At 44.0% G+C, this 144179-nt stretch overlaps 2 protein-coding genes across 2 annotated transcripts; one reads left to right on the top strand and one right to left on the bottom strand.

Annotated features, from left to right (window-relative positions):
* Nucleotides 1-30836: 30836 nt before the first annotated feature.
* Nucleotides 30837-107672, top strand: LOC144511304 (lamin-B3-like). The gene is made up of 11 exons (XM_078241544.1): nt 30837-31286; nt 46937-47093; nt 47184-47309; nt 55229-55399; nt 81225-81350; nt 83549-83769; nt 85470-85683; nt 87076-87183; nt 91616-91735; nt 94012-94130; nt 106317-107672. Exons 1-10 carry the CDS (start codon nt 30841-30843, stop codon nt 94099-94101), a joined length of 1779 nt encoding a protein of 592 aa, XP_078097670.1. The 5' UTR covers nt 30837-30840; the 3' UTR covers nt 94102-94130; nt 106317-107672.
* A 1370-nt stretch (nt 107673-109042) lies between these two features.
* Nucleotides 109043-143102, bottom strand: marchf3 (membrane associated ring-CH-type finger 3). Its single transcript, XM_078241001.1, has 6 exons — nt 142978-143102; nt 142452-142569; nt 140620-140705; nt 116167-116362; nt 111262-111471; nt 109043-110269 (listed from the first exon to the last, which is right to left on the bottom strand). The coding sequence occupies exons 1-6, from the start codon at nt 143100-143102 to the stop codon at nt 110111-110113; spliced, it is 894 nt and encodes a 297-aa protein (XP_078097127.1). The 3' UTR covers nt 109043-110110.
* Between the last annotated feature and the right edge of the window lie 1077 nt (nt 143103-144179).

The raw sequence follows: 144179 nt of genomic DNA, 5'->3' as shown, positions 1-144179 counted from the left end.
GCTATACACTAGATACATCGTTGACATTTTCTTCCTTTGGACTCATGGTGAACAATCACTGAAACAACTATATGATGACATCAACAAGTTCCATCCCACCATCAGACTCACCATGGACTGCTCTCCGAAATCGGATGCATACTTGGACACACGCATCTCCATTAAGGACGGTCACCTCAGCACCTCACTGTACCGCAAGCCCACAGATAACATCACGACGCTCCACTTCTCCAGCTTCCACCCTAAACACGTTAAAGAAGCCATCCCCTACGGATAAGCCCTCCGTACACACAGGATCTGCTCGGATGAGGAGGATTGCAACAGACACCTCCAGACACTGAAAGATGTCCTCATAAGAACAGGATATAGCGCTCGACTCATTGATCAACAGTTCCGACGCGCCACAGCGAAAAACCGCACCGACTCCTCAGAAGACAAACATGGGACACGGTGGACAGAGTACCCTTCGTTGTCCAGTACTTCCCCGGAGCGGAGAAGCTACGGCATCTCCTCCGGAGCCTTCAACATGTCATTGATGAAAACGAACATCTCGCCAAGGCCATCCCCACACCTCCAAACAACCGCACAACCTCAAACAGACCATTGTCCACAGCAAACTACCCAGCCTTCAGGAGAACAGTGACCACGACACCACACAACCCTGCCACAGCAACCTCTGCAAGACATGCCGGATCATTGACACAGATGCCATCATCTCACGTGAGAACACCATCCACCAGGTACACAGTACATACTCTTGCAACTCGGCCAACGTTGTCTACCTGATACGCTGCAGGAAGGGATGTCCCGAGGCATGGTACATTGGGGAAACCATGCAGATGCTACGACAATGGATGAATGAACACCGCTCGACAATCACCAGGCAAGACTGTTCTCTTCCTGTTGGGGAGCACTTCAGCGGTCACGGACATTCGGCCTCTGATATTCGGGTAAGCGTTCTCCAAGGCGGCCTTCACAACACACGACAGTGCAGAGTCGCTGAGCAGAAACTGATAGCCAAGTTCCGCACACATGAGGACGGCCTCAACTGGGATATTGGGTTCATGTCACACTATTTGTAATCCCCACAGCCTGCCTGGAACTGCAGAGTCTCACTGGCTGTCCTGTCTGGAGACAATACACATCTCTTTAGCCTGTCTTGATAGTCTCTCCACTCACATTGTTTGTATCTTAAAGACTTGATTAGCTGTAAGTATCAAGGTGAAGGGGGGGAGGTTTAACACAGATATCAGAAGGACATATTTTACACAGAGGGTGGTGGGGGCCTGGAATGCGCTGCCAGGCAAGGTGGTGGAGGCGGACACACTGGGAACGTTTAAGACTTATCTAGATAGCCATATGAACGGAGTGGGAATGGAGGGATACAAAAGAATGGTCTGGTTTGGACCAGGGAGCGGCACAGGCTTGGAGGGCCAAAGGGTCTGTTCCTGTGCTGTATTGTTCTTTGTTCTATTCGCATTCCAACCATTATTCATGTAAATTGAGTTTGTGTCTTTATATGCCCTGTTTGTGAACAGAATTCCGACTCACACTGAAGAAGGGGCTTGGGGCTCCGAAAGCTTGTGTGGCTTTTGCTACCAAATAAACCTGTTGGACTTTAACCTGGTGTTGTTAAACTTCTTACTTCCTCTAGTATTCCCAGGGAAGGTTTGGCAGTTGTGATAACCTCCACGAGGTCCATGAAGGAATGACTGACTAAGCTGCCTTTGGAGGTTGTTGAGTATGAGTTCTCCTGGTAACAGGCAGTGGCATGCCCAGCTGGAACTTGTTACCTGAGCCTTTTAGGTGACTAGTGTGTGACTAGTGTGTGAACACCACGGTAGTGGTTTTACTTTGCATTCTGTAATAAACTGCGTTCCTTTCCAGTTGGGATCTTGAGTCATTACAGCAGTGAAGTCAGGAACTACCATGGGCTGAAGGTGCAGCCAATTAAGATGCCAACAAACAGCCATTTAATATTTGAAATCTCTTTTTTCCAAAGACGCATTAGTCACATGCTGTGCTGGCAACTCAGCAAGTTAGACAAGGCAAGTGTATGGTGAAAAATCATTGAGAACTAAAACTGACATGAAATCAGATAACCCAAGGGTCAGCCATTGTCAAAAGCTAGCTCTGAATGAATCAACTCCTTGAGGCAAATATATCAGATAGTTTTCAGAAAAAGGAACATTATGCCATTTCATTGAGGACATTTGGACACCTAAGTGGCTGTATTACCAGTGACCTTACTCATGTGTTGTTGAAGGCATCACATATAATTTGACACAGATGGGGCCAGTCACACCCAGAGGGCTATAGATTTTGGTCTTTATAGCAGGACTTCCTGAGGTCTCGGTCTTAATTGACCGCACCTATATGACATAAAGTTCTATCTCGCAGCCAGGTGTGTCTGTGAATTGGAAAGTGTTTGGCATGCATCCACCGTAAGAGATACCCAGCCTCAGTGAATGGCACCTGGGGCAACAAAGGGTACTTGCTGAAGACCTGACCTCTCAAACCAGTAGGTAACCCCACCACTGTGGCCTACAGGAGGTGCACACATTGCCTTCTAACAACCAGGTCCACAATATGTCAAAGTTTTGGCCTCGTTAAAATGCATTTCAGGTGACTTGGCTACTCTGGGGCACCCTTCAATCAGGGTTGGGATGAATCCCCTGGATGCTGGTGGTGTGCTGTACCCTTCCCAACATGGTACTTCAAAGAAACGTGGAACTGGTGCCAGAGGAAGGAGAGGAGACTTCTGCCAGTGTCATTTTAAACATTTAGCCCTCGCTCGGGTCTTTGACTCTTCACCTACCTGCGCCACGGAATTGGAAGGCAAACCAGGAGGCGGCTTCATAATTAGATGACCCCCCAAAATAATCAGCTGAAAGGCTGAATGTTCGGAGGATCAGGGCATTGGAAATGGTTTCGCCATTTTGTCAGGGATTGAATCTGCGTGATTCTGCCCATTTCTACGTTTTGTTTCCCCAAATCAGACCATTGGAAAGAACAGGAGCTACCCTACCTTTGACTCCAGAGTTTATTTTTACTCACATTAAACATCGTGAATCGGGAAGGAATAGGGGGATACAGACTGAGTAAGGGCAAAAAGGTTTTTTTTAGTTTAGTTAGGGCATCATGATTGGCACGGGCTTGGAGGGCCGAAGGGCCTATTCCTGTGCTGTACTTTTCTTTGTTCTTTGTTTGTATTCAAACTAGAACTGTGGAAGCTGGCTCATAGGGGAGGTGGTGGCATAGTGGTATTGCTGCTGGACTAGTATCCCAGAGACCCAGGGTTAATGCTCTGGGGACCTGAGTTCAAATCCCATCAAAATCAACCAGTTACAATCAATACAAATCTGGAATTCAAAGTCTAATCATGACCATGAAATTATTTACAATTGTTGTAAAAACCCATCTGGTTCATTAATGCCCTTTGTCATCAATTGCAGTCGCTAATTATTTACGGGCATGTTGAACTTTTTAAAGAAGATCTATGCTTTTACAAGAAGTACAATGAAAGCCACTGAGCAAATGATGACTGATAATGTAAAGTGACCGCTTTCGGAAAAATTCCTATGTTGGATTATAGTTGACCCCGATTGCTGCCCCAGCTGATCCCCCCATCGCCGCCCCCGCCAATCAACACTCCCCCCCGGACAGTCGCCACTCCCAATCCCCCCCTTGGCCTATCACCGCCCCCGATGCTCCCCTAGCCGGCTGATTGCCACCCTGGCCGATCCCCAATGCGGAGTACACTCCCTGCCTCCCTGTCATGGGCCTGCCCCCTTCAGGCCTGCCCCCTTCAGGGCTCATCCCTCCCCTTAGGGCCCTCTCTTCCCCTGAGGCCCCACCTCTTGTCACTGCCTGGCACCTGGTGAGCAGTGCCTGGATACCCAATGGGCACTGCCAGGGTGCCAGGCTGGCAGTGCCAGGGTGCTCGGCTGGCACTGCCCGAAGGTCACTGCCCGCCCCTGCTCTTGACAACCTGAGGGGTCCCAATGGCCTCTGGACCCACCAGCGAGGCCATCATGTCCGGTCACCATGAGTGGGGACCTCACATGATCCTCATCGGTGAAGACTTCCACCGGCGAGGACGGTAAGGCAAGTGAGCCTGGGCAACTGTGTCCGGGATTCAGTAATAATATTTAAAGAAGCTAATCAATACTTAACTCAGCCTCTCGCGCTTTCCAGGAACTAAGCTGATTACACCAGCAGAACATGGCCGGTAAGATTACGAAAGGCAACAAATCAGGCATGAACCCAGTTTTTTGCCTCTTCCCTGATCTTACCAGCTCGCCACGCTAATTGACTGGCAGGAGGAGCCAGTAAGATCATCCCCTAAGTTCAAATCCCCGCCTCCCCCCACCCACAACCTCTAGGTGAAGAATGTCTCTCTCTCTGTTGCTACAAGAAAGGCTCAGCAGAAGCCACAATCAAAAGAAAATAGGACAACATCTTCAGCAACCCGCTGAACCAAGTGTCTCCAACTAATTGTGAAACTGCCAATAATCAGCTCCATGGAAATCACCCAACTTAACGGCCGCAACATACCACCATCTACACCTCACAGACAAGCCAAAGACTGATTCAGATACTCTTTAAACTTTTACTTGGACTCTTAAATTTTTCATTTCTTCTTCAGAAGACCTGATCTGTTCCAAAGACATGTGCAGTATGGTGGTCTGTACTGTCAGAATTTCACACCTGACGTTAACACTAAAACAAGATTTTCACAATGCTGCTATCAAAAGTGTAACTCAGTGATACTTGTGTTATCCCAATTGATGCAATGTCGATGTGAGGGAAGATTGTCTCACCTTGATGGTGTATTTCATCATTACACCAGCAGCTACAGTTAGCAGGTTTCAGAGGTGTTACTGTCATAAGGATTGTTCGTCTGGTGGTCAGTTTCAGTGACTGATTTGGATTTCCATTTATATTAAAGGACATGCATGCAACATGGTTCTAATAGGCTCTGACAACTTCTGGAAACAGTCTATAATTTGGGGGAATAACACAATTTCTGGAGTGACCAGATGCAACTCTCCATGATGCATTTCTTCTGATCTTCAACAAGATCCTAAAGTTTCGGGTGATATTATCATATTCTTATAATACAACTTTGGCCTTTGCAACATGTAATTGACACGTTCAGCTCAGGCCACAGTTCATAATCTTTTGAGCCTTAGCTTGTTTACAGCAAGTTTTGTATTTAGTATAGTGAGTACATAAGAACATAAGAAATAGGAGCAGGAGTAGGCCATCTAGCCCCTCGAGCCTGCCCCGCCATTCAATAAGATCATGGCTGATCTGAAGTGGATCAGTTCCACTTACCCGCCTGTTCCCTATAACCCCTAATTCCCTTACCGATCAGGAATCCATCTATCCGTGATTTAAACATATTCAACGAGGTAGCCTCCACCACTTCAGTGGGCAGAGAATTCCAGAGATTCACCACCCTCTGAGAGAAGAAGTTCCTCCTCAACTCTGTCCTAAACTGACCCCCCTTTATTTTGAGGATGTGCCCTCTAGTTCTAGTTTCCTTTCTAAGTGGAAAGAATCTCTCCACCTCTACCCTATCCAGCCCCTTCATTATCTTATAGGTCTCTATAAGATCCCCCCTCAGCCTTCTAAATTCCAACGAGTACAAACCCAATCTGCTCAGTCTCTCCTCATAATCAACACCCCTCATCTCTGGTATCAACCTGGTGAACCTTCTCTGCACTCCCTCCAAGGCCAATATATCCTTCCGCAAATAAGGGGACCAATACTGCACACAGTATTCCAGCTGCGGCCAAATGTTTCTTCTATTATCTGGACCACTTGTTCGTGGTTTGCGTTTTCATAGAATTCCTACAGTGCAGAAAGAAACCATTTGCCTATCGAGCCTGCACTGACGATAATCCCACCCAAGCCCTATCCCCATAACCCCACATATTTACCTTGCCAATCCACCTGACACTAAGGGGCGATTTAGCATGGCCAATCAACCTAACCCGCACATCTTTGGACTGTGGGAGGAAACCGGAGCACCCGGAGGAAACACATGCAGACATGGGGAGAACGTGCAAATTTCACACAGTCACCCAAAGCTGGAAGTGAGTCCAGGTCCCTGACGCTGTGAGGCAGCAGTGCTAACCACTGTGCCACCGTGTCACCCTGGTTGATTTATGGTAATTATGATGGTAAAACAGACACTGTTGTTACTCTTCTGAAGCTCACAGCAGTTCCTGGAGTCCAGACACTTGCAGTTAAACATGGGAGATGTAGAAGTTGCTGTCAGTAAGCTTCTCCATAGGAGACACTCAGATACAAACGAGTCAAAACTACTGAACTGCTGAAAGTCACCCCTTTGCCCTCTTTGTCATGCAGCAAAAACCCTTGAAATAAGTACACCTAGTTGAGTACGGTGTAACTGGTTTTTAACAGTGTACGAAGTACATAATTATTGCCAATCAATCTTACCAGTCCTGGAAGAGGAAGTTTGGACTTGTGAAATGTCAGCTTTTCCCATTATGATAAAAAAAATCACTTTTTAATTTTTTCACATTTATTTATGACATCATAAAATCCCTACAGTGCAGAAGGAGGCCATTTGGCCCATCGAGCCTGCACCGACAACAATCCCACCCAGGCCCTATCTCCACATATTTACCCCACTAATCCCTCTAACCAATGCATCGCAGGACATTAAGGGATAATTTAGCATGGCCAATGCACCTAACTTGCACATCTTTGGACTATGGGAGGAAACCGGAGTGCCTGGAGGAAACCCATGCAGACACGGGGAGAACATGCAAACTCCACACAGACAGTGACCCAAGCCGGGAATCGAACCCAGGTCCCTGGAGCTGTGAGGCAGCAGTGCTAACCACTGTGCCACCGGGCTGCCCATGTTAGCTTGTACTTAACCTGTATGCATATCTCAATCATTTATTTTGTCCTCTGTAAAATTCGAGTTATAAATTTAAAAAATCAGTTGTTTTTATTTCTTGCTTTGCTGTCTGTGAGAATACTTCACTGTGATTGGCTGCATACTTTTTGGTGACATCATAGGACTGCACAGAATATACACACAGTGACATGCATTTGACCCAGCCAGTCCAGGCAGTGTTTATACTTGAGCCTGATCCCCTCATCTGTTCTTTAATCTAATTCTATCATCGTAAGCCTTCTTGTCTAGCTTCCCCTTAAATATTTCTATATTATTCATTTCAAACAGCCCCTGTGTAAGTGAATTCCACATTCTCACCACCTGAGAAGTTTCTTCTGAATTCCCTATTGAATTTCTTGGTGACTATCTTATAATGATGGCCTCCAGTTACATTCTTCCCCACAAGAGGGAACAGTCTCTCTGGCTGGAATTCTCCAGCCATTCACACCAACAGGTTTCTCTGGTCCCACCAGTAGTGCACCCTGTGCTGCAGGTTTCCCAGAGACAATGTGAATTCCCATTGACAGCAGCGGGACCAGAAGATCCCACCACCAGCCAATGGCACTTGCCTTTCTCCGCCAAGAAAAGTGCTGAGGGCAGGCCAGAAAATCTCGCCCTTTTGTGTACACCCTATCAAAACCTTTCATTGTTAAGAGCTTTATTAGGCCATCGGTGTTGCTGATTCCTGGGGATCCCTTTGACTTTCAACCAAATTCAAACTAGTGCCAGGAAAAGGGAAATTTAAGCCAATGAGATCTTTCTGGGCTTTCTTTGAGGTCAGCAAACCGCAAAATCCAGACTTGTATAGACAAGATTAAATTCCTTTCATTTAAGTTTTTCTTTCCTTTAAATTGGGGGTGGCACGGTGGCATAGTGGTTAGCACTGCTGCCTCACAGTGCCAGGGACCCGCATTCGGTTCCGGCCTCGGGTCACTGTCTGTGTGGAGTTTTCATGTTCTGTCCATGTCTACATGGGTTTCCTTTGGGTGCTCCGGTTTCCTCCTGCAGTCCAAATATGTGTGGGTTAGGTTGATTGGCCATGATAGATTGCTCCTTAATGTCAGGGGGATTAGGAGGGTAAATATGCGGGGTTATGGGGATAGGAAGGACCTGGGTGGGATTGCTGTTGCTGCAGGCTGGATGGGCCAAATGGCCTCCTTCTGCACTGTAGATTCTATGATTCTAAGTTTTCTTTCATGTTTTCTCTACACTGACTGTTATGTATTGTGGGCATAGCCCCTTTAAGAGAACAGGTCAGGTGACCTTGGGTGCGGGATGATCAGTCTGGGGACCACCCTGAGAGGGCAGTTGTCATTTGGAGTGTGGAGCAAGTAAGACTGTAATAAATACCTGTGTTCCCTGATGCCTGGCTGTGGCGTGAGTTCACAGATTATAGAATCATAGAAACCCTACAGTGCAGAAGGAGGCCATTTGGCCCATCGAGGCTGCACTGACCACAATCCCACCCAGGCCATATCCCTTAACCCCATGTATTTACCCTGCTAATCCCCCTGACACTATGGGGCAATTTAGTATGGCCAATCAACCTAACCTGCACATCTTTGGACTGTAGGAGGAAACCCACACAGACATGGGGAGAACGTGCAGAATCCTCACAGACAGTGACCTGAGACTGGAATCGAACCCGGGTCCCTGGCGTTGTGAGGCAGCAGTGGATAACCACTGTGCCATCGTGCCGTAACGTTAGAAAAGTCTGAAATCCCATTAGAAATGTCCACTTTCCAAAGAAGAGTTCTTGAGGATACTCCTAAGTAGTAAAAAATTTAACACTGACAATGCTAAAAAGAAAGGAATTCTGTAATAGATTGACTTTGTAAACCATTTTAACACATTCTGGCAGCTTTTTTTCACTTTTTAAAGAAAACATAAGGTAACTTGTGCATTGATTCAGACGATGTGGTAGAGTTCTTAATCATTGCTTTGTCTCTGTCTTCACAAAGGATGATGCAGGACATTCCAGTTAATGAGGAGGAGTGTGAAATATTAGATACAGTAAGCATAACGGGAGAGAAATATTGGAGGGACTGGCATCCTCGAAGGTGGATAAGTCACCAGGGCCAGGTGGATTGTAGTCCAGGCTGTTAAAGGAAGCTAGGGAGGAAATCGCATATGCCTTGAGGATCGTTTTTCAATCCTCACCAGATACAGGCGAGGTACCAGAGGATTGGAGGTCTGGGAATACTGTTCCGTTATTTCAAAAGGGTGCGAAGGATAGACCAACTAATTATAGAATGGCCAATCTGACTTCGACAATGGGCAGATTATTAGAATCAATTCTGAGAGACAATTCTCGATTTGCTAAGGGAACGTCATGCCTACTGAATACAGGGGAGTATAAAAGTAAGAGAATGTTAGTCACAGTTTTATTTTAGTTTATTCATGTATAAACTAAGCTATAATATTATCTGCAAGGGTGAAAATTCAGAATACAGAGCTCAAATAAAGTCCAGATTTGTTTTGCTTTGTTTTCTTTGTAGATTTTCCCTGCAGTTTGTACTTAATTTGTTTAATTGATACCCGATTAATTCCTTTATCTTCCCTTTTTACTCAGATTTTTTGATGTACATGAAATTTGAGTCAGCGAGTACAATGCTGAATTGTGAGCCCAGGAAAGGAACAGGCTGTCAAATTGCACCCCGTATATAACCCAGAATTAGAACCGAAAATGTGCCTAATGTTGCGTCAATAACGCTGATGTCAAGTTACATCGAAGTGTCCCAAAATCGTGTTAGAAATGTCCACTTCTATGGGCACAAACGGGCATAAATCAACTTGAACCATCGGGGGGGACACACCAGAATATTTCATCTTTAAATCTTAATTTGAAATTTCAACTCATGGAACAATTATCCATGCCTCATGAGGATAAGTTCCTCATGCCTATCTGGCAAAGTACGTTTAACAACCTTCAATCAGGAAAACGTTCCCATTTTTAATGTAGCTTGTACGAATGTCATAAAATGCATATCAGCAAACAGAAATTACATAGCTGTGAGGATATTTGTTAAACGGTCAAAAATTACCAGTAAAACAATAGAAAAATCATGTTATTTCCTTTTGTCCCTGAAAATCAGATTGTAATGAGCGATTCTCACACAAATACAACCGGTGGTTCCTTGTGTTTGAGAGTTGGAAGCATTGCCGATTTTGAGTGTGGCTGTTTGATCAGATGAATGATCTGATGAATGGACAGCAAAGGTCAAGAAAGATGTTATAATGTAACCAATGATAACATTGGAATCTGTTATAAGGTAACCAATGGCAACATGCTGTGAGGGTCAATTGACCTGGTAGACAATGTAGCCAATGGAAAAATGCTGTGGTGGTCAGCTGACCCGGTATAAATAGAAAACAGATGGGGCTTATGGGGAGTTTGTGTAGCCCAGTGTGTGGCCTGAGTGTTGGTATAATGAAGTTCCTTTATTAAACCTTTTTCTTTGATTTGCTTTGTGAAGTTAGTTCTTTTATTGCTTGCAACTGAAGTATCCTTACTGCTGGATGAACAAAGGACACTAGGGGACAGTATGGTTTCATAGGTTAATCGCACCACAAATTTGCCAATCTTTTAAACTGGTTAGTTTGTTGGCATTTGGATTGCAGCTGTCCCTGGGTGTAAATGCAGAAGAAACTCAGTGCGATGATGCTTGGAGTATGACATAATGGAGATAAAATGTACTCAACTGCCTTTGGTGTCATCAAAGGATACACTGCTGTCTTAAAAATATAGAGAAAGTCAAGTTTATTTATTAGTCACAAGTAGGCTTACATTAACACTGCAATGAAGTTACTGTGAAAATCCGCTAGTTGCCACACTCCGGCAGCTGTTCGGATATACTGAGAGAGGATTTAGCATGACCAATGCACCTAACCAGCTCATCTTTTGGACTGTGGGAGGAAACCCATGCAGACACGGGGAGAACGTGCAAAGACAGTGACCCAAGCCGGGAATTGAACCCAGGTCCCTGTCGTTCCACATAGTAATCATTTTACCCTGGCTGTTCAATTTCACCAGATCTAACCAGTGGTTGTGAAAGGAGTCTGTTAATGAACAGTTAAGATTTTTATACTCGCATTTACGTAGAGGTGGAAGGAACAGTGGTGCCTCTACTGGTGCTAAACATTATTGCAAGTCAAAGTCTTCTGGGGCTTATCAGCCACAGGATTTGCCTCTTCCTTCCCTACCCTCCTTTTCCTGGATCTATCTGCACGAAGGCTCAGTGTTGGAAGTGGCCGATTTTTATACAGCCCCGAGCGACAAGCTGAATTGCGGCACCCCATTGGCATCCGCTGTTTGCTAGATTTATACAAGTGTGACCAAAGGTTCAATTTCCAGTGAAAGTCAGACTGTGCCTCCAGGCACAGAATGTAACTACACTCCCCTTCACACCGGTTTCCGAAGCTGCACTAAATATTTAGACTTTCTCAGTGAGCTATTTATAACAAAGCCACAGCACTCACAGAAGCTGTCATCTACCTGAGAGCATCATAAAAGCTGAAACTCTATCAGCGGCTAAGGTGTGACTCAAATCAAGCATATGGCTCAACATAGGAATTAAAATAAATATTCAGTGGCAGTGCCAATTACAATTAATCTGCAAGAAGAACATAAAGTTAGGAATGGTGAACCTGTAAGAGGCAGAAAAACAGTCTGAGAAGTACATGATGCACCATCAATCGAGCAAAGACTAGTTTGTATGCAAGAACAAATAGACTTTTATTAGCAAAAGACTTGGAGCACACCCATGCCGATGAACTGGTCCAGACTGAGGCAGGGGGGGTGGGGAGCAGTCACCTTTATACCTGGACCGGGGGGGGAGGAGTCTCGGGTAGGGCCGGCAGGGATGTGTCCAGGCATGTCACATATACAGGGAATAAGCTAACAGTGGTTTACCACATTACATAAAATAGCGATAATGGAGGGATATGACAGGTATCCGCAATAGAAAGAGAAAACAATAGCACCAGAGCAAAAAGAAGCATCAGAACCAGAGGATGAAGCGATAGAGACAACTAAATCAACATGAAGAAAGAGCCATATAAGTAAACAGTTGCTAGGCAATGCAGAGCTCGAATATTTATCAAATTGAATGTTTATCCCACTGCCTCAGAAAAGCAGCCGGCATAATCAAGGATCCCACCACCCCGGACATATTCTCTCCCACCTTCTTCCGTCGGGAAAAAGATACAAAAGTCTGAGATCATGTACCGACCGACTCAAGAATAGCTTCTTCCCTGAATGGTCCTACGTTATATTAAGCTGATTTTTCTCTTCATCCTATCGGTAACTGCAACACTATATTTTGCACCCTCTCCTTTCCTTCTCCCCTATGTACTCTATGAACGGTATGTTTTGTCTATAACAGCTCGCAAGAAACAATATATAAAGATGATACAAAAGCTGAGAAGTTATAATTAGGTGCTCAGATCACCAACAACCTGTCTTGGTCCCTCCATGATGACACTATAGTTAAGAAAGCCCACCAACGCCTCTATTCTCTCAGAAGGCTAAGGGAATTTAGGATGTCGACTATGATTCTCACCAATTTTTACAGATGCACCATAGAAAGTATCTAATCCAGATGTATCATAGCTTGATATGGCTCCTGCTCTGACCAAGACTGCAAGAAACTACAAAGAGTTAGTGAACAAAGCCCAGTTCATCACTCAAACCAGCTTCCTATCCATTGACTCCGTCTACACTTCCTGCTTCAGAAAAGTAACCAACAAAATCAAGGACCTCACGCACCCCAGACATACTCTCTTCCACCTTCTTCCATTGGGAAAAAGACATAAAAGACTGAGGAAACGTACCAACCAACTCAAGAACAGCTTCTTCCCTGCTGCCATCAGATGTTTGAATGGTCCTATCGTATATTAAGCTGATCTTTCTCCTCACCCTACCTGTGATTGCAACATTATATTCTGCACCCTCTCCTTTCCTTCTCCCCTAGGTACTATATGAACGATATGTTTTTCCTGTATAGTGTGCAAGAAACAATACTTTTCACTGTATCCCAGTACATGTGACAATAATAAATCAAAAAGAGGTATATGTCGCTGAAGCTTTTCATCTTGCACTCATCAGGACAAATGCAAACCAATCAGCACCCTTTTCTCCTGGAGTATCAATTGTTGTATTCATTTGAAATTTGGTATTCAGGTGTTTGTCCTGTTGAGTGCCAGACAAAAAGTTTCAACAAAAATGGCCCACTTTCCAGCAACAGTGGAATCCCACAAGTACAAAGTGAAGAAATATAGAGAGCAACAGAAGAAACAGGATACCTTTGAGTTGTCAGACGGAGCAAAATGTCCACAATTGCTATGCATCAGGGATCAGCTGGGACTATCACTGAGTAACAAGGCTTTATTCTAAAGGTCTATGATATAGTAAATTTGGTTTGGCAGCATGTTGAAAATTCATGATAGTACTTGCAGTATCTGTAATCCCTGTAGGTGGCATTGCAATAGAGTAGTTCACAGTTAAAGATGGTGTGGCACACATCTGCTATTTTGTATGGTGAAATGCAGTGCTGAGGCAGGAAATGGGAGCCCCCCCGCCAAACCCCCCCCATATCCCTGCTCACGATGCCTTTCCTTGAGCCAGGGGGCTGGCGAGCTCAATGCATGCAAGGTGCATGTAAAACAGCAGCGGGTTTTGTGAAAGAGGATTTCTTGCATAAGTAATGACACAGAAACCATCTACATCTGGGACAGAGTGATGCAGGCATTCAATCCCAAAGATGGTGTGGTTTATCTCCATTCTGGATGCTGGTTAAAGATCTCCCCATTTCACTAAAGCTGTTTCTTCAACAACCTTAGACCAACCCATGTTTTTTTTTAAAATTTAAGTTTATTTATTAGTGTCACAAGTAGGCTTACATTAACACTGCAATGAAGTTACTGTGAAAATCCCCTAGTTGCCACACTCTGGCGCCTGTTTGGGTACACTGAGGGAGAATTTAGCATGGCCAATGCACCTAACCAGCACGTCTTTCAGATGTGGGAGGAAACCGGAGCACCCGGAGGAAACCCACCATATATCCCGGTTTGAAGTTGTAAAAGAACATTGAACACTGTTCGCAGTTAGTCGTTTAGGAGGCTCTGTGATATCAGGGTGTTTCTTACAGATTTTATCAGCTAAGTGTCTGATTTATGAAGATGTCTATTTTGCAGAGTGTTGCCTTATTAATGTTGCACTGTACTTAAAGGATGTTGACCTGTCATTGCACAATCTGATCATAAGCATCTCAAAATGTTTTCTCATTTTTATTCGTCTACCCTTTCCTGCAACTTATATTTCTGATGTCTAAAATATTTACAGAAAATTAAAGATCACAAATTCCAAAATAATATGATGGCATTTACCGAGTAAGCTGTCTTTCATTTGAACGTATTTGGAAGCACTTTCTACAATAAAAACAAAGAATGCTGGAAATATTTAACATGTCAGGCAGAAACATTTGTACCACGTTGCTGCATGGGAGTCATCATCATCGTGACAGGTGGGAAACTCAAGCTGATGATTGATGCCAATGGCAACACCAGTTCCAGGCAGAACTTTGCCACCACAATATTGTGGGCAAGAATTTACCATCATAGTGTTATGGGCAGGAGTTTACCACCACGATGTTGTGGGAAAGAGTTTACCACCACGATGTTGTGGGAAAGAGTTTACCACCACGATGTTGTGGGCAGGAGTTTACCACTATGACAACAATGTGGTTTCAGATTTCAGAAGCTCCAAAGCAGATGCCAGCCCTACAAACAAGGGGTCAGCAGAAATCATCCTGCAACACCAGTAAGGGACAACTTTAGGAGTGATACTTGTCGCAGGATTTGCCTTTCCAGAATCGGTCGCTTCAGTCATCTAAAGAAGTGCAGCAGATGACCACATCAGACCTCACCAATGTTCTCCTGCTGCATTCCCATCATCCCTTGCGGATGAGAGGTTGCCAATCATGGCCATCTTCTTTGAATAGTTTAAGAAAAAAACAAGAGGAACATTTTTTAAAAGGCTTTGAGATAAAATTTATATTTAAAAAGACAGGCTATTCTTGTAACGGTGGAGTTCAGAATGTACATCTATTACAAATCTTGTTTTATATCTATACATATCTGAAAGTGTATTTAGCCGAGGTGGTAAATATTGGGGCAGAACTCAGGATGAGAGAGAGGGGAAAGGGAGAGAAAAGAGATCAAACTCTGATAATGTTGGTTGGTCACATATTTTTTGAAGCCAGCTAATCACTCGTCTTTTTTTGCTAATAGTTCAATAATAATTATTAATCCTTTACAGATGTTTAGTGGAGATGAGGGATATGGACAGTGGGAAAGGTGAGTTTGTGTGCTCTCTCTCCAACACCTTGATTTGACGTCTGCATTTCTCCAACAATATCTCTTGGTGTGATTGGTGCCTCCCCAAATGAACCTTCTCCATTTTGGTTGGGCACGAGGCAGTGGGGATGTTTGGCTTCTTCAGGGATGCTTTGAGGACATCCTTAGAGCATTGCCACGGTCCTCCTAGGAGTCTCCCGCAGCGAGTGGGTTCCGAATAGAGACGTTGATTTGGAAGTCTGATGTCAGGCAAGCGGACGACACGACGTGGCCTGGCAAGCTGATTTTGAGTGCTTAGCGCCTTGATGTTGGTCATGTTGCCTTGGGAGAGGAACCTGCTGCTGTTGGCCCACCATTCTTCCTACTGGATGTGGAGGATTGTGTGAAGGCATCGCTGGCGGTTCTTCTCCAGTGTTTTGAGGTGCCTGTTGTAGGTTATCCAAGACTCTGAAACATATAGGAGCATGGGAATCACTGCTGCTTGGCCAACAACGACTTTTATCTCGGTTTTGGCATCCTGATCCTCAAATATCTTTTCCTTCAGTCAACCAAAGGCTAAGTTGGACATTGGAGGTGACAATGAATCTCATCGCAAATCTCATCCCTTTGTCGAGAAAGTATTTATTTACGAGTGTCACAAGTAGGCTTACATTAACATTGCAATGACGTTACTGTGAAAATCCCCGAGTCACCACACTCCGGTGCCTGTTCGGGTACACTGAGGGAGGATTTAGCATGGACAATGCACCTAACCAGCACGTCTTTTGGGCTGTGGGAGGGAACCGGAGCACCCAGAGGAAACCACTCAGACACAGGGAGAACGGGCAGACTCCTCACAAGCAGTGACCGAAGCTGGGAATTGAACCGGCGACCTTGGCGCTGTGAGGCAGCAGTGCTAACCACTGTGCCACCGTGCAGCCCTCCCAAGGCATTGACAGTGGTCCGTGTTAACAAGTGAATAACGGGCCGTATGTGATCCATTCTAAGTGAATTCTTTTATCCCTGAATCAATTGGGATTGGTGGCTTCATTCTGAAAATGCACCTTCAGAACGAATAAGCAATTAATTTTCTGGTGTTGCAAAGTTTCAGCTGTCTGAGTACTTATTCCTTCTGCAGATTTAAAGATGCATGACTCCAGAGTATTACCCGAGTTCTTCTCAAAATAAACCCACCTGGACTTTTTTTAACACGTCAAATTCCATTTAATTACTGAGCTATAGTTAAGTAAACGTTATCGTATTTGCTTACATTTAGATCTGTCAGTCAGCTGTGTGGATGTGAGTTAACCACCGCAGCCTCCAGATTGAGAATTAAAGAAAGGAAAATATGCGTTCCATCAGCGTTAAATGAACAGACCACAAATGTTGACAGCTTGGAATTTGGACAACGGATTACATCTGGGGTGAGATTCAAAAATACAGCTGCACTCGCTTGAGCATAATTAAATATTCTAATTATTTTCAAATTTATTTATTCTCTTAAACCTCTTCCCCCTCACTCTCCGTCTCTCGAAAATCACGGTTCCTATTGAGTTACACTTCAACTAACAATCCATCCGATAGTCATTGGATGTTCATCATGGCCAAGAATGGATCGTGACTGCCAAGAACCTATTCCACTGTGAGTACCACACTCGAGTCTGATCAGGGAATTGCATAGCCTGCACAGCACATAAAAGAAGACCATTCGGCCCAACTGATCCATGCCAGTGCCTATGCTCCACACAATCCGATCAGCATAATTCCTTCTCCCTAAGGCATTTATCAAGCTTGCTATAATTTTTTATTTGATTTATTATTGACACATGCATTGGAATACAGTGAAAAGTATTGTTTCTTGCTATATAGACAAAACACACTGTTCATAGAGTACATAGGCAAGAAGGAAAGAAGAGGGTGCAGAATATCATTTTGCAGTTACAGATAAGGTGAAGAGAAAGCTCAGCTTAATATATGATAGAACCATTCAAGTCTGGTGGCAGCAGGGAAGAAGCTGTTCTTGAGTCCGTTGTTTTCAGACTTTTGTATCTTTCTCCCGATGGAAGAAGTCGGAAGAGAGTATGTCTGGGGTGCGTGGGGTCCTTAATTACACTGGCTGCTTTTCCCAGGCAGCGGGAAGTGTCGATGGAACCAGTGGACGGGAGGCTGGTTTGCGTGATGGACTGGGCTATGTTCACAACCCTTAGTAGTTTCTTGCAGGGTTCTCATTGCAACTTCCATTCACATATAATTCCTTCAACTTTTTTCTGGACATTCAGAAGTGAGGAGCCTAGCTGATTTAATTCTATCTCTGCCACCCAATGTCAAAGGGCAGCGCGGTGGCACAGTGGTTAACACTGCTGCCTCACAGCTCCAGGGATCCAGGTTCAGTTCCGGCCTCGGGTAACTGTCTGTGTGGAGTTTGCAATGGGTGGTACAGTGGCACAGTGGTTAACACTGCTGTCGCACAGCACCAGGTTCCTAGGTTCGATTCCAACCTCTGGTGACTGTCTGTGTGGAATTTGCAATGGGCGGCGCGGTGGTTAGCACTGCTGCCTCACAGCTCCAGGGACCCGCGTTCAATTCCAGCCTTGGGTGACTATCTATGTGGAGTTCGCACATTCTCCCTGTGTCTCGTGGGTTTCCTCTGGTTGCTCCGGTTTCCTTTCACACTCCAAAGATGTGCAGGTTAGATGGATTGGCCACGCTAAATTTCCCCTTAGGGTCTCAAGTTGTGTAGGTGAGGGGGATTAGTGGGGTAAATATGAAGATTGCGGGGATGGAACTGGGAAGATGCTCTGTTGGAGAGTCGGTGCAGATGGGCCAAATGGTCTCCTTCTGCACTGTAGGGTCTCTATGCAAAGGAGTGGATTTCCCCTTATCTGTTTGGTTGTTAAGTATTTGAGGAGCAGAGCACAGAATGGAAAGTTGGGCAAGGATCACTCCCCATTGGCTTGAAATTAATGGAAGGTAAGTTCAGCGGATGCTATAAAGGGCCCACAGTCAACTCCCCCAGGGTTTTCACTCTACAGTCTGACAGATAGTCAAGAGGAATATGCACTCACAGGCCTCCAAAAACAGTCTTCAATATTGTCTGCGCACAGCAGCAATTAACTCATAAAGATTGAAATTTGTGTAAAGCCTAATTTTTTATTTTACATTTTTTACACCATTCTGAAACATATCAAGCCAATGCTCTGATTGGACCGGGCAAACTCAAATTCATTCCTTGCTTGGGTCCAAAAACCAAATTCAAAATCCAAATGAATCCAACTCAAGGTCCCCACAAGAGAGACAAACAAGTTCCGAGCTGACAGGATAAAGCATTGCTCCCCATCTTGGGCTTGATCTAATGTGTGATCTTAGCCAAAAGGCATATTCAAGTTAGGCAAATGGAATCCTTTTGCAAAGAGCCTTTTTTCAGGCTAATCGGGTGAGTCAGTCAAGGCTGGTCAGGTGGCCTCTTTATAATGAAATACACTGACTGCGAATGTTTGACCTGTTGTACAATGGCAGCTCCTTTAATTGGAGCCTTTAGCTGTGGCATTCCTGCCAGTTTTAAAAGGCAGCTTGGACCTCTTAAAGGTGAGGTACACTTAGATCGAGGTAGTGGAGTCTGATAGCTCCAGCAGTATCACATCAAGCATAGTAGGGATTTGAATATCCACCACCTAGGAATGAATAAAAATAATCTTGGTTGGACCACATGTACGAGTACTGGGCAATGTTCCGTTCCCCAAATTTCAAAAAATAACATAGCAAAACTGGAGAAAGTTCAAAGAAGATTTACAAGCTCAATACTAGAACCAAGAATACAAGAATCAGGAATTCACTGTATCACTGCATTTGTCTGGTACGGAAGGAGGCCATTTGGCCCATTGTGTCTGCATTGGCTCTCCAAATGAGCATCATAACTTAGTGCCATTCCCCTGCCTTTTCCCCATACCACTGCACATTGTTTCTATTCAAATAATCAACTAATGCCCTCTTAAATGCCTCATGTGGAAGCTCCACCATCCTTCCAGGCAGTGCATTCCAGACCCAAACCATTCGCTGTGTGAATAAGTTTTTCACATCACACTTACTTCTTTTGCAAATCAATTTAAATCCATGCCCTCTCATTCATGATCCTTTTAAGAGCGGGGACAGTTTCTCCCTATCTACTCAGACCAACCCCTTCATGATTTTGAACAACTCTTTCAAATCTCCTCTTAGCCTTCCTCTCTCCAAGGAGAACAGTCCCAGGCACTCCAATCTATCCTCCTACCTGAAATTTCTCATCCCTGAATGAACCTCATCTGCACTCTCTCCAATGCGTTCAAATCCTTCCTGTTGGCACCCAGACTGTACACAACATTCCAGCTGAGGTCTAACTAGAGTCTCGTATAAATTGTTTCAAAACCATCTTGTTTTTGTACTCTATGCCCCAATAAATAAATCCCAGATAAAGTATATGCTTTATTAACTGCTCTCTCCACCTGTCTGACCACCTTCAATGATTTAAGCATGTGGACACCCAGCTCCCTCTGCTCTTGCACCCTGTTAAGAATTTTACCCCTTATTTTATATTTTCTCTCCATCTTCTTCCTACCAAAATGCATCACCTCACACTTCTCCACATTGAATGTCATCTGCCAACTTGTCTATGTTCTTTTGAAGTTTACACTGTCCTCCTCACAGTTTACAATATTTCCAAGTTTTGTATCATTCATAAATTTTGAAATTGTTCCATATACACCGAGATCTAGATCATTAATATATATCAGGAAAAGCAAGGGTCCTGATGCGCGTTATCATACACGAGGCTTGATGCTCAGGAAATAAAGGCTTTTATTTGCTGTAACAAAGCAGCTAACAATTATATACACGATCCCAGACTGAGGGGTCCCAGCCAGAGCAGGGGCCTTTATACCTCTCCCAGGAGGCGGAGCCCGACTGGGATGTACCACAACACTACAATACAAAGGTGTAACAACCCCACCCTAACCCCAACAGCAACAAGTAGCACAACCCATCCCTAACCCAACAGCAACATATGTACATACTTGTAGTACTGGCCAGACCCTGGCTCAGTACTATCCAATGGGAACCAACGATGGTTCACCACAGGTCCCAATACTGATTCCTGGGGAACTGCACTCCAAACCTCCTCCAGCCCAAAAAATATCCATTGACTGTTATTGTTCAGGTGGCACAGTAGCACAGTGGTTACCACTGCTGCTTCACAGCGCCAGGGACCTGGGTTCGATTCCTGGCTTGGGTCACGGTGTGTGTGGAGTCTGCACGCTCTCCCCATGCCTGTGTGGGTTTCCTCCAGATGCTCCGGTTTCCTCCCACAGTCCGAAAGATATGGACTGTGGCAACTAGGGGATTTTCACAGTAACTTCATTGCAGTGTTAATGTAAGCCTACTTGTGACTAATAAATAAACTTTACTTTTACTCTCTGCTTCGTATTATTCATGACGTGGAAATGCCGGCGTTGGACTGGGGTAAACACAGTAAGAAGTCTAACAACACCAGGTTAAAGTCCAACAGGTTTATTTGGTAGCAAAAGCCACGAGCTTTCAGAACAGGCTGTCCCTTCGTCAGGTGGGTGGGAGTTCTGATTATAAACAGGGCACAAAGACACAAACTCAATTTACATGAATAATGATTGGAATGTGAGTCTTTACAGCTAATCAAGTCTTAAAGGTACAGACAATGTGAATGGAGGAAACATTAAGCACAGGTTAAAGAGATGTGTATTGTCTCCAGACAGGACAGCTAGTGAGATTTTGCACATCCAGGCAGGTTGTGGGGGTTACAGATAGTGTGACATGAACCCAATATCCCGGTTGAGGCTGTCCTCATGTGTGCGGAACCTGGCTATCAGTCTCTGCTCAGCGACTCTGCGTTGTCATGTGTCGTGAAGGTCGCCTTGGAGAACACTTACCCGGAGATCAGAGGCTGAATGCCCGTGACCACTGAAGTGCTCCTCAACAGGAAGAGAACAGTCTTGCCTGGTGATTGTTGAGCGGTGTTCATTCATCCATCTGACGAAGGGACAGCCTATTCCGAAAGCTAGTGACTTTTGCTACCAAATAAACCTGTTGGACTTTAACCTTTAGACTTCTAATCGTATTATTCAGCCAGTTTTGTATCCACCTAGCTGCTGTTCCTTTTATTCCATGAGTTATAACTTTTCTCACTAGTCTGTTGTGTGGCACTGTATCAGATGCCTTTTGAAAGTCCATATACACCACATCAACAGCACTCCCCTCATTCACCCTCTCTGTTACCTCCTCAAAAACTCCAGCAAGTTAGTTAAACATGATTTAGAAATCTTCCCAATGAAACCACATTTTTCCACATGACTATTATATCCAAAATAGTTGTTTTTAGAAGCTTGCCCACCACTGGTGTTAAATTGACTGGTCTATAATTGCTGGGGCTATCCTTACAACCTTTTTTGAACAAGGGCGTAACATTTGCAATACTCCAGTCCTCTGGCACCTCCTCTGAGTCTAGAGAAGACTGGAAGATTAGTTCCAGCGCCCCTACAATTTCCATTCACACTTCCTTCAATTTCCTTGGATGCATTTGGTCCTGGTGTGTTGCCAACTTTAAGTTGAAGAAAACATGTTTCCACTTGTTGTGGAGTCCAAAACCGCAGGACCATAAATATGACATTTTTGAACAAACTCAAACGACATTTTAGGAGAAAGCTCTTAGTGAGTGGTGAGAATGTGGAATAGTTGAGGTGACTATGAGGAATTTAAGGGGAAGTTAGAGGAACGCAAGGGAGAAAGGATTGGAAGGATAAGTTGATAGTGTTGAGATGAATTAAGGTGGGAGGAAGGTCATGTGGAATAAAAACACTGGCACGACCAAAAGACCATTTCTATGCTCTAAAATTCCATGTAATTCTATGATCATTATACTTTTATTTTATTTATTTATTAGTGCCACAAGTAGGCTTACATTGACACTGCAATGAAGTTACTGTGAAAATCCCCTAGTTGCCACACTCCGGCACCTGTTCGGGTACACTGAGGACGAATTTAGCATGGTCAATGCTCCTAACCAGCATGTCTTTTGGACTGTGGGAGGAAACCGGAGCACTCGGACAAAACCCATGCAGACACAAGGAGATCATGCAGACTCCGCACAGACAGTGACTGAAGCCGGGAATTGAATCCTGGTGCTGTGAGGCAGCAGTGCTAACCACGGTGCCGCCATTGCGCCCATCCATCTAGATGCCCATATAGCATCTTCTATCTGTAGCAGGCAGCCTGCCGGGAAGCTTGCACGCAATAGCACAGAGCATGGTCAAATTCAGCTCCAGCAATAACCAGGTAGCTTCCCTGGCTCCTACAACAGGGCGAAGGTTTTGTAGGATCACTAGAACAAGTCAAGGTACCTTTGCCAGACACAAGCTGATTGCTCGGGTTGTTTAAATTCAATATGCAGAGAAGAGGAAAGTTGTAAATTAGACAATGTGCATGATACGAAGTAAATTGGATTTTATTTTGCTTGTTTTGTGGTTTATGGGAGCACCAAGTTAAGCAAGATTGTAGTGTTAAGTACATAGGAAGGAATGTAAGAGTAGAAGTAAGCCATTGAACCCCTCGAGCCAGTTCTGAATCGTTTCATAACTCTATTTACATACTGTGTCTCCCCATCCCTGAATACCCTTGCTAAACAAAAATCAATCCATCAATTTCAGTTCTGAAATGTTCAACTGGCATAACATCAGCAGCTTTATGGTGGGATAGAATTCCAGATGTTCCCTATTTTCCACTTGTTAGAGGACATTCAGAATATAGGTATATAAATAAAGTTAAGTTTATTTATTAGTCACAAATAAGGCTTACATTAACACTGCAATGAAGTTACTGTGAAATTCCCCCATCACCACACTCCAGTGCCTGTTCGGGTCAAAGCACCTCATATGTAATGGGTGAACTGGTGATCTGGGGAAAGGGTTTGCTTCGTGGAATCTCTTCTGGCTTATTTGGTTATAATATACTATCACAGAATTAAAGAAGTAACATTCTAAGCCATGTGAAAAATTGCCTCATTTTTCTCACAATGATATTGATAAACCCTTTGAGTATTGTTCTCAAGTTTTATGATCAACCGATTGACAAATTACTTTATACTGCGCATATTGTATTTTATGGCTTTACATATATTTTAATAGCAAACAAATTTAGTTCACAATAAAATAATAAGTAGAGTCAAATGTTAGCATGGTTATAAAGCATAACTCCTTGAGTAAATAGAAAATATTTTAACTGCTGTGCTCAAATATGCTTTTTTGGGTGGCAGCTCTTTTTATTCATCACAGAAGTATCTGGCCTGATGGCAATCTCCCAAGGAATCAAAATGGCATCCTGATTTGAACATAGAAACATAGAAACTAGATGTAGGAGTAGGCCATTCGGCCCTTCGAGCCCACTCTGCCATTCATTTTGATCATGGCTGATCATCAAATTCAATATTCTGATCCCCCTTCCTCCCATATCCCTTGATCCCTTTAGCCCCAAGAGCTATATCTAATTTCTTCTTGAAATCAGACAATGTTTTGGCCTCAACTACATTCTGTGGTAGTGAATTCCACACATTCACCACCCTCTGGGTGAAGAAATTTCTCCTCACCTCAGTTATAGAGTCTTAACGTCATAGAGGTTTACAGCATGAAACAGGCCCTTCGGCCCAACTTGTCCATGCTGCCCTTTTTTCTTAACCATTAAGCTAATCCCAATTGCCCGCATTTGACCCATATCCCTCTATTCATCCTACCCATGTAACTGTCTAAATGCTTCTTAAAAGACAAAATTGTACCGGCCTCTACAACTACCTCTGGCAGCTTGTTCTAGACACTCACCACCCTCTGTGTGAAAGAATTCTAAAAGTTCTAAAAGGTTTACCACTTATCGTCAAACTATGATCCCTATTTCTGGATTCTCCCACCATTGGGAACATTCTTTCTGAATCTACCCTGTCTAACCCTGTTAGAATTTTATAAGTTTCTATGAGATCCCCCTCACTCTTCTAAACACCAGGGAATAAAATCGTAACCGACTTAGCCTCTCCTCATATGACAGATCTGCCATCCCAGGAATCAGCCTGGTAAACCTTCACTGTACTCCCTCTAAAGCAAGGATATCCTTCCTCAGATAAAGACACCAAAACTGCACACAATACTTGACAAACTATTTTTTAATGCGCAATTGTATTTCATTGCTTTATATATTTAACATACTGCAAAATCCATTGTTTAACAATATAGAGAATTTTAGTCATTTCTTAGCTGAGGAAAATTAGCGCTGCATGACAATGTTTGGTTAAAGAGGTGTCATTTGAAATTTCAGATTGTTTATTTGGGGGATGTGAGTGTCGCTGGCTAGGCCAACATTAATCTCTCATCCCTAATTATCCTGGAGGAGGTGATGGTGAGCTGTCTTCTTGAAACACTGCATTCCCTGCAGTGCATTCCCCACGGTGTGGGGTGGGGGGGGGGGTGCTGATTTTGACCCAGAGACAGCGAAGAAGTGGCGATATATTTCAAAATGGCATGTGACTTGGAGCGGAACTACAAGGTGATGGTTTTCCTGTGTATTTGCTGCCCTTGTCCTTTTAAATGGTAGCAGTCATGGGTTAGGAAGGTGCTGCCTAAGGAGCCTTGGTGAGTTCCTGCAATGCATCTTGTAGATAAAACGCACTGTGCATTGGTGATGGAGGGAGTGGATGTTTGTAGATGTGGTGCCAATCAAGCGGGTTGCTTTGTCCAGGATAGTGTCGAGCTTCTTGAGTGTTGCTGGAGATGCATCCATCCAGGCAAGTGGAGAGTGTTCCATCACACACCTGACTTGTACCTTGTAGATGGTGGAGAAGGTCATGAGTCTCTGGAGCTCTCTTCCTCAAAAGACAGTGGAAGCAGAATCTTTGAATCTTTTTAAGGCAGAGCTAGATAGATTCTTGATTAACAAGGGGATGACAGGTTATCGGGGTAGGCAGGAAGGTGGGATGAGGTTACAATCAGATCAGCCATATTCTTACTGAATAGCAGAGCAGGTTCAAGGGCAGAGTGCACTACTCATGCTCCTAATTCGTATGTTTGGATGACAGGCTTTGGGGAGTCAGGACGTGCGTTACTCTCCGCAGAATTCCTAGCCTCTAAACTACTCTTGTAGCCACAGTATTTATATGGCTAGTCCAGTTCAGTTTCTGGTTAATTGTAACCCCCAGGATGCTGGTACTGGGAGATTCACAGTAAGAAGTTTAACAACACCAGGTTAAAGTCCAACAGGTTTATTTGGTAGCAAAAGCCACACAAGCTTTCGAGGCTCTGAGCCCCTTCTTCAGGTGAGTGGGAATTCTGTTCACAAACAGAACTTATAAGACACAGACTCAATTTACATGAATAATGGTTGGAATGCGAATACTTACAACTAATCCAGTCTTTAAGAAACAAAACAATGGGAGTGGGGAGAGCATCAAGACAGGCTAAAAAGATGTGTATTGTCTCCAGACAAGACAGCCAGTGAAACTCTGCAGGTCCATGCAACTGTGGGAGTTACAAATAGTGTGACATAAATTCTGATTCTAGGATCGCATGATAAAGACTCAGGAGGAAAAAAGCAGAAATATTTATGTGAAATAGTGTGACATAAACCCAATATCCCGGTTGAGGCCGTCCTTGTGTGTGCGGAACCTGGCTATCAGTTTCTGCTCCGCGACTCTGCGCTGTCGTGTGTCGCGAAGGCCGCCTTCTTACTGTGTTTACCCCAGTCCAACGCCGGCATCTCCACACTGGGAGATTCAACAATGATAATGGCATTGAAGGTCAAGGGTGATGGTTAGATTTCTCTCTTGTGGAGATGGACATTGCCTGGCACTTGTATGGCACGAATGTCGGCCCAAGTCCAGATATTGTGCATGTCTTGGACATGGACTGCTTCAGTACCTGAGGAGTTGCGAATGGTGCGCAACAGTCACATAACGTTATACACCTTCAGACACTGCATCCCTGCCAGATTTATATCTAATGCCTGCTATTTGGTTTAATGGATTGGGAAAAAGATTCAGCCCATCAACCTCAATGATGTGGAGTAATCGGTCTCAGAGTTTCATGCACACTTATTCAAATGATTGGGCAGGGCACTGTGCTTAGTGGGATTCTTAACGGCTGAAAACACCTGAGCAGAAGATGATTAATTATTCAAATGTGAATGTTGACATAAGGAGGAACTTTTAATTTCTAATAGGGAAGGGCATCAAGTGTTATCAGGAGCTGAGACCAGGAATGTATTTAGAATACAACGTACAGAAATTACAAAATGCACCAACGCTGCAGTTAGAGTATACATGAAGCCGGAAGTTGGTATCAAAGCCTGAGGGAACAGTGAAATGAAGCAGACCGAGACTCCCTGAAGGAGGGAATTCTCTGTTTCACTTCAGGAAGTTGAAGCTTTCACTCCTGATTTGCATTCCACGTTTAATCTTGGCATGAAACAGTATCGGTTTTCCATCAAAATGGGGGAGGCGTGGCACAGTGGTATTGTCACTGGCCTTGTAATTCCAGAGTAATGCTCTGGGGACCAAGGTTCAAATCCCACAATGGCAAATATTGAAATTTGAATCCAATATTAATTTGCAACTAAATGTCGAATGATGACCATGAAGTCATAGATTGTTGTAAAAACCCATCTCCGTTACTAATGTCCTTTACAGAAGGAAATCTGCCATCCTGGCCTGGCCAACATGTCACTCCAGATCCACAGTAATGTCACTCAGCTCCACAGCAATTAGGGATGGGTAATAAATGCAGGCCCCACATCCCATGAAAAAAATAATATAGGAAAAAAATGACCTGAAATCTTGCTCAATTCTACATCAGAAAGTTATGCATTTTAAGTACAAAAATCAAGGCTGACACTCCAGTGCAGAACTGAGGGAGTCCTACACTCGTAGAAGTGCTGTCCTTCCATAGAATCTCTACAATGCATAAAATCCTACGGTGCAGAAAAAGACCATTCAGCCCATTGAGTCTGCACCAACTCTCCGAAAGAGCATCTTACCCAAGCCCACTCCATCCCCGTAACCTTGCATATTTACCAAGGCTAATCCACCTAATCTATACATCTTTGGACTATGATATGTTAAAACGAGGCTCTACTGACTCAGGTAGATGTGAAAGACAAAGAAGAGCAGTGTCCTGGTCAATGTTTATTGGCAACTTACCACCTCCTGATAGCATCTGTGGAGGGAAGAACAGAGTTAATGTTTTGAGTCCAAATGATTCTTCTTCAGAGCAAAACAGAGGGAGAAAAGTGATTGATTTGATATTGTTTAAGAAGGGATAGAGCAGAGTAGGTCAGGGATGGGTGAGAACTAGACAAGGGGAGGCGGGGGAGGGGAGGCATTACTGATGGCCGCAATTTTCCAGCCTCTCATCAGCAGGTTTCTTGGCAGCGAGAGACGGCGTGTCATTTGCTAGCGCGGGTTCTTCTGGTCCTGCCACTGTCAATGGGATTTCCCTTGTAACCACCACATGCTGCTGGGAAATCTGTGACAGGATTGCACTGTCGGTGGAAGCAGAGGATCCGCCACGACTGAACAGCTGGAGAATTCCGGCTGACAATGTTTGTGGGTCTTTTTTATTCATTCATGGGACATGGGCGTCACTGGCTGGCCAGCGTTTTATTGTCCATCCCTAGTTGCCTTTGGAGAAACACTGTTCAACCACATTGCTGTGGCTCCGGAGTCACATGTAGGCCAGAGCAGGTAAGGATGGCAAATTTCCTTCCCTAAAGGGCATTAGTGAACCAGATGGGAAAAGAGAAAATGCTGGAAAATCTCAGCAGGTCTAGGCAGCATCTGTAATGAGAGACATTTTGAGTCCAGATGACCCTTTGTTAAAGCTCCAGTGAACCAGATGGTTTTTTTCTCGACAATCAATAATGACTTCATGAGCATCAGTAGATTCTTAATTCCAGATATTTTTTATTGAAGTCAAATTCTACCATCAGCTGTGGCGAGATTCGAACCCGGGTCCCCAGAACATTAGCTGAGTTTCTGGATTAATAGTCTAACGATAATCCCACTCGGCCATTACCTCCCCTACAAATGCAGCCTTTAATGGGCTGATACTTTGATTTGATTTTTTTGATTTGATTTATTGTTGTCACGTATTGGTATACAGTGAAAAGTATTGTTTCTTGTGCGCTATACAGACGATAGATATCGTACATAGAGAAGGAAAGGAGACAGTGCAGAATGTAGTCTTACAGTCATAGGTAGGGTGTAGAGAAAGATCAACTTAATGCGAGGTAGGTCCATTCAAAAGTCTGATGGCAGCATGGAAGAACCTGTTCTTGAGTCGGTTGGTATGTGTCCTCAGACTTTTGTTTCTTTTTTCCGATGGAAGAAGGTGGAAGAGAGTATGTCTGGGGTGCTTGGTGTCCTTGATTATGCTGGCTGCTTTTCCGAAGCAGCGGGAAGTGTAGACAGTATCAATGGATGGGAGGCTGATTTGCGTGAAGGACTGGGCTTCATTCACAATCCTTTGTAGTTTATTGTGGTCTTGGACAGAGCAGGAGCCGAACCAAGCCGTGATATGGCCAGAAAGAATGCTTTCTATGGTACATCTATATAAGTTGGTGAGAGTTGTAGTGGACATGCCAAATTTCCTTAGTCTGCCGAGAAAGTAGAGGTGTTGGTGGCCTTTCTTAACTATAGCATCAGCATGAGGGAGCAGGACAAGTTGTTGGTGATCTGGACACCTAAAAACATGAAGCTCCCGAACATTTCTACTTCGTCCCTGTTGATGTAGACAGGGGCATGTTCTCCACCACGCTTCCTGAAGTGGATGACTATCTCCGTCATTTTGCTGACATTGAGGGAGAGATTATTGTCGTCGTACCAGATTCTCTCTCTCTTCCCTGTACTCCGTCTCATCATTGTTTGAGATCCAACCCACTTCGGTGGTGTCATCAGCAAACTTGTGTGGTGAACCATAGATGGTTACCACTATGGGTACTGAACCATAGATGGTTATCACTATGGGTACTTGTACATATGTTACTCTTGTTACTGTTGGGGTTAGGGTTGGGGTGTTCTACCTGTTAGCATTGTTCTGTGGTACACTCCAGTTGGCTCCGCCTTCCTATAAGAGTATAAAGGTCACTGCACTTCCTAGTGACCCTTTAGTCTGGGATTGTATTGTTAAGCAGTATGCTCTATTCTTGTTGCGAATAAAAGTCTTTATTCCCGGGTACGATCTAGCCTCCCGAGTGGATTAATCGCACATCAACTTGTAAATGGAGTTGGAGGGGAATTTGGCCACACAGTGTATAAAGAGTATTGCAAGGGGCTGAGGACAGAGCCTTGTGTCTTTTGATGACCATGTGATTGGGCTGGACCCTACGGAAAGGCTGCGCTGGAAGCCGAGCCAATCGGGAGCAAGGACGCATGCTTCAGTGAGGAAGCTCGGTTGGAGCCAGGGAGGAGAATAGGGTGGATGTGAATTGTAGTTCTGTCAAGACACTTATCTTGTACATAAATTATACTGATAATAAATCGCTTATTGTTGAAACTACAGCAAGTTTGTTTCGACTTTACTCGTGTTAAGGACTAAACAAAGCGATGATGTTGGCATAAAAAGCAGAATGTGTTAATAGTAGAACAAAAGTCAGTGAAAGCAAAACTTCAAAACAAGTGACAGGTGAAATGGGGATACAAATGGGATTTTAAAATGGGCTCAGGATGGAGAAGAGGGAAAGTCAATGTCTCCTGATGAATTATGGAGTTACAGGGTCATAGAGGTTTACAGCATGGAAACAGGCCCTTCGGCCCAACTTGTCCATGCTGCCCTTTTTTAAAAAACCATTAAGCTAGTCCCAATTGTCCACATTTGGCCAAGATCACTCTATACCCATCTACGTAACTGTCTAAATGCTTTTTAAAAGACAAAATTGTACCCGCCTCTATTACTACCTTTGGCAGCTTGTTCCATTCACCACCCTCTGTGTGAAGACAAATTGTTCCTCTGGACCCTTTTGTATCTCTCCCCTCTCACCTTAAACCTATGCCCTCTAGTTTTAGACTCCCCTACCTTTGGGAAAAGATGCTAACTAACTAGCTGATCCATGCCCCTCATTATTTTATAGACCTCTATGAGATCACCCCTCAGCTTCCTTAAGTTAGATGAGGAAGGGTATTCAGAGATGTGGCTGCCTCCCAGGCACCAGTGGAGTTTTACTGTGTGTGTGAGAGACTCAGGTCCTGTGTCAGAAATAGACACACTCCAAAATAAAAAGCAATGTGCTTGGCCCTAAATAATGAGGCCTTTAAACCACGTGAGCACATTCCCTGAACTTGGCAATGTTCCAACACGTTAGAATTTGATCTTTAAAAAGGATACAGCTCTGGGGGTAATAAAGCCCTGATATAGAATATAAAACCTGCCCCAATAGTAACTCACTCATTGTCCTTTCTGAGGCAGAAATATGTCTTTTCGTGGGTTCAGTCTCAGATAATGGTCTTTCAGAGCAATTGCTGACTTTTGAGTGAGTGAGTGATGTGTGACTGGGACATCTCCCTGCAATTCGGGCACTGCCACAGCTCCCGGCTCCCGGGGCAGAGAGAGCCCCCTCTCCCGGGGCAGCCAGCCTCCCCGCTGCCTGAGCAGCCAGAGCCCCGCGGCATGTCTCTGCGGAGGTCCGGGAAGGCGAGCCCGCTCCGCCTGAGCCGCCAGCAGGAGAAGGAGGAACTGCAGCAGCTGAATGACCGCCTGGCCGCCTACATCGAGCGCATCCGCTGCCTGGAGCTGGACAAAGAGGCGCTGCTGCGGCAGCTAACCGAGTCCCAAGAGGAGGAAAGCTCCGGTTTCCGAAACACCCGCTCCCTGTTCGAGAAGGAGTTGGCCGAAGCCCGGGAGTTGCTGGACCGCACGGCCAACGAGCGGGCTCGCCTGGAGGTGCGGCTGGGCAAAGTCAGCGAGGAGCACCGGCACCTACAGGAGAGGTGAGGAGGGGGAACCAGGCACCTCCCCCTGTCCATCCCCACCTCCCCCTGTCCATCCCCACCTCCCCCTGTCCATCCCCACCTCCCCCTGTCCATCCAGCCCTCCTTTCCTACTACCTCACTCTGTCCCTACTACTTCCCTCTATCCCACCTCTCTCCATCCATCCCTTCCTCCCTACTACCTCACTCTGTCCCTACTACTTCCCTCTCTCCCCCCATCCCTCTCTCCCCCCATCCCTCTCTCCCCATCCATCCCTTCCTCGCTCTGTTCATCCAACCCTCCCTCACTACTACTTCCTTCTTTGCCACCTCTCTCCATCCATCAATCCCTTCCTCCCTGCCTCCCCCTCTCCTACCTTCCTCCCTCCCTCTCTCCCTCTCTCCCTACCTTCCTCCCTCTCTCCCTACCTTCCTCCCTCTCTCCCTACCTTCCTCCCTCTCTCCCTACCTTCCTCCCTCTCTCCCTACCTTCCTCCCTCTCTCCCTACCTTCCTCCCTCTCTCCCTACCTTCCTCCCTCTCTCCCTACCTTCCTCCCTCTCCCTACCTTCCTCCCTCTCCCTACCTTCCTCCCTCTCCCTACCTTCCTCCCTCCCTCTCTCTCTCCCTACCTTCCTCCCTCCATCCCTACCTTTCTCCCTCCATCCCTACCTTTCTCCCTCCATCCCTACCTTTCTCCCTCCATCCCTCTGTCCATCTCTCCCTCTACTACCACCCTCCATCCCGTTGATTTGATTTATTATTGTCACGTGTATTGGGATACAATGAGAAGTATTGTTTCTTGTGCACTATACAGACAAAACACATCTTTCATAGAGTACATAGGGGAGAAGGAAAGGAGAGGGGATAGAATACAGTGTCACAGTTACCAATAGGATGAAGAGAAAGGTCAGCCTAATATATGATAGGACCATTGAAAAGTCTGATGGCAGTAGGGAAGAAGCTGTTCTTGGGTCAGTTGATGCGTGTTTTCAAACTTTTGTACCTTTTTCCCAATAGAAGAAGATGGAAGGGAGTCTGCCCTCCTTTTGTCTCCCCTTCCCTTTTCCTAACCATTCAGTCACCCTCCCCGTCACTGTTATCCAGTGGTTGGTTGCCTCTCAAACAAAAATTACAATCTATTTTCTGCACTCTGATTAGGATTTGATATGAATTGTTAATGTATATGGAAGACCCAAGCCAGTTGCTGTTGGGACTATTGGAACCTAATCAGGCCTCAACATTCAACATTGCATTTATTCTACAAAAGGTTGTCTGTAGCTGGAACTGTTAGTCCAAAGGGGACAAATTAGGATTCAAATGTGCGCAGCCTTCATTTGACCCCTTCCCCCAAATTACCAAAAAATTGACAATTGTCATGTCAATCAGTTGACAAAAAAATGAGCTGCTATAAGTCATTGGGATCACGTGCAATGATTTATCGAGAGGGTATTTAATAATCCAATCCCCACACATGGTCCATCCACAGATCTCAAATTTTGAGGGTCCTACTACCTACTTACCACCCTCTATTTAAAAAAAACTTTCCCCATTTTAACTTAAACCTATGTCCCCTAGTAATTGACATTTCTACCCTGGGAAAAAGACTCTATCTATTCTATCTATGCCTCTCCATAATTTTGTAAACTCCTATCAGGTCATCCCTCAACCTCTGATGTTCAAGTGAAAACAAGCCAAGTTTGTCTAGTCTCTCCTCATAGCTAATACCCTCCAAGCCAGGCAACATCCTGGTAAATCTTTTTTGTATGCTCTCCAAAGCCTCCACATCCTTCTGGTAGTGTGGCAATCAGAACTGTATGCAATATTCTAAATGTGGCCGAACTAAAATTCTGTACAGCTGCATCATTTTGCTAATTTTTATACTCTATGCCCTGACCGATGAAGGCAAGCATACCATATGCCTTCTTGACCACCTTATCCACTTGTATTGCCACTTTCAGGGAACTGTGGACCTGTACAACTAGATCCCTCTGTATGTTAATGCTTCAAAGGGCTCTGCCATTTACTGTATACCTCCCTGCTGCATTAGACTTCCCAAAATGCATCATCACGCATTTGTCTGGATTAAATTCCATCTGCCATTTCTCCGTCCAAGTCTCCAGCCTATCGATATCCTGCTGTATCCTCTGGCAGTCCTCCGCACTATCTGCAACTCCCCCAATCTTTGTGTGTTATAGATACCTTGATTATTGGGTGGGAGAACTGAAGGTTTTGTTTGGGGATCCAATTTGTTTCTAAAGTATGATAAGAATTATTGAAAGATTGGACAAAGAAATGTTAGTTAACTTGGGTAGTCTTATGAACTGAAGAATCGCAAAACTATCAATCTTCAAATAACAGGGGAGACTAGAAAACAGATTCCCATGCCCTCCACCCCAGGAGTAACAGACGAGGAAATCATCATCACAGTTAAATAATTTGGTGATTTTATTCACTCATTTTGAAGAGAAAAGGACAAAAATAGCTTTAGAAATGGATTTCAAAGTACAAGGATTTGCACATTGTCAAATATATTCTGTGGGACAAGTTAGTTTACCTCAGTTGATGCTATGCAGCGCATGTTTGTAGTTGTAAAGATTTACTTGTATGGTGGGATTACTCTAGGTGTTGGGAATGTTTGACAGAGCTCCACATGAAGGTATTGGTTGGTTGTGATTATCAGGGAATTCTGTGTGTTGGATATTGTCCATAATTAGGTCAGGTTATACATGGTCCTTGAAGAGAATGGCCTGAAGTTGTTCGTTCAAAACATTTAAACACCCTGTTGAGTGTGCATGTTCCCTTTCTTCAATCCCTGTCAACCAAAATGGACTATTCTTTTATTCCTTGCTAACATGTAAATAACATACTAAATACACATTTGTGTCATGCAATGACGAGAGAATAATCATCTCCCCATGGCATTCAATGGCATTGATGTGGAGATGCCGGCGTTGGACTGGGGTAAACACAGTAACAGATTTAACAACACCAGGTTAAAGTCCAACAGGTTTATTTGGTAGCAAATACCATTAGCTTTCGGAGCGCTGCTCCTTCGTCAGATTGCTGAATCCCTCCATCATCAACAAGCTACAAGTTGCCATTTGCCTAAAACTTAATTGCGCCAACCATATAAATATTTTGGCTACAAGAGCAGGACAGAGGCTTGGAATTCTGTGGTGAATAACTCATCTTCTGACTCCTCAAAATCTGTCCATCATCTACAACGTACCAGGCAGGAGTATAATTGTGTAAATATGTACTTTCCACTTGTCTGGATGAGTGCAGCTCTGCTCAAGAAGCTTGATATCCAGGACTAAGCAACCCCCTTGATTGGCACCCTATTCACCACTTTAAACATTCACTCCCTCCACCATTGCGGCATAAGTTTGTCCTATGATGCAATGCAGCAAATCGCCAAGAATCCTTTGACAGCATCCTTCAAACATGTGACACTTTTCACCTATAAGGAAACTGGGAGCATGGGACATTGGCAGGTTCCTGCCTATACCACGCGTCAATCCTGATTTGGAACCAAATCACCGTTCATTCATTGATAGGAAACAAAATCCTGGAACTCACTCCCTAATAACACTGTAGCTGTACCTACAACACATGGACTGCAATGGTTCAAGACGGCAGCTCACCACCACCTTCTCAAGGGCAACTAGGGATGGGCAATGGGCCTTGCCGGTATTGCTCACATTCCATTGAAAGAATATAACAAAAATCCTGCAATATGTGGATACTAACTCTTTACAATACATTGTTTCATTAAAAATAACGACCCATTTTGTCACCGAGGATGCTCCCAAGAAGTGAATATTATTTTCAGTTTGGGCTGGCTCCTTATTCATCCAGCTGATTTTTTTTGTTGTTGAAGAACTTGGCGCGGCACAGTGGTTAGCACTGCTGCTTCACAGCACCAGAGACCCGGGTTCGATTCTGGCCTTGCATCACTGTGTGGAGTTTGCATGTTATCCCCGTGTTTGCATGGCTTTCCTCCGGGTGCTCCGGTTTCTGCCCACAGTCCAGAGATGTGCGGGTTAGGTTGATTGGCCATGCTAAATTAACTCCAGTGTCAAGGGATTAGCAAGGTAAATGCATGGGGTTGTGGGAACACAGCCTGGGTGGGATTGTTGTCGGTGCAGACTTGATGGGCCGAATGGTCTCTTTCTGCACTGTAGGGATTCTATAATTCTATGAATTGGTATCATCCTTTGGAATTATTTGCTTCCATGCCAATTTTGCTTTGGCGAGGTTTCCATTCGTGGGAACAGTATGTGCTGAGACAAAATCAACACATCTGATGCACATTTACCATCTAGTTTACCAAGGGAGACAAGTGTGTGGTCATGATTTTTTTTTGTCAAAATAACCATTATATTAAGCGATGGAACCAACTTGGAGTTATTAATTCAGTGTTGGTCATAATTGAAGACGAGATGCCTGATATCCTTTTTCATTGGAAAAATCTTACGTACCTCCACTACAATAACAGCATGATAGTCTAATAGTAAATTTGAATTGACTGATTACATTCCTTACAACTGGCCTTCTAATGCCATTCTCCATCTTGCTCTTACTAGCACTTTCTGGGTAATGTCTGTAATTTTTGTCCATCTAGAACATAGAACATTACAGCGCAGTACAGGCCCTTCGGCCCTCGATGTTGCGCCGACCAGTGGTACCAATCTAAAGCCCCTCTAATCTACACTATTCCAATATCATCCATATGTTTATCCAATAACCACTTGAACGCTCTCAACGTTGACGAGTCCACCACTGCTGCAGGCAGGGCATTCCACGCCCTTACTACTCTCTGAGTAAAGAACCTACCTCTAACATCTGTCCTATATCTCTCACCCCTCAATTTAAAGCTATGTCCCCTCGTGCTAGCCAACACCATCCGAGGAAAAAGGCTCTCACTATCCACCCTATCTAATCCTCTGATCATCTTGTATGCCTCTATTAAGTCACCTCTTAACCTTCTCTCTAACGAAAACAACCTCAAGCCCCTCAGCCGTTCCTCATACGATTTTCCCACCATACCAGGCAACATCCTGGTAAATCTCCTCTGCACCCTTTCCAACACTTCCACATCTTTCCTATAATACGGCGACCAGAACTGTACGCAATACTCCAAATGCCGCTGCACCAGAGTTTTGTACAGTTGCAGCATGACCTCCCGGCTCCGAAACTCAATCCCTCTACCAATAAAAGCTAACACACCGTACGCCTTAACAACCCTATCAACCTGGGTGCCAAATTTCAGGGATCTATGCACATGGACACCCAGATCCCTCTGTTCATCCACACTACCAAGTATCTTACCATTAGCCCAGTACTCTGTATTCCTGTTACTCCTTCCAAAGTGAATCACCTCACATTCCTCCGCATTAAACTCCATTTTCCACCTCTCAGCCCAGCTCTGCAGCTTATCTATGTCCCTCTGTAACCTGCCACTTCCCTCCGCACTGTCTGCAACTCCACCGACTTTAGTGTCATCCGCAAATTTACTAATCCATCCTTCCACGCCCTCATCCAAGTCATTAATAAAAATGACAAACAGCAGTGGCCCCAAAACAGATCCTTGCGGTACACCACTAGTAACTGAACTCCAGGATGAATATTTCCCATCAACCACCACCCTTTGTTTTCTTACAGCTAGCCAATTCCTGATCCAAACCACTAAATCACGGTCAATCCCATGTGTCCGTATTTTCTGCAAAAGCTTACCATGGGGAACCTTATCAAACGCTTTGCTGAAATCCATATACACCACATCAACCGCTTTACCCTCATCCACCTCTTTGGTCACCTTCTCAAAGAACTCAATAAGGTTTGTGAGGCACGACCTACCCTTCACAAAACCGTGCTGACTATCCCTAATCAAATTATTCCTTTCTAGGTGATTATAAATCCTATCTCTTATAATCCTTTCCAATACTTTGCCTACAACAGAAGTAAGGCTCACCGGTCTATAATTACCAGGGTTGTCCCTACTCCCCTTCTTGAACAAGGGGACAACATTTGCTATCCTCCAGTCTTCTGGCACTGTTCCTGTAGACACGTGAAGATATGAAAGGCCAAAGTATTCATTGTTTCACGTACCATGGGGCTGTCTAAAGACCCTTCCATTTTGAAAGAGTATTATCTCTTTGAGCAAATGGCTACTTCCAATGTTCCTCGGAACTCACGTGCAATTTGCAAAATCGACCTACAGCTGACTCGGGGCATTTTTTGGTAATGCAATTAATTGGTTGGTTACAGTAGAGTGAAAAGCTCAAATTGGCTGTACTCTTGAATGTGCGTAACATGGGTCATGAAATGACTGTGTGACAAATGTTGATCTCATATTTTTCCTGTTGAACTTCCTTGGAATATCAGTCATATTAATGTTTTGTTCTAATATACAAAATGAAGAAGTCCCAAAAATGAAAAAGTATCTATCTTCGTTTTGGTTGTCACTCAGTTTGTGCCTTGAAACATATCATACTTACTGTACAGAAGGAGGGTATTCGGCTCATTGAGCCAGCACTGACCACAATCCCACCCAGGCCCTATCCCGTAACCCTACGTATTTACCCTGCTACTCCCCCTGACACTAAGGGGCAATTTAGAATGGCCAATCAACCTAACCTACACATCTTTGGACTGTGGGAGGAAACCGGAGCACCCAGAGGAAACCCACGTAGACACGGGGAGAACATGCAAACTCCACAGAGTGACCTGAGGCCGGAATTGAACCCGGGTTCCTGGTGCTATTTCATAACTGTAAACTTTTTTTAAAAAAATTCACTCTCATTTAAAATTGAATTGATGGAACCACTTGCTATTGTATACCGCAATTATAAAAGCTGCAGAAATGTGAAGATGTGAATTTAGTATTAAGCGAGTTAAACCTCCGATAACCAATCGCTGCCTCACAGCGCCAGGGACCTGGGTTTGATTTGGCCTTGGGTCACTGTGGAGTCTGCATGTTCTCCCCGCATCAGCGTGGGTTTCCTCTGGGCGCGCCTGATTCCTCCCACAGTCCAAAGATGTGCAGGTTAGGTGTATTGGCCATACTAAATTGCCCCTTATTGTCTCAAGATGTGTAGGTTTTGGGATTAGTGGAGTAAATACGTGGGGTTACGGTGATGGGGCCTGGGTAAGATGCTCTTTTGGAAAGCCGGTACAGACTTGATGGTCTGAATGGCCTCCTTCTGCACTATAGGGATTTTATGAAAAGTCAATCTTCACTCAGTTTTAGAATTATTGGAAGTGAGACATTATGGATGTGGTAACTCCTACCCCGCTAACCCCTCCCCAGTGTCAAAGTATCTCTTTATAAACAAATAAATGATGCCTTAAAAGGGAATTTTTGTGTACAAGAAAAAAAACTTAACAAAAACTTAATACTTCAGAACATCATTACCATTGGTGATGTACTCTGGCCCTCAAGGTGCCCACCAGCTGCAGAAAGCCTCAAGCATGAACACTGCATGATGCGCCTCTTTATTTAAAAAAAAAACCAAGTCCTAACAATGGCTTTATTTAATTTGAAATATTATTCATTCATTTACAATGGAATAGTGTTCAGGTCGGCCAATGAACTCACCAATGTAAAACCAAACCAGAATTTTAATAGCCACCAATGTGTTCCTCAGGGCATCCTTTACAGTTATTTGTTTGTAACTCCCACCCTGAAATGATGCCATAAGACACTTGAAGCTTTCAACAGCCAGTAGGAATGATTTCTCCAGGAAGTGGAGGAGTAAGTTCCACCTGAGCATTTTCCCAGAAGGTGGCCTTTTGGCTAAGATCAAGTGTAGTATGGTTGGCAGCCCATGGTCGGCCGCACTTGGTTGAGGTCATTAGGTTACACTGAAGCTTCATATGTTTCATATGAAGCAATTTTTTAAAGTGGCATCTCGGCCTTTTGGCTAAGATGCAGATGAGCTCAAGACTTGGAGGAGGAACCTCCCCCTTCTCCAATCAGCTTGGCTCATGTAGATCAGGCCCAGAACAGGGTGGTTTGGTCGCTTGCCCTGTCTTGTCAGCCTGGATCTGAAATGTCTCAACTTAATGGCTCTGAATTGGATTTGATTTGATTGAATTGGAAAAGTATTTTAAAAAAAATTTTCCCAGAAGGTAGCCAGGTGAGGCTTAGAGTGATTGGCAGTGGCCAGTGCAGGTTTCTGCACCAACTGGGGCATTGCCACTATCTTTGCAATGTCACCTCTGCAAAGACCTAAACTACAACAGCTGAGGTTTGGACCCATAACATCAGAATATCTTGTTTTATCACCTGAGCCAGCCAGGCGTAAAAAAATGGTAACAGTCGGGCTCAAATCTGCAATCTTTCATTAACATCACAATCCACAATGAAGTTAGGCACCTATCCATTAAGTTATGTGCACACCTTCTCCCCACCTGTATGTACGTACCCTTAATTTAGGCTATTAACACCAAAGAACTTTCCCTTTTTAAATGGTGTTCACAAAGTGAATGGGAGCTGTTGCTAGTTATTTTGAAACAATCATACACCAAAGCCAAGAGTTTAGGAGATGGATTCTGATGTGGTAATGTTATAGAATAGGTGAGGTATGTAAGTTGGTATATCATTGCCAGTGCTGGTGTCCATATTTTGTAAATGTAAAAATTGAGTACTGACTGCTGGTGGGCTTAATGCCTTTGCGTGGGACATTACAAGCTGTGTAAAACTGGAGATTGGTGGCTTGCATCAACTTCAACATCCAGAGTGTCTACTGTGATGATCCAGATTTAGGTGGTGGTCATTTCCACATTGATCTGCCTGAGAACCACAAGATAATAAGATGACACTCACTTATTGCAATACACTTTCTACCAAAATCATTCAGTTAGAATTTCAAGTCTTTTTTTTGGATAATTTAGGTATTCTCAAAGTACCTTGGAGAAATGGTGTCATTTGAATAGAAAATGGAACTCATTTTGAAAATTTAAGTTGATAGTAAATCAAAAACTGGGAGTTTTTATTTGGAGTTTTAATTTTTAAAAACACAATCTATAGAAGTTTTGAAAACCCAAAGGTATATCATTTGATATGAATTTCAGAAAATAATACTGACTGCATATGACACATTATGTACATAGACATTGCAGCAGGGATGTTGAGATGATATTGAGTATATCATCTACTAGTTGTAGAGATGATTTGAAATTAAGGAGCAGGGTCGTTGAATTTTTTTTAATCCGTTCTTATGATGTGAGCATCGCTGGAAAGGCCAGCAATTGTTGAACATCACTAATCACCCATGAGAAGGTGGTGGGTGAGCTGCCATCTTGCATTGCTGCAGTCCATGGTGTGGTGTAGCTACGCCCACGGTGCTGTTAGGGAGGGGCTTCATGAATTTTGACCCAGCAGCAGTGAAGGAACACTGATTTAATTCCAACTCGGGGTACTGTGTATCTTGAAGTGGAACAATTGCTACCTGTGTCCTTCTGGGTGGTAGAGATTGCGGGTTTGAAAGCTGTTATTGAAGGAAACTTGGTGAATCGCTGCAGTGCACCTTGTAGATGGTAGACACTACTGCCACTGTATGTCAGTGATGGAGGGACTGAATGTTGTAAGGTGATGGATGTGGTGCCAATCAAGCAGACTGCTTTGTCCTGAATGGCATCAAGCACCTTCAGTTTTCTTGAATCTGTACTCGTCCAGAAAAGTGAGCGTAATCCATATTCCTGACTTGTGGCTTGGAGATGATGGATGGATTTTGAGGACTTAGAGGTGAGTCACTCACCACAGAACTCCCAGCTCCTGACTTACTCTTGAACAGTTCAGATTTTGGTCAATGGTAATGCCTAGACTGTTTGATGTTTGGTGGATTTAGCTGTTGTAATGCCATTGTGTCAGCTGTGGCTATGTTAGTAACACACTTGCCTCTGAATCGCTTAGCTCTCGGTTCACATCCCATTCCAGCACTTGAGTCCAAAAAACGAGGCTGATAGACCAGTTCAATACTGAGGGCGAGTTTACTGAGCAAATATTAGCTGCCATGTTTACTATTGCAGTAGTCTCAAAGTACTTAATTGACTGACTGTAAAGGACTTTGAGCCATCATGAAAGGTGCTATATAAATGCAAGTTCTGGCACATTATGCAATCATCAGCGATATCCCCACTTCTGACTTATGGAGGGAGGGAAGATCATTGAAGCTGAAAATGGTTGGGCCTAGGATGCTACTCTGAGGAACTCCTGTAGTGATATCCCTTTGCTGAGATAATTGCCCTCCAACAACCACAACATCTTCCTTTGTGCTAGCTATGAAAATTTTGAGCCTTGTACTCTGTCAAATTACATCAAGAATCAGCTTTCTTGTGCAAGAAAAAGTTCATAAAATCATAGAATCAACAGTGCAGAAGGAGGCCATTTGGCCCATCGAGCCTGCACTGACAACAATCCCAAGCAGGTCCTATCCCCGTAACCCCACAGGTTTACCCTCCTAGTCCTCCTGACACTATAGAATCATAGAATCATAGAAACCCTACAGTGCAGAAGGAGGCCATTTGGCCCATCGAGTCTGCACCGACCACAATCCCACCCAGGCCCTACCCCCACATATTTTACCCGCTAATCCCTCTAACCTACGCATCTCAGGACTCTAAGGGGTAATTTTTTTAACCTGGCCAATCAACCTAACCCGCACATCTTTGGACTGTGGGAGGAAACCGGAGCACCCGGAGGAAACCCACGCAGACACGAGGAGAATGTGCAAACTCCACACAGGCGCACACTAAGGCGCAAACTCCACACACTAAGGCGCAATTTATCATGGCCAATCAACCTAAGCCACACATCTTTGGACTGTGGGAGGAACACAGTAAGAAGTTTAACAACACCAGGTTAAAGTCCAACAGGTTTATTTGGTAGCTTTTGCTACCAAATAAACCTGTTGGACTTTAACCTGGTGTTGTTAAACTTCTTACTGTGTTTACCCCAGTCCAACGCCGGCATCTCCACACTGTGGGAGGAAACCAGAGCACCCAGAGGAAACCCACGCAGACATGGAGAGAACGTGCAGACTCCGCACAGACAGTGACCCGAGCCAGGAATTGAACCCAGGTCCCTGGTGCTGTGAGACAGCAGGTAATCATCCATTTTTTTAAAGTGTGGTTGTAAACCAAATTCCAGGTAGCTAAATATTTGGACACCACCTCAGGAAGAATAATATTGAAGGTTGCTGATTACAAATTATAACACAGCTGATCATAAAAGACAGATTAATATCTTGTCCTAGGTAGGTTCCTGGAATAGTCAGGTGACAAATGTAGGTTCCTGGAATAGGTGACAAATGCCATTGAATGCAGCGTTATTACTTCGCTAGATGTATAAAAACGTAGGCACAAGAGGCATATAAAATTCTGGAGTCCATGCATGGGAGCATTGAATATTAGCAATAACGCAATTCTGAATTTGCACAAGATATTAATTAGTCCAAGTTAGAATATTCCATGCAAGTATGTTGGTTGCAGCTATTGTTCTAACCTAACACATTGATTGTCTCATTGGGTTAAAGTTGGCATCTATGCGCTTATAGGAAAATCAAACTTGCATTTTTATGGTGCATTTCATAATCTCAAAATTTCCCAATGTGCTCAAGTTCCTGGACTGGGATTTGAGTCAACAATCTTCTAACTTGGGTGAGAATCTACGACTGAGCCAGAGCTAACGTTGATTTTTTTTTTCTTTTAAGGAATGGGCTGCAATAACGTCACTTAGGTTTCAAATAAACTGCTTTGTTAGTTCCTGAAATTTTCATTCAGCTGCTTGTGAGCATGAGGGAGTGAAACAATAGTTTTGTGTCTTCCAGATTTGGGTTGTACTTGGATTATTTTGTGCATTCAATACTTGCTGGCTATAGATCTGTCTCCAGAGCTGTGAGCAATTTCGGCCGATCAGTTTCTCGCCCAACTGAACTCCGTGGACCTGAACCAAAGCAATTGTTTCAATCTTAAACTTGCTTTGTTCCCAGTGGAAATGCAACCGTTCCAAAGAAAGCTTACCAAACCACTTCGACTTGTACAATGTAATCAAAATGCCCAAACGCCTGACAAAACATATACACCGCAACTGAGTTGGAATGATTCATTTGGACACCTTTCCATTTCATCATTCTATTTGCTCATTCTGTAGGCTGGAGTGATGTGCTAATGAGATGATGCAGTGTAACTGGTTCCACGATTTTTATGTTTTAATTTTTAAAAATCGATATTGAAACAGCACAAAACTTAGATATAAAAGCAAAATACTATGAATGCTGGAAATCTGAAATAAAAACAGAGGATACTGGATAAACTCCACATAATATGTTAGTCAAAGTTGTCCTACAGCACAGCACAGCAAACGTCTTCAGTAACTTTCCCTGTTCGATTGTTTACAGAGTTTAGAGAACAAGCTTTCCGATGTTATGAATGTACCCCAGGCTACGCTGTGAATCCCCATTTTAAACATTCCCAAAATGTGGTGCAGAGTTGCCAGGCTATTTTCTCCATTTCTTAAGCTGTCAGTATGAGCATTTCTATTTGTATTCTCTGGTCACCCTGTCATTTTCATATCGAATTTGCTGGTTGTTGTTAACTGACTTTGCACAGAAAATTAAATCTGAGAGCAGTCCTCTGGTGAGTTTTATTACATCACAGTTTCTTGGCATAAAGTATGCATGTCACATTGTATTTACAACATGCTGCCTGCAGCACCTCCAATAGGGGTATAGGTTGAATTTAATCTCTCTTGCGGCAATTTGGTGGAAGGACATTTCATTGGGTGGGAGGGAGCCGAGTGGGGCCCTCACCTCTGTCCTGATACCCGGGATGGGAAGACTCCTGGGTGACCTTCTTGACCCGCTGCCAATCGTGACTCTTGGGTGGGTGATTAATGTCCATTTAAGAGTCTCATCTCAATGAGATTTACCCAGCAGTGAGTGGGAGACTCGCCATATGGGAAGCCCAAGAAGCAAACCCTCTCGGGTTGGGTGAGCTACCCGAGTGGGGGTCACTCATTAAAACATACTCTGTGGCTAATTGAGGGACCCAGCATCATTGGAAAGGAGGGCCTGCTGAGAGTTGTCCCCATCCACTCCCTTGCTCTTATTGCTGACCCTTCTCAACCGTCACTCGCCTGGGTCCCTTGGAAATCCTGGGCCTTGGGTAGATGCATTTCCAGCAGCAGTCAGTGAACTCCGAGTGGCACTGCTGAGCAAAGCACAGCTGCCAATCTGATTATCCCACAGCTTTCGGTTGACATGACTCTGCCAATTAAGTGCCTCATTGGCACTGAGTGTAGTGGGCCTTTCTCATCAGAGCCATGAGGGCTCCTTGCCCCTTTCCAGTAGGTGGGTGACACCCACAGAATCCCGACAGTGCCGAAGGAGACCATTCAGCACTATTGAATCTGCACCGACTCTTCGAAAGAGCATCTTGCCCAGCCCCGAACATTGCCCTACTCCACATTTGCCATGGCTCTGTCGCCTCCATTAGATACCACCCAATATGTCGCTTGTGCAAGAAGTCGCCACTGGCAACTACCAGTATAAATATGGAAATGGGGAATTTATAATGTAGGGGTGGGGAAGTTGACAGGAAATGCACGTAGACATAATATTCTTAACCTGTTCATGGCCTTGCAAATCCAGGTTTGGCAGCTCAGCATTCCAGTTGCTCATGGGGAATTTTTGTCATCCATATGATTTACAGTTGCACTAGCAAGAATAAACCTGTATTTGCATAAGTAGCTTATGACCTGTGTAGAGTACAGCTCCCCGAGCAATACCTTTATACCCTCCCTGTTGGTTTGAGCATGTAACAATATCCAGTGGCACTCATTATTTCATCACAATTGATGCTTTCAGGCATTTTGTTGGGAAGGCAGTCAAAATAATTTTGTAGAAAGTTCGTATGATCTCCTTCTCTCCAAATCCCCCCACTGCCAGTGCAGCTCCTGTTTAAACATATGTTTGCAGATAAAATACCATTTGTTGAGTTTTTTTTAAACAGGTATTTTTTAAAATAAAGCATCTCGCATATCTTTTGGATGGCAAATCATATTTACTCGTGTTATTTTCCCTGAGGGTTGTTGGCACTGATACGGTAATCCATCGCAACAATGAGTGAACCATATTGTATGGGGTGCAGTGAAAGTTCGATATGGAGCTGCAATTGTGAGGTAGCTCTCACTCTTTATAAAGTATTGTCATGACTGGACTAACAGTTCAGATCGTTACAGTGCGAAAAAGGATACCACAGGATAGGGGAATCTCAGATTGGAATATTCTGACAGGAAAGAGCAAAGATTGGGAGATGATATGATTGCTGTTGGTAGAATTGTGAAGGAACAAGATAGCACTGCTGCCTCACAGCGCCAGGCACCCGGATTCAATTCCGGGCTTGGGTGACTGTGTGGAGTTTGCACATTTTCCCCATGTCTGCGTGGTTTCCTCTGGGTGCTCCAGTTTCCTCCCACCGTCCAAAGATGTACAGGATTGGCCATGCTAAGTTGTCCCTTAGTGTCCCAAGAGGTTAAGTGGATTAGTCATGGTAAATGCATGGGCTTAAGGGGAAAGGGCGGGGTGGGGGCGTTGGGTGTAGGTGGGTGGTGGTGGACTTGTTCTTTTGGAGAGCTAATATAAACTCGATGGGTCAAATTGTCATCTTCTGCACCGTTAAGGATTCTATGTTCTAAGCTAGTCTATCTTGCCCACAATAGTAGAACCTGAGAACATTGTACGTTTCATTGAGAACCAATTTGTGGAAACAATATTTCAGTGATTGAGTGCCAATCGGTGTATTGATCCCAAGGGAGATGTTGGAAGCTGTTAATATAGATTAATTCAAAGGAAAACTGGACAGATTTCTTTCAGAAAGCATAATCAAGGACTTCTTGCACCCTGGACTCTCTTCCACCTTCTTCTGTCGGGAAAAAGATACAAAGGCCTGAGGCTAGGTACCAACCGAGATTGATTGCTATGATTAGCCAACAATTCTGTTAACATTGTTCCTGGAAATTTAATTGGGCCTATGTTTCTGTATGGAAGCAAATTCTAGATGTAACATTGATCTGGTCATAGACTGCTGACTGCTTTTTAATGTAATTGTGAGAAGCATTACTTTTAAAAAAATGAAGTGTGCTTTTGCTTTGTTAGTCTTTCTCCTCACCCTATCAGTAACTGCAAGATTATATTCCGCACCCTCTTCTTTCCTTCTCTCCTGTGCACGCTTTGGTATATTTTGTCTGTATAGCGTTCAAGAAATAATGTGTTTCACTGTATCCCAATACATGTGACAATAATAAATCAATCAATATTCCTTCTTAATTATTTTGTTAGTATAAATCCATCAGGTTGTTTTTGATTTAAATATATCATGTTCAAACTAGTAGAAAAAATTAATTTCAGTCCTAGTAAAAGTCCAAAGATGTACGAGTTAGGTTCATTGGCCATGCTAAAATTGCCCCTTAGTGTCCTGAGATGTGTAGGTTAGAGGGATTAGTGGGTAAATATGTAGGGATAAGGGGGCAGGACCTGGGTGGGATTGTGGTCGGTGCAGACTCGATGGGCCAAATGGCCTCCTTCTGCACTGTAGGGTTTCTATGATTCTATGATCTTTGAAATGACAGTCAATTGAGCTGCAAATAATGTGATATTCCTTCAGGAATACCAAAACGGAATCAGAGTTGAAATCTGCTTTGGCCCGAGCAAGAGATCTGGAAATTTCTCAGCATTCCAAAGATGCTCAGCTGGCGACATGTCGGAGTGAGAAGAGGAGCTTGGAGAAAGAGCTTACCGATATTAAACTTCAGCTTGCAAACGTAAGCATGGCAAGCCGGCAACCTTAATCCTTCCCCACCTCAAAAAAAAGGGAAGTTGATCCATCCGCTATACGTTTTGTTTTCCTACAGGTTAATTCGATTGCCAATGATACCAAAGCGCGACTGCATGATGAAATGTTACAAAGGTGTGACTTGGCAAACCAAGTACAAACGTTGCAGGAACAGCTGGATTTCCAGAAAAGCCTCTGTGAGAAGGTAAGGCATCTCACGTTACAACTGTGCTGGATCCGTCGGCAGGGTGAGCTCACATTGTTCATTGGCACTGACTATGGTTAAAGATCTGGAAGTGATGCCAAATTTCAGAGCAGCTCAGTTGGCTAGAATCGCCTCGCTCAAAAATGCTACAGAAACACCATAGCCAGAGTTCATCCATGTCCCTTTTACATTCAAGCATGCGCAGCCAGTACAAAACTGTGAACAGATTTCTTTTTTTTAAAATCAGATGGGATGTTTCCAGTAACACATGGGGATCTGCACAGGCCAGCGATCGTGAATGCCTGACAAACTTGCAGCCAGATGTGCGACAATTTTTTATTTGTCCCGTCTGTTGCTCTTGGTGACTAGCAGCCAGATGTTCAACACATCTCATGAAGCCCCTTTGTGAGGAGGGTCCTAGTGCACCTGATGGCAACGTTTCTGCCTCAATGTTATTCTCTGTCCTATGTCACCCTAAAAGGAACATTGCAGTTTCGTTCTTATGAAATGTCAGTGAAAGCTCATGATGCATATTACAGAGATAACATTTAATAGAAATGATTAGCCCATATATGCCATATATACCGTGCCGCCCATATATATATGGGCGGCACGGTAGCACAGTGGTTAGCACTGTTGCTTCACAGCTCCAGGGACCTGGGTTCGATTCCTGGCTTGGGTCACTGTCTGTGTGGAGTTTGCACATTCTCCTCGTGTCTGCGTGGGTTTCCTCCGGGTGCTCCGGTTTCCTCCCACAGTCCAAAGATGTGCGGGTTAGGTCGATTGGCCATGCTAAAATTGCCCCTTAGTGTCCTGAGATGTGTAGGTTAGAGGGATTAGCGGGTAAAATGTGTAGGGATATGGGGGTAGGGCCTGGGTGGGATTGTAGTCAGTGCAGACTCGATGGGCCGAATGGCCTCCTTCTGCGCTGTAGGGTTTCTATGATTCTATGATATAAAGGAATTTAAGCCAGGCAAAGGGCATAGAGATGGTGAGGGCAAAGGGCAGAGTGGGGTTTTGGTGATCCTAAATTTAAATAGTTTGGCAGAGGGTGAGAACCAAAGCAAAGGTGAATTAACTGAAGGGGAACTAGAGAGTAGGGCCAGTAAGACTCAGAGGAAGATCAGGCAGGGTGCTGTTGCTGATTAAAGAGGGTCTGGAGGACTGAAATGCATTTGTTTTAATGCGAGAAGTGTAACAGGCAAGGCAAATGAACTTAAAGCTTGGATTCGTACTTGGAACTATAATGTTGTTGCCATTACAGAGACTTGGTTAAGAGAAGGATAGGATTGGCATCTTAATGTTCCAGGATGCAGATGTTTCGGGTGGGATAGAGGGGAATGTAAAAATAGGTGGGGGAGTTGCACTGATTAAGGAGAATATCACAGCTGTACTGCGGGAAGACACCTTGGAGGGCTCATGTAGCGAGGCAATATGGGTCAAGCTCAGGAATAGGAAGGGTGTAGTTACAATGTTGGGGGCTTACTATAGGTCTCCCAAAGGCCAGAGGGAGATACAGGAACAGATGTGTAGGCAGATTTTTGACAAGATGTAAAAGTAACAGGGTTGTTGTGATGGGAGATTTTAACTTCCCCTATATTGACTGGGATTGACTTAGTGCTAGGGGTGTGGATGGGGCAGAGTTTGTAAGGAGCATCCAGGGGGTCTTCTTGAAACAGTATGCAGATAATCCGACTAGGGAAGGAGCCAAACTGGACCTGGTATTGGGGAATGAGCCTGGCCAGGTGGTCAATGTTTCAGTAGGGGAGCAGTTCGGGAACTGTGACCACAATTCAGTAAGCTTCAAGGTACTGATGGATAAAGATAAATATAGTGTTCAGGTGAAGGTGCTAAATTGGGGAAAGGCTAATTACAGCAATATTAGGCAAGAATTGAAGAATGTAGACTGGGGATAGATGTTTGAGGGGAAATCAACATCGTGCAAGAGACTTTCAAGTGTAAGTTGAAAGGAATTCAGGACAGGCACTTTCCTGGAAGGATGAAGGATAGGTATGGCAAGTTTAGGGAACCTTGGATAATGAGAGATATTGTGAGCCTAGGCAAAAAGAAGAAGGAAGCATTTGTCAAGGCTGGGAGGCTGGGAACACATGAAGCAAGTGTGGAATACAGGGAAAGTAGAAAGAAACTTAAGCAAGGAGTCAGGAGGGCTAAAAGGGGTCACGAAAAGTCATTGGCCAGCAGGATTAAGGAAAATCCCAAGGCTTTTTCTACATGTATAAAGAGGATTGGCCCACTCAAGGACAAGGGAGGGAATCTATGCGTGGAGCCAGAGGAAATTGGTGAGGTATTAAATGAGTACTTTGCATCAGTACTCACCAAAGAGAAGGACTTGGTGGATGATGAGTCTGAGAAAGGGTGTGTAGATAGTTTGGGTCATGTTGAGATCAAAAAGAAAGAGGTATTCGGGGTCTTGAGAAACATTAAGGTAGAGAAGTCCCCAAGGCCTAATGGGATATACCCCACAATACTGAGAGAGGCAAGGGAGGAAATTGCTGGGGCCTTGAGAGAAATCTTTGCATCCTCACTGGCTACAGGGGAGGTCATGATGTGGAGATGCCAGCATTGGACTGGGGTAAACACAGTAAGAAGTCTCACAACACCAGGTTAAAGTCCAACAGGTTTATTTGGTAGTCATCCAGTGGCTTTTGCTACCAAATAAACCTGTTGGACTTTAACCTGGTGTTGTGAGACTTCTTACAGGGGAGGTTCCAGAAGATTGGGGAAAAGTCAATGTTGCTCCTTAGTTTAAGAAGGGTAGCAAGGATAATCCAGGTAATTACAAGCCGGTGAGCCTTACATCAGTGGTAGGGAAATTATTGGAGAGGATTCTTCGAGACAGGATTTATTCCCACTTGGAAATAAGTGGATGTATTAGCGAGAAGCAACATGATTTTGTGAAGGGGAGGTCATGTCTCACTAACTTGATCAAGGTTTTTGAAGAAGTGATGAAGATGAATGAGGGTAGGGCAGTGGATGTTGTCTACATGGACTTCAGTAAGGCTTTTGACAAGGTCCATGGCAGACTGGTACAGAAGGTGAAGTCGCATGGGATCAGAGGTGAGCTAATAAGATGGATACAAAACTGGCTTGGTCAAAAAAGACAGAGGGTAGCTGTGGAAGGGTGTGTTTCTGGATGGAGGGCTGTGACAAGTGGCGTTCCTCAGGGATCAGTGCTGGGACCTTTGCTGTTTGTAATATATATAAATTATTTGGAGGAAAGTGTAACTGATTTGATCAGTAAGTTTGTGGATGACACAAAGGTTGGTGGAATTGCAGATAACGATGAGGACCGTCAGAGGGTACAGCAGGATATAGATCGGTTGGAGATTTGGGCGGAGAAATGGTAGATGGTGTTTAATCCGGACAAATGTGAGGTAATGCATTTTGGAAGGTCTAATACAGATAGGAAATATACAGTAAATGGCAGAACCCTTAGGAGTATTGATAGGCAGAGGGATCTGGGTGTACAGGTACACAGGTCATTGAAAGTGGCAATGCAGGTGGAGAAGGTAGTCAAGAAGGCATACAGCATGCTTGCCTTCATTGGCCAGGGCATTGAGTTTAAAAATTGGCAAGTCATGTTGTAGCCTTACAGATCCTTAGTGAGGCCGCATTTGGAATATAGTATTTAATTCTGGTCACAACACTACCAGAAGGATGTGCAGGCTTTGGAGAGGGTACAGAAAAGACTTACCAGGATGTTACCTGGTATGGAGGGTATTAGCTATGAGGAGAGATTGGAGAAACTTGGTTTGTTCTCATGGAACGACGGAGGTTGAGGGGTGACCTGATAGAAGCCTACAAGAATATGAGGGGCATGGACAGAGTGGATAGTCAGAAGCTTTTTCCCAGGGTGGAAGTGTCAATTACTAGGAGGCATAAGTTTAAGGTGCGAGGGGCAAGGTTTAAAGGAGATGTACGAGGCAAATCTTTTTACGCAGAGAGGGATGGATGTCTGGAACTCACTGCCGGGGGAGGTAGTGGAAGCAGATACAAAAGTGACTTTTAAGGGGCATCTTGACAAATACGTGAATAGGATGGGAATAGAGGGATATGGTCCCCGGAAGGGTAGGGGGTTTTAGTTCAGACGGGCAGCAAGGACGGTGCAGGCTTGGAGGGCCAAAGGGCCTGTTCTTGTGCTGTAATTTTCTCTGTTGCAAGTGGAAGAGAGCAAAGATCAACATTTTTGGTAATAAAGTGTGTATTCCCAGATCAGCAGTTGCTATCAGAAGCAATAATAAAATGCTACGTCACTGATAAAACTTTTTTAAAAAATTCTTGCATAGCAATGCACAGAACATCCTTATCTGAAGTGTAAGGGTTGGGAGGGAGATATGATTAACAAAACGGAGTTTCTGAGCAGAGGTTCAGCCGATCATTGAATTGAGTTGATTTATTATTGTCACATCTATTGGGATATAGTGAAAAGTATTGTTTCTTGTATGCTATACAGACAAAACATGCTGTTTGTAGCGAAGGAAAGGAAAGGAGAGTGTGCAGAATATAGTGTTAGAGTTACAATACGGGGAAGGGAAAGATCAGCTTAATATGTGATAGGACCATTCAAAAGTCTGGCAGCAAGGAAGAAGCTGTTCTTGAGTCAGTTGGGATGTGATCTCAGACTTTTGTATCTTTTTCCCGATGGAAAAGATGGAAGAGAGAATGTCTGGCATGCATGGGGTCCTTGATTATGCTGTCTGCTTTTCCGAGGCAGTGTGAAGTGTGGACGGAGTCAATGGATGGGAGTGCGTGATGGACCCAAATTTCAAATCAGTTTGAACAGACTGGAGCTCTCTCCTCCAGGAAAGAGATGATTAGGAAGTGATTTGATAGGGTAGATATTGAGAAGGTGAGGAAGAATTTAATGCCGGGGATGAGGGTCTGAGCTCCGTGTCACCTCTTTTCAAAATGGCCAGCTGCCTATCAGGCAGTTAGGGCAATGATGGGTCCTCCCTGAGACTAAGGACCACATGGATGGAAGTCCTGTCCTCTAAGAGATGGTCAATCAGAGGCCCGCACCACTTCATTGCTCAGTAGTACCACTGGGGAGGCAGTGGCTGCCATTAGTATTGCACTCAGCCGAGTCCCAGGGGTCATGGGTGAGTGATAGAGTCATAGAGGTTTACAGCATGGAAACAGGCCCTTCTGCCCAACTTGTCCATGCCGCCCTTTTTTTTTAAACCCCTAAGCTAGTCCGAATTGCCCGCATTTGGCCATTATCCCTCTATACCCATCTCACCCATGTAACTGTCTAAATGCTTTTTAAAAAACAAAATTGTACCCGCCTCTACCAGTACCTCTGGCAGCTTGTTCCAGACACTCACCACCCTCTGTGTGAAATAATTGCCCCTCTGGACCATTTTGTATCTCTCCCCTCTCACCTTAAACCTATGCCTTCTAGTTTTAGACTTCCCTACCTTTGAGAAACGATCTTGACTATCTAGCTGGTCTATGCCCCTCATTATTTTATAGACCTCTCTCAGATCACCCTTCTACGCTCCAGAGAAAAAAATCCCAGTCTATCCAGCCTCTCCTTATAACTCAAACTATCAAGGCCCTGTAGCATCCTAGTATATCTTTTCTGCACTCTTTCTAGTTTAATAATATCCTTTCTATAATAGGGTGACCAGAATTGCACACACTATTTCAAGTGTGGCCTTATCAATGTCTTGTACAACTTTAACAAGACATCCCAACTCCTGTATTCAATGTTCTAACCAATGAAACCAAGCATGCTGAATGCCTTCTTCACCACTCTGTCCACCTGTACCTCCACTTTCAAGGAGCTATGAACATGTACCCCTAGATCTCTTTGTTCTGTAACTCTCCCCAACGCTCTACCATTAACTGAGTAAGTCCTGCCCTGGTTCAATCTACTAAAATGCGTCACCTCGCATTTATCTAAATTAAACTCCATCTGCCATTCGTCAGCCCACTGGCCCAATTGATCAAGAACCCGTTGCAATCCAAGATAATCTTCTTCACTGTCCACTATGCCACCAATCTTGGTGTCATCTGCAAACTTACTAACCATGCCTCCTATATTCTCATCCCAATCATTAATATAAATGACAAATAACTGGGGACCCAGCACTGATCGCTGAGGCACACCGCTGGTCACAGGCTTCCAGTTTAAAAAACAACCCTGTACAACCACCTGTCTTCAGTCATCAAGCCAATGACGGAAGCCCCCCCTCCCCCCCTCAACTCAACTGCTGTTGGGTTAATGCGGACATTTACGGTCCACTTTAAAGCCAGTGGTGTGGGAAGGCCGACCATGAACTTTCCCACCATGGACTTGATCGGAGCAGAGGCAGGAAGATGGAAGGGTCCCACCGCTAAACAATGTCCAATTTAAATACCATTAAATTTTTCATGGGCAGGCATTAAATTCTGTCTGAAATTTCCACTTGTGGATAGGACAAAAAAACCCTGATTCCTTTGGCAATAAATGTTTTTTGTGTGTTTGAGCCAGTAGAGTTGAACGTTGGAAGGATGAGATCTAAAATTTGAGGGGTCTATCAGTTGAGCACATTAAAGGAATGCTGTTTTCTTCCTCGATGATAAAAGATATTTCTAAAATAATTGTATATATTTTCACTCTGTCTCACTTCATCCCTCCACTCCCTGCATATTGGTCCTTATTACCACCAGAATGATGGATAATTGAGCTGCTCCTCGAATCGCCACATTGATCCATTGAGTCTATCGCTAATTTTCCTTTCTTTCTCAGTGTAGCAGCTAAGTGCACTGGATAACCTCATCTTCATCTTGCGCTCCATTGTTCCTGATTCAAGATCTGTTGCCACTGTGCTGCAAATGCTTCTTTTGTTGTCAGAAATTCCAGCAATTCGTTAAAAAACGGTCAAACTTAAAGTTTTTAGGTTTTTTTTGTTAGTGTCACAAGTTGTTAACTCATATTAACAGCGCCATGAAGTTACTGTGAAAATCCCCTAGCCGTCACACTCCGGCACCTGTTCGGGTACACTGAGATGCAAGGTGGCACAGTGGTTAGCACTGCTGCCTCGCAGCGCCAAGGACTCTGGTTCGAATCCCGGCTTGGGTCACAGTGTGGAGTCTGCACGTTCATAGAATCCCTACAGTGCAGAAGGAGGCCATTCGGCTCATCGAGTCTTCACCGACCACAATCCCACCCGGGCCCTATCCCCGTAACCCCACATATTTATCCTGCTAATCCCCCTGAAACTAGGGTCAATTTAACATGGCCAATCAACCTAACCTGCACATCTTTGGACTGTGGGAAGAAACTGGAGCACCTGCAGGAAACCCACGCAGACATGGGGAGAAAACGCAAACTCCACACAGACAGTGACCCGAGGCCGGAACTGAACCTGGCGCCATGAGACAGCAATGCTTGCCACTGTGCGTTCTCCCCATGTCTGCGCGGGTTTCCTCTGGTTTCTTCCCACAGTCCGAAAGACATGCTGGCTAGGTGCATTGGCCATGCCAAATTCTCCCTCAAGTGTTCGCAGACAGGCGCCGGAGTGTGGCGGCTAGGTGATTTCACAGTAACTTCATTGTAGTGTTAATGTCAGTCTTTTGTGACAAATAAATAAACTTCAGTGAGGGAGAGTTTAGGGGGGAAAGCGGAACACCTGGAGGAAACCCACGCAGACATGGGGTGAATGTGCAGAATCTGCACAGTGACCCAAGCCGGGAGTCAAACCCGGGTGCCTGGCACTGTGAGGGAGCGGTGTTAACCACTGTGCCACTGTGCTGCCCTCAGAGGCCTGAAGGTTTCCTATTTGGCTGACTGATTCCTCGTATGTTTTTATGTTTAATCTCCTGTTTTAAAAGTGCGTATTTGGAATATTTATGCTCGATCCAGTGAACTGTTTGAATATTCTCTAACTTTGTGCTAACGTTTGCCCACCTAGGAAATTGAGGATCTTAAGAAGCAGTATGAAGATAGACCGGGAAACGTGGAGTGTGATAATCGACAGGAATATGATAGCAAAGTAACTGAGGCACTTGAACAGCTAAGACAAGAACAATATGAACAAGTCAAACAGTACAGAGAGAACCTGGAAAGAAACTTTCAAGCCAAGGTAACATGTACTGTCTCAAAAGTTCTGTCGAATATTCTAACACTCAAAATACTAATCGGATTCCAACCGGGTGGAGTTATTGTTTAAAACAATGTGGAGAAAATGACCATCATGTGATGAGAAATGTATTCACTTTTTATTCATCCATAGCTAGTACTCATCATTCCTGATTGCCCACTAGTATGTGGTCGTGTTGAGAGTGATTTGCTAGGCCAATTCAGAATCCGACAGAATGCTATGAGTTGATGGCTTGTCGGGGCACAGCAGATTTCTTTCCCTGCGTGGTAATTGTAAGACAAGGCACACTGGTAATGGTCACCAGAAGCCCAGCGCTGATGCCCTGCGGACATAGTTCAAATCTCACCACAGTAGCTGGTGAAATTTAGATTCAATGAAAATCTGGAATATAAAAGCTAGTCTCAGTGGTGATTACCACAAAACTATCGTCAACTGTTGTAAAAACCCATCTGGTTCATTAATGCCCTTTAAGGAAAGAAATCTGCCGTCCTTACCTGGTCTGTCCTACTGATGACTCCAGATCCACAGCAATGCTCTTAACCCCCTCTGAAATGGCCTATCACACCATTCCGTTCACATGCAATTAGGAATGGGCACAAATCCTTCCACGTACCATGAAAGGCTTAAGAAAAAGTAGGCTACTTACAGTCGTTCCGTGATTGCTATCACTGATAGCTTTTTATTCCACATTTTACTTAAAAGAAAAGCTGAATTAAAACATCTCAGATGCCATGGTGGGATTTGAACTCATTTATCTGCAGCCTTAATACAAGCCCTGGATTGCTAGTCCTCAAGATAACTTTGTTTTCAGGCTCACTGTGTTACCGTAAAAACTAGTTGACATATAAATAATCAAAACGTAGCAAGTATAAAGTACAAAGATGGGGGAGTTTTATGTTCAGAACAGCTGATTCATGTTTCTGCTTTATCCTTTCTTTCACTTTCAAAGAGTATATTAATGGGTTTATGGGGGTGTTTTGTGGTGAGATCAGCTGATTTATGTTTGTCTTTATGTTTATCTTTATGTTTTATCTTTAAATGCTGTTTTATCAAGATCCAGTATCATTTCACTTTCGAAGGGTTGGAGTTTGCAGGGGAGCCAATGAGCTATCTTTTTTGTGATGGAAACTAATGGATAAGCCATTCACATATTCAAAACATTCCAGTAAATGTTTACCCCTTAATTAGTGGTGGATTTAAAGGTAGTGTGTGTACAGCTTCATTTTAGCGCCTCCACCCCACCCCCGTCCTTTTCCCCTCAGACCTTAACATTCCACACTTGCAGGCGGATATTAAAAAGATTTTCACTTCACCTTGGACCTTCAAAAACTTGGACGGGTTCATGGATGAGAGGGGTGTGGAGGGATATGGTCCAAGTGCAGGTCAGTGGGACTAGGCATAAAATGGTTCGGCACAGACATGAAGGGCCAAAAGGCCTGTTTCTGAGCTGTAATTTTCTATGGTTCTATGGTTCTATTGTTCTACCTTGATGCTGTAACAAAGGAAATGATTAAATCCTCCTGAATCGGAGTTTAACAATTTCGTATTGCTTTACCCTTCTAAAATGTCCATTTATTAGGGTCACCAGTAGGCTCACATTAACAGTGCAATGAAGTTACTGTGAAAATCCCCTAGTCGCCACACTCTGGCGCCTGTTCGGGTACACTGAGGGAGAATTTAGCATGGCCAATACACCTAACCAGCACGTCTTTCAAACTGTGGGAGGAAACCAGAGCACCCGGAGGAAACCCACGCAGACACGGGGAGAATGTGCAAACTCCACACAGATAGTGACCCAAGCTGGGAATCGAACCCGGGTCCCTGGCACTGTGAGGCAGCAGTGCTAACCACTGTGCCACCAACACAGTAAGGTCCGGCTCCAATGTTTAATAATTTTATTACAGTTTAAACCGCAATGCCCCCTGTCTCCTTTGTGCCTGCAATTCACTAGAAATGTGTTTGTTATTGATTAATTGTTGTGAGTCTAATTAAATAGCAAAGTCGTAAAATTGTGCATTTTTGCCCTGCAGGTTCATTGAATATTATCAGCAATGGCATTATAATTTAACCACCTTCCCAAAAATCTAATTGCCTATCAATGTCCCCAGCTACCCTAGTTATACAAATAATTAACACTATTTATTTATTCATCTGGCCCAGAATCTATTCTCTAATGGTAATTTTGTCTGAAAGTTCCCTCAGCAGCTGTTTAATAGCAGTCTAGAAAACACCATTCATTCATTATTAATTTTAATATGGTTCCTTTTCAAACTCAGCAGAGCTTCATCCCAGCAAACCTACCTTCTCCGCCTTTATAACCCAACCTTTTGTTCTACCAGAACGTGTCAGTGTAATTGGATAATCCCAGCTAGTTATGAATTGCATTATTCCAAAAGAAGGATCATTAGAAATTATGGATAACTGATAGAGAATCCGTCAAAATTCCTAATGTTAAAAATATTATTTTGGGTGCCTCCCAACTTTGAGGAAGTGATTCACAAATTATGGGACATGAATATGCAAAGTGGATGTTATTTGGATACATATGCATAAGAAGCAGAAGAAGATTACATGCATATATTTAATCCTCTATATATATAACACTTATGGTCAAATCTGCCTCTTTATTGACATGGTTTTATTTTGGTAGATCTTGCTTTCCGACATTCATCCCTATCGCCCTCCCTCAATTCGCACCAGTTTTTTGGAATGGTTTATGGGCCTCTATGTGATCCTCATCTCGCAAACAATGATTGATAAGTTGTCAAAAATAGCTATTGACTTTGTCTCTTTATCACTGCTACTTGCCTGGATGAAAGTTCCAGCAATTGAAAAACCGAATGGCTCCTATTCTTTGTGAGGGGTCTGGGGATGACTTTTCCAGGAGCATTTCATCGAATCATACAGCGCAGAGGAGGCCCTTTGGTCCATCGAGTCCACGCCGACACATTAGAAACACCTGAACTCCCACCTAACCCCATCTGCCAGCACTTGGCCCATAGCCCTGAATGTTATGATGTGCCAAGTTACTCAATCAGAATGTTCTGGCCCTTTACAGAACTATCCATTTGGCACATGCCAGATAAAAGTCTCAGGAATCATTTATTAACGGGCACCGTGTAGTCTAAAGGCCATTCTCAGTTTGGTTAAAGTTGTGATTGGCTGTGCCACTTCAGTTGCCAGTTTATTTCTGCATTACCAGAAACCGGAATCTCTGGAAGAGCAAATGTGGAGATCTGGTCAGGAAAGTGAAGGCACTGCAGCCAGCGGCATGTTTGGTTTTGTTAAATTGCACAAAAGCGAGGGTGGGAGACAGGAATTGACCGCAATGGGCGAGTGCCGTGTCTCTCAGTCGCAAAGACAGAGCTGCCGTATGCAGTGCCGGATTTAGACTTGGTGAGGCCCTAAGCTATATAAAGCGAGGAGGCCCCTTGTTAAAAAGTTACACCAAAAGGTCTCACAAAGGTGCGTACCAAAACAGGACCTTGGGTCGCCACAAAAAAATTGAAAACATAATTATGCCTTTTAATTATTTAATAGCAAGGTATTTAAAGTGAAAAATACAAATTATTTTCAAATGAATGCATTTGCTGATTACATATTTATCATTTGGCTGGCTTGATCTCTCATGGATTTTGGTAATTTTTTGAGTTGCTCTTCAAGCTGGTGCTTTCTTTTTCTTTTCTGGTATCCGCTCTTAAATGTTCTCTTCATTGTAAACCTTCTGAAATTTTGTGAGGCCCTAAGCTGTAGCTTGTTTAGATTATGCCTAGATCCGGCACTGGCCGTATGCTCAATATGGACTTCGTTCGAACTGCACAAAACCAAAAAGGCGCGCCCTCTCCCCACCTGCAGCAATCCTATCATTAAACACAAGTCATTTACCACTTTTCCCCAACACTAAAATCAGGTCGTTTTTAACTCTGTAAAACTTTTTTAAACTGTAATTCTATTTGATGGTGCTAATCGATAATCATGTTTACAGATACCACAGGTATGTCCTGTACAATTTTCCACGTTGTCGGGTAGACATCAATGTACTGGAATTGCGTGGCTAGGGGTACGGCACATTCTGGAGCACATGTCTTCAGTACTACTGCCAGAATATTGCCAGGTCCCATAGCCTCTGCAGTATCCAGTGCCTTCAGCCATTTCTTGATATCAAAAGAGTGAATTGACTTGGCTGAAGACTGGCATCTGTGATCCTTGGGACCTCCAGAGGTGGCCAAGATGGATCATCCACTTGGTACTTCTGGCTGAAGGTTGTTGCAGGACAAACCTGGCCAATTAGAACTGAATAGTCTCATTAGCAATAGACAACATGGTTTTGTACGAGGGAGGTCATGCCTCACAAATTTGGTTGAGTTTTTTGAGGAGGTGACAAAAATGATTGACGAGGGAAGGGCCGTGGATGTCATCTCCATGGACTTTAATAAAGCATTTGACAAGGTCCCTCATGACAGGCTGGTGCAAAAGGTTAAATCTCACGGGATCAAAGGTGAACTAGCTAGATGGGTACAGAACTGGCTTGGCCATAGAAGACAGAGGGTAGCAGTGGAGGGGTCTTTTTCTGATTGGAGGTCTGTGACTAGTGGTGTTCCGCAGGGCTCTGTACTGGAACCTCTGCTGTTTGTGATCTATATAAATGATTTGGAAAAAGATGCAGCTGGTCTGATTAGTAAGTTTGCGGACGACCCAAAGATTGCTGGAGTTGCGGATAGTGATGAACATTGTCAGAGAATACAGCAGGATATAGATGGGCTGGAAAATTGGGCGGAGAAACGGCAGATGGAATTTAATCCAGATAAATGCGAAGTGATGCAGTTTGGTAGATCTAATGCAGGGGGGAGCTATACAATAAATGGCAGAACCATCAGGAGTATAGACACACAGAGGGATCTGGGTGTGCAAGTCCACAGATCCTTAAAGGTGGCAGCACAGGTGGAAAAGGTGGTGAAGAAGGCATATGGCATGCTTGCCTTTATTGGACGGGGCATAGAGTATAAAAGTTGGCATATGATGTTGCAGTTATATAGAACGTTGGTTAGGCCACATTTAAAATACTGCGTCCAGTTCTGGTCACCACACTACCAGAAGGATGTGGAGGTTTTGGAGAGAGTGCAGGAAAGGTTTACCAGACTGTTGCTTGGTATGGAGGGTATTAGCTATGAGGTGAGATTGAGTAAACTAGGGTTGTTCTCCCTGGAAAGACGGAGGTTGAGGGGCGACCTAATAGAAGTTTATAAAATTATGAAGGGCATAGATAGGGTGAACAGTTGGAAGCTTTTCCCAGGTCAGAAATGACAACCACAAGGGGTCACAAGTTCAAGGTAAGGGGGGCAAGGTTCAATATAGATATGCGGGAGACGTTTTTTACACAGAGGATGGTGAGGGCCTGGAATGCCCTACCAAGCAAGGTGGTTGAGGCAGACACGCAAGGATCATTTAAGACTTATCTAGATAGCCACATGAACAGTCTGGGAATAGAGGGATACAAACGGATGGTCTAGTTAGGAACATATGATCGGTGCGGGCTTGGAGGGCTGAAGGGCCTGTTCCTCTGCTGTATTGTTCTTTGTTCTCATTAATCTATTCTTGATCATCAGTAAAGTGTTGGAAGGGGTCATCAACACTGCTATCAAAGGGCACTTGCTTAGCAATACACTGCTCACCGATGTTCAATTTGTGTTCTGGCAGGATCACTCGTTACAGCCTTGGTCCAAACATGGACAAAAGAGCTGAATTCCAGAGGTGAGGTACGAATGACTGCCCTTGACGTCAAGGTAGCGTTTGATCAAGTGTGGTATCAAGGAGCCCTAGCATAACTAGAGTCAATGGGAATCGGGGCGGTGGAGGGGATTCTCCACTGGTTGGAGTCATATCTGGCACAAAGGAAAATGGTTGTGATGATTGGAGGTCAATCAGCTCAGTTCCAGGGCTTCATTGCAGGAGTCCCTCAGGGTAGTGTCCTAGGCCCAACCATCTTCAGCTGCTTCATCAATGACCTTCCTCCCGTCATAAGGTCAGAAGTGGGGATGTTCACTGATGATTGCACAATGTTCAGCACCATTAGCAACTTCTCAAATACTGAAGGAATCTATGTCCAAATGCAATAAGACCTGGACAATATCCAGGCTTGGGCTGACAAGTGGCAAGTAACATTCAATGACCATCTCCAACAAGAGAGAATCTAACTACTGGCTCTTGACATTCAATGGCTTTACCATCATTGAACCACCTGATATCCTGGGGTTTGCCATTGACCAGAAACTGAACTAGACTAGCCATATAAACATTATGGCTACAGGAACAGTCCAGAAGCTAGGAACCCTGTCACTAGTGAACTCTTCCCCCTAACTCTCCAAAGCTTGTCCACCATCAACAAAGCAAAAGTCAAGAGTGTTTTGGAATACTCTCCACTTGCCTGGATGAATGCATCTCCAACAACACTCAAGAAGTATAATTCTATCCAGGACGAAACAGCCCACTTGATTAGCATGCCATCCACAAACATTCACTCCCTCTATCACTGCTGCACAGTGGCAGCTGAGTGTGCCGTCTACAAGGTACACCCATCAATAATCACAACCTTTTTCTGGCCTGCTTTTTCTGATGGTTTTGTTTGTTATAATTTCACCCCAGCCTCCGTCCCCCCCCCCCTTGCTCACTATCGATCTGACCCTCACCTTTCCTGACTGAGTCGATCCAGTGCTCATCCTCTCAATGCGCTGTCACATTCAACCAACAGGCTATGCATTGCAACCTCACCATGAGGTATCCATCTGCTTACCAGCTCTTGCCTCACTGTGTCTTCTAAGCTTCTCTATGCAGTCACTGTGCGATCTCAACACTCCCTGATGCTGCAAACCCATTGCAGTCTGACCTAAATGTTGAGAGTCACCTCATGTCAGGTAATGTGGTCTAAGGTTGTACAACATGTTGTTGTTAAGGTTCTTGAAGGTTTTTAAGTTTGTTTATTAGTGTCACAAATAGGCTAACATTAACACTGCAATGAAGTTACTTTGAAAATCCCCTAGTCACCACACTCCGGCGCCTGTTTGGGTACACCGAGGGAGAATTTAGCATGGCCCAATGTACTGGACCAGCACGTCTTTCAGACTGTGGGAGGAAACCCACAGAAATGGGGAGAACTTGCAGACTCTGCACAGACAGTGACCCAAGCCGGGAATCGAACTCGGGTCCCTGGCGCAGTGAGGCAGCAGTGCTAAGCACTGTGCTACTGAGCCGCCTAAAAAAAAAAATGGAAATGTCAGGAGTGGGATTTGTTTCACTTCCCACACCTAATGGTCCACAAGACAGACTTCCATGTGTTCCCATGGCAATTTTTTACTTGGAACAAGTCACCAGTCTGTCACCAGAAGCTTATAGCTTGAGGGGTGCCACTCCATATCAAGCAAGGCTGAGTAGGAGTCTCTCCTGCTCTTGCTCCCAGCCATTGGCATGTTTGAAAGGGTGTTGCAGGTTGACACTCAACCTGTTTGGCCGCGTTATGAACCCACTTTCCTTGACCATCAAGTCCTGGGGTGGGACTCGAACCTTTCTGGCTCAGAGGCAGGGACGCTACAACACAAGACCTCCACTCTCCATGTTGTACCTGTACTTAATCTTGCTACCAGGCTGTTTGCTGATGACAATGCTGTGTTGTAATACAGCAAACGTGGGTTTATTTAGACTCAGCACATGGGAACATGGATAGAAAGCTTGAAGACTTCAGCAGCAGAGCTGTGTGTGCTGTTTTCTGCACACAGGCTAAAATGAAACTCAAACTGAATCATATGACATACTTCCCCTTTTGAGATGGCATGCTACTCCCTCTTAAAGGCACATCCCAATTTTGGAATAGGACATATTTTGTATGAATGGCAGAAGGAACTCTGGAAAAGTGTGAATTGCTATAACTGTTGCTCTGTTCTGTGCGTGCATTTTTCATCTGTAAATAAATAATCACAGAATCCCTACAGTGCAGTAGGAGGCCCATTTGGCCCATCGAGACTGCACCGACCACAATCTCACCCAGGCACCCATCCCCATAACCCCACTTATTTATCCTGCGAATCCCCCTGACACTAAGGGACAATTTATCATGGTCAATCAACCTAACCCGCACATCTTTGGAGTGTGGGAGGAAACCGGAGCACCCGGAGGAAACCCACACAGACATGGGGAGAATGTGCAAACTCCACACAGACAGTGACCCAAGGCCTGAATTGAACTGGGTCCCTGGCGCTGTGAGGCAGCAGTGCTAACCACTGTGTTGCCCATACAAGTTTAATAATTCATATTATTCTCACTAAAACTTTGTTAATTAATCTGCCTTCCTGAGTATCGGCGGAGCACACAGCCCTGAGTGAGCAATGTGGTCACCAGTCTGCCATCGTATCATTCCATCGCTGAATTATGCTATTGCGCATCTAGATTTGTGATTCTAAAGTGAGTGTGCATGCCACTGTGATCCACAGAGACCTTTCCAGGAGTCCACAGCACAGGGCTGACCTTCTAGATGGGTGGCATCAAAAGATGCCATGGTCAAGAGTGAGCAAGTGGGGCTGGATGCCAGGTCTGTTATCCTGTTGCTTTTGCACCTCTCTTACTCTCTCTGAGCTTTGCCCTCTTTTTACCCACCCTGCCACCCCCACGATCTCACAGTGTTCCTGCTTTTCCCGGTTTCTACTCTTGCGCTCTCTCTCTCTCTGCTCCCCCAGTATTCCTGCCCCTCTCCTCGTGCTCTCTCTCAGCTCCTGTTAAGCAAAGAGAGACACACCCACCTCGCTGGTGTCTGTAAGTAAATCCTATTTTCTCAAAAGCATGATGAAAACACACTTTACCTTTCATTTTTCAAATACGATAAACGGGGGAGCCAATGATTAATGATACATTTGGAACAGGGTCCTTCAGCCAAAAAAAAAGATTTGAGAGCCATCAATTTAAATATTGGATAGCAAAACAAACTGATCCTGAGGGAAGTGGTGCCATCATAGGAGTGACAGGTGACACAAAATACCCAAGACCGATTCACAGGGTCTAACATGTACTGGTATTGAGTGATGTAGTCAGCCCGCATCCTGCCCAGAAAAAGTAGTAGTGGTTGATTAAGTGACTGCATGTTTGATTTAAGGCCCCTTCATGCTTCTTCCCTTCCACAAAGGCATTAAACACAAGAGTCCACCCACATGTTGGCAATAACTAACATGTTGATCACCCCATCAGTCACATTTCCAATCTGTGGGCTTTGCAATTGTCCCATCGGGGCTTGTCTGAGCGAGGCTCTTGTAGTTTTGCATTGCTTTGACTTTTTAAGTTGTATTATGATGATTCTGGCCTTTCCACAAAGACTTCTCTTTGAGTCAGTGGCCTGGAATTCACTGCTTTGGCAATATTGTCAAAGAATGCCATCTATTACACCATGGAGCTCACTATTAAACTGAGATTTAGTGGAGAATTCACTGTATCTTTGTTTTTTTTTATTCGTGGGACATGGGCATCATTGGCTGACCAGCATTTATTGCCCATCCCTAGTTGCCCTTGACACTGCGTGGCTTGCTAGGCCATTTCAGAGGGCACTTGAAAGTCAACCTCATTGCTGTGGCTCTGGAGTCACATGTAGGCCACACCAGGTAAGGATGGCAGATTTCTTTTCCTAAAGGACATGAGTGAACCAGATGGGTTTTTCCAACAATTGGCAATGGTTTCATGGTCATCAGTAGATTCTTAATTACAGATATTCTTTCATTGAATTCAAATTCCACCATCTGCTGTGGCAGGATTCGAATCCAGGTCCCCAGAACATTAGCTGAGTTTCTGGATTGATAGGCAAGCGATAATACCACTAGGCCATCACCTGCTCTCCAGTGAGCACAGCGGTGAGTCAGACGTAGCACAGCTAATGTCCAATCTGAATCCAAGGCTGATTCTGCTCCATAATATTAGCCTATACTGTGTAGATGCATCCGCACCATTGTCGTGATGCAGGTTTTGAATCAAGTTTACCTCTTAGTTATGCTCTTCTGCAGTGAGACAAACGCACTATTTAACAAAAGCAATTCCTCCCTGCAGCTCATTTGCTCATGTCTATAATTTTACGCCACAACTAAATGCTTATATTGGCCAGTTTCCTTGGGATTAAAGTTATATGCCTGGAATTTCCTTGAGCATTCTTCTGATTGATCACTGTTAATTTTGGTGGAAACGTTATGGCACCTGATCAGGAAAACTTTTCAAGGAAATTCCATGCAGTGAAATCTACCGTAATCTCCTGAATACACTATTGTTCTTTCAAAATATATCCAAGAGTTGGTTAGAATTAATCTTGTGCCTGTAATACATGAATTACAGGATCAAAATTGGATCAAAATTATGCAGCTGTTTAAGAACATTTTTTCCAGACACATTGGGAACAATAATGCCTACTTTGGAAATGTTGCACTTCAATGGTATTTATTTTAAATTAATTAATGAAGGTAAAAAGGAGAATTTTCATTCATTTTTGGCAATTATATACTTGTGTTTTAAGAGCGTTGTTGCATTTACGTAACTATATTGAGGCTGAGTCACTGTCCTCAAAAAGATACAAAAGTCCGAGGTCACATACTACCGACTCAAGAACAGCTTCTTCCCTGCTGCTGCCAGACTTTTAGAAACATAGAAAAACTACAGCACAAAACAGGTCCTTCGGCCCCACAAGTTGTGCCGAACATATCCCTACCTTTTAGGCCTACCCATAACCCTCCATCCTATTAAGTCCCATGTACTCATCCAGGAGTCTCTTAAAAGACCCTATTGAGTTTGCCTCCACCACCACTGATGGCAGCCGATTCCACTCGCCCACCACCCTCTGTGTGAAAAACTTCCCCCTAACATTTCCCCTGTACCTATCCTCCAGCACCTTAAACCTGTGTCCTCTCGTAGCAGCCATTTCCACCCTGGGAAAAAGCCTTTGAATGGACCTACCTTATATTAAGCTGACCTTTCTCTACACCCTAGCTATGACTGTAACACTACATTCTGCACCCTCTCCTTTCCTTACCCCACATGTGTTCTATGAACAGTATGCTTTGTCTGTATAGTGCGCAAGAAACAATACGTTTCACTGTGTACCAATACATGTGACAAATCAGATCAAAATTTACATAACATCTTCTAGTGAGCTCTGATGAAGGGTCATCCAGACGCAACATTGGCTGTATTCTCTCTCCACAGTTGCTGTCAGACCTGCTGAGATTTTCCAGCATTTTCTGTTTTCTAGCATCTGCAGTACATTGCTTTTATCTTCTGTTGCTGCTGTCCCGTTACTTTGCTTTTCAACAACTTCTGTCACCTTAAGTTTGGTTGTCATGTAATTTTTCCTTTTCTCTGCCATGTTAAAGATCAATATTTTTAACTTAAAAACATTAGTGCGAAGCATTCCCACTAAACTAAATCAAATAAACTGAGGGATAAAGTAAAAAGGGGCAGCCCCTTAAAGGGCAACTGCCTTAAACAAAAACAAATCACAAATGAAACCTAAACATCAAACTAAAAGGGTCAGTACTATACCCTAGTCCCTATCGAAGACCCCGGTGATGCCCGTGAACTCTGCATGCTCCCTCTTTAGGGACACCCGACGCAAATGTAGCTGCAGTACAAAGCATTCCACCATGTTGCATGCAACTTTCAATCGATTAATAAACGGCATTGGCTCATTCAGTCCACTTGAATATAGCTTATTTTGCATAGGTGTGGGAGCCACTACTCAGCAAACTACTGCAGACATGGAGCTTGTTTGTGTTTACCCATTGCTTTTTCAAGAAAGGTCACTTCTGACTAGAGTATTGTAAAAGGCTTTCATTATACATATAGCAAATTTGATTTTTCATTCGTGAAAATCAATGTGTGAGTGTGTGTGTGTAATCAGAAAATTAAATTAAAATTGTTTCAGTTTGTCGTTTTCTTTTAATCATAGAATCCCTACAGAACATTCGGCCCATCGAGCCTGCACCGACAACAACCCCACCCAGGCCTTATCCCCTGTAACCCCACGTTTACCATGTATATTTTCAATATTGTCAGACTGTAGTTAACACCTTACAAAGAGGGAGGTAGATATTGCCTCATGATGTATCCTCTGTTGTACTGCTATTCTCACTGCGGTTCAATTGTAGCAGAATACTCTTCTCCCATTCTTGGACGCATGAGCACAATTCCGCCGACGGATTAAAATCAAATGTGTGTGTGAGATCTCTACTGTAGAAAGAGGTACCTTGTAGAATTGGAAAAGCCTGAGGGGGATAAATCCAACTGTGTAAAGACTACCCAGTCCAACCCCCCATTTCCATAACCATTGTAATTGAAAAGCTGGGGGTGTGGGAATTACTCTTTCCCAAAAGCATGATAGAGCTCCCCTTGACCTCACAATCCACTCCACCAGCCTTCATTTTCAATGGATCATCTGCCATTTTTCCATCACCAAGGTGATGCCACCACCCCATCTTAAAGTTTATTTTAAAGTTTATTTATTAGTGTCACAGAGACAAAGAACAAAGAACAATACAACACAGGAACAGGCCCTTCGGCCCTCCAAGCCCGCGCCGCTCCCCGGTCCAGGATTGAATCCTGAATCCAGGATCCCCGCCCAATTTTCCAGCCTATCTACATACCAATATCCTATCCACCGAGCTGTCCCTCACAGCTACGATGCTTTGTTCATTAACTCACCTCCACCCCCCCATTCCAGACCATGTGATCTCCAGGGAGAGGCGAAAACCCAGAGTGAAAAACCCCAGGGCCAATATGGGGAAAAAAAATCTGGGAAATTCCTCTCCGACCCCCTGAGGCGATCGAAACGAGTTCAGGAGATCACAATGGCCCTGATCGGAAAATGCTTCCCAACCCTAGTCATTTCCACTTCCACGAACACCATATGAATTCCCTGCCCCCGAGACAGGTTCCCAACTATCCGCAGTCTCGCTCTGTACTGGCACCAGCAAGATGATCATAGAATGAAGCCTTGAAACGAGAAACCAGGAACAATTAGCCCGCGCCGCTCCCTGGTCCAAACTAGACCACTCTTTTGTATCCCTCCATTCCCACTCCGTTCATATAGCTGTCTAGATAAGTCTTAAATGTTCCCAGTGTGTCCACCTCCACCACCTTGCCCGGCAACACATTCCAGGCCCCTACGACCCTCTGTGTGAAATATGTCCTTCTGATATCTGTGTTAAACCTCCCCCCCTTCACCTTGAACCTATGACCCCCTCGTGAACGTCACCACCGACCCGGGGAAAAGCTTCCCACCGTTCACCCTATCTATGCCTCTATCTATGACGTTAGAATGCCAGGAACAGAAGCACCAAGTCACTCAGAGAGAGCAAAGATGGAAGGGTTAGGATAAGAAGCAAAGTCATTTGAATTGATTCTGGAATTTCAGCATTACTTGTTGCTGTTTTCTTTTACTGTCGAATCAAGATGCGCTTGGAGCAGAACCAGTCTTGATGCTATAGTGCTATCTGTCTTGACACATTATGGACTGGGTTGGCCTTGCAGTGACATCAGCTGTGCTGTTGGGAGATTGCTGGCCCTGTCGATTCTTCCTCTCGTTACTACTCTATGAACTTGTTACGTAACCCCCTAGAGGCAAGATTCCATACACTCCACCTGATGGTGAGTGGAGGGATTTCTTTCAGGGCCTTGTTTATATCAATATCTATGTTGTAAGGCAACCATTCTGTTGATGCTTCACTATTATCAGGCAGCAGGAAAAAGAATAAATTATTTATTTTTGTGTTGCCATACTCTATTCATACATTTTATATGATCTGGAAGAGATTGTCAAAATTTTAAACATCATAGAATCCTACAGTGAAGAAGGAGGCCATTCAGCCCATTGAGTCGGCATCAACCACAATCCCACTCAGACCCTATCCCCATAACCCCATGTATTTACCCTAGCTAGACCCCCTGACACAAAGTATTGCCAACCCACCTCACCCACACATCTTTGGACTATGGGAGGAAACCGGAGCACTCGGAGGAAACCCACGCAGACACGGGGAGAACATGCAAACTCCACACAGACAGTGACCCAAGCTGGGAATTGGATCCAGGACCCTGGTGCTGTGAGGCAGCAGTGTTAACCGCTGCGCCATCTAATGAAAGCGGAAACTCGGTGAGTTCCATTGGTTTGGAAATCATGTGTCCAGATTCTGTTTCTCCCCTTAATTTAACCCTTTACACTTCAGCCTCCACCCCCCCAGCCCACCTAAAAAAAAAAACATTAGGTTGCAATAAATGTTATACTGTGATCACTGGGAAGGAATCATTAGTAGGGTTGTTCCAGGTCTTCTGCCACTACAAGTTCAAAAATATGGTTGCCTCACCTGTATCTGTAACTCCTGAGTGGAGAATCCAGGCCCTCCATAAGCTTTATTCTCAATAGTTGGGGGTCTCAGCTACTTCACTCTCTGCATTAATGCATCTGATGAAAGAACTATGTGTAACTTAACCAAGATTGCTGAAGATGCAAAGCTAGGTGGCAAAGTAAGATGGAGACAGAGTTTAGAATACGTAAGTGACAGATTACACAGGTTGGCAAGAAGGCAGCAGATGGATTGTAATGTCGGGAAATGTGAGGTTATTCACTTCAGTCAGAAGCAGAGAAAAACAGAATATCTTCTAATTGTGAGAAACTATTGAATGTTAAGAAAACAAAAATTGCTCAGCAGGTTTTGGCAGAATCTGAAGCGAGGAATAATGTTAATGTTTCAGGTCAAGACAATGAGAAATGTGGAGGACTCCAGTCCAACCACCACCGCCCCCCCTCCCCGCCCGCCCCCCCCCCCCCCCCCCCCCCCCCCGCCCCACTTCCATAACCATTGTAATTGAAAAGCAGTGAGTGCGGGAATTACTCTTTCCCAAAAGCACGATAGGGCTCCCCTTGACCTCACAATCCCCTCCACCAGCCTCCATTTTCAATGGATCATCATCTGCCATTTTCCCATCACCAAGGTGATGCCACCACCACATCTTAAAGTTTATTTTAAAGTTTATTTATTAGTGTCACAAATAGACTTACATTAACACTGCAGTGAAGTTACTGTGAAAATTCCGTAGTTGCCGCACTCCGGCCCCTGTTTGGGTACACTGAGAGAGAATTTAGCATGGCCAATGCACCTAACCAGCACGTCTTTTGGACTGTGGGAGGAAACCGGAGCACCCGGAAGAAACCCACGCAGACATGGGGAGAATGTGCAAACTCCACATAGACAGTGACCCAAGCCGGGAATCGAACCCGGGGTCCCTGATGCTGTTGAGGCAGCAGTGTTAACCACTGTGCCGCCCCTTATCTTTGTTATATTTTTTAAAGGCTTGCAGATTGCTTTTAAGAGCTGATCACATGATTTGATGGTGATGTCATTAGGCTGCTTGCAGAGGCTGCTGTGTTTATATTCTGTGGTGCAGTGAACATCCTTCAGTAAAACCTGTTAGTTTGAATCTACGTGTACAAACCACGTCTTTTCATTTTGTTAAAACACACACAGAACTGCTGACATAATTAAGACATTACAACCTTCCCCTTTCATTTTTAAGCATCCTGAAGGGACCATCCCCTCTACGGCACTCTGGTCAACTCCTCAGTCACCTCTCTGTGCACTTTCCATGCAAGTGCTGGAGGTGCAACACATCCGATTTGACCTTCTCCTTTCTCTTCATCCAAGATCCCAAACACTCTTTGCAAGTGAAACAGTCATTTGATTGTACTTTTTGCCATTTAGCATACTGTATTCTTTGTTTACAATGTGGTCTCCTCTACCCTGGGGAGACTAAGCACAGAGTGAGTGACCACTTTGCAGGACACCTCTGCTCAGTCCGCAAGTGTGGGCTTCCTTTGAGCAGGTCATTTCCAATTCTCCACCTTGCTCCTACTCTGACCTTCCTGCCTTGACCTGCTACCATGTTCCAACACAGCTCAGTGGCAGTGCACCTCTTGACTGGGCACTTCATGGCCTTCTGGGCCCAACAATTTTGAATCATAACCTCTGACACATTTTGCTTCCTTTCCGTCGGTGGGTTTGTTTTTCTCTTGTTTCTCTTTTTATTTCCTTTTCACTTTGCTTTCTGATGGCAGCTGTTCAAGATTCTGCCATTCACACCACCTCTAGACACGGAGTCTGCAAAGGGATACGACAGATTACGCAAGTAGGCAAGAATGTGGCAAATCTGCAGCATGATGTCGGGGAATGTGAGGTTATACACTGCAGTTGGAAGAATAGAAAGACCGAATATTTTTCAATTGGTAAGAAACTGTTAAATGGTGGCAATAAAACAGAAAATGCTGGAAATGCTCAGCAGATCTGGCAGTATTTCTGGAAAGAGAAATAAAGTTAGCACTACTTGTCTCATTACCAATCCCTTTAACCCAACACCATGAACTCTGTTGTCATTTAATCTTTATTGCCCTCCACCCAATCGCAGAGGCTCCTTTCTGTTGCTTGTCCATCATCCCCCTTTGCACTCACTCAAAAGCCTAATACAGTTTATCTTATTTATTTATTAGTCACAAGTAAGGCTTACATTAACACTGCAATGAAGTTACTGTGAAATTCCCCTTTTCTAACTTTTCCCAGTTCCGATGGAAAGTATGAGCTGAATTTTTGGGCGCGAGAGTGGAGGTAGACAGGGACCTGGAAACACTGGTTGGTGCAGGCTGGCATGCCAGTTTCCCAATGCCATTCTCATTGGAGGAGGTGGGTTCAGAGTGGCAGGACTACCAACCCCTAGGTAGCAGGTGGGCTCATCAGGAACCTTGAAGTTTAAAGTTTTAAAAATGTTGGTGAGTGGGCACGCTTATGCTGTTTCTGTTATTTGCCCATCATCATGGCTTGATGGTCCTTTCAAATTGGAAGGCTTTTGATTGGTACTTTAGCTGCGAGAAGCCACTTATGAATGGAACTACCTCGCACTAAGCTGATCTTTCTCTCCATCCTAGCTATGACTATAACACTACATTCTGCACTCTCTCCTTTCCTTCTCTATGAACGGTGTGCTTTATCTTTATAGTATGCAAGAAAACAACACTTTTCATTGTATATTAATACATGTGACAATAAATCAAGTCACTGTCAATCTTAATTGGACAGGAAACCTGTCTCCATGCAAGATGGCTTGATGAAAATCCCAATGAGTGACTGACCCACCCCCACAGTCCTGAAATCTGTGTCTCACCTCCCCGCCGCCCCCCCCCCCCCAAACGAGGTAAATGCAGCCCATTAATTCTGATTCTTTCTCCGCAAATACTGCGAGACCTGCTGACTATTTCCAGCATTTTCCATTATTATTTGCCCTGGTGTTGGTCTCTGTAGTCCTAGGGCTGTATTTCCCTTTGGAGATGCGGGGAGCCACATGGGGACGTCTCCATGATGTATTCCGGCAGGCTTCCTTGGTGTGGGCTGGAATACAGGCCAGCTGGCTGTTTGTGGAAGGGGTCAACCAGTTGGGACAATTCAAGCCCCACTTAAGGGGCATTGTGTAGCAGTGTGTTTACTGACATGAATGGTACCTGTGGTGAGCAGAGGCCGCTCTGCTGGGGCAGCTTTCCAGCAAAGGCCAGAATCCCACTGGGGAGGCGATGGCCTAATGGTATTGTTGCTAGACGATTAATCCAGAAACTCAGCTCATGTTTTGGGAACCTGGGTTCAAATCCCACCATGGCAAATGCTGGAATTTGAATTTTTTAAAAAAATCTGGAATTAAGAATCTACTGATGACCATGAAACCATTGTCGATTATCAGAAAAACCCATCTGGTTCACTAATGCCCTTTAGGGAAGGAAATCTGCCGTCCTTAACTGGTCTGGCCTACATGTGACTCCAGAGCCAGAGCAATGTGGTTGACTCTCAACTGCCCTCAGGCAATGGGGGATGGGCAATAAATGCTGGTCAGCCAGCGATGCCCATGTCCCACAAATTAATGAGTTTTTTTTTAAAGATGCTCAGGCCATGTGGGTGAAAGGCTGCACCCATCCCCGCTCCCCCATTTAATTCTTCCCATGGAAGGTTTTCCCTTCAATCCAATGGCCATGCCAGCTTTGGGTCTCTTGCATTTATCTCTTCTTGGGGGCAGTTCCATGTTGAGGTGCCCTCATACTCTCCCACTTGTCTCTGCAGTGCTCTCCTCTCTCAACGGGGCTAATGGCCTGTCGTTGCTATGGGTCACTGCTGAACGGATGGTATTCTTTCCCAAGAAGCCACCTTTTGGGAAAAGTGGCATGCAAGTGGCAACATGTCAGGCAACCGACACACATCGCGAATTTGCCTTTCTAACCCACCTGAGGCAAAATCATCTGTATGTCCATACAGTTGATAATGGAGTGTGTCCATTATCTTCCTCGGGACTCTATTTATTATAGATTTAACACGCACCCACTGAAATAATGTTTTATGTTTAACTTATTCTCCTCCACATGCAGCTCATGTCCTCTGATCTTACAGCTCTTAAAACTCCCAAGCAACAATATAATATTTCTACTCTACTGGATACTCTATGTGCACAATTGCTGAATCACGTGGTGTAATAGCTATAGCGAAAGGAAATGAACTATACAATGGAGACTCTGTTAACAGCAAACAGAGTGCTCATGTTTGTTCATGTGACTGTCGAGACAATGCCCAGATTTGATCAGCGATCATCGCCCTCCAGCATTGATGCTGTTTCTCTCGCCAAAAATATCGGACCCGCTCCGTATTTCCAACATTTTGTTTGTATCCTGGGTTTAGAGCATCAACAATATTTTTGCTTTAACATGTTTGGATTCATAAGATATTTTCTAGACAGTAAAAATCTAGGAACTGTGGAGGAGCAGAGACATCTAGAGCTCCATGTACAAAAATCACTAGACACATAGAAAGACTACAGCACAAACAGGCCCTTCGGCCCACAAGTTGTGCCGAACACATCCCTACCTTCTAGACCTACCTATAACCCTCCATCCTATTAAGCTCCATGTACTCATCCAGGAGTCTCTTAAGAGACCCTATTGAGTTCGCCTCCACCACCACTGACGGCAGCCGATTCCACTCGCCCACCACTCTCTGTGTGAAAAACTTACCCCTAACATCTCCCCTTTCCCTAACCCCCAGCACCTTAAACCTGTGTCCTCTCGTAGCAGACATTTCCACCCTGGGAAAAAGCCTCTGAGAGTCCACCCGATCTATGCCTCTCAACATCTTATACGCCTCTATTAGGTCTCCTCTCATCCTTCGTCTCTCCAAGGAGAAAAGACCGAGCTCCCTCAGCCTATCCTCATAAGGCATGCCACTCAATCCAGGCAACATCCTTGTAAATCTCCTCTGCACCCTTTCAACCTTTTCCACATCCTTCCTATAGTGAGGCGACCAAAACTGAGCACAGTACTCCAAGTGGGGTCGGACAAGGGTCTTATATAGCTGCATCATTATCCCCGGACTCCTAAACTCAATCCCTCGATTGATAAAGGCCAGCACACCATACGCCTTCTTAACCACCTCCTCCACCTGTGGGGCTGATTTTAGAGTCCTATGGACCCGGACCCCAAGGTCCTTCTGATCCTCTACAGTACTAAGAGTCTTTCCCTTTATATTGTACTCCTTCATCCCATTTGACCTACCAAAATGGACCACGACGCATGTATCTGGGTTGAAGTCCATCTGCCACTTGTCCACCCAGTCTTGCATCCTATCTATGTCCCTCTGTAACTTCTGACATCCCTCCAGACTATCCACAACCCCACCAACCTTCGTGTCGTCGGCAAACTTACCAACCCATCCCTCCGCTTCCTCATCCAGGTCATTTATGAAAATGACAAACAGCAAGGGTCCCAGAACAGATCCCTGGGGCACACCACTGGTGACCGACCTCCATTTAGAAAAAGACCCATCTATACCCACTCTCTGCCTCCTTTGGGCAAGCCAGTTCTGGATCCACAGGGCAGCAGCATCTTGGATCCCATGCCCTCTCACTTTTTCTAGAAGCCTTGCATGGGGGACCTTATCGAACGCCTTGCTAAAATCCATATAAACCACATCTACCGCCTTCCCTTTGTCAATGTGTTTAGTTACATTTTCGAAGAACTCCACCAGGCTCGTAAGGCATGATCTGCTTTTGACAAAGCCACTAGAAACTAGTGAACGGGTACAAAAAGTAATTTTAGAAAGCTCATGGAGTGTTTGCCCCTTTCTCAAAGGAATTGTTATACAGTGGGGTGGATGTTACAGTATGTGGTCAATGTATAAAGCTCTGGTTAGACCTCAATGGTAGTATGTGGTCAGTTCTGGGCAGCACACCTTGGGAAGATTATAGTAGATTTGGAGGTGTCTGGTAAAGATTCATCAGAATGTTACCAGGTTTTCATATATCTGTCCAGAGGCAGGAGCTGTGGGAGGACTTAAACATGGTAAATGGGATCTGACTCTGGGACACCCATCCCCATTCCTGTGATATGGGACTGTTATGATCCCGGGATGAGAGTGTGGGTCGTAAGCCTTGCATGCAGGATTCACACCCTTGCCCACTCTATTGCTGGGGTGGGAATTTTGGAACATCCCCATTATTTTTCTTTGATGAGTCTGTTTGGGTAGGCGATGTGGTTCATAGTATCATGTGAAATATGGGAGAGGGGGGGTTTGGAAATACCATCCGCCTGCTCCTAGAATTATTTTTCTTCATTTTGTGTTCTTGTAAATTGAACTTTCAATCAATTTTGAACACACAATTAAAATGGCCATTGGAAATCATTTGACCTTTGGCATTTCGAGCTCCAGACAGTCCTCGTTCTCCAGCAAATACCTAAATAAATATGCCACAGCCACTGGGGAATTCACACATTCTTTGTTTGAGGATGGACCAAGAATTGTAGCTTCTCAGCCAGCAGTATTGTTTCTTTTGTCCATTGTGAAACATTGAAACTCTTTGTTAAATGAATGTGAATGGATCCCATCAACATACATTACGGGGTCCCTCATTCAAATGAGGCTGTGTGAATTTCAAGACATCAAAGAACAAGGCAAGATGTGAAATCAATGCTCCACCCCTTTTTGGAAAAATAACTGAACTTGTACAAGTCATGTGGCAAGGAAGCCATTTTGTTGTCAGCTTTTAAAACAACATCAAGAAGCTGTTCTGTGCAGGTTAGATTGGCTGTGCTAAATTCTCCCACAGTGTCCCAAGGTGTAAAGGTTAGGGGAATTACTGGGGTAAACATATGGGGCTATGGGGAAAGGGCCTGGGTGGGATGCTCTGTTGGAGAATTGGTGCAGACGTGATGGGCCAAATGGCCACCTTCTGCACAGCAGGGATTCTATGATTTACAGTTCCATCAGAAAGCCATCAAGCCAGCTGTCCTTTATCTAAAAAGCCAAGATGATATAAAGCAATACCTTGAATGTGGGTACGTTCAAGCTCACCAGAGAATTACTCTCCTGGAAATGTGGTTGCAAGATATATTACAGCCAACCAAACTTTTTTTTAAAATGTTCTAGGGGCAATGCCTAGGCCAGGATTTATTGCCCATCACTAATTGTCCTTGAGAATGTGCTGGTGAGCTTCTGGAGTTTCAGGATTTTGACCCAGCTACAGTAAAGGAACAGTGATATATTCCAAGTCAGGATGGTGAGTGGTTTGGAGGGGTGCAGGTTTGCAGGTGGTGGGATTCTCCTGTATCTGTTCTCCTTGACTGCTAGCTGATAAGAGGTGGCAGGTTTGGTTGGCACTGTTGAAGGAGTTTTGGTGAGTTCCTGTAGTGCATCTTGTAGATGGTGCACTCTGCTGCCACTGTGTGTTATTGGTGGAGGGAGTGAATGTAGAAGGTGTTGGATGAGATGTCAATCAAACAGGTTTACTTGCCCTGGATGGTGTTGAGCTTCTTGAGTGTTGTTGGAAACATAGAAAATAGATGCAGGAGCAGGCCATTCAGCCCTTTGAGCCTGCATCACCATTCAATATGATCATGGCTGATCATGCAAATCATCCAGTATCCCATTTCTGCTTTTTCTCCAAACCCCTTGATCCCTTTAGCTGCAAGGGCCATGTCCAGCTGCCTCTTGAGCTGCACTCATCCAAGCAAGTGGAGCATTGTCCATCACATTCCTGACTTGAGCCTTGTAGATGGTGGACTGGCTTTGGGGAGTCAGGAGATTAGTTACTCAGTGCTGGATTCTCAGCCATTTAAGCTGCCCTGGGAGCCACAGCATTTAGTTGGCTGGTACAGTTCAATTTCTAGTCTATGATAATCCCCAGGATGTTGATAAAAGGCAGGGAGGGTTCAGCGATAATAATGCAATTGAATGTGAAGGGGTGGGGGGGGGGAATGGTTGGATTGTCTCTTGTTGGAGATGGTCATCGCCTGGCACTTGTGTGGAAATGTTACTCCCCTCTTGTTAACCCAAGCCTGGATATTATCCCAAGTCTTTTACATTTGGACATAGACTGCTTCGGTATATGAGGGTAGAAAGAACTTGCAACTTAGACAAATTCAAGGAACTTTACAGTTAATGTTGTATTTTTATTGTGATATCAGAACCATGAAGTAAAGAAATCTAGCAATCAGTTTGCACACATGGTCCCAGAAGTTACAATGCTTACGATTGGCTAATTTATTGATTTGTAGAGACAAAGTGCTATAATCTATCACTGCAATAAAAACACATCTGTCGTATAGCAACAAACTAGTGAAACTGAACGGACAACTTCACCGACAGAATTTGTGTTCTCTTTCTAACCGTGATGAGTGAGTTAATATCTAAAAGGTGTGTGTGTTTACTTTGTCCCAATTTAGATAATCAAAGTCCGCTTTTAATGGGTTTTTAAAAAAAAACAAAGGTGATTACTTGCCCCAGGTATTTACTCTCTACAATCAATAAAATAGCCCATCGTTACCTCATTGTAATTTGTAGGACCTTGTATGCAAATTGTTTGCTCGTTTTTTTTCTTTATGGTTGTGATATTACGACTAAAATACATAATTAACTGTAAAGTTAATCATAGAATCCTACAGTGCAGAAGTAGGCCATTTGACCCATCGAGTCTGCACCAATCACAATTTCCCCCCCAGACCCTCTCCCCATAACCCCATGCATTTACCCTAGCTAGTCCCCCTGACACTAAGGGGCAATTTTAGCATGGCTAATCCACCTAACCCGCACATCTTTGGACTGTGGGAGGAAACCAGAACAGCCGGAGGAAACCCACACAGACACGGGAGAATGTGCAAACTCCACACAGACAGTGACACAAGCCGGGAGTCAAGCCTGGGTCCCTGGCGCTGTGAGGCAGCAGTGCTAACCACTGCACCACCGTGCCGCACCATGCGGTTGTCAAGGTTGCAAGTTCTTTCTCTCCTGTCCCATGTCAATTCTGACATATAATTAAAAGAAAGAAAGACTTGCATATTTATGGGGTGATTGCTGAACATCTCAAAGTGCGTTACAGTAAATTACCTACTCTTCAAGTGTAGCACTGTCGCAACATCAGAAATACGGCAGCCAATTTTACTCAGCAAGCTCTCTCAAACAGCAATGTGATAATGAATGCACATCTGTATTTGTGATGTTGATTGAGGGATAATTATTGGCCAGAACATTGGGGAAATCTCCTGTTTCCTGAAATAGTGTGAACGATGTATAATTTTATATATATATACTTTTATGTTAAAGGCAGATGGATTTCAGTTCCATGTAGGTGATTTAAGGGCCTAGATTCCTAGAAAATGGACCTATATTGAAAGATCAGTTTTTGGGTTTGGTTATTAAAAGCATATGATAAATGTATATAAAGACATATGCTAATCTTTATTACATATGATAAATGCATGTGTATATGATAAATATGTGTGTACGATAAATCTATGTGAGGTCTTTCAACCCCTGAAGTGAAAGGGATGGGTTAAAAGGCTTCAGACATTTAATGATTTGGGGAGAAAAAAGCAAAGGAGGAAAAACTGGCCTTGCCTAGCGACAGTACTACATGACAGAGACACAAAGATGGGGAAGAGTTCTATGTGTGTCAGAGAGTGAAGACTGGGATTTCTCAGCTCTTTAGAAGAGAAAAGTACAAGGCTAGTGGGACAGTAGTTAACTGGATAATCAGTTATAGGACTCACTAAGGTGATCAATTTAGCAGTGCTGCTGCTGAAACAGTGAGTTTAAACTGCAGTTGATTTTGGGTGTCACTTGGGGAGAGATGCGAATTGGGTGTGTGTAAGCTCAGGAACTCGCCAGAAGAGAGCCATTTGCATGTGTGCCAGTCCCAAGCAAGGAGTATTTGTGTCAAGACGTTGGTAGCTCTTCACTGGTTTCTGTGTCTGTAAAGATGTCGGGTGAGGTTCTCCGGCCTCCTAGTAGCGTGTTTCCCGCCAGCGGGAGGTGGAGCGTTGTTTGCTGGTGTTGAGATTCTCTGGTTGTGCCCGAGAATCTGTCGGTGTGAACAGCCGTAGAATTTCAGCTATTGTTGAGTACAGGGATATTGGAAAATTGAATCATCATCTTTGGGGTGGCATGATGGCACAGTCGTTAGCACTGCTGCCTTACAGCGCGAGGGACTCGTGTTCAATTATGGCCTCGGGTCACTATCTGAGTGACATTTGCACTTTCTCCCCGTGTCTGCGTGGGTTTCCTCCGGGTGCTCCGGTTTCCTCCCACACTCCAAAGATGTGCAGGTTAGGACGATTGGCCATGCTAAATTGACCCCAATGTCAGGGGATTAGCAGGGTAAATATGTGAGGTTACGGGAATTGTGCCTGAGTGGGATTGTGGTCGGTGCAGACTCGATGGGCCGAATGGCCATCTTCTGCACTGTAGGGACTCTATGATTCTACGATCTTGTTGAGATCTTTCCAACCATTCTGTCTGGTGTAATATTCAATTTCCTGAATAAATCTTTTATTCTCTATGTTATAAGTTCATCAGCAGACTCTTGTGAACTTGTTCAGTAACTTTCCTTTATGGTTTCAAAAACAAAAAGTTAGGATCGATCAGGCCAGGTTTCGTTCTGGGATCTGTCCAGTATTAAATCAATTAGGCTCATAACGATAGCACCTTAACATCTTTTCTGTCAACTGAGAGAATAAGTTGGGCCTTGACTTAATGTCGCAACTGAAAAACAGCCCCTCTGGCAGGGCAGCATTCCCTCAGTGCTGCACTGGAATGTAAGCCCTGATTTTTGTGCTGGAGTCTTGGAATGAAACTTGAACACACAGACTTGAGACTCTGAGAGTACAACCAACTGAGCCACAGCTTATAAGCTAAAGCAGAGTGATGCACGATATAACTCACGAGGCTAGAGGTACTTGAGGAAATAAAGGCTTTTATTGACTACAACAATAGAGCTACCATATATAATACATGATCCCAGACTAAAGGGTCCCAGACAGAGCAGTGACCTTTATACCTCTCCCAGGAGGCGGAGCCCGACTGGGATGTACCATAAGAACTATATTACAGGTAGAACAGCCCAACCCTAACCCCAACAGTAACATGTAGAACAGCCCAACCCTAACCCCAACAGTAACATATATACAGACTCATAGTACTGGCCAGACCCTGGCTCAGCACTACCTGGTGGGAACCAACGATGGTTCACCACACAGAGGTGTTCCACTATTTGAAAAAAACATGCAACATATCGCGTCCTTCGTGTCCTCAGTTGTTGCACATTGGACATGTTTGAAGTGTAGCACTGTTGTAATGTATATTGTCAGAACATCATGCACAATTCAGAACCAGCAATTCATTTTCTCCCCCCTCACTCTCACTCTCTCACTCATCTCTCTCTCTCTGTACAACAGCTGGAGAGTTCCCGACTGTCTGCTGCAAGGAGCAACGACTTGGCTGAAGCCGCAAAGGAAGACGCGACGGCGGCAAGAATAAGGATGGAGACCCTATCACCGCAGCTTCATCAATGTCGCAATCAGGTAAAACCTCCACGTGTTCAAAATGAGCAAGCAACCAGAACTTGTGGGGTGGAAACTTATGACGATAGAATAATCATGTAGTACAGAAGGAAGCTATTTGGCCCATTGTGCTTGTATCAGCTCTTTGGGAAGAGTTAGCAATTCCAGAACTAGGGGACATTGTCGAAAAATTAGGGCCAGTCGTTCAGGAGAGGTGTTAGGAAGCATTTCTACCTGCACAGGGTGTCAGAGGTTTGGAACTCCTTTCCACAAACGGCAGTGGATGCTAGATCAGTTGCTAATTTTAAATCTGCAATAGATACATTTTTGGTAAGCAAAGGTATTAAGGGATATGGGCCAGAGGCAGATATTTGGAGCTACGCCACAAATCAGCCATGATCTCATTAAGTGAGAGATGGGCTGAATGGTCTAATCCTATTCCTATGTTCCGGCTCTTCCCCAGGTCCCTGGAAGTGTCACTTTTTATATATTTAATTTGACAGTTACTATTTAACTTGCTTTTACGACCCTTTAGGGCCTGTTTTCCAGTTCATTGTCTGTTGCTTAAATTTCATTTCTTTGCTTGCCCTTGATTCTTTTGCCACTTATCTTAAATCTATATTGTCTAGTTACTTATTCTGAGGAGAGGACGAACTCTCTTTGGATATTAATTGGGTGGCATGGTGGTTAGCACTGCACTCTCGCAGCGGCAAGGACCCAGGTTCGATTCCTGTCTTGGGTGTCTCTGTGGAGTTTGCACATTCTCCCCGTGTCTGCATGGGTTTCCTCCGGATGCTCCGGTTTCCTCCCACAGTCCAAAGATGTGCTGGTGAGGTGGATTGGCCATGTTAAATTGTCCCGCAGTGTTGCCCCATAGTGTCCCAAGACATGTAGGTTAGGGGGATTAGTGGGGATAAATACATGGGGTTATGGGGATAGGGCCTGGCTAAGATGCTATATTGGACAGTTTGTGCAGACTCATTGGGCTGAATGGCCTCCTTCTGCACTGTAGAGATTCTGTGAATTAACATTTTGATTACCAGGTATACTTGAGTTTTGAATGTACTGCAATAAATTGGATTGATATAGGAATTCTCAACTGAGGGTGGCAGCTATCTATTGGTCCATAAGAAGTTTTCAAGGGGGCTACAAGAACTAACAAATTGAAGCAATTTTTTAATGCATCATCTCAGTCTGCCACTTGTTGCGTGCTTTTTGTCTCTCTCAGATTTCTGAGTTGAATCTGGCCAATCTTGCTATCTGATTTATCAGTGCTTTGGATGTGTGATGCGGAACTGGTTAGTGATCACTGGTAGCGTGGGAGATGTCATTGTGCCTCATAGGGGAGGCAGTGGCATAGTGGTACTGTCACCTGGACTAGTAATCCAGAGACCCAGCGTAATTTTCTGGGGACCTGGGTTCGAATCCCGCCACAGCAGATGGTAAAATTTTAACTCAATAAAAATCTGGAAAGTCTCTAATGATCATGAAACCATTGCCCTCGGGCAACTGTGGGTGAGCAATGAATGCTGGCCAGCCAGTGACGCCCTTGTCTCACCAATGAAAAACATATCAGGTTGATCTTGTGCTGGGTTTGCACTAAGAGGGAGTTCATTGAGTTTATCAACAGCAGAGAGCTAATTCTTCAACTCATTAAGTAAGGAATAACAGCCAGAGTTGAATGAATAACCAGTAACTATAGGAGAACTAGCTCTTTACACTCTTTCGTTGATGGGGTGTCTCTAATGTTGGTGTTTAAGGTCTGGTTTAAGCCACATCCTCTGTTAATGTGTCTCTGACTTGACACTAGTGGGAAAATAAAATTGCATCCAGTTTCTGATTGTCAAAGGGGATGGAGTGAATGTATGATTGGATTTTAAATCCTCTGTGTAATAAGTAGAAGTTAGAAATGTATGTGTTTGGGATAATCTTCCTCATTGACCAAATTCAGAAGCTATATGGGATTCTTTTACATTTATGAAAGCACTTTATTATTGCCTAACACTGCTGCACTTTCCCAAGATAGTTTCCCAAATTGATCTAAAAATAAAAAAAACCTAGTTGGAATAGTTTTTGCTTCTACAGATGCATTTCTCAAAAAGATTCAGTCAGGGGTTGAATATGACCACAAGAGGGAAGCTTTGTTTCCGAGGAGTTTTCCCTGTTGTTTTTGTTCTCTTTGTTATTCTTCCTTTTCCTTCTTTCTTTTATTTGCTCAGATTTCTGCTCTGCAAACAAAAGTTCAGGATCTAGAGGCGACGTCAGATCGTGAAAAGGCAAAGAACCAACAGCGGATGATGGACAAGGATGACGAAATCGCTCAAATTCGTGAGAAGATGCAGACCCAGCTGGAAGAGCATGATGAACTACTTGGCGTGAAGCTGGCATTGGACATGGAGATAGCTGCTTACCGGAAGATGCTGGAAGGAGAGGAACAAAGGCGAGTTCTTTGCAATTTCTGCTTTGTTCACCTTAAATTGCTTTGTTCACTATAAACCAGCCTCCCATCCATTGACTCTGTCTACACTTCCTGCTGCCTCGGAAAAGCAGCCAGCATAATTAAGGACCGCACACACCCCAGACATTCTCTCTTCCACCACCTTCCGTCAGGAAAAAAATACAAAAGTCTGAGGTCACACACCAACCGACTCAAAAACTTCTTCCCTACTGCTGTCAGACTTTTGAATGAACTTATCTTGCATTAAGTTGATCGTTCTCTACACACTATCTATGACTGTAATACTACATTCTGCAATCTCTCGTTTCCTTCTCTATGAACAGTATGCTTTGTCTGTATAGCGCACAAGAAACAATATTTTTCACAGTATGTTAACACATGTGACAATAATAAATCAAATCAGTTGTGATGTATAAGTCAACTCAGCATATAAAATGATCCAGTTTTTCCAGCCCAATAATCAGGTTTTCATAGAATCCCTACAGTGCAGAAGGAGGCCATTCAGCTCATCGAGCCTGCACCGACAACAACCTCCACCCTATCCTGTAACCCCACATATTTACCCTACTAGTCCCCTTGACACTAAAGGGCAATTTTGTATGGCCAATCAACATAACCCACACATCTTTGAACTGTGGGAGGAAACCGGAGCACCTGGAGGAAATCCACGCAGACACGGGGAGAACGTGCAAACTCCACACACAAAATGACCCGAGGCCGGAATTGAATTCGGCTCCCTGACGCTGTGAGGCAGCAGTGCTAACCACTGTGCAACCATGTTACCCACAATATACTTGGTGTGTAAGTCAATACATCCTCACCCTCAAATCATGGACTACTGTACTCTCATCAGTACTCTGCCTCACTTTTTCACTCATCCATGTAGTAATCACTAAGTGAGATTATGAACAGTTTGTGGGTGGCACGGTGGCACAATGGTTAGCACTGCTGCCTCACAGCGCCAGGGACCCGGGTTCGATTCCCGGCTTGGGTCACTGTCTGTGTGGAGTTTGCACATTCTCTCCATGTCTGCGTGGGTTTCCTCCGGGTGCTCTGGTTTCCTCCCACAGTCCGAAAGATGTGCAGGTTAGGTGCATTGGCCATGCTAAATTCTCCCTCAGTGTACCCGAACAGGCGCCGGAGTGTGGCGACTAGGAGATTTTCACAGTAACTTCGTTGCAGTGTTAATGTCAGCCTACTTGTGACACTAATGAATAAACATACCTCCGTAACTTCACGTATTTACCCTGCTAATCCCCCTGACGCTAAGGCACAATTTAGCGTGGCCAGTCCACCGAACCCTCACATCTTTGAGTCAATGATAGCATTTAAGTGGGAATAAGGAAATCACTGATAACTATGAAAAGATGTGTGGAAAGTGGAGAGAAGTGGGATCGAGTATGTAACTCCAGTGGGGGGGGAGCCAGCATATTCTTAGACTGGATCAAAATTTCCTTTAAAACAGGAAAATGAAAAGTGTAAAAATTCCTCTGCTGTTAAGGAATGGGTGTGCAACCTCACTGTGTCGGAGGTGCAGGGAAAGGTTATTCACACTGTAATGTGGTTTGTTTTTATTGAGCGCTTCTGTGTTTACACAGTGGAGATGTGAGAAAATGAAATTGGTAAATTTCTACGTGGAATCAACTACTTATTAACACCTTCCACACTGTCCAATATTACAGACTTGACTTGACTCCCAGTCCGTCTTCATGCAATGTGCCACGCATCTCGAGTCGCATCAGTTCGATCCGAGGAACGAAGCGGAAGCTATATGAAGTCAAAATTGCCAGCAGCAATTATGAAATGCATGAACATGAGTTTACTATCGGAAAAATTACCTTGGAAGAAATTGATGATGAAGGAAAATTTGTCAAAGTGAAGAATATTTCTGATAAGGTAAAGGCCCATCTAGAGTTTGATGCCTTTTGTTTAGGCACATCTAAAATGCAATTGTATGTAGCCATTGGTGATTTGTTAATTAAATCAGTGCTTCAAGTATAAGATCTTTGAATGGTGCGTATCATCTTATCCTTCCACCAAATTAATTGGCGTCATCGTCTGATGTTGTTGACGTGTGCAGTAGAATGACTGCTTTATTGTTTATTTATTCCTTCAAGATGAAATAGTAAGCGTGTTGGAAAAACTGATTTCTCGTCCAGCACGGTGTAGGGTGGCACTGTGGTTAGCACAGCTGGCTCACAGTGCCAGGGACTCGGGTTCAATTCTGGCCCCGGGTGACTGTCTGTGTGGAGTCTGTACGTTCTCCCCGAGTCTGCCTGGCTTTCCTCCGGGTGCTCCAGTTTCCTTCCACAGTCCAAAAACGTGCAGGTTAGGTGGATTGACCACGCTAAATTGGCGCATACGTGGGGTTGCGGGGATAGGGCCTGGGTGGGATTGTTGTTGGTGCAGACTTGATAGGCTGAATGGCCTATTCTGCACTGCATGGATTCTATGACTAACTGGGACTCAATATGTACAAATCCTCCGTAGACTAAAAGAGAAAATGCTGGAAAATCTCAGCAGGTCTGGCAACATCTGTAAGGAGGGAAAGAGCTGACATTTCAAGTCCAGACGGCCCTTTGTCAAAGCAACCTTACAAAGGGTCGACTGGACTCGAAACGTCAGCTCTTTTCTCTCTCAGATGCTGCCAGACCTGCTGAGATTTTCCAGCATTTTCTCTTTTGGTTTCAGATTCCAGCATCCGCAGTAATTTGCTTAAATCCTCAGTAGATTCCTGTTTACAGCAAAAAAAAAAGCTGCTGCTTCATTGGCCTTTAGGGTGGGCCAGGACGTTTAGATCAAGTTGGTCTTTATGCACAAGGAACAGAACTAGGATTGGGGTGAAATGAGCTTTTGCCAATGACTTGTCTCTTGGACACTGCTGTCTAGTACAATGGCAGAACATATTGTATTGAGTACTGTAATGTAACAGTATTGTAATGTAACAGTTACACATTACATGTAACGAAGGTAACATGCCTGCCATAAGTGAGTTAATTTTTTTTTTAAATTAGAACAAATTACAAGTTTTAATGAAAGGTGCTTTATATTTTTCTCTGAGAACTGTGTGAAAAATTAGTCTTGCGCAGAAATTAGTGTCCCAAGGCTGGAGGAATTAGCGGGGTAAATATGTCGGGTTATGGGGACAGGACCTGGGTAAGATGCTCTGTTGGAGAGTTGGTGCAGTCTCGATGGGCTGAATGGCCTCCTCCTACACTGGAAGAATTCTATGAAATTGTTATTGTTTTAATAAACATTAAACTTTCAAATTTTGTAATATCCTTGTAGGACCAGTCATTAAATGGATGGACCATAGAGAGACAATTTGACGATCTGACCCGGATTACATACAAGTTTCCTGCACGTTTTACAATTAAAGCTGGCCAAACAGCAAAAGTAAGCATTCACCGAGAGCTGTAATGCTTTCAATACCAAGTCCACTACAGTTTTTAGCAGTATGCAATGTACTTTACTGGAAACGTGAGAACAATCACTTGTTCAGTTGCGTGGAAACTCCATGCTCCGAGAATGCTGTGAGTAATGTCAGTATCAGGGTAACTGATGAATTTCCCCGAGTTTCCAACCATCAACTGAATTTAGATGAATTAATCTTGTAATCATTTCCTTACAGTCTTTTTCCCTCGCCTTTTTTTTTTCCCAGCAGTTGTCTAACACGAGGAAGGGGTTTGTAGTTGTAGCCTGGAAAAAAAGGTTGTAACATGTGGGAATTTCATCAAAAGTTATTACCTTTTACAAAAATCAAATGGCAATGGTAAGAGATTGGACTTGTTAGCACCCATTCTTTTGGGTGCTGCAAGTGTCCTTAAAGCTCCAAAGTAGCATGTGTGCAGGCATTGGTGCTTCTGCAGTGAATACCCACCCAGGAAATCTGTTTAAAAAAGAGAGATCTGTCATGAAAATACGTTTGTTGATCCGGGAAAGGTCTGTAAGATGTGAAGCATGCTGACTCAGAGTTTTACAACACAGGAAAGAGGCCCTTTGACCCATTCCTTTCCCTTTCATGTACTTTTGATTAAATACTGATTTTTTACATGCCAAATGTTCAGCAGCAGGGTGGTGTTAGGCTACCTGAGCAGAAACCCCAAGGTATGTTATGAAGCCTGACTTTATCCCAAACTTTTTTATTTATCTTGGCATTAGTTGAAGATAAGGTGTTTCCCTCCAGGTATGATTCTATTGACACACTAGGAAGCTTTATCGAATCAACTTTTTTAACAATAGAGTTTAATTATAATGAATGAATTAGGGGCAGCGCAGTGGCAGAGTGGTTGGCACTGTTGCCTCACAGTGCCAGGGATCTGGGTTTGATTCCTGGCTTGGGTCACTGTCTGTGTGGAGTTTGCATGTTCTCCCTGTGTCTGTGTGGGGGTTTCCTCCGTGTGCCCTGGTTTCCTCCCACAGTTCAAAGATCTGCAAGTTAGGCACATTGGTCATGCTAAATTGCTCCTTAGTGTCCCGGGATGCGTAGGTTAGAGGGGTTAGTGGGGTAATTATGTGGGGTTACAGGTATGGGGCCTGGATGGGATTGTTGTCAGTGCAGACTCGATGGGCCGAATGACCTATTTCTGCACTCGGGATTCTGTGAAATCTAAGCTTAACTTTTATCAATTGAAATACTTAAACAAGACAAGATACATTTTTTTAAACTGCTAATCTATCTCTATTAGTTCCAATTTAAACAATATTCCCCATAGAGACTTAAATTCCTCTTCAAAATCGGTTAGCAAACAAAACAGGTTTACGTTTTCTTCCCCCACCCCCAGAGAGAGAGAGACACCTGTCTTCTGACGGCTCCAAAACAGTAGCCTCCAGAGAGAGAGAGACCACTTGATTCTTTCAGAACCAAGAAGAAACTGCCTCCTTTACCCTGTAAGCCATCAGCACATCTGTCTCTTGTCAAGCAACCTAACTGAACCCTACTTTGAAACCCCAGGCAGGAAAAAACAAAAATGCATTGACTCAGATTAAAACAAAAACCCCATTAACTAAGATCAATTATAAGCCTGCATTCTCAACCCGTGAGCTGCCTGGTGCAGACAAATCGGCATTGTGTAAACAGAGCTGAATTTTAAACCTACCCCCCACAAGAAGCATGATATGAATACATTTTTTTAAAGGCACAGTATTGTCACAATGGGACTTCATCTATTTAAAGGGATCATCAACTACTTGGTTGATTTTCTTTTGCTAGTTGTTACCATTCTAAAAGTGGTGTTTTCTGTTTTTTAAGTTGCTGAAATCTGGAGGAAGTGGTGTGGCAGGTGCTGCAGGAATTTAATTCTGACTTCAAAGCTACTGCACAAGCCAATTACTCCCAGATACGGGTGCATTGTAGACGAGTGCACTAGAATGAAGCAGAGGATGTGCAGAGTAGGGCAAACTGCTGGAAGAGGGAGCAAGAGGAAGGGAGGGGGGAACATAGATCGTGCCTCTCTGCCCGGGCTGTCCATCTGAGTGCAATATCAGGAACAACAATCCTCATTCACTGGAAGTCCCACAACTCCAAATTCCTACATCAATGACCATCACACCATCAGCACAATGCAAAACTAAATGTCTCTACCAGACCGAGATTTTGAATCACATTTATAAATGAAATCATGCTGTGTTTCAGGAATGAGTCAACTAATTACTGTCTGATTCCCTTTTGCTACCAAATAAACCTGTTGGACTTTAACCTGGTGTTGTTAAACTTCTTACTGTGATTCCCTTGGTGTCAGCCTTTTCCTATCCTAACACTGTTACATTTATACCCCAGTTGCTGCAGCATGGCTAATAAAAGACTGACTTTCAGTGAAGGAGGTTGCAAATGGCCTTGGAGAAAAACCCTGGACACCTCGGTGTGGTCCTTCCATGCCCAATCTGGGCTGGCTGACAGGCAACAGTAAGGCACTGAGGGAGTGAGAGTGTGAACGCATTCTTCCTCAGAGCGGACCTTTGATTCATTCTCCGTAGAGTCACTGCCATTTCCCCAAGACCTCAACGATCCAAGTAATCTGTTGAAAGACGGATTGCTGGAGTGCTCTGATGACCATTTGCACATTGATCTACAGGCGCAATACCATCCATCTGAGCTCACATGAGCTTCCAGGCAATGTTCAGACTTTTTGTGGTTTCTGCTGGTGCTGCTGCATCATGGTTGGTTCCACAAGTGTGCAAATAAAGCTGACTACTATTTCCATTCAAACAGGAAGGGCTCACAAGCTCTGTACTACTTTGATTACTGTCTTTCTGCCAGGCTTCCCAATATATACCAAGAAATTTTAATGTGCCTATCCATCAACTTACTTCTGTAGGGTTTTTTTAAATTCATTCACAGGATTTGGGTGTCACTGGCTGGACTAGCATTTGTTGTCTATTCCTAATTTCCCTTGAACCGAATAGCTTGCTCAGCCATTTCAGAGGGGGTTTGCTGTGGATCTGAAGTCACATGTAGGCCAGACCAGGTAAAGATGGCAGATTTCCTTCCCTATACATTAGTGAACCTCGCATTAGTGATAATTGACGATGGTTTCATGGCCATCATTAGACTTTTCATTCCCGATTTCTATTGAGTTCAAATTTAACCATCTGCTGTGTCAGGATTTGAACCCAGGTCCCCAGAACACTACCCTGGGTCTCTGGATTACTAGTCCACTGGCAAATCCTAAATCTAGGTAATTGATAATGACTCTCTCCCTAGGTATTACTTTTTACTTGCTACTAGTGTCCCTCTTATACTCTTCACCTTGTATCCTCTTTGTGTTCATGCAATGTGGGTCCATATGCTGTAATGTCACCTATTGATCACTGTATGAAGCCATATCCAATATCATTGCCATATACCAACAATTGATCCTACTCGGAGTTCCATGAATGCTCTTGGGTTAATTAGATATCCATTACCTTTTCCCAAAACCATGGTCACACTCTCTGAAGAGCTTGTACTTTGTGGGAATAATGGTTCTACCCATTCTCTGACTACACTTGCCGGTCTAAAGTTAATTAATTTTATCTTCAATTATATTACAATGTTTGCTGCTCTCAATCCAAGTGTGAGACAGAGTCAGTAGAAGAGACTGCATTGTAACAGTCATAGGGAAAGCTGTGATTGGGCTAGGAGGGGATAGTGTGAATGAGTACTAGAACAAGTGGATAAAAGGAAAAAAGAAGACTTGCAATTTCAAGAATCTGTACCATGAGAGATCAATGAGTTTAACATAACATTCAATTTCCATTATCGCTGGAGTGGTTGGTTTAACCTGTAGGATCTGTCTGAATGCACTAAGCTGATGAATTTTCAAGTTAACCTGCTTTTAAGCCACCTCATGTAAATGGACACTTTTAACTTGTGTATAGGTAGAAGTGCAGTGTGAGTGCAGACCACCTACGCTCACCTTGTGAACTTCTTGACTTGTTGGATGGGGATTCGAATGTACTTTACACGGTGGCACAGTGGTTAGCACTGCTGCCTCACAGTGCCAGGGACGCGGGTTCAATTCCTGGCTTGGGCAGAGTCTGCACATTCTCCCTGTGTCTGCATGGGTTTCCTCCGGGTGCTCTGGTTTCCTCTAACAGTCCGAAAGACGTGCTGGTTAGGTGCACTGGCCATGTTAAATTCTCCGTCGGTGTACCCGAACAGGAGCCGGAGTGTGGCGACCAGGGGATTTTCACAGTAACTTCATTGCAGCGTTAATGTGAGCCTACTTGTGACAGATAAATACAATGGCTTTGAAGTTTGTTAGAATTGTGCACTTCGTTAGCGGTGCAAATTTAACAGTGCGGATCTTGAAGTAACATTGTTTAATTTGTTGCCTTTCTTTGTTAGATCTGGGCTGCAGGTGCTAATGCTTCCCAACGTGCTCCGGTTGACTTGGTATGGAAGGGACAGAAATCCTGGGGAACAGGAGATGATATCCGGGTGATACTCCTCAGTGCCAGTGGAGAGGTGTGTGCAATAAATGGTGCATTAATGCAATGCAACATGTATAGATATAAATGCACTGTTTGCAGTAACTCGGTCTCAAATATTACTGCCCTATTTTGCTTGCTTAATCTGTATTTAAGATGACACAGCATTCATTTCATACCTAGTCTGATGTACCACGGCAACCAGCAAACCTTTTAGTGGCACTTTGAAAAAGGAGATTTTATAGTTTGCTAATAATATCTTTACAGAATGCAATGAACAGCCAGTAATAGGAATATCGTGTAGGAGAGCAGAACTGAATTGGTACCAGGGCAGATTATTGGTACCTTGAGTCTAAATAAAGTGATAAAAGAAATATTTGTACCCTCTAGTTTTCCTAGTTGGTAGTGAGATTGTACAATGTGTAACATTTTTTTAGAAAGAGATTGCGAAATTATCAATTCTAAATTCCAAGAAAGATTTAACGGAGAAAAACTTGCGTTTTTAACCTGAAATCTGTTGCTCCTATTTTCCAATGCAAATTCTCAATTACTATAAACCCTAAGAGCCTAATAGACCTGATTTAATAAAATGTATGGAACCGTTCCTCCTGTTATAGAAACATGTACAAAATTGCGAGGGGCCTGGATACAGTGGATGTGAAGGGCCCATTTACATTAGCAGAGAGGTCTGTAGCTAGGGGGCATAGATTTAAAAGCATTGGTAGTAAGATTAGATTAGGCAAGAGATGAGGGAACAAAATTCACCGAGGGAATGATCATGGTCTGAAATTCATTGCCTGAAAGAGTCTTAGGGGCAGAACACTCAATACATTGAAAGGGTATATGGATATAGAACATAGAACAGTACAGCACAGAACAGGCCCTTCGGCCCACGATGTTGTGCCGAGCTTTATCTGAAACCAAGATCAAGCTATCCCACTCCCTATCATCCTGGTGTGCTCCATGTGCCTATCCAATAACCGCTTAAATGTTCCTAAAGTGTCTGACTCCACTATCACTGCAGGCAGTCCATTCCACACCCCAACCACTCTCTGCGTAAAGAACCTACCTCGGACATCCTTCCTATATCTCCCACCATGAACCCTATAGTTATGCCCCCTTGTAATAGCTCCATCCACCCGAGGAAATAGTCTTTGAACGTTCACTCTATCTATCCCCTTCATCATTTTATAAACCTTTATGCACCTCAAGAGCAGTAATCTTGAGGTCTACGGACTGAATATAGGAATAAGCTGGGCGGCTGGTTTTATTTTTGGCCAGCACAGACACAGTGGGCCAAGTGGCCTCTTTCTGTGCTGTAACCTTTCTGATTTCTATTTCATTCTGTCACCTGTGTTGAGCCTCTCAGTTGCAGTCCAGTAATAAAAGACGATGCAAGTCTTTTACAAACTCAATTTTTATTTTACAATTTTTACAAACTTTATTTTCTTTTACAACTCCACATACACACCCAGTGCCACCTGTAAACCCTTTATAAATCCCAGTGAGTACTATTAAACAATTAACATACAAATTAGGTTGAAAGTGGAAAGTTGCAGTTAACCCATTCCTAACCAGCTGTTGCGGGTGTGGGATCAGCTATACACTTGAATTTTGATTTCTTTGATGGTTTCCTGGTTTGCTTCAATCAATGCACTATTTTCCTGATTTTCCTATAAATAGTTTCACAGTACATCAACAAAGGTATGTATTGCAGCATTTTACTACACAAATACAATATAATGACCCAAGGAACATTGCAGAAGCATTATCAAACAAAATGTTGCCACTGTGTCACGTAACCTAGAAGGGCAGATGACCGAAGGTGTAAGGTTTAAGGCAGAAAAGAATCAGTTGAGATAAATATGTAATTGGTTGAGTGAGGATTACAAAATCATGTGTAATTTACCATGACGTTGTACCAGTTTAAGATTCCCTGCAAAATCTCTAATATAAGAAGCAAATATTTGAAACGTGTGTCTCCACTGAGTAACCTTTTCACATAATTTGATGTCTGGGGGAATAATTGTGCAATGAGAATTAATTGTTCAAGGCCAAAGTAAAATTGTATCAGAAATTTACAGTGACTGGAGTCATTGAAGGCCTGGAATCCATTTCTGGGCTTGGGTAAGCTACAAGTCCCTTTTTTAGATATAAAACAGACAAGAATTCCATGAGGATAATTTAACAAGATGTCATAATCCTGTGTAATAGCATCTTTAGGGACTGGCTTTAACCTGTTCATAGCTCTGTGGAATGCGTGACTTTTTTGGCCAAAATACCCTGCTTCAACTAACGCTGCTGATTTCACAGGAGATGGCCACACGGACTCTTGTGCAAGTACCCGGAATATTGAGACGTAGATCTAGAAAAGGCAAAGAAGATGACAGTCCAACAGTTTGAAGGTTCAAACGAAAGCTGTTTATCATCAGGTATATAAAATGTAATACAAAACAAATTTGATAATATGACCAAGTTTTAATATGCAGGTGTTTGGAGTGGATCTATCTGTCCCTGTTCTGATATTCTGATATGCAGTGACGTACAAGACCATGTATAACCCAAAAAAAAGGATAAGTTTGAAATAGTAATCCTAATTAGCCAATTGGATTGGAAACTGGGAGCTCTTCCTTTAGTCATCAAGGCCTATCGTACAAAAATACCAGAGACAAACACACCAAGCATTGCACTTTTGGAAGGATTTTGAGACCTTGGAGAGGGCGCGGCAGAGATTGACTAGAATGGTACTAGGTCTGGACGCTTCAGTTATGTGACAAAATTAGATGATAAAGGATTTTTCTCCTTCAATCCGAGATATTGAGGAATGATTTAATGAAGCTGTACAAAATCACCAAGGCTATTGGTAAGATAAACAGAGAAACCATTTCAATTGGCAAAGCATCAGAAACTTGTGGATACAGATGTAAGATAAGTGGGAAAAAGAGTCAAAGATGAGATCATAGAATCCCGATAGAGCAGAAGGAGGCCATTTGATTTGATTTATTATTGTCACATGTATTAACATACAGTGAAAAGTATTGTTTCTTGCGTGCTGTTCAGACAAAGCATACCGTTCATAGAGAAGGAAACGAGAGAGTGCAGAATGTAGTGTTACAGTCATAGCCCGGGCGTAGAGAAAGATCAACTTAATGCAAGGTAGGTCCATTCAAAAGTCTGATGGCAGCAGGGAAGAAGCTGTTCTTGAGTTGGTTGGTACGTGACCTCAGACTTTTGTACCTTTTTCCCGACGGAAGAAGGTGGAAGAGAGAATGTCCGGGGTGCATGGGGTCCTTAATTATGCTGGCTACTTTGCCGAGGCAGTGGGAAATGTAGACAGAGTCAATGGATGGGAGGCTGGTTTGTGTGATGGATTGGGCTACATTCACAACTTTTTGTAGTTCCTTGCGGTCTTGGGCAGAGCAGGAGCCATACCAAGCTGTGATACAACCAGAAAGAATTTGGCCCATCAAGCCAGCACTGACAATAATCACCCCCCCCCCCTCCCTCCCTCCCCCAGACCCTATCCCCATAACCCTATGTATTTACCCTACTAATCCCCCTGACATTAGGGTCAATTTAGCATGGCCAATCAACCTAACCTGCACATCTTTGGACTGTGGGAGGAAACCGGAGCATTCGGAGGAAACCCACGCAGACACGGAGAGAATGTGCAAACTCCACACACAGTCACCCGAGGCCGGAATTGAACCCGAGTCCCTGGAGCTGTGGGGCAGCAGTGCTAACCCACTGTGCCACCAAGGAAACAAAAACAGAAAATGCTGGAAAATCTCAGCAGGTCTGACAGTATCTGTAGTTCTAAGAGAACTTCAGAGCCATTGAAAAAAAAATCAATTAGACATTGTTATCCTCAACGTGTATGAAATAGAATAGACTAAATCTTTTTCATTTTCTGCTCTGACGTTTGGCCTATTTATTCCAAGGTTATCACAAAAAACATTCCCTGAATTGTTGACACTAGGTTTCTTTTTCTACTGAGTAAGTTGCTCTGGAGACGGAGTTGAAAGCTGAGCGTGACATTTTGCTGCATAATCGTGTTTTTCTAGTCTTCTGTGGATAACAATCAAAACTGAGACAATTAAGTCAAAGTCCCACTAAAGTTTTCTCAAAGCCGCCGTCAAAGTGGTTTAAATGAATATTGAGACACCTAACTTCATTCGTCATTATGAACTCATTTCCTAACACCAGCTCACGCTGGACTACGGTCAGTCAGATGTTCTTCACCTCCTGTACCTTGCCCAATTAAAGCTAAAGTTCATTTATTAGTCACAAGTAGGCTTACATTAACACTGCAATGAAGTTACTGTGAAAATCTCCTAGTCACCACACTCCGACGCCTGTTCGGGTACACTGAGGGAGAATTTTGCACGGCCAATGCACCTAACCAGCACATCTTTCAGACTGTGGGAGGAAACCGGAGCACCCGGAGGAAACCCTGCAGACACGGGGAGAACGTGCAGACTCTGCACAGACAATGACCCAAGCCGGGAATCGAACCCGGGTCCCTGGAGCTGTGAGGCAGCAGTGCTAACCACTGTGCCATCGCGATTGATTCCAATCCTTTCCTCAGCTGATATGCAACCACATGCAGGAATTGCTGGATGCTAATGATCAGAACACCATTCCCAGGGGTACTGGGACCAATTTCCCATGCTCTTACTGCCAACCCAATTCAGAAGAGTTAACACAGCAACACCGGGAATCAAATCTCCTGGTGTTTTGTGGCTCGTTTAGGATGGACTAAATTTAAGGTCTGGTGAGGTAACAAATCGGCTGGATTTTAATAACTCTACTGATGGTTTTGGATCATTATTGTTGACTTTGGTGCAGGCTGTGTCCAATTTACATCAAAATTCATAAAACTTTCATATATTTTTATATGAAATAACAGTCGAACTGAAAGTTGGTTGGTGGGTAGGGGGGGTTGCTGTCTGCTTCGCGGCCTGGTATGCTTGTTACTACTCAATCTTGGCTTGAAAATGACATTCTCACCTTTTAACTCCCAAGGTAAGTCGATTGTGAATCATGCCAGCTGTGATTAAATAAGGAAGCTGCCCTGATATATGCAAACATTCGAAATTATTACTGGCAATGCTGTCGCAGATGCAATTACTGCTGGAAATATCAGGAGTGGTTCAGGGGAGACGTGGTTACATAATGAGTAAAGTAAACTTATAAATGACTGGGTCGTGTTGTATGGTGTCCTGTTCGCCAGTTGTATAAACTTCCTATCCAGCATATACTGGCACGTTTGGTGTTTAGACTGATTTACGTGGAGACGTTTACTGAGAAATCCAATTTCATTTTGTTATAGTTTCTATAACATGGTTCATTTCTCCTCCCTTGCTCAAAAACAAAAGCGCTGTTTTTCACTCCGTTCACTTTCCTTCACTTCTGATTCTGATGATCTTGGCAAAGAGCGTCCTGGCATCCAGTTTCATTCACATGTTTGCTGGATCTTCAGGGATCCGGACTTCAGCAACTCCCAGTTGTGTCTTTTCAAATGATGTGGAGACCTGGTGTTGTTAAACTTCTTGCTCTTTTCAAATGGTCAGGGTGGATTATATTGTGGACCTCCAATCCTGGTTGTTGTTTTGTTTTGAAAGATAAGCTAACACATGGGGCAAGAGTTTTGAAGGACCTTTTTGACTGAGATTGATACATATGTGCTAAGTGTACTGCTGAGTCAATTAGTCCTCTTAGTTGTATATACTATTTGGCATGCAATTATAATTTAGAATCAGCTACAATTTGCCTTTTAATTCACATTTTTGACTTGTGTTGATTCTAAAGCATTGGTGATATAGGTAGAGTATGATGGTGTTTAGTGTTTGCTTGGTTTGACTCTTGTATAGTAAAACTTCTTCTGTTTTAAACCATGTCATGGTTTCATATTTTCCCTAAACTGGGGATTCAGGATTTTTAAAAATTCCTAGTCACTATTGAGATTGTAACATCTATTATTTTAAGTAATGTGGCTTGCAAGATGGAAAAAAATATTCCATTTATTGAGTTAGCATTAGAGTTTAGCAAATCTAGTTGAGTCTTACCCAGACATTGGGCACTTTTTTAAGCATGCTGAATGTTTAACAGCTTGAGTTAAATGGTCACCTTATCAAGTGTAAAATCACAAGTTATTTTAACATGCATGAGAATTTCATGCGTTTGAATTAATTTGATATTTGCTGGAACATAAAATGGACTCGGATCCTAAAAGGAAATAGTTGGGTTTTTGGGGTCGGACAGAGAGAGGACATGTCCCCTGTTCTTCGTGAGCTCTGCTACTTTTCTTTCAGCTCACGTCCAACCCTTGTTGCCCCCTGTGATGCCTGGTCCTTATCTTGTGGCTTGTTTGTCTTCTTGTCTCCTGGGCCTTCTTCTTCTTGTATATTACTATTCTTGTGTGGGGTGGTGAGTCGTGGGGGGGGGGGGGCGGGGGGGAGTACCCTTGTCTGGCAAAAGAGAAAGGAGGGTGATGGTCTGCTTGTGCCATATTTTAGGTGGTTGTTGAGGTGATGTGTATTAGGAGGAGGGGGCTGCTCGATTGGGGGTTTCTGTGTTTCCGGGGGCTGGGGTGGATGTCAAAGTGGTGTGTGTGTGTTAGAGGGTGGTTTGTTGTCCTCCCCTTGCCTTGGCACTTTTGTCTCCCATGTGTGTCTGTTAGGGTGGGTGGTGTGAGGGGGCTTCCAGAGCTGGTGAGAATGGGGTGAGTTTTCATTTTTTGTGGGTGTTTCATCTTGTGGTGGGTCGGATGGTGTGGTGTGGATTCGGGAAGTATGTATCGGATTGGTGTGGGGGCACTGGTTGACGGAGCAAGTTAGTGTAGGGACATCCTCATTTATTTGGATGGTTTATGGGTTTGATATGAGGATAGAGCTTTTATTGGCAGTACAAAAATTACTTCATTGGCAATTTATTTGTTTATTAATTAATTAGTGTCCAATCTAGGCTTACATTAGCAATGTAATGATGTTACTGTGGAAGAGTACATTAAGGGGGAATTTAATATGGCCAATTTACTTAACCAGCACATCTTCAATGTGGTGAGATGGTACCATATTTGTTGTGCCCCATTCATTTTGGTGTTTCGTCTTGTGGGCGGGGGGTAGAGAAATAAATTAGGTTTGTTTATGAGAGAGTGTTTAAATCCAATGCTGAGTGTTTTGGAGTTCATTTTGAAGGAAGAAAAAAGAAAGGATGAAACATAGAAAAACTACAGCACAAAACAGACCCTTCGGCCCCACAAGTTGTGCCAAACATATCCCTACCTTTTAGGCCTGCCTATAACCCTCCATCCCATTAAGTCCCATGTACTCATCCAGGAGTCTCTTAAAAGACCCTATTGAGTTTGCCTCCACCACCACTGACGGCAGCCGATTCCACTCGCCCACCACCCTCTGTGTGAAAAACCTCCCCCTAACATTTCCCCTGTACCTACCCCCCCAGCACCTTAAACCTGTGTCCTCTCGTAGCAGCCATTTCCATCCTGGGAAAAAGCCTCTGAGAGTCCACCCGATCTATGCCTCTCAACATCTTGTATACCTCTATTAGGTCTCCTCTCATCCTACGTCTCTCCAAGGAGAAAAGACCGAGCTCCCTCAGCCTATCCTCATGAGGCATGTCACTCAATCCAGGCAACATCCTTGTAAATCTCCTCTTTCAATCTTTTCCACATCCTTCCTGTAATGAGGCGACCAGAACTGAGCACAGTACTCCAAGTGGGGTCTGATGAGGGTCTTATATAGCTGCATCATTATCCCCGGACTTCTAAACTCAATCCCTCGATTGATAAAGGCCAGCACACCATACGCCTTCTTAACCACCTCCTCCACCTGCGAGGCTGATTTTAGAGTCCTATGGACCTGGACCCCAAGGTCCTTCTGATCCTCTACAGTACTAAGAGTCTTTCCCTTTATATTGTACTCCTTCATCCCATTTGACCTGCCAAAATTGATAACTACGCATTTATCTGGGTTGAAATCCATCTGCCACTTCTCCGCCCAGTCCTGCATCCTATCTAGGTCCCTCTGTAACTTCTGACATCCCTCCAGACTATCCACAACACCACCAACCTTCGTGTCGTCGGCAAACTTACCAACCCATCTCTCCACTTCCTCATCCAGGTCATTTATGAAAATGACAAGCGGCAAGGGTTCCAGAACAGATCCCTGGGGCACACCACTGGTGACCGACCTCCATTTAGAAAAAGACCCATCTATACCACTCTCTGCCTCCTTTGGGCAAGCCAGTTCTGGATCCACAGGGCAGCAGCCCCTTGGATCCCATGCCCTCTCACTTTTTCTGGAAGCCTTGCGTGGGGGACCTTATCGAACGCCTTGCTAAAATCCATATAAACCACATCTACCGCTTTCCCTTCGTCAATGTGTTTAGTCACATTTTCGAAGAACTCCACCAGGCTCGTAAGGCATGATCTGCCTTTGACAAAGCCATGCTGCATATTCTTGAGCATACTAAACCTCTCTAAATGCTCATAAACATTGTCCCTCAGGATCTTCACCATCAGCTTACCAACCACTGAGGTTAGACTCACCGGTTGATAATTTCCTGGGCTATCCCTATTCCCCTTCTTGAAAATAGGAACCACATCCGCAATCCTCCGGCACCTCTCCCGTCTCCATCAACGATGCAAAGATCATCGCCAGAGGCTCCGCAATCTCTTCCCTCGCCTCCCACAGTAACCTGGGGTACATCCCATCCGGACCCGGCGACCTATCTATCTTGATGACATTCAAAGATTCCAGCACAACCTCTTTGTTAAAGTCCACATACTCATTCCTTTCAGTTCACCGCACGCCCGCAGTACATCATCCACCCAGCTCCTTCTCCTCTGTGAAAACCGAGGCAAAATACTCATTAAGCACCTCTGCCATGTCTACTGGTTCCGTACAGACTTTCCCTCCTTCACCTTTTATAGGCCCTATTCCTTCACGTCTCATCCTTTTACTCTTCACATATTTATAGAACGCCTTAGGGTTTTCCTTAATCCTACTTGCCAAGGCCTTCTCATGACCCCTTCTGGCTCTCCTAATTTCCTTCTTTAGTCCCTTCCTACAAGCCGTATACTCATCTCGATCCCTATCTTCGCCAAGCTCTCTGAACCTTTTGTATGCTTTCCTTTTCTTCTCGACTAGGTCCCGCACAGCTTTCGTGCACCACGGTTCCTTTAACCTACCAACTCCTCCCTGTCTGCTCGGAACGTTGTCCTGTAGAACTCTGGACATTCCTTGAAAAACTGCCACCTCTCTTCAATACATTTCCCCGAGAATACCTCCTTCCAATTTACTCCTCTAATTTGCTGCCTTATGTCTTCATATTTCCCCTTACTCCATATAAACGCTTTCCTAGCTTGCCTGATCCTCTCTTTTTCCAATGCAAGCATAAAGGAGATAGAGTTATGATCGCTATCCCCAAGATGCTCTCCCATTAGACATTTGTGTTTTGTTAGGCAGGATTCTGTTTACTAGTTATGAAGGGTTCCCCTTTGCACAGGATCTCTTGTATTCTTTTAAATTAATCACCTTTCTTGGACTTGAAAGGTGGAATAAAAAATATTCCATTTATTGAGTTAGCATTACAGTTTAGCAAAACTATCTGAGTTTTACCCAGACATTGGGCACCATTTTGTTCATTTAAGAATGCTGAAAGTTTAATCGCTTGAGTTAAATGGTCACCTTATGAAGAGTAAGGTCACAAGTTATTTTAACATGTATGAGAACTTCATGCATATGATTTAATTTTATATTTGCTGGAATATAAAATGGATCCGGATTCTAGAAGGAAATCGGTGTGCCTTTTGGACTAGAAGAGACATGATAATTTTAGGTGACTTTTTTCCAGAATGAAACTGTGTCTTATTGTCCAGTGACTAAGGTAGCTTTGCTTCATATTAGTCAATCAAATCTGTATAAAAATATCTTGGTTAATTATAATGTAGATTTGATGAGGTCACAGCTTGCAATAAATTAAATTATGGGCATGAGTCACTGGAAAGGATCAGTTTACTGGTTCTAATCTATCACTGATGATTAGACATAGACATAGAACAGTACAGCACAGAACAGGCCCTTCGGCCCACGATGTTGTGCCGAGCTTTATCTGAAACCAAGATCAAGCTATCCCACTCCCTATCATCCTGGTGTGCTCCATGTGCCTATCCAATAACCACTTAAATGTTCCTAAAGTGTCTGACTCCACTATCACTGCAGGCAGTCCATTCCACACCCCAACCACTCTCTGTGTAAAGAACCTACCTCTGATATCCTTCCTATATCTCCCACCATGAACCCTATAGTTATTCTTTAGCATTATGCTTTTCGTTAGTGATTTTCATGTTCCTTGATTTTAAAATCTGAAATCTTCCTGATTTGGTTTCTGTTTTAAATTAAAAGCGAAAATACTGGAAAAGCTCCGGCATGGCGGTCTCTGTGGAGAGTGAAGGAGAGTTAACGGGTTCAGTTATCATCATCTAGGCGGGTAGCGGGAGTCAGGCTTGCCCACCTCAGCAGAAAGTGCCCAGAAAGGTGGGATTTTTATTGTGGAGTGGCGGGTACAGGCTGCAGTTGAACCAGCCGACTGGGGAAAGAGCTCAGAGGCAGCTACAGTAGCAACCGGGTGCCGAGGTGGGATGTTTAAAAGGCCGATTTCAGCGCTGTGGGAGTCCGTCAAAGTTGTAATGAGAAAAAGCCTTCTCATCCCTCTCTACACGCTGCCCATTCCTCATCTGGACCACCTTATGCCCCCCACATGCAAAAAATGTTCTCCACACGCAGCCCCTCATGCCAAGACATGGCACTTCCATACCCATTCACTCAGCACACCCTCTGGAACCAACAAACCTTATAGCGACAGGATGTGTTTTATTTTAAAGAAAGCTTTAAGAAAGGTCATCCATTGATAGCTTTACACTTTCTCAAAAAAAATGTTTTTGCCTCAAGGCCACTAAATGTTTCAATCATCCAGAACCTTTAAATTACCAAAAGCGGCAACTTCAAGATCGTGAAACTTCTTCAGCTTGTGTAAATAAACATTGTACAATTGATGGCATCAAGCAGACAGCCAGAGCTCAGGTGTTTTAGTCCTTTAATGGATGTCTGGGCTCTCAGCCAAGAATGCATAATAAAGCTTGATTCAGGGCCCAGAAATCTATTAGACTGTTGAAATACCTGAGAGGAAGTGAAAACATTGCTTGTTTAACAGCTCTGATCATCCAAGCTTTTGTTTATTTACACCAAATGAAGAGGTTTCAAGTGCTTTCACTTTCTGCAATTGATACTTTCATGGGTCTGGATGATTGACACTTTTATTTGCCCAGAATAAAAGTTTTTAAAGGTGCAAAATTGGTTCTATACAGTAAATAGTTGGCCAATGAGAATAGAACTGCCACAGGTTGGCATGGAAGGCATAAGGAGCAATAGGGACTGGGTGGGGGTATGCCTTGGTATGAAGGGTCATAGGGGTTGGATGGGGGACATGGACATGGTCTCCTCCTGCAGACATCGGTTCCCAATGTCTCCTGAGGTTCTGTGAACTGAAAAACTGGCCCAACTCCATCAAAATTGCAGGACATGTTTATCACAGCCCGGTCCAGAATGCAGAGGGGGTGAGATCATGGCCTGAACCAGTCCACATCCTTTAAAAGGCCCTGGTAAAAATCAGAAATTCCTAGGAATGGGATTGGGATTCATGGAATCGGGTCCTGGCTGATTGTTTTTTTTTAAAAAGGTTCCTTTGTAAAAACCCAGGCCAACGTTTTGAGTCCAATATGATTCTTCCGTTCCGGAGAAGCCATAGTGGACTCAAAATGTTGGGAGGGATTTTCCAGCTCTTCCAGTCCCGGTGAAGTCGACCCCTCGCAGTGGGTTCCCTGGCTGCGGAGCTGGCGAGCCACACGAGAGTCCATGGACTTCAGTGGATCTGTAAGATCCTGCCGGTGACCAAGGTCTCACTGCATCCGTCACAAGAAAATCCGCCATGGGGTGGTGTGGGTGAAGAACCCCAGCCGTGAACTCGATTTCTCCACAGATGTCGCCAGACCTGCTGAGTTTTTTTTCCTACCACTTTCTGTTTTCATGTTTCTGCAATATTGTGCATTTATTTTACTTGTAGTTCAACCACCAATGAACAACATTGTACTTTCAACTCCGGGCTTGTAAAGTACCAGAGTTTTTTAAATGGTAAAATGTCAATGATGGGAAAAAGACAAAGGGGGGAGGGGTGGGTGGGAGGGGGTTGGGATTTTCCATTCCCGTTTTAAGGATGCTGAATTAGCAACAGGAATGGGAAATCATTTGGGAGTCATAAAACGCGGATTAGCCGGCGAGATTTTCCGCTCCAATTGTCCAACCCACCAATGGTGTAATGAGAATCCTGCCTTCCAGCGACGCGGTGCTTTTATTTGAATGTATTTATTATCAGGCTTTAACCACCCCCGTGGGCGGCACGGTAGCACAGTGGTTAGCACTGCTGCTTCACAGCTCCAGGGACCTGGGTTCGATTCCCGGCTTGGGTCACTGTCTGTGTGGAGTTTGAACATTCTCCTCGTGTCTGCGTGGGTTTCCTCCGGGTGCTCCGGTTTCCTCCCACAGTCCAAAGATGTGCGGGTTAGGTTGATTGGCCATGCTAAAATTGCCCCTTAGTGTCCTGGGATGCATAGATTAGAGGGATTAGTGGGTAAAATATGTAGGGATATGGGGGTAGGGCCTGGGTGGGATTGTGGTCGGTGCAGACTCGATGGGCCGAATGGCCTCTTTCTGTACTGTAGGGTTTCTATGATTTCTATGATGATTTCCCTCCTCCCGCCGTTAGATTGTCAATCCATGTCAGCACCTGACATTTGACAGACTAAGCTGCTCATTGAGCCCCCTAGCTCCTCCCCCTTTGCAAACATGACATCGTGGGATGGGCACACCCCCTAACTTTACTCCATGATCCGAAAAACTGGGCAGAGGAAGCTGCCCTTGGCGCTGGTGCGGCACGGTGGCGCAGTGGTTAGCACTGCTGCCCCACGGCACTAGGGACCCGGGTTCGATTCCCGGCGTGGATCACTGTCTGCGTGGGTTTCCTCCGGGTGCTCCGGTTTCCTCCCACAGTCCGAAAGATGTGCGGGTTAGGTAGATTGGCTATGCTAGATTGCCCCTTAGTGTCCCGGGAAGTGTAGGTTGGAGGGATTAGCGAGGTAAATGTGTGTGGGGTTGTGGGGATGGGGTGGGATTGTGGTCAGTGCAGACTCAAAGGACCGAATGGCCTCCTCCTGCACTGTAGGGTTTCTATGATTCTGCGGTGGCTTCCATGTTTTTCCCACCCGCTGTGCCACTCTGCAAAAAAAAGAGAAAATTCCACTCAAAGTTCAATTGTCTCATTGGGTTTTCTGCTGTAGGGACTGCAGTGAGATTTCTAAACTATTTATTAAAATGGGTGGTGGGAGGGCTGGATCTGGGAACTGTATGTAACTTTGTTCGTGTTTACGTTTCTGTAGGGCTGTGTATTTTTCTGAAGTTGCATGGTTTATGTCATGCTGTTTAAGTGCTCTTTCTCGCTCTGATCCACATTCTCAGCTCCCAGTACGTTTCCTGGGCACCTTGTTTTTAAAATCAAATTGCTGCAAAGGACAGAGTCAGCTGCAAGTTGCATGCTGGCCAGCAGGGGTCACCCAGAGCTGCGACTTGAGCTGATTCCTGCCTTTCACTGATCCAGAGATACGAATCATAGAATCCCTGCAGTGCAGGAGGAGGCCATTTGGCCCATCAAGTCTGCACCGACCACAATCCCGCCCACACCCTATCCCCACAACCCCATGCATTTACCCTAGCTGGTCCCCCTGAAACTAAGGGGCAATTTAGCATGGCCAATCCACCTAACCCGCACATCTTTGGACTGTGGGAGGAAACCGGAGCACCCGGAGGAAACCCACGCAGACACGGGGAGAATGTGCAAACTCCATGGACACAGACAGTGACCCAAGCCGGGAATCGAACTTGGGTCCTAGACGCTGTGAGGCAGCAGCGCTAACCACTGTGCCACCGTGCTGCCCAGGTATGGGTGGGATTTTATGGCCTTGCTCGTCCCAAAACTGTAAAAGCCCACCCGAGGTCAACAGACATTTCTATGTCCCACCCCCCGCCCATGGCAGAAGGGGTGGTAAAGCCTTTCATTCTAACCCTGCTATGATCAGCTAACTCAATTCATAGAATCCTACAGTGCAGAAATTGGTCATTCGGCCCATCGAGTCTGCACCAACCCACAATCCCACCCAGGCCCTATCCCCATATCCCTACCCACTAATCCATGCATCCTGGGACACTAAGGGGCAATTTAGTTTGGCCAATCAACCTAGCCCACACATCTTTGGACTGTGGGAGGAAACCGGAGCACCCGGAGGAAACCCACGCACACACGAGGAGAATGTGCAAACTCCACACAGACAGTGACCCGAGCCGGGATTCGAACCCAGGTCCCTGGAGCTGTGAAGCAGCAGTGCTAACCACTGTGCTACCGTGCCGCCCGAATTCAGTGCAGTGTTCCATGGTCGGTATTGTCAGTTGCAAATATGTAACAATATATACTGTGGATTTGATTTTCAGAATCATATTGAGAATGAAGACCCAAGCTGCACTATAACGACACGGTACAAACCTCAGATGGTCAACTGAATTCTTCAACCGATGAATAGATTTGATTATTTTTTTAACGACTACTGAACTTTGGGGATCATAAGATGTTTTGAAGGAATGTTTCTTTTTTTTTAAATGAGTGACTGCTTAATGGGACCGTTCACCTTGTGAAGTAATCTTGCCATCAAAAGGTTTCTGTTAACGAAGTACTTTCTTAACTTATGTGAAGTGTTCTGTAAGCGCAAGAAGAACTTGTATTCATCTAGTTATTTACTATGTTCAGAAACAATGTTTTCTTAAAAACAAGAATCTGCTTCAACAATTATAATTCCAGCTTCTAAGAACTCTGGCTTATTCTGGAGCATAACAAAGTTTTGTTTAGCAGATAATGTAATCTAACATTGAATCAATTACAATCAGGTTTGGAGTGGAGTTCTAACCTTTCTGTTCAATGTAAACCATTGATCTTTCCACCTCAGATATGAGGGACATGAATCCTTCCAAGTAAAGGTTCCTTTTAGGTAGATGTTCTCAGTAATGGGGTCCCATTAAATAGCCCCTCATTGTACATTTTTGTCAACAACTGCTGCGTTGTAAAATTCAGAAAATTTTTAAACTTTTGGCTTATGATTCATTCAGACGTCTGTTCAAATGGAAATGATACACAAGTGTCATAAAATGTTAATCAACTGTGGGGAAATGATGTGAATTTTGACATATAATTGAAGTGGCCTTTAAAAGTGTGTCAACTCTGTAATTTTATTCTCATTTGGGTCTGTTTTTCTTTACTCTGTGTTTCTCCCCACCCTGACATACACACACACTTTCCACCTATCAGCTGTCAAATTTTTAGAAGTTGTGTGCCATACGCTTTTTTGTTCTTTAATTCCTGTCATAATTTGGCTAAAATCTCCAGATTCATCAAGCTGTAATCATAACCAATCAACTCTTAAATACAGCTTCATGAGTGTCCTCCAGCAATCAGATATTTCAATTTTGCCCAGCTCTTGACTGTATTCGCTTGTCCACTTGTTTGGTGCCTACTCTTTACAAATACTTCAGCATCCCCCATCTCCTTTTCTGTCCTCGTTTCTCCTCTTTCCTCATCTGTCAATGAAATAAACGGAAATAGCCCTGGTTGTACAAATCCACTTGTACTGCTACTTGCATATTGTCATTGCTTTAAGATTAGAAAGTCTTATTTCTATAACCTTTATCTATGAATAAATTTATATGAAGAGAGTTGATTATATGGAATCAACAAATTATTTATAAATTTGATTTAGAATTCTCTATTCTAAAATAAATACCTATGGTTATACTGTGTTGTTTTGCTTCTGTTTTCCTTTTTAATTACATGTAGCTCCAACTTGGTAAAAATGATACAAATGGTTCAGCTATGTCCAGACTGATATTCCCACATCCATAGGAGGTGGAGGGTTAAACCTCCTGTGACAATGTAGAGCACTGGAGCTGGTGGGTTCATTCCATTATACAGAGGTGTTGACAAAACCAATTTCAATACAAAATCAATCCTTATGCAGCAAGCTCAAACTAATCTAGAGATTCAAACCCACATACCCTTGAGTATGGTTTACAGTTACATCTGAGGTCCAGCATTGATCTATTGGATAGTGCTCAAGTTTTCTTTGTTCAGTACTGATCTATCATTTAAATACAGCGCAGCACCAAATATCAGTATGAGGACATGTGATTCATAGATCACAACAAAAGCTGAAAGCTCCCACAGGGTATGAATTGCTACAGTTTAAAGAACTGGTTACATAGTGAGCTGAATGTCTTGCAATATCTCTGGGAATTGATCGCTTAGAGAATTTTTAATATATAGAAAGTGGTGTGGGACAAGGCACTGTTTCTTCTATTCCTGTGACTTGCAATGGACTGCAATATTTCAAGGTGGCAATTCAAACCCCACTCCCCCAGCTTCAAGGGCAACTAGGGATAGGCAGTGAATACTGGCCTAGCCAGTGATACCAATGTCCTGTGGCCAAATAATTTTTTTCCCAATGCTAGAGTGATACTGTTTCTTATTCCAAGGTTGATTTTTCTCATTGTCTAATTACATCAGTTCTTATTAGGGATAAGGTTGGATTTACAACTTGCTTAATTATATTGGTGTATTTTATACTTTTTCACATTTTAAATTTGACGATTCAGCAGGCCTGTTTGGACTCCATCTGACCCCAAAGAGACAGTGCTTAGCTTCCCACAGAAGGATAGTCACTAGTTCCATTAGACAGCTGATGTGTAGATAGTAATGAGTACCAATATCAGAAGCAATAAAAGAGGGTCAGTATTCAGCACATACCACCACAATCCTGCTGACTGCAGCACTGAGAAAAGTAGCAGTTAGAGGTGCAAAGCTTCATTCAGCAGCTACCTGCTTGTTTCCTTAAGAGAAAGAATAGCCATCTCCCTTCAGTGTGTGAAAGATCATATCGGCATGACTTGGAGCTAAATAAAGCCAAGGATCCACCATTCCCCCTTGGGGGAACATACCTGGACCATCTCTTAAAATGAAACAAAGTCTGCCTTTAGCTTGTCAATCTTTGTCTCCAAATTACCTGGGACTGATCCTCTCATCCCAATGCAATTTAATATTCTTACTCAAGTAACTCCTGGAAAAAGGAGCAATCTAATTTCACATTTACACAAGAAAAAAATTACATTTTTTTAAATTCTTAAACCAGATTAGTCAACATTTATTTTACTTTAACAGCAAAATATGCAACTTATTTAACACGCATTTAGTGTACACTCCTTTGCGATTAAATTAGCTTTGTCATCTTTGAAACAGACAAGGGTCATCATCCAGAACTTGGATGAAGAATTCAGGAAATTAAACAGCATCAATCACTCTTACAGCCAGTTCCAGATCGAGTATAATTCATAGAATAACAGGTCTTCGAACCAAAAAAATATTCCTTCTGTTGTTTTCACCACCTATTGAGCTTGGAAAACTGAAACTGGGATAAAATGAAATATTAGTGTCTTGGTTACATTAATTTCTCATTTTGACCTGGCCCCTCTCGGCTTCCGATTAATTCTTTAATTTCCTTTGAAATGAAAAATAACACTATATTGGACTGAGATTTTGCTCAGTTATATTGAACCTGGAAACAGTATTTTGCTTATTTATTTGTAGTGCCAGGCAAACGGTTTGAAAGCCTCAAAGGCAGTTGTGGATGAGTGGTTGGTGTCTAATGGAGCATTGCAATCCCTGACAGACCAATCCCACCAGTGCCAAGTGATACCAGATAATGAACCAGTCACAGCTAAATCCATGTAACTCGGAGTCACTGAATTCTTTGGCAGAGCATCCAAGTCTAAATGAACACAGTTCAGTGGGCAAGCCACTTCCTTCCTCATTTTCTCCCATGAGAAAATTACTTTATCCTGGAAAAAAAATTCACCACACATTAATAAGCTTTAGAGGTAATTAGGAATTCTCAAAATCATTGAGAAATTCACTTCCATTTTCGATAGGCGAGGAAAGAAAAAAAGGGAAAAAAAAATTTTGATTGTTACCCATCAATTCAAACATCCATCTCTTGCTATTACCATTTAAATGGTAACGAAGGCAAAACAGTCCCTGGTGTGAACACAGCACATAGCAAGGTACAACTGCTTTAAATCTACATTCTTCACCCATCGCCAAAAAGACATCCTGATTATCTCCAGAAGATTGGTCCCTCCTGCCGACATGGTGAATTTCAACATCCAAGGGCAGTCTTTTAAAAAGGTTAGACAATAGTCTCTTTGGAAATGATTATGCTCGAGTTTTGAGCTAGAAGATTGGGTTTGTTGCTAAGTAACACTTGTGATTTTGGAATCAGCAGTTTAACATGCTGGTTGGTCTGTCGCCACTCTTTCAACAGTCTGATGTGATATCGAAAAGAAGCCTGCAGTCAAAAACAAGCAAGGTACGTTAGGGCTGAAAACAGGTTCGCGTCCGTTTGGTAGATTTCTCTTTATAAATGCAAGTTGCATCCTGTTAACTTCATTTGTGTAAATATCAACTTGGAGTTTTGAAAAAGGAGTAGGCCATTCAGCCCCTCAAGCCTGCTCTGCCATTTAACATCATGCCGATCTGCATCTCGCCCAGCCCATATATGAACATACGATCCTTAAAGTCTTTTCACCGGTGGCTTTCAAAACATGGGGGAGGTGATGGTTCAGCTGTATTATCATTAGACTCTTAATCCAGAAACTCAGCTAATGTTCTGGGGACCCGAGTTTGAATCCCCACCATGGTAGATGGCGGAATTTGATTCTTTTTTTTAAAATCAGGAATTTGGAATTTACTGATGACCATATTGGGAAAACCCATCTGGTTCACCAAGTTTAAAGTTTATTAGTGTCACAAGTAGGCTTACATTAACACTGGAATGAAATTAGTGTGAAAATCCCCTAGTCGCCACACTCTGGCGCCTGTTCGGGTACACTGAGGGAGAATTCAACATGGCCAATGCACCCAAGCAGCACATCTTTCAGACGGAGGGGAAACCCACGCAGAACATGGAAACTCCACACAGATAGTGACCCAAGCCCGGTATTGAACCCAGGTCCCTGGCACAGACAACAGTGCTAACCACTGTGCTGCCCCATGATTTAAGGCTAACGTCCTTTCGGGAAGGAAATCAGCTGTCCTTACCCAGTCTGGCCTACATGTGACTCCAGAGCCACAGCAATGTGGTTGACTCTCAACTACCCTCAAATGGCCTAGCAAGCCACTCAGTTTCAAGAGCAACTAGGGATGGGCAATAAATGCCGGCCAGCCAGTGACACTCAAATGAACTTAAAAATAAATTCTAGAATCAATGTACTGAGTGTATAAAAAGGTATATTTCCAGGTGAATTATACATGGTAGATATTTTTACAAAAGATACTTACAGTGGTCCAGAGTAGGTAAATTGTAATTAGGACAGCGGAGAGAATAAGAAGTCCAACTGCTTCTATGCTACTACTGAAGTAAAAATGGTCAACTGTTCCTTGGACACACAGCCAGCCCGACAAACTGGCCAGTGGAGTAATGAACAGGAAACAGATAATATCTCCACATAGCATCCTCCTCTTCTGTTGCAGTGTCGGATCCTTCAGCCACTGTTTGGGAGGGGGGGGGGGTGAAAAATGGACTTAGGTTAAAAACTACAAAGTTATCTTTTTATCAGACTTCTGGTATGTTGATGATTATCTATGCAAGGTGCTCAGTGGGTCCCTCTGTGCAGTTACAAATTCTCACAACTGTCCAGCCTGTTGCCCAACTGTTGCAAAAGTAGTGAATTTCTTACTCTGCTGTTCACATTAAAACAAACAATGCCTCGTTTCAGGAGAACGGGCCATCATTTAACATCGTGCATTACATTGGTGCTACAGACTGTGTGCCTCTAAGGCTACAAAACTGATATAAGTAACCACTGCGAGAGTTAGTTGGCAAGTGAGGTGAGAGATTAGAATCCTAGCCTTGTTGGTGGAAATAGCCAAGTCATTGGTAATTTGTGAAGTCTTTATTTATACAGTAAGAATCGATGGTGCAGCAGTGTCTCTACCTCAAAGCCAGATACAAGTCACACTCCAGGATTTGATGGCCAGGGATGGTTTGTTCATAAGCCAGCCAAGCAGGTTGATTATTGATTTTCCAACAAACGCCAAGTGCAGGTGGCAGGCAGCACGGTGAAACAGTGGTTAGCACTGCTGCCTCACAGGACCAGGGACCCGGTTCGATTCCGGCCTCGAGTCACTGTCTGTGTGGGAGTTTGCATGTTCTCCCCCGTCTCTGTATGGGTTTCCTCCAGGTGCTCCGGTTTCCTCCCTCACTCCAAAGAAGTGCAGTTCGGTGGATTGGCTGGGTAAATTACCCCTTAGTATTCCAAGGTGTGTAGATTAGATGGATCAGCAAGGTAAAGGTGTGGGGCTACGGGGATAGGGTGGGGGAAGAGCACCTGGGGAAAATAGTCCGTCAGACAGTTGGTGCAGACTCAATGGGCTGAATGGCCTCTTCTGCACTATAGGGATTCTAAGAGTGGGAGAAATTCCTGGTCAGCCATGAGATGGAAAGATATAGAAGCTTCTACCATCATGATCTATAGTTACAGACTGCAAATGCATGTAATAAAGTGTTATGTTGCCACAGCAACCCAGTCTCCTTGGGGAGGGGAGGATCAGATTGGTGGCAACAGCACGGGGTTCAATCCCTGTACCAACTGGGGTGACACAAGTCGGAACAGCTTTCAGGCAGAGAATTCAAGAAGAAATTGAAGGTAGACATTTGCAGAATGTGATACCGAGCCCGAAATGTTGCAAACGTACAACAGACTGAAGGTGATGACACATTTTATAATTGTACAGAAGTTAGTGCAGGCTTGACCAGTTCCATTTGCAATTAAAATAATTTTACCCAGGTCTAAGTGTTTGCTGCCAGCCCACAGAAAGCGGATACATCAGCATAAATATAGATAGGTGACTCAATGCTGGGCTCCCAGAATTTGATCTAAAATGAAAGGACCTCGAGGCAAATGTGTCACTTCTAAGTTTACAGAGATGGAATAATTGCATCAATTGAAAAGATATAATTATGCATCCATTCTTCTTTTAAAAAAGTAGCATTTTCAAAATAATTCTTCAGAGTTAACCGTTTATAGAGCAAGATAAACCAATAAAATCATTTGAAAACATTTGCTCGGTGTTACTCTGTAGAAAACAAATATACACCCGGAGCGGCAGCATGGAGCACATGATGCCTTGCTGCTAAAATGGGGATCTGTTAAATGTAGCCAATCCCATTAAGCCCATCACACTGGCACTCAGAGGAAGTGGTCTAAATGGGCATCTCGTATAGGCCAACTGCTGAGCAAAACTCTGAAGGTAGGAGCTAGGTATTTAGAAATAACCTCCCATCTGCAAAGACAGACCAGATATTATCATAGCATCAGGAGGCGGCCATTCGGCCCATCAAGTCTGTACCGACCACAATCCCACCAGGCCCTATTCCTGTAACCCTGCTAGTCCCCCTGACACTAGAGTCAATTTAGCATGGCCAATCCACCTAACCCGCACATCTTTGGACCGTGGGAGGAAACCGGAGCACCCGGAGGAAACCCATGCAGACAGTGACCCGAGGCTGGAATTGAACCCAGGTCCCTGGCACGGAGGCAGCAGTGCTAACCACTGTGCCACAGTGCTGCCCCTTATGGTCACTATTTAGTAAAGACCATTCACTGAAGTTTAGTATTTGAGTTTTGGCTTGTGGAGCATGATTGATGGATGCGGAACACAAGACTTTACATCAACAAAACATATAAAACAAATCACAAAAACTTGAGGGAGGCCATTTGGCCCACTGCACCTGTGCTGGTTCTTTGAAATAGCAGTCATGCTTAGTCCCACACTAAGAAGTCCAACTACAGACTTCTCACTGTGTTTACCCCAGTCCAACGCCGGCATCTCCACATCATAGTCCCACACTCCCATCTTTTGGCCATAAATGTGCAAGTTTCTCATCCTCAAGAATCTGTCCAACTATCTGTTTAAAGTTATTACATTTTCCACCACCTTTTCACAAAGAGCACTCCAGATCCAGAGGACTGTGTTATTTGCGTATCCCCACTTGACCTTTTGACAATGCTTCCTGTTCCCTCAAAAAGAATTTTATCAATTTAGTCTGAAATGATTCATCGTTAACAAAACCATAATGATACTGCTGGGTTAGCCCAGGCTTTTGCGCACAGGAGCTGATTTTGCCTCTGATAATGATTTCCATATCTTCCCCATCACCAGTGTTAGATAGACTGGCCTGTAATTTCCTGGTTTAACCCCCTTCCTCTTTCTTGTGCACTGCTAATAATATTAGCTACCCTCCAGGCCTAATTTTTACCCAATGAGGGCTGAATTGCCTCAGTTTTCTTTCAGCAAGAGGGGCTACATTCCATCTTGGCCAGTTGACTCACCGACTTCCAGTAACGCTAATCTCATAAGCAAGTCTCCTCAATCCTGTTCATAATTCCTCTCTGCTCTTTAGGCGGCATGGTGGTTAGCACTGCTGCCTCACAGCGTCAGGGTCCCGGGTTCAATTCCAGCCTCAGGTCACTGTCTGTGTGGGGTTTGCACGTTTATGGGGCGGCACAGTAGCACAGTGGTTAGCACTGCTGCTTCACAGCACCAGAGACCCGGGTTCGATTCCCGGCTTGGGTCAGTGTGTGTGGAGTTTGCACATTCTCCCCATGTTTGCGTGGGTTTCCTCCGGGTGCTCCAGTTTCCTCCCACATTCTGAAAGACATGCTGGTTAGGTGCATTGACCCGAACAGGTGCTGGACTGTGGTGACTAGAGGAATTTCACAGCAACTTCATTGCAGTATTAATGTATGCCTTACTGTGACTACTAAAATAAACTTTTCTCCCCGTGTCTGCATGGGTTTCCTCCGGGTGCTCCGGTTTCCTCCCACAGTCCAACGATGTGTGGGTTAGGTAGATTGGCCATGTTCAATTGACTCTAGTGTCAGGGGATTAGCAGGGTAAATATGTGGGGTTGTGGGAATAGGACCTGGGTAGGATTGTGGTCGGTACAGACTCGATGGGCTGAATGGCCTCCTTCTGTACTGTAGGGATTCTAGATGCAACTGTCAGTGTCCACTTCCTTCGTGAAGACACAGTAAGTCTAGAGTCAATTGAACATGGCCAATCCACCTAACCCACACATCGTTGGACTGTGGGAGGAAACCAGAGCACCCGGAGGAAACCCATGCAGACACGGGGAGAAAAGTTTATTTTAGTAGTCACAGTAAGGCATACTTTGCAGTATGCCTTTAATGTATTTAATACTTTAGCCATCCTCTGCATGAGGATTTCCCAGGAGTCCTTAATAGGCCCAACCTTTTCCTTGGTGAACCATTTACATTTCATATGTTTAGAAAATGTTCTCTGCTGCTCCTGCCTCTTAACTTTTCTTTGCCTTCCACATCTATGTTCTCAATCCCCTTTCTATAAAATCAAATTTCCTGTTATTCAATGACACCCATTCATTGTCATATGGAAGACAACAGACTTGAACGTTAAAATTAAATTAGATTAACTGATCTTGTATTAATATTTATACATAATGAAGCTTGTATCACAATGGAATAACAAGTCAATTCTTTTCAGAAAATTAATTTACTGAAAAACATCTTTTTCCTCCCGTTTATTTTTCTTGGCTGTTATCCATTAGACTTTTTTCATAGAATCCCTACAGTGCAGAAGGAGGCCACTCGGCCCAATGAGTCTGCACCTACACTACGACAGGCCCACCTCAAACCTGTAACCTGCTAATCCTCCTAATCTACACATCCCAGGACACCAAGGGACAATTCAGCATGGCCAATCCATCTAACCTACACATTTTTGGAGTGTGGGAGAAAATTTACAGACATGGGGAGGATGTGCAAATTCCACAGACTGACAGTCACCCAAGGCCAGAATTGGACCCAGGTCCCTGGCGCTGAGAGGTAGCAGTGCTAACCACTGTCACTGTGCCGCCCTTAAAAACTCCATTAACTCTCCTTCAGTCAAATGGATAGCAAGTCATACACTTCTCAATGGCCACCATCATTCTGCAACTGCAATGGCAATAGTCAGTTGAGGCAGTATCCAAGTTTCCCCATTCTGCACACTCCAACGCATGCCATCGGGCATTCCATAAATCTCACAAACCTTTGACCAAACGTTCAGATGGGTACAAAGCCCCCAAGTTATGGGGCCTAATAAAAGTTGCGATGAGGTTGCCGAGCCAGCTATTCTCCCACAGTGCAACAGAGTAACTTTTACCTCAGTCAGTGGTCTTGGCATTCGCTCCAAAGTGAATTCAAAGTGACACAGTTCGCAGCGGCTGGAACAAGAAGCCACCAGCCACTGTTCGAGACAACTGCGATGAACTGTCCCCAACGTCCCAGAGCACTCGCACGGAGAGAGGAGATTCTCTTTATCATTGGGTTCATGGCAAATTCGACAGATTGGAATATCACTGCACAAAACGGAAGAGAAAATTCTAATCATTATCTTATAAGACTCATGTTTCATAATCTATTTGTTCAGAACACTAAATAATAAGGCATCTACCTTCCATTAGACAGTTCCACTAACTTCAGGGGTGAAGTCAGTTTTGGGTAAAGCAGGGAGATAACAAATTGCCAATTTTACAATAAGAGAGGATGTCGCTAAGTGTGTAAAATGGTCAGCCTGCTCCATTTCACCCATTCTGCGCTACTGCCCATGACCCATTTCTACCCAACTTCCCCCATCACATGTACAATGAGATGGATTGCTATTCCCTGAAATTATTTCAAACTTTAAAACCCTTTATAAATCACTCAGTTAAACTTCTGCTGGACAACTGCATCCAATTCCAGGCACCTCACTTTGGGAAGAATGTCGAGGTCTTAGTGTGGACACAGAGGAGATATATTGGAATAATACCAGGGATAAGGGAACTCAGTTAAAAAGGAGAGACTAGGCAAGCTGGGTTGTTCTCCTAAGTAAGAAGTTTAACAACACCAGGTTAAAGTCCAACAGGTTTATTTGGTAGCAAAAGCCACACAAGCTTTCGGAGCCTTAAGCCCCTTCTTCAGGCGAGTGGGAATTCTGTTCACAAACAGGGCATATAAAGACACAAACTCAATTTACAGAATAATGGTTGGAATGCGAATACTTACAGCTAATCAAGTCTTTAAGATACAAACAATGAGAGTGGAGAGAACATCAAGTTCTCCTAAGAGCAGAAAGGTTTTTTTTGGAGGGTAGAGGGAATGAAATTTATTAAGGGCACTGCCAGAAAGGGAATTCAATATAACATTCACGGTGGCACAATGGTTAGCACTGCTGCCTCTCAGCGCCAGGGACCCGGGTTCAATTCCGGCCTTAGATGACTGCGTGGAGTTTGTACGTGTCTACATGCGTTTCCTCCGGGTGCTCCCATAGTCCAAAGGTTAGGTGGATTGGCCATGCTAAATTGCTCCTTAGTGTCCAAAAAGATATAGGTTAGGAGGATTAGCCATGGAAAATGTGCAGGGTTACAGTCCGAAATAAGAGTTACTTTAAGAAAAAATCCCAGGTATTACTAACCCTGGAGTATATGCAGATTTAATTCAAATCTGAATTTACATCAAACGGCACTCAGCCAAAACTTGTCTGTTTTATCTCAACTTATCTTAAAGCTTTCATTTCACATCCAAACATGTTGCAAGGCAAATAACCCTGTGTGCTTTCATAAACGCGATAGGGAATAGGGGAGGTGGTGGTATAGTGGCATTGTTACTAGTAAATTAGAGACCCAAGGTAATGCTCTGGGGACCTGGGGTCCAATCCCATCCTGACAGATGGTGAAATTTGAATTTTAAAAAAAATCTGGAATTAAAAGTCAAATGATCACATTGTCAATTGTCGTAAAATCCCATCTGGTTCACTAATGTTTTTTCGGGATTGAAATCTGCCGTCCTTAGCTGGTCTGGCCTGCATGTGACTCCAGATCTACAGCAAAGTGGTGGACCATTAAATGACCTGGCAAACCAGTTTAAGGGCAATTGGGGATGAGCAATAAATGCTGGTCCAGCCAGCGACGCCCACATCCCTTGAATGAATAAAAAAAATTGGACTTGAAGCCATGATCTTACTGACTGACAGAAGAGGATCAAGGGGCAGAAAGGCCTCCTCCTCCTATTCTTTATGTTCTAATCTCCTGCACCTAAAAAAGTGACAGCAAAAACCAAAGGAAGCATTCTGATCACCATCATCAGTCAATATGAGGTTTCGAGAGGATTTTGTACCATGTAGTAAGTGTCTGGCTTTTCATTAGGAACAAGATAATACACTGGTAACAACACCATTGAATGATCAGAATTGTATTTGTTTGGATGCCATATCAATTGTAGTTTGCAGAAGTTTAGTAAATGGACCTGATATCATACCTGCTACTGGCTCAAAATGGTGGATGGGCCTAATAAAAATGGCTGTCCATCATAAGGACCCAAAATATTTTACATTGCCTTCTCTTTCAGGCAATACAAAAGTGAGGCATTTAGTTTCCATCTCACAACACAATCCAAAAATTGTTATCTCAAGTGTTCTTGTTGTTGGGAACTAAGAATAATGTCCCCGCTACTAATTTATTTTTTCTTCTTGAGAGGGGTGATGTGTTGGGTAGAAAGGGAATGTAGGCAGACTATTTGACCATGAGGTTTCTGTGCCGAGCTCTTTCCTGTCCTCACCCATGATCACGTCAGCACCAATGCACATTCACTTCACAATTCACATTCAGATGATTGTGATGTAGCCATTCAGTTTTCAGGTGTCCAGATCACCAACAACCTGTCCTGGCCTTCCCCAATGCCGACACTATAGTTAAGAAAGCCCACCAATGCCACTACTTTCTCAGAAGACTAAGGAAATTTGGAATGTCTGCTATGACTCTCACCAACTTTTACAGATGCACCATAGAAAGTATTCTTTGGGGTTGTATCACAGCTTTGTATGACTCCTGCTCTGCCCAAGACCGCAAGGAACTACAAGAGGTCGTGAATGTAGCCCAATCTATCACACAAACCAGCCTCCCATCCATTGACTCTGTCTACACTTTCCACTGCCTCGGAAAAACAGCCAGCATAATTAAAGACCTCATGCACCCTGGATGTATGCTCTTCCACCTTCTTCCGTCGGGAAAAAGATACAAAATCCTGAGGTCACGTACCAACCAACTCATGAATAGCTTCTTCCCTGCTGCCATCAGACTTTTGAATGGACTTACCTCGCAATAGGTTGATCTTTCTCTACACCCTAGCTATGACCGTAACACTACATTTTGCACTCTCTCCTCTCCTTCTCTATGAACTGCATGCTTTGTCTGTACAGCACGCAAGAAAAATACTTTTCACTGCATACTAATACATGCAACAATAATAAATCAAATCACACCTCATCTGAATACAACCTTTGTCCATACCCATTACCCACTCTCTGACTTTGCTTCATGAAATCTTTTGTTAGTGAACCTCTGCTGCCCACCACCCTATCACAGACCTTCCCATTTGTTCCTCCTCCCCCATCTCTTCTGCAGGCTTACAACTCTTACATTTCTGTAGAGAGGTGTTCTGCATAGCAAGAGTTAATGTGGTGCTGGAGAACAGTACTGTCCACAGTACGATGGAGAGAGACATGTGACAATGGACAGGAGACAGAGTTCTATGAAGAGCGCCATGGAGAAGTTAGCTCTTAGCTTGGGCTACATTTCATGCATATGTGAACAATTATGTGTTACCATTAAACACTACTGTCCAACCTTACAGGCCTCTGAACCTCTTCATGAGACCCACTGAACAAATCCTTGCCCACTATGCCACCATGTTGCCCTGTCACTGCCAGGGCAGCATGGTGGCACAGTGGTTAGCACTGCTCCCTCACAGCGTCAGGGACGCAGGTTCAATTCTGGCCTTGGGTGACTGTGTGGAGTTTACATATTCTCTGTGTCTGCGTGGGATTCCTCCAAGTGCTCAGATTTCCTCCCGCAGTCCAATGATGTGCAAGTTAGGTGGATTAGCCATTCTAAATTGCCCCTTAGTGTCTCGAGATGCAGGAGAATTAGTGAGGTAAATATGTGGGGTTACGGGGGATAGGACCTGGGTGGGAAGCTCTGTTGGGAGATCAGGGCAGACTCGATGGACTGAATGGCCTCCTTCTGCACTGCAGGGGTTCTACAATTCTATGAATACGAAGGTATCGAATGAACGTATCCAGAACCGAAGGACTGCAGGGTCCAAAAAACAAAAGAACATCTTGACCTGACTGCAGTGCAACTGAACCAAAGACCACTGAAAAAGAAGCTCCACAGTAGAAATTTAGGGTGAAGGACAGAAGAAAAACCCACTCTGCAGCTAAAGGAACATGTGGAGGTTTATTGTTAATCACCACCAATTGCAGAGTCAAAGGACCTAATGAGACTGAGCAAAAATTCAGTTCCAAGGCTGAACAAGCCTTTAAAATTCTTCAGGCTATTAATCAGTCAGAGCAGTCCATTTGGTTAATCATCATGGCCAGCCAGAGTTCAGAGTTGGTGCAATATTACACAGTGACCAAGTTAGAGTCATAGCTGTTTATAGCTTGGAAACAAGCCCACCTTATCCATGCCGCTCAGTTTTTACCATTAAGCTAGTCCCACATCCCTCTATATCCATCTTACCCATGTAACTGTCTAAATGTTTTTAAAAAGACAAAATTGTACCTGCCTCTACTACAACCTCTGGCAGCTTGTTCCAGACACTCACCACTCTCTGTGAAAACATTGCCCCTCTGGACACTTTTGTATCTATCCCCAAAATAAAACTTTAAAAAAAACTCAGCCAAAGCCAGGAATCACCTTTTTAATTACCCTATTCACTCCAAAAGTGTTCTAAAAGGCCTGAATCTTTGATTTAAAAATATGTGCTACAAGGAATCCATCCCTTTGAGTTTGGGTCTGTGACACAGGAGCCCAAAAATACTTAACAGGTGCAGGAAGAGGCATTGAAAAAATGATTACTGTCGCACCATCTTTAAAAGTGAAACAGCATTTAAAGCTGTACTCCCCTGAGCTGAAAAACAACCAGGGATAATAAATCAACCCTACCAGATCAATCTGGGCTGATACGAGAGCCACCAGCCACAGAACCTGGGGCTATGGCAAAGATGATTCAAGATGCATGATAGCTTCAGGATTAGAGTTTAAAAAGAAAATCAGGGTTGAACACATTATTGTATTCAGTAGGTCCAATAACATAATTGAAAGGTAAGGAATTGAAGATGCTCTGAAACCCTTTGCTACCTTTTTAATAGAATCCTACAGCGCAGAAGGAGGCCATTCAGCCCATCGAGTCTGCACCGACCACAATCCCACCCAGGCCCTATCCCCTTAATCCCATGCATTTACCCTAGCTAATCCCCCTGACACTAAGGGACAATTTAGCATGACCAATCCACCTAACCCGCACAGCTTTGGACTGTGGGAGGAAACCAGAGCACCCGGAGGAAACCCAAGCAGACATGGGGAGAATGTGCAAACTCCACACAGGCAGCGACCCAAGCCAGGAATCGACCCAGGTCCCTGGAGCTGCGAGGCAGCAGTGCTAACCACTGTGCTACCGTGCCGGGTTTAAGCAGTAATAAAATTTTGGTAAGCAAAGTTCAACAAGCAGGTCCAACAGCCTAGAGAACTCATCAACTCTTTCATGAGCAAATATACAGATCAGCTATAGGCTGTGATTACAGCTGCCTTTGTTAGAGATCACACAAGATTGAATAGCAGCCAGAGTGGCTGATGAAAACAAGTGAAGCTGAGGAAACAGAGGGCAAACCTGGAGTTTAGTGAGTGGGGGGCTTAAAGTGTTGCTTTCTTAACAAAACTCCTCAACAGCATATTTAACATATAGATCCACCCCACCGCAATGTGCATTGGTCCCATCAGAGCTCTTGATGGGCAAAATACTTTGCACTTAACTCAAAACACTGCCATGGAAATTAATCCCAGGGTTGGCAGTCAAGGACTACCAGAAGGTTCAGGATAGTTCTACAGTCAAAGTAGGCTTCCACCTACAATAAGGGGTACTGCACTAGAAACTTGCCCTGTTACACAAAGACGACAAGGTTTGGATCAGGGTCCTTGAAAGAGAGGGTTCATTGTCTGGAAGGACGATGATCAGCCAAGGTCATAGCACATACACATCCCAGAAAGTGTGATCAGGAGGAAGAGGAAGAATCTCCTCCTCATCCCTGGAGGTGAACCTGCTTCTGTACACGTCAACAACTCAGACAATGATAACCAAGTGCCGTAAACAAAAGAATGATTTTAACTCCAAGCCAACAAATCTTGCCCCAAGCAATTGAGCCTACCACTCTTCCAAACATGACCAGAACAAGATCTGGAAGGATTGGTTTGTTGGTGGATTTGCGGATAGCAACGAGGACCCGTCAGAGGATACAACAGGATATAGATCGGTTGGAGTCTCGAGTGGAGCGATGACAGATGGAGTTTAATCCGGACAAATGAGGTAATGCATTTGGGAAGGTCTAATACAGATAGGAAATTTACAGTCAATGGCAGAACCCTTAAGAGTATTGATAGGCAGACAGATCTGGGTACACAGGTCACTGAAAGTGGCAACGCAGGTGGAGAAGGTAGTCAAGAAGGCATACGGCATGTTGCCTTCATCGGCCGGGGTATTGAGTTTAAAAATTGGCAAGTCATGTTACAGCTTTATAGAACCTTAGATAGGCCGCATTTGGAAATAAAGTATTCAATTCTGGTCACCACATTACCAGAAGGATGTGGGGGTTTTGGAGAGGGTACAGAAAAGATTTACCAGGATATTGCCTGGTATGGAGGGCATTAGCTATAGGAGGGGTTGGAGAAACTTGGTTTGTTCTCACTGGAACAATGGAGGTTGAGGGGTGACCTGATAGAAGCCTACAAGATTATGAAGGGCATGGATAGTCAGAAGCCTTTTCCCCAGGGCGGGAGAGTCAATTACTAGGGGGCATGGGTTTAAGGTGCGAAGGGGCAAAGTTTAAAGGAGATTTACGAGGCAAGTTTTTTTTTTGTTACACAGAGTGTGGCGAGTGCCTGGAACTTGTTGCCGGGGGAAGGTAATGGAAGCAGGTATGACAGTGACTTCTAAGGGGTGTCTTGATAAATACATGAATAGGATTTGAATAGAGGGATATGGTCCCTGGAAGGGTAAGGGGTTTTAGTTCAGAGGGGCAGCATGGTCGGTGCAGGCTTGGAGGGCTGAAGGGCCCGTTCCTGTGCTGTAATTTTCTTTGTTCTTTGATGGTTGAATCTCAGATCATCTGAATTTATAAAGCCAGAGACTTAAATGGGGGAGGGGGTGTGGTAGCACATCCTTTAAATATATTGGGTAAAGGGCAAGGTGTATTATAAAAGGTGTGCAGCATTGGAAGGGCTAATGTGGGATTGGGGAACAGTACCACCCACAGTACCATTTCACACACAATGCAAAATATGCTGGAAGCAGGGGTGAAACCCTGATCAGGCAGGGGACAAGGCTAGCCCAATGCACTGGGGGTGTGCTGACACCTGCGTTGGTGGTTTGCCAAGGTTAGGGCAGAGTAAAGGATGAGGGGAACCAATGAGGTTAAACCGAGGCTTTACCCGATGCAATTAATTAAAGTCATCTCAGTCTTTTGGCTAAGATGATTGCCGGAATTTTACCACCTTGCCCGCCCGAGGCTCCCAAGATCTCGCCAAGGCCAACGGAGAATGCAGTTCTGCCAGCCTTGCCCGCTCCGAAATCAGGGCAGGCGTGCCTGTAAAATTCCACTCGGTGTGTTAGATCCAGACTGGGATGGGGTGCTCTTCTTCATCCGGTCAGCTTGGATCTTGTTTGATCGAGCCCCAAGATGGGATGCAAGGTCTTGTCCATCACCTTGGATACTGTTTGTCCCTCATGTGGGGACCAAGATTGGACTTACTTTGAAGTGGCTTTTTTGATTAGAAATAAAATACTGAAAGAAAAAGAAAAGCTGGAAGCTGGTGTGTCTGGTATTCCTTAGATTTCTTTGATTCTTACTCACCCAGTTAGCATCAGTGGATCATGAATGGAACTTGTTACTGCAGAATAATCTCAAACAATTGCCAGGCAATTTTCGACACCCAGAGCCTAGGAGTACTTAGTAACTACTGAAACTAACCTAGTAGCAGCGCTAGTCACGACCACTGATGATGGGAGATGTCCATCACTGCCAGAAACCTCCATCACACACTGTGACTGCTGTACATTCTCTGATAACAGATTGACAGACCTGGCAACTGGTGGGTTGTAGGATGCATTGTTCAATTGACATACTGATGCCTGCAAGTTATGAGTCTTCATGGTATTCATGTGTCAAAATCATTTTGTCCAATTTAATACGTTCCCCTTTATTCCAAATGTAGGGACCGAAGTCATTAATATAGAATGCACCTTAAAAAGGGAGAAGAGAGAAATTACTTGCTTTGTCCATTCTAAATGTATGTTAAGCAAATTTAAACATATCTGTATTTTCAACCTTTTGAGCACATTTCACTTGTATAGTTCCTTGAACATAGTAAAACAACCCATAGAAACAGGAGGAGGCCATTCAGCCCTTCGAGCCTGCTCTGCCATTCATCTTGATCATGGCCGACCATCGAATTTAATCTCCAATTCCCCCCCTTCCTCCCATATCCCTCGAATCCTTTAGCTGCAAGAGCTATATCTAATTTCTTATTGAAATCAAACAGTGTTTTGGCCTCAGCTACATTGTGTGGTAATGAACTCCGCACATTCACCACCCTCTGGGTGAAGAAATTTCTCCTCACCTCAGTTCTAAAAGATTTATCCTTATCCTCAAACTATGACCCCTAGTTCTGGACTCCCCCACCATTGGGAACATTCTTTCGGAATCTACCCTGTCTATTCCTGTTAGGATTTTATAACTGTCTGAGATCCCCTATCACTCTTCTGAACTCCAATAAATATAATCCTAACCGACCTAGTCTATCCTCATATGACCCAAGGCTTCACGGAGTGTAATTAGAAAATGACACCAAAGGAGGAGATATTGTGACAAATAACAAAACTTTTGTTAAAGAGATACATTATAGAGACTATTTTAAATGAAGAGGGGTTAGTGGAGAGATTTAGGGGGGGGGGGGGGGGGAGGTGAAGGAAGAAGAGGATTGCATAAGGGCCCAGAGTGCACTTCAGTGTCAAAAGAGTTGTGGGCTGGAGGAGATGAGAGACATCGGGAGGACAAAGCCATGAAGAGATTTGAACATGAGGTTAAAAACTTAAAATCCAGAGTTTGGAAGGTCAATTTAGGGTCAAGTAGAGTGCAGAGGCACTTAGCAGTCTGACTCAACTTTGGGTAGGGACCAGGGAAGGGGCTGGAATAGGCGGCCAGCGGACACAGAGTTCGTGATGGAGGCTGAAAACAATGGCTTTGGTTTTCCAAAAGATTTATTGATGGGTATTTCAGCTCTTTCATGACTGGATGTCAGCAGCTTATCAATGTCAGAGCAGTGGTTGAAACAGCGGGTGGTGAAGCGAAGATGGATATCTTCAGCATAGATAACGCGAGGGGCTTTTTCAGATGATGTCACTGAAGAAGCAGAAAGGGTCAGGGGTTGATCATTAGGAGAGTAATGAGGGTTAGAAGACAAATCAGTGCCAGGGAATTTCACTAGCTATGACTGCTTGGGTAATTAGGTGATGGAAGTCTCACTTAGCTGGATAATAGAATCATAGAATCCCTGCAGAAGGAGGCTATTTGGCCCATCAAATCTGCAACTACTCTCCAAAAGAGCACCTTGAAAAGCCAAGTAATAATAAAGTTGATTAAGAAAAAATATAATTTAAGTGATGGGTAATCATAGCCAACTTATTTAAGGCACTTCATATTTGACTTAATATAACCCAGCACCATTTTCTAGCTATAGTGTGACCAGTGTCCCACCTCCTGCTTTCTATTGTTCCAACTTCTTGTCAAATAGATAATAGAACACAAAAGGTAGACAGGGTTTGGGGCCTTGATAAGGGATAGGCCTACTGTTCTGCCAGTAAGAAATTCAAAAGATTAACAAGTCGATTTAATTGTTTGCCAAGCTTAAATTAAACTAGATAGTAGTGATACTTAAAACACTAAAAATCTGTTGAAAAGGTTTATTGTACACCATATGAAAATGTATAAATTGTATATATTTTGACCCTTAGATAAAATAACATCGAATTTACAGCACAGAAGCCAGTTATTTATCCCCAGTGTTTAAACTCTGACCTTATTTCATCTACCCCTATCTGTGTATCCTTCCATTACTTTCCTCCCCCCCCCCCATTGAAGCTCCCCATGAAGTACATGCATGCTATTCGCCTCAACCACTGTGCTGGCAACTTCCACATTCTAACCACTCTCTGGATAAAGATGTTTCTCCTGAATTCTTTGTTGGGTTTATCAATGATTATTGTTTTTTTTTTTAATTTGTGGGGCCATATTAATGTTAAAATTTATAAAGTCATGAGGGGCAGAGATAAGGTGAATAGTCAATGTCTTTTTCCTCAGGGTAGGGGAGTCCAAAACTAGAGGGCATAGGTTTAAGGTGAAAGGGGAAAGAAGGGGACCAGAGGGGCAACTTTTTCACACAGAGGGTGGAATGTTTATGAAATGAGCTGCGAAAGATGGTGGTAGAGGCGGGTACAATTACAACATTTAAGAGATATTTGGACAGGTACATGGATAGGAAAGGTTTAGAGGGATATGGGCCAAACACAGGCAAATGGAACCTGTTCAGTTTAGGAAATCTGGCTAGCATGTACGAATTGGGCCAAAGGGCCCGTTTCCATGCTGTACATTTCTCTATTGTGACTAGTGTCAGAATCATAAAGGATGCAATCCTAAATTATTCCAACAGGAGAAAGGCAGAAGCAGCTGGTACCTATATGGAGCTGCAGCGGATTAGGTTTATGAGTTCCTGAAATATCTGGGTCATTTCAGAAGACATGGACTAATAACGCATTACTGCCATTGCGAATGGTAAAAACCTTTGAACAAAAGTTTTAGCTGTGGCAGCGAAAGTGCTGACTTTCTAGTTGCAAGTATTTCCTGTATTGGTTACTTTGCAGCTAAATATGGGAAAAGGACGGCCATGCGGAAAACTCAATCACCAGAAACAGAAGAAAGCACAATATGTTCAGGTATCTGGCTCCCTAATGCAATGGGGCATCACAGACAGCACCCACAGTAATAATTTTACCATCAATCTAATGTCTTACATGAGATTTGAACCTTAGGATGTCTCTAGGTACTTTACAGCCAACTTAGCCACGGTTCTAATATGGGGAAATATGGTAGCCAACGTGCATACAGCAAGGTCTCAAAGAGCAATGAGACCATTTTTATCGTGATATTGGGGCAAATGTGTAAATGCCCATCTTCCAGTCTTCAATTCCCATGAGGGGTTAGTGGCAGGTTTTTTTATTAATTTGTGGGACATGGGTGTTGCTGGCTGGCCAGCATTTATTGCCCATCCCTCGTTGCCCGAGGGCAGTTGAGAGTCAACCGCAGGTTAAGTTGATTGGCCAGGTTAAAAAAAAATTGTCCCTGAGATGCGTAGTTAGAGGGATTAGCGGGTAAATATGTGGGGGTAGGGCCTGGGTGGGATTGTGGTTGGTGCAGACTCGATGGGCCGAATGGCCTCCTTGTGCACTGTAGGGTTTCTATTGCTGTGGCTCTGCTGTGTCATATTAGGCCAGACCAGGTAAGGATGGCAGATTTCCTTTCCTGAAGGACATTAGTGAACCAGATGGGTTTTTCCGACAATTGACAATAGTCTCATGGTCGTTAGTAGATTGTTAATTCCAGATATTTTTTATTGAATTTAAATTCCACCCTCTGCTGTGGCAGGATTCGAACCCAGGTCCCCAGGACATTAGCTGAGATTCTGGATTAATAGTCTAGCGATAATACCACTAGGCCATCGTCTCCCCATCAATAGAATCTATGGAATTCATAGCCACAGAAGGTTGTGGAGGCCAGGTCATTGAGTGTATTTAAGACAGAGATAGATAGGTTCTTGATCGGTAAGGGGATCAAAGGTTACAGGGAAAAGACGGGAGAAAGGAGACGAGAATCATATCAGCCACGATTGAATGTCGGAGCAGACTCGATGGGCCGAATGGCTTAAATCTGCTCCTATATCTTATGGTCTTATAGAACATCCTGAAGTTCTGAAAATTGCCACTGAACACACCGGGGCCTTCTATTTAAAAAGGCTTTAAACATTCACCATGGTAAAAAGATTAGTGTTGGTTTTAATCCTCTTCAAATGTTTTTTTCCAATTAAAAAAAAGAATCCTTTCAGAAAGTAATTAATGAATCTGCCTCTAGCATCTGCTTTAGATAGTGGGGGACAGCTGGAGATTTTAGGAAACTGGCTTGAACTTTTTTTTTCCCCTGTACCTGGGTTCAGCTGAGGCCTTTGTTTTCAGGGACATTTCAGTGCAACCTCAACAGAGCAGTACAGCACAGGAAACAGGCCGCTTGGCGAGTGGAGGGAACCCCGAATCTCCAAATATCTAATATTGTTTGTTTTTAAGCATTTAATGGCAAGTCGTGCTTAAATTCTGAATCACATCCAGGGGTCACAGCGGGGAGATGGGACCTATAAATGGGGAACTGGGAAGTCCGGTGAGGGAGGCAAGGGGGAGGGGGCGGGGGGAGCTCCTTCACTTTTAGAATCATAGAACCCCTACAGTGCAAAAGGAGGCCAATCAGCACATCCAAATCTGCACCAACCACAATCCCACACAGGCCTTATTCCCGTAACCCCACATATTTACCCTGCTAATCCCCCGACACTAGGGTCAATTTAGCATGGCCAATCAACCTAACCCACACATCTTTGGACTGTGGGAGTCTGGAGAGGAAACCCACACAGACATGGGGGGAATGTGCAAACTCCACACAGACAGTGACCCGAGGCCGGAATTGAATTTTGCTAACTTTTTCCACCCTATAGGAACTGGTTCTGGCCCTAATACATGTAATAGAAGTTTAAAATAGTGCAGGAATTTGTGGCAAGATAAAATTAAATAAGTAATTGAACAACACAACTAAGTAGTTAATTAAAACACAAAGGTGGTCGGACAGGTCACGTGCCAAGGCTGCAGCATGTGGGAGCCAATGTGGTCCAGGGCAAAGACAATTGCAGCAAGTGTCTGCTGCTTGAAGAGCTTGTGCTCAGAGTCACTGAGCTGGGGATTGAGCTGGGGACACTACGACACGTCAGGCGAGAGTCAGCTGGACGTGTTGTACCAGGAGGTGGTCACACCCCTTAGGATAGGGTCGTCTGACTTGGAAGGTGGTCAGAGACAGGATGGAGTAACTGCAGGAGGGTAACTAAAGGGCAGGAGTGTCAGCCTCCGCAATTGTTCAACAGGTTTGAGGTTCTATCAGCTTGCTCGGATGAGAGTGGAGGCTGCGGGGTGGATGAGCTGACTGACTGTGGTACAGGAAGCCATTCAAGTAGGGAGAGCAAAAAGGAATGTAGTGGTAGTAGAGAACTGTTTAGTTCATAATAAGTTCATAAGATATAGGAGCAGAATTAGACCATTCGGCCCATTGAGTCTGCTCCGCTATTTGATCATGGCTGATATGCTCTTCATTCCCCTTTTCCTACCTTCTCCCCATAATCTCTCAACCCATCACTAATTAAAAATCTGTCCAACTCCTCCTTAAATTTACTCACTGTCCCAGCACTTTGGGGTAGCAAATTCCACAGATTCACAACCCTTTGGGTGAAGCAGTTTCTCCTCAACTTTTAAGTTTGCTACCCCTTATCCTAATATTAGGACCCCTCATCCTAGAATGCCCCACAAGGGGAGACATCTGCTCCACGTCTACTTTATCCATAACTTTTGTCATCTTGTATACCTCAATTTGATCTCCCCAAATTCTTCTAAATCCCAGACAGTATCGGTCTAAACTGTTCAATCTCTCTTCATACGGCAAACCCCTCATCTCTGGAATCAATCTAGTGAATCTCCTCTGAACTGCCTCCAATGCCACTATATCTTTCCTCAAATAAGGGGACCTAAACTGTATAGCGAGGAGAATTGACACTGTTCCCTGCAGCAAAGAACAAGCTTCTGGGCAGCTATGTTGCCTGCCCAGTGCCAGGGCTCAGGACATTTGCTCAGGGCTTAACAGTGGGAGAATCCAATTGTCTTGGTCCATGTAGGTACTAGGGACATAGCAAACCTATGCACTAAATTAAGCAGCAGAACCTCAATGCTAATAATCTTTGTGCAAATTGGCAAATAAGATTAGAGAAATGAACGCATGGCTCAAAGGTTGGTTTAGGGGTGTTCCGATTCGTGGGGCACTGGCACCAGTACAGGGAAAACTGGGGGCTGTCCCATTGGGATGGTTTACACCTGAACCATGCTGGGAGCAATGTTCTAGCAAGCTGCATAACTAGAGAAGTAGAGAGGGCTTTAAACTAAACAGAGCAGGTAGGGGAATGAAGCTTGGGTAAATGTAGCAAATCAAAGGGTTGAGTCAACGTAGGAGAACAAAACAGTAACATGGGAAATGAGGGTCAGGGAGGGACAGGGAGAACAAAAAACTAACACCAGCAGTCAAAACTAAACGCTACAAACATAACAAAAAGACAAAACTAAAGGCTCTGCATCTGAATGTACATAGCATTCATAACAGAGTAAACAAATTGATAATGCTCATTGAAGTAAATAAATATTTGATAGCTATTATGGAGACGTAGTCACAGGACCTCAAGGAATAGGTCCTGAATATTGAGGGGTATATGACGTTCATGAAGAATAGGAAGCTATGTAAAGATGAAGGGGTGGCACTGTTAATCAAGGATGACATTGGTGCAATAGAGATGACCTTCGTTCAGGAGATCAGGATGTGGATGGAGTGGAGGAATAGCAGGGCAAGTAAGTCACTAGTGAGAGTGGCCTTAACAGTAACCATGATGTAGCATAAAGCATACAAGAAGAAATATTGGATATTTGTGATAAAGGATCGGTAATAACCATGGGTGGCGTAAATCTACATATAAACTGGAAGGATCAGATCGGCAATAATAACCTGGATGGGGAATTCAGAGAATGCTTTTAAGATATTTTCTTAGAAGAACAAATTCTGGAACCAACCAGAGAGCAGATCATATTAGACTTTGTATTGTGTAGAGCGACTGGATTATTTAATGACAGTAAGAAGTTTAACAACACCAGGTTAAAGTCCAACAGGTTTATTTGGTAGCAAAAGCCACACTGTGTGGCTTTTGCTACCAAATAAACCTGTTGGACTTTAACCTGGTGTTGTTAAACTTCTTACTGTGTTTACCCCAGTCCAACGCCGGCATCTCAACATCATTATTTAATGACCTCAGAGTCAAGATATCTCTTGGTAACAGTGACCACAATCTCATTAAATCTTACACCCAGTTTGAAAGGGAGAAGAGTGGGTCTAAGACCAATATTTTAGACTTAAATAAGCGTAAGTGCAACTATGTGGGCATGAAAGGTGAGCTAGCTGTAGTGAACTGGGAGACTAGGCTAGAAGATAGATCAATAGAAGTGTGTCAGATATTCAAGGGGATATTTCTGCATATGCAGAATGAGTATATTTCCACTATAAAGAAAAATTCTAAAGGGAGGACCCATCATCCGTGGTTAACTAAAGATGATAAGGATGAGTGGTAGGTCAGATGATTTGTCAGAATATAAAGAATGGCAGAGAATGACTAAAAGGTTAATGAGGAGAAAGGATCTAGAGTATGAGAGGAAGGTGGCTAGAAATGTAAGAATTGATAGCAAGAGTTTCTGTGGGTATTTAAACAGGAAGAGAGTAAAGTGAGTGTTGGTTCTCTGGAGAGTGACAATTGGGAGTTAATAGTAGATAATAAGGAAATGGCAGATGAAATGAAAAAATATTGTGCATCTGTATTCACTATAGAAGATATAAAAAGCATTCCAGTAATAGCTCTAAATCAGGAGGCGGAAGGAAGAGAGGAATTTACAATCACTAGGGACATCTTTTTGTGTCTAACCAAATAAACAAAATCAACCCAACTTAGGGACAACTCAAAAGGGGCAGATACCCAAAAGGAGGGGAACCACCCAAAACAAAAGACAAAGCGGAAAGGAAACTTAAAACATCAAATTAAAATGTGATTAAAGGGGTCAATAATACACCCCAGCCCCTGTCGTGCCCAGCGGGCATGAAAGGCATCAACGGTGCCCTCGGACACCACATACTCCCTCTCCAGGGACACCCGGCTGCAAATGTAGCCACGGTAGAGGGGCAAACAGTCAGGTTGGACGACCCCCTCGGTCACCCGCTGCCTGGACCTGTAGATGGCTCGCCTTGCCAGGCTCAGGTTTGCGAGGAGGTCCTCCTCTTTCCCACCCCGCCTCTGCACCAGGCACCCATAGATCAGAAGCGTGGGGCTGAAGTGCAAACAAATCATCAACAAAAGGTTTCTGAGAAAACTGAAAAGATTGTGCAGCCTATAACACAACGTAGACATGGTCCACGGACTCCACAAGGTTGCAAAAAAGGGCATGCTTGGGAGCCTGTGAACCGGTACAGCCTACAATTGCACAGTAGTGCTGCGTGCAGCACCCTCCACCCCAGGTCGCCAAGATAGTGGGGGTAGATCCACCGCCTGGCGGCAACAAAGCCCGCCAGGGTGAGGCCGGGCAATGGGCAAGGACGCGGTAGTAGGTGTGCAGCAGCAGCCCGTACAGGAAACGCCTCCGTGCAGTAGCAAAAGGCATGGAGGGCATTTCCACGAGGTGGCTCAAGCTGTGGGGCACCTGACCTGTTTTTTTGGGGGGGGGTCTAGGTTTTGGGCCAATTCTGTCCGAGCAGGGGTATGCTCGGGTGGGATCCAGTTGCGCCGCCGAGACCACGTGTGCCCTCGGGTCCGAGCACAACTGTCCTAAGGTCTTGGATGGCTTTGGCTGCGTACTGGACGGCCTCCCCTGCGCATTCAGTGAGCTCGTGGGGGTTCATCCAGCCCACTGCTCCGCCACCCAGCATGTCCCCGATCCTGGTCACCCCAGCATCCACAGCCCTCCTCTCCGCCACCCACCTGAAGTTATATGACTGGAGGAGCGGATTCCTGAGCAGCAGCTCTCATATGGCTGGGGAGAGCTGCAGCGCGAGGTGACCATGTTCCAGACTTTGAGAAGGTCCTGATAAAAGATGGACAACACCTGCAAAGAGGTCCGAAGATTCTCCAGATTTGTGTACAGGAACAATACTGAACAAACTGATGGAGCTGTGGGCTGACAAGTCTCCGGGTCCTAATGGACTTCATCCTAGGGACTTAAAAGAGGTGTCTAATGAGATAGTAGATGCATTGATGTTAATTTTCCATGTTTCACTAGCTTCTGGGAAGGCTCCAAAGTGAAAAGTAGCAAATATAACACCTCTATTCAAAAAAGGAGGCAGAAAACAAGAAACCATAGGCCGGTTAGTTTGACAGGCATCACATGGGGAAAGTGTTAAAATCAATCATTAAGGAGGTTACAGCTGGGCACTTAGAAAAACTGCAGGTAATTGGACAGAGTCAGTACGCTTTAGTGAAAGAGAAAATAAGTTTAACCAATTTATTGGAGTTATTTGAAGGGATCACATGTGCCGTGGATAAACGGGAGCCTGTAGATGGACTGTACTTAAACTGAGAAGGGCTGCAGAATTCCGAGGTGCAAAGGATGTTCTAGTGAATGAGTCACAAAAGCTTAGTATGCAGGTACAGCAAGTAATTAAAGCGAATGAAAGGCTATCTTTATTCCAAGAATTGAAGATAAAAGGGTATTTAGTCTAAAAGGGCACTGGTGAGGCCACATCTCGAATACTATGTGGGGTTTTGTTCTCCATATTTAAGGATGGATGTAAATGCGTTGGAGGCAATTCAGAGGAGGTTTACTAGATACCTGGAAGGAGCAGTTTGTCTCATGGAGGAAAGGTTAGCCAGTCTGGACCTGTTTCCACTGGAGTAAAATAAAGTTAAATTTTATTTATTCGTCACAAGTAGGCTTACATTAACACTGCAATGAAGTTACTGTGAAATTCCCCTAGTTGCCACACTCCGGCACCTGTTCGGGTACACTGAGGGAAAATTTACCATGGCCAATTCACCCAACCCACACATTTTTGGACTGTGGGGGGAAACAGGAGCACCCGGAGGAAACCTATGCAGACACGGGGAGAACGTGCAGACTCCGCACAGACAGTGATCCAAGCCGGGAATCGAAACCGGGTCCCTGGCGCTGTGAGGCAGCAATGCTATCCACTGTGCCTCCATGCCACCTTGAAGACGGAATTGATTGAAGTATACAAGATCCTGAATGGTCTTGACAAGGTGGACGTGGAAAGGATGTTTCCTCTTGTGGGTGAGGGCTGTGCAGCTTTGGAACTCTACCTTGGAAGGAAGTGAAGACTATCCTTAAGGCAGAGGTTGCTTGATTTCCTTGCCCAACAAGAATTTAAAGTTACTGGAGGTAGATGGCAACGTAGAATTTGAAACATAGATCAGCCATGATCATATTGAAAGGCGGAGCAGGTTGGAGGGGCCAAATGGCCTAATTCTGCTCCTATTTTGTATGCTCATAATCCAGTCATGACAATATTCTCCTCACCCAGAGTTCAATTTACCAATTATCTTAAACCCATGTCCTCTAACTGCCACTGGGAAACAGTTCCTTCTTATTTACTCGATCAAATCGCTTCATGATTTTGATCACCACTATCAAACCTGTAGTCTTCCCTGCTCCAAAGGTGTGAGTTAGGTTGATTGGCCATGGTAAATTGCCCCTTAGTCTCAGGGGGTTAGTAGGGATAATAAGTAGGGTTATGGGGATAGAGCCTGGGTGGGATTGTGGTCGGCGCAGACTCGATGGGCCGAATGGCCTCCTTCTGCACTGTAGGGATTCAATGAACTCCAACCTGAGCTTCATCAGTCTCCCCGTGCAACCTGAACTGTATAGGGCAATGGAAGCCCGCACTATCTAAATACTGCTCCTTAAACCTGGATGATTAGCATGGATGTGAGACATTAACAAAAGGTGGAGCAGACTAATGTCGCTACATGACACATGATATCGCACCCAGGGTAACCCAAATTTCTTGGTGGTTTACATTGTACATAATGGGGCTTTATATAAAGTGTGTGTAATGTAGCAGCAAATATTTAATATATGCTATGCTTGGCTATCTATAGAACAATCTATGAAATGAAAGTTTGTTCATGAACAATATTTATGAATCTGTTAGATGGCATCAAGAATCTTGCCTTTAGAAGAATTTATTTTGTCCAATAAATGTTGATAACTTATAGCATGCAACTGCCATTTTCTTTGCTATCTCAAATGGCACATCACCTGGTAGGGCCCCAAACCATTTATTAGTCTATTTAAAGCGTACGATAATTTTAAGTTAGTGTGTATTCCCTATATCTATATAAATGATCAACACAATCCATTGATTCTGAGCTACAATTACACCATTGCAAGTTGTGAAATTTCATACAATAAACATAGAGAAAAGTGTCAATGACAGCTTCCAAATTGTTCCAAAAATTCATCTAATTTGCTAAAGTCCTTCAGAGGAGAAAGCCTCCCATTGTTGCCTCATCCAGCCTACATGTGACTTTTTAAAATTTTATTGGCTCACTGGGGACAAAGTAGAAATGATCAAGAGCTTCATGTTTTTAGGTATCCAGACCACCAACAACCTGTCCTGGTCCCTCCCCCCATGCCAACACTGTAGTTAAGAAAGCCCACCAACACCTCTACTTTCTCAGAAGACTAAGAAAATATGGCATGTCAACTCTGACTCTCACCAACTTTCACAGATGCACCATAGAAAGCATTCTTTCTGGTTGTATCACAGCTTGGTATGGCTCCTGCTCTGGCCAAGACCACAAGAAACTACAAAGTGTTGTGAATGAAGCCCAGTCCATCACTCAAACCAGCCTCCCGTCCATTAACACCGTCTACACTTCCTGCTGCCTCAGAAAAGCAGCCAGCATAATCAAGGACCCCCACGCACCCAAGACGTACTCTTTTCAATTGGGAAAAAGATACGAAAGTCAGAGGACACATACTGATTCAAGAACAGCTTCTTCCCTGCTGCCATTAGACTTTTGAATGGACCTACCTCGCACTAAGTTAATCCTTCTCTACACCCTAGCTTCGATTTTAACACTACATTCTGTACTCTCTCCTTTCCTTCTCTATGAACGGTATGCCTTGTCTGTAAAGCGTACAAGAAACAATACTTTTCATTGTATACTAATACATGTGACAGTAATAAATCAAATCAAGGATGTGGGCATAATTAGATAGGATTTATTGCCATTGAGAAGGTAGTTGTGAGCCACCTTCTTGAACTGTTGCAGTCCCTATTAAGTAGGTATACCCAGTGCTGTTAGGAATGAGTCTCTAGGATTTTGACCCAGCGACAGTAAAGGAACGGTGATATGTGTCCAAGTCAGAATGGTGAGTGACTTGGAGGCAACACCACACAAGCAGTGGCGCTCCCATGCATCTGCTGCCCATGTCCTGCTAGTTAGTAGAGTTGCAGGTTTAGAAAGCGCTGTTGAAGAAATGCTTGGTGTGAAGCTGCAGTGCATCTTGTAGGTGATGCACACTGCTGCCACTTTGCATCGCTGATGTAGGGAGTGAATGTTGCGCCAATCAAGTAGGCTTTTGTCCTGGGTGATGTCAAGCTTCCTGAATGTTGCTGGAGCTGCACTCATCCAGGCAAGTGGAGATTATTCCATCACAATCCTGACCTGTGCCTTGTAGATGGTGGACAGACTTTGGAGAGTCAGGAAGTGTGTTACTGGCTACCAAATTCTCAGCCCCTAACCTGCTCTTGTTGCCACAGATTTATATAGCTAGTCCAGTTCAGTTTCTGGTCAATTATAATTCCCAGAATGTTGATAGTGGGGGAAATCACTAATGCCATTAAATATCATGGGAGTTGGTTAGATTCATTCTTGTTGGAGATGGTCATTGCCTGGCACTTGCTTGGTGGTGTGAATGTCACTTGCTACTTATCAACACAAGTTTGAATTTTGTCCACATCTTCAGCATTGGGCACAGACTGAGCAGTCACAAATGATGCTGAACAACTGTACAGTGAACCTCCCCACTTCTGACCTGATAATGGAGGGAAGATCATTGATGAAGCAGTTGAAGATGGTTGGCTCTGAGAGACTCCTGCCACAACTCCAGTCCCACAGTACACGGCTAATCCTTAATACTCTTGGAGGTGGTCCATTTTGTTTGAAAACAATTAAAAACAGATTGACCAAATTCACCTCCTCAGGTCAAGTAGGTATGAACAAAGAACAGGACAGCACAGGAAACAGGCCCTTCAGCCCTCCAAGCCTGAGCTGCTCCTTGGTCCAACTAGACCAATCGTTTGTATCCCTCCATTCCCAGGCTGCTCATGTGACTATCCAGGTAAGTCTTAAACGATGTCAGCGTGCCTGCCTCTACCATCCTACTTGGCAGCGCATTCCAGGCCCCCACCACCCTCTGTAAAAAACGTCCCTCTGATAGCCGAGTTATACTTCGCCCCTCTCACCTTGAGCCCGTGACCCCTCGTGATCGTCACCTCCGACCTGGGAAAAAGCTTCCCACTGTTCACCCTATCTATACCCTTCATAATCTTGTATACCTCTATTAGATCTCCCCTCATTCTCCATCTTTCCAGGGAGAACAACCCCAGTTTACTCAATCTCTCCTCATAGCTAAGACCCTCCATACCAGGCAACATCCTGGTAAACCTTCTCTGCACTCTCTCTAACGCCTCCACGTCCTTCTGGTAGTGCGGCGACCAGAACTGGACACAGTACTCCAAATGTGGCCTAACCAGCGTTCTATACAGCTGCATCATCAGACTCCAGCTTTTATACTCTATACCCCGTCCTATAAAGGCAAGCATACCATATGCCTTCTTCACCACCTTCTCCACCTGTGTTGCCACCTTCAAGGATTTGTGGACTTGCACACCTAGGCCCCTCTGTGTTTCTATACTCCTGATGACTCTGCCATTTATTGTATAACTCCTCCCTACATTATTTCTTCCAAAATGCATCACTTCGCATTTATCCGGATTAAACCCCATCTGCCACCTCTCCGCCCAATTTTCCAGCCTATCTATATCCTGCTGTATTGCCCGACAATGCTCTTTGCTATCCGCAAGTCCAGCCATCTTCGTGTCATCCGCAAACTTGCTGATTACACCAGTTACACCTTCTTCCAAATCATTTATATTGTATGGTATGGATAATAAATTCGCCCTCGACACCATCACCCACATCCCCAGAGCAAATCATTTTCTGAAATCCTTTAGTTTGTCAATTCTCAGATTGAAGTTTCAAGTGCAGAATCTGTGTAACCATCCACAAGTTAAATCTTTAAAAATATCCAATTTGAAAAATTAATTTCCATCAAGTATCTTTCAACTAGTTTGTGCTTTTGAGAGCATGTATACATGCAAGTGTGTGATAGTGTTTGCAAGTGTTCTATGAGCGTACGTGAGTGAGCGTGATATGTGAATACGAGTGTATGGGTGTGTAAAGTGTTTGGGGAATGGGTGTGTGCGTGTGCATGCACACAAGTGAGTATTTTGAATGTGCGAATGTAAGTGTGAGAGCAAGTATGTTCAAGACAAGGAATGACATTGTTTTCGAATTAAAGAAATCATTTTCCCCTTGATCTATAAATTTCAAAAAGCATTTGACCCAATGGGGAGAGAAAGAGAGGGGGATAATTTTTCACTCATCCCTATCAACTGCCTTCATTCAAAACATCAGACTGCCAGTCCACTCCTGCCCGTCCACTCCTGCCCATTTTCAGTCTGGTCGGAGTTTTTTTCAAAAAAAAAGATTTTTTCCTCTATGTCATTCATTTAGTCTAATCACAAGTAATATAACACCCAATTTGCTGTCCATAACTCACATTGAATGGGCTGCAGAACATTTTCTGCTGATTTTTAGCTCCTGGGCAGAATTCATAGCCAGAATTTTATGTTGCCCTGGCAAGCACAGGCCCGACCTCAAAGAGAGTATAATTCAGTGAGAAGACATTGAGCACATGTCCCTTCCTCACCATGCAAGGCCGTGATAGTTCAGTCAGCGGACATGTCGAAAGCAGCGAATTTAAATTAAACAGCAGCTGACTGGGATTTTATGTTTCCTGCCTGCCCCCACGGTGGTGGAGTGGGCCGAATGGCCAGGCAGCCTTTACAGTTAAATGGCAACCTCAACCCAGGGCAGGATGAAAGGTCGGGGCTGAAATAAAATTTAATAAATGGGTCTGGGGATTGAGATCTGTGTATGACTGTGTTGCCTGGACTCGTGACATTACAAACAGGTCCACAGCTCCCTCAGACAGCTCTGCAGCAGCTGTACCGCAGAAGAAGCACGTTCAGTGTGAGCTCACAAATTCCTTTTTCTCAGTGGCTGCACTCCCCGCTAGCGCCCAGCCTTGCACAGAGTGTGTTTCACACTGGGTGGTCAGCGTAAGATCAGGTTAGCAACAAGATCTCAGTTGGGAACAGATTTCACATCAGCTCCTGCCTGCGCCAACTTAGGAATTTTCAAACGCAAAATCCAGGCCCAGGTAGTTCTGAAGTGTCCCTGTGTGTCTGTTACCTTCCCCTGTCCATCTGTGGTTTCAACAACCACAATTTGTGTTGCCTCCATGATGTGCTGTATTAGCAATAAAATATTTTTACCTTGTGAGATTTCAGTAATTATTTAATCTTTTTTGTGCTTTTTGCTGCTGGAGGAATATGTGGCATGATTAGAGGGTAGTGTTGCATTCAGTAATTTTAGCAGCCAGAACAAGCAGAAGTAGGCCATATCTGCTTAGTCATTCAATTAGATTACAGCTGATCTACATTAACTCCACTCTCCCGCCCTGTCCGCTCCTATAACCCTTCATTTACTTAGTGCTCCAAAATGATGTTGTATGCTCTGGAGGCAATCAGGTCCTACTTTCTAACTTTACTGGGGAGGCGATGGCCTAGTGGAATTAATTGCTAGAATTTCATCCAGAAATTCAGTTAATGTTCTGGGAACACGGGTTCGAATCCCACCACAGCAGATGGTGGAATTTGAATTCAATAAAAAAAATCTGGAATTAAGAATCTACTGATGACCATGAAATGATTGTCGAAAAAACCCATCTGGTTCACTAATGTCCTTTAGGGAAGGAAATCTGCCATCCTTACGTGGTGTGGCCAACATGCGACTCCAGAGCCATAGCAATGTGGTTGACTCTCAACTGCCCTCTGAATTAGCAACTCACCACCACCCTCTCAAGGGCAGTAAGTGCTGGCCTTGCCAGCGACACCAATGTCCCACAAATCAATATAAAAAAGCCGCCCTTGGTCTCGATCATGACTTTGATCTTGCAACAACTTGAGAGAATACACTACAATAAATTATGTATCTGGTTTGTTGCCACAGATATACAACAATGTTTTCCTGAACTAGAGACCTCATCCTGTAAAATCATTTGAAGGAAAATGATATCCTTTCAGGAAATGCTGCAGTTGTGGAGTAATCTGCAGGCTTGGATTAATGTATAAAATACAAGTTCAGCATTTGACACATCAGCCAAAGTGATGGAAGGTGCCGTTGATAATTATCAAGCAGCATTTACTCACCAATAATCTGCTGACCAATGCTCAGATTGGGTTCTGCCAGGGCCACTCTGCTCCAGACCCCATTGGTCCAAACATGGGCAAATACGCTAAATTCAGAGATAGGGTGAGAAATACTGTTGATTGTTGGAAAAACCGATCTGGTTCACTCATGTCTCTTTAGGGGAGGAAATCTGCCATCCTTACCCGGTCTGGCCTACATGTGACTCCAGAGCCACAGCAATGTTATTGGCTCTCAACTGCCCTCAGGCAACTAGAGACAGGCAACAAATGCTGGCCAGCCAGTGACACCCATGTCCCACAAATGAATAAAAAAAAACTGCTTTATCCATCATTAAATCAGATGATGATTGCAGAGTGTTTAATTCCAAGCCATTATAAGTGGCAAGTAACATTCACGCCACACCTGTGCCAGGCTATGACTATTTCCAATAAACAGAGTCTAACCACTTCCCCTTGACTATCAACAGCATTACCATCATGGAACACCCCACACCAACAACATCCTGGGATACCACTGACCATTCCTAATGGCCATTTGAGAAGGTTGTTATGGTGAACCAGAGGAGACAGAAATCCTATGGCTACAGGAGTGAGTAAGAGGCTGGTACGCTGCACCTCCTGACCCCCCAGAGCCTTTCCCCAACTGAAATGTACAAGTCAGGAGTGTGATTAAACCCTCTCTCCACTTGTCTGGATGAGTGCAGCTCCAACAACACAGAGGAAGCTTGACAGCACTCAGGACAAAGTTGCCCACTTAATTGGCACCCCATCCACATTCACTCCCTTCACCACCGACACACAGTGGCAACAATGTGTACCATCTACACAGTGCACTGTTGCAACTCACCAAGGTTCCTTGATAACACCTAAACCCACGACCATTTAGAAGGACAATGGCAGCAGGGCAGCACGGTGACATAATGGTTAGCATTGCTGCTTCACAGCACCAGGGTCCCAGGTTTGGTTCCCAGCTTGGGTCAGTCTGTGTGGAGTTTGCATGTTCTCCATGTGTCTGCGTGGGTTCCCTCCAGGTGCTCCAATTTCTTCCCACACTGCAAAGATGTGCTGGTTAGGGTGCATTGGCTATGCTAAATTCTCCCCCAGTGTACCCGAACAGGTGCCGGAGTGTGGCGACTAAGAGATTTTCACAGTAACTTCATTGCAGCATAAATGGAAGCCTACTTGTGACACTAATAAATAAAAAGGAAGGGAAATCTGCCATCATTACCTGGTCAGGCCTAAATGTGACTCCAGACCCACAGCAATGTGCTTGACTCTCAAATGCCCTCCGAAATGGAGGGCAGCTAGGGATGGGCAATAAATGCTGGCCCAGCCAGCGACACCCACATCCCATAAAAATAAAAAATAATAATGAAAACTAGATATAGTTGGGCTTTTAAATTAAAATCTGGGGTTCTGAACAGGCTTAATCCAAACCACCCTGTTCAATAAATTACAAAAGCATATGAAAGATAAACTAGAGTAAATCCATTATAAACTCAAGTCCGTTATAAACACAGGCCAAATGGTTTGCAAAAGAATTATCTGATTAATAATTAATTAAAAACACTATTAATTCCGGAAGGCTTAACGTTTTGAACAACACAATACTGGTTTTCCTCCCACAACACGTTTCATAAAACGGGGATGAGTTTAGCTAAAGATGCAATTTCCATTTCTCAATTATCTGAAACGATCACACTGGTTTAGCAATAAAACCAAAAAAGTGAAAATAACTCATTATCCCACAGAAACTTTACCCTATAAAAGTTTTCCTGGTTGAATGTCAATGTCAATTGCAGCACTCGCTGTTTATTGTAACTTTTACTAACCTGGGGGTCTGTAATCACTTCGATGTGGTGGCGGCTTGCGGTTTTTCCACTCAGCAACTGGTAACAAATAGAACTCTCAATGGATTCCCAGGCTGCTTTCTGAAACTGATGATGCTCACTGGGAAAAAATAAAACCTTGTCTAATATTTTATCTCGCAATTTAATTTCGCTCCAACCCCCCCCCCCCAAACACAATGACAATTAACTGCAACTTTTCCAGCTCTTGCCAAACGCACAGTTACAAATCGATTCCGATCTAATAGACTAAAACAACACCGGTTAATAATTCACTGGTGTGCCGAAGCGAAATAACACGCAAGGAAATCAGTCACTCACAGGTTCAAATTCCCCAGGGCTGCTTAAACTTACAAATGTTTCAATTTAACGTTTTTGCAACAACTGTGTAATGTATCCAACAATTAATCCCTCACACAAACAAGAGCCCAGTGAAGATAAAAACTAGGTCAGGATAATCACCAATTGAACCCACCCCTATTGACGTCTGTTTCTGGGCTTTAATGCTCACTCTGTGTGTCTGCTGAGAATGGGCGCAGTGTACAACCCAACAGGAGGCTTGTGCTCTGGGATAAATTCTCTGCTCGATGTTCCCTTCTCTCCCGGCAGCTTCTCACCGGTAATTTTTCCAGACATTTTCACATTACTGGGTTGGACGGGGGACGTTGCGTTTATAAAGTACCTTTGATGACGTTCCAGCGCAAATAATCAGGCACTGACTCTCACTTGCATTTGTGTAGCGCTGAGATGGAAACAACTTCATTTATATAGCGCCCAGTTTGAACAAGCACTATAGACAACATTTATATAGTGCCCAGTTTGAACACGTGCTATCGACAACATTTATATAGCGCCCAGTTTGAACAAGCACTATAGACAACATTTATATAGCGCCCAGTTTGAACAAGTGCTATCGACAACATTTATATAGCGCCCAGTTTGAACACGCGCTATAGACAACATTTATATAGCGCCCAGTTTGAACAAGTGCTATCGACAACATTTCTCTAGCGCCCAGTTTGAACAAGCACTATAGACAACATTTATATAGCGCCCAGTTTGAACAAGTGCTATCGACAACATTTATATAGCGCCCAGTTTGAACAAGTGCTATCGACAACATTTATATAGCGCCCAGTTTGAACACGCGCTATAGACAACATTTATATAGCGCCCAGTTTGAACACGTGCTATCGACAACATTTATATAGCGCCCAGTTTGAACAAGCACTATAGACAACATTTATATAGCGCCCAGTTTGAACAAGTGCTATCGACAACATTTATATAGCGCCCAGTTTGAACACGCGCTATAGACAACATTTATATAGCGCCCAGTTTGAACAAGTGCTATCGACAACATTTATATAGTGCCCAGTTTGAACAAGTGCTATCGACAACATTTATATAGCGCCCAGTTTGAACAAGTGCTATCGACAACATTTATATAGCGCCCAGTTTGAACACGCGCTATGGACAACATTTATATAGCGCCCAGTTTGAACACGCGCTATAGACAACATTTATATAGCGCCCAGTTTGAACAAGTGCTATCGACAACATTTATATAGCGCCCAGTTTGAACAAGTGCTATCGACAACATTTATATAGTGCCCAGTTTGAACAAGTGCTATCGACAACATTTATATAGCGCCCAGTTTGAACAAGTGCTATCGACAACATTTATATAGCGCCCAGTTTGAACACGCGCTA

This window comes from Mustelus asterias, chromosome 24 (genome assembly GCF_964213995.1).
Source record: "Mustelus asterias chromosome 24, sMusAst1.hap1.1, whole genome shotgun sequence".
NCBI lineage: Eukaryota > Metazoa > Chordata > Chondrichthyes > Carcharhiniformes > Triakidae > Mustelus > Mustelus asterias.
Note: the sequence above shows the minus strand (reverse complement) of the source record. Positions and strands in the feature narration are given on the sequence as shown.

Bases quoted from the DNA above. Each gene is read 5' to 3' on its own strand.
- LOC144511304 (XM_078241544.1), top strand. From the start codon at position 30,841: ATGTGTGACTGGGACATCTCCCTGCAATTCGGGCACTGCCACAGCTCC. The intron at 81,351-83,548 runs GTAAAACCTCCA...TTATTTGCTCAG, and splicing joins TTCATCAATGTCGCAATCAG to ATTTCTGCTCTGCAAACAAA. The intron at 83,770-85,469 runs GCGAGTTCTTTG...CCAATATTACAG, and splicing joins CTGGAAGGAGAGGAACAAAG to ACTTGACTTGACTCCCAGTC.
- marchf3 (XM_078241001.1), bottom strand. From the start codon at position 143,102: ATGTCTGGAAAAATTACCGGTGAGAAGCTGCCGGGAGAGAAGGGAACA. The intron at 142,570-142,977 runs GTGAGCATTAAA...ATTTTTTCCCAG, and splicing joins ATTCTCAGCAGACACACAGA to TGAGCATCATCAGTTTCAGA. The intron at 140,706-142,451 runs GTTAGTAAAAGT...CTCTGAATTTAG, and splicing joins AAGTGATTACAGACCCCCAG to CGTATTTGCCCATGTTTGGA.